Source organism: Hypanus sabinus, chromosome 14, assembly GCF_030144855.1.
Source record: "Hypanus sabinus isolate sHypSab1 chromosome 14, sHypSab1.hap1, whole genome shotgun sequence".
In the NCBI taxonomy this organism is placed as follows: domain Eukaryota; kingdom Metazoa; phylum Chordata; class Chondrichthyes; order Myliobatiformes; family Dasyatidae; genus Hypanus; species Hypanus sabinus.
The window spans coordinates 79,921,295-80,065,473 of NC_082719.1; the positions used below are offsets into that span (position 1 = coordinate 79,921,295).

The window sequence follows — 144,179 nt, forward strand, 5'->3', positions numbered from 1 at the left end:
CTCCAATCTGGATCTATCTATCACCCACCATTTCTTGCTCTACCACTTTCCTCCACTTTTTCATACAGTCTACATCCTCTTTTTTTCCAGTACTGATGAAAGATCTTGACCCAATACATTGATTACCCATTTTATCCATAGATACTGCCTGACCTTCTCAATTCCTCCAACAATTTTTGGTGTTTCACTCCATTTAATTGCAATTAATCAGAATAATTAAGGGTTGGGCTAGAGGAGATGCAATGAACCTATTTCTCTGAGCAGACTTTCAAACATGAAGAAATAGAGAGGAGATGCAGAAATATAATTGCACTAGGGGTAACTTACAGCCACCAGTTAACCTTCTGGTTACTTCTTTGGGATGTGGGAGGAAAATGGAGCTCTAGTAGAGCAAGGTGATCACAGGGAGATCCTGGAGCTCCACATGGGTGCCACCTGAGGGCAGGATTTAACTTGCATCCTTGACGCTGAGGCCGTGGTTCTGGTTTCTGTGCCATTATATCATCCTTGCACATGACGGAGTCCCCATGCAACTGTTAACCTTGACCTTCTAGGCTAACCCTAATGTATGCTTCAGTGGTGCTACAAAGAAGCCTTCGGTATTTGCAGCTTTAGACTCTGCAGCTACATATACTGATAAGCAGAAGAATTAAAGTGCAAAACAGGCATTTACTTTTTCCTTGTTGGAGCTGAGCTGCTTATTGCATATTCCTTATGATTCCTTATAAATGGTGAGTCAGAAGAAGAGACACGCTTCCTAAAGTATCAGGTGAGATTAATTTATCACATATACATCAAAACATACAGTGAAATTCGTCCTCTGTCTTAACAACCTACGGATGATCTAGGGACAGCTTGCAAGTGCTAGCACTAGCACAGCTTGCCTATCATGCAAACAGAACAACACAAACAACAGTAAAAGAAGCCCAGTTCCTATCTCTCACCCACCCACAAGCACACACACAGTCCTCCAGCCCCAGCACAGGCCGGATTTGACCTCCGGTGAACTCAGACTCACAGACATTGGAATTTCAACTTTCCCAGAAGACTTGCAGACCAGGGCTCTGGCCATCAGGCCTCAACTTTCAATTGACATTTTGGCTTCAGTGTTCAGTATCTCTGAATAACAATTTCTTGCATAGTTACAGAATTTACATGGCTGGTTCAGGATTCATTTTTGTCACACAGAATTTTATGGTGGGTGATTTGGCAATGGTATTACATCTAAGGGCTCTAAGATTCCAATGATAGATGCATTGGAGATTATCTTCTAATAACCTCTAGATTCTGCAATAGTTTCAGACATTTGGAAAGCAGCAAATGTATTAGTGTTACATGAGGGGCACTAGAACTAGGTATTGATTCCTTTCAAGATAGTAAAAACATGAATCCAATTACCACTTAACATTCAGTGCTCCTGGGAAAACATGTTGAGTCTATGTATTCTCTCCTCATTACCCTCACTGTTCTTAGCTTTTTGCAATTTAAAAAAAAATTACTTAAATACTCTGGCTTGATCTAAAATGAAAGGCTACCACTTGATTTATCTGCCTGTGAATTTTTACTCATGCAAAGTTTTACAAAATCACTAATGTTGTTATCTGCAAATGCTTAATGCTAAAAGCTGCTTTTCCAGTTAGCCAACTTATAAATAGGGAAGGCCCTAGTCAAGATTTTTGTGGCAAACCAGCAGTCATTTTTTTTCAGTTTGAGTTTATATTAATATCTTTCCTATAAGACTTTAATATATGTAAACAAGTCCAAGTTCAGACAGAACTAATTTCCACCACCTAACCCTGGGACTGCAAATGCTGGGATCTGCTATAAATAGTGAGCTGCTGGAGGAATTCAGTGGCTTGGGAATTATCTGTGGAGAAAAAAATGGAAAATCAATGTTTTGGTTTAAGTATACTCTTTATCTGGACTGATCCAAAACTGCCTATTTTCCTCCATAGATGCTAACTGCCCCACTGTGACCTCCAGTGGCTAGGTTTTGCCTCAACTTCCATTACTTTATCTTTAGAGAGCCATAATTTAGACTAAATTATTACAGAGACATCTTTGGAGTGAATACACAGCAAGTGTATTCCAGTCATTAGATGAACTGGATGATTAAAAAAGAAATAGTGTGTCTAGTCTCTGTGCCTCACTTTCCAGCCACTATACTAACTGCACAGACACTCTGAATGCCTGGAATAAGAAATGCATTTTGATCAAGTGGGAACCAGAATTATTGATGACATCAAACCACACACAAGGCAATGGGGGGCAAGTTTCATAGGAAGTACCAAGAACGTCATGGCAAACCACCTACATTTGTTTTAATTGCCAACTTTGGCATTCCCACACCAGTAGATCTGTCTCCACTGACAATTCGCTGACTGAAGAGTTCAAAATCTAAATGCAAAGTCCAGCAGGTGGTGTAGGAAGAGCAACTCATTCATTTAGATGGTGAAGAATGGCTGCTAGGCACTTGATCAAAGATAGCGTCTTTTATTAACTTATTTTATTTCTTTGTTTGGAATACAAGATTTAAAATTTTTGTGATTTGATTCAGGATCACTCAGGATATCCATATAGGTTTGTTGCTTGACAGTCCTCTGACAACGTTAACCGCTCCCCAAAGCAGGACTTATTCTGGCTCACCAATGCGATGGTATTACATAATCAGTAGCTTGAATCAAGACATCTTTAGGAGACAAATGTGATTACTGTGTATATTAGTGATAAGTTTGGTAACTTGATTCTGACAGCAAGTTCTGGATTGCAGGAAGAGTCAAATTCTTAATTGAGAGTACAGCAATCTACATAACAAAGTGCTTTCGAAATTTTCTCAATATCAGAGCAAACTTAGACCATAAGACAAAGGAGCAGAATAATGTAATTTGCCCCACCATTCCATCATGTCTGCTTTATTATCCCTCTCAACACTAGTCCCCTGCAATTACTCTGTAAGCTTTGATGCCCTGACATATTAAGAACCTATCAACCTCCATTTAAAATATACTCAATGACTTGGCCTCAACCCATCTGTGGCAATGAATTCCGGATTCACCATCCCTACTAAAAAGTCCTCATCTCTTTTCTAAAGGGGCATCCTTCAATTCTGAGGCCAACTATTTTTGCTATCTACTTCTTAATATGCAATTAAACATTCTGGCACATATTCTTCCTCTTGATGCATATACTGAGATGGCTATTTAACAACTCTTCAGTATGATTGGTTAAGGACATAAATGGGTTAATGTGGTCATGTACAGATTTGTTTCTTTAATGACGTCTAGTCAAAATTTAAAGCAAAATCCTTATTAATAACCTACAAGTGTAATTGTAGCCACATACTTGCTTACATTGTTTCAACATACTGATCCTGCTGCAATTTTGATACATCATGCTTATCAAATATTGAAGAAATCAATTGGATTACTGTTCCAACTGAATGTTTCCTCATTCACTTTAAGTGCCTTTCTTTTTTTATATTAAAATAAATTTTATTCCTCAAAAAAAAATTTTAAAAATGACCCTGCAATGCTTTTTCATTCTTAGAACAATGTATTGTTCTATTACATTCCTTAAAGCCATTATGACTGCTGCCATGCACGTGGCTCCTCGGGGTTGTATGCTACCGTAGTGATTGAGGGTCTTTCTCCCTGCCCAGTAGTGACAGAATCTGTGGTCCTTCCCCACTGAACCCTTGTGGCAGCTGCACCAGCCTTCAGTGCATCTCTCAGCGTGTGTACCTGCAGCCTGAAATGTGTCTGTTGGCAGCATTCCTCTATTCACATCTCGATGAGTTGACTGGCCAGTATAATTCGGGAAGACCAAATGATGCCTTTCACTGACTTTGTTATCTTCCAGCAGCACTTGATTTTGGTCTGTGTGTGCATCCCTGGATACAACCTGTAGGTCAGAGTCCTCTGTCACCCAGCTGCTTGGGATGAACTGTAACACAGGCTGTGATACATCTTTCTCCACACCCTCTTTGCAAATCACACCTTTGAAGGATAGTTTGACAATATTCAACTAGTTCTGCCTTCAAGATATGCAACTTAATATGAGCAAATTTCCATGATTTTACACTAACAAGTGATATCTTGCAGAATGACATGCAGGTTAATCTGGTACTTGTTCTGCTGGGTCGCTGAGACTGGAGCTCTGGATGCTTCGATGAGTTGATGTACTGCATTATGCAAGACGTAAACTTCACTGCAACAACATGCATGTGTTGTATGTTTAGGGTGCAGTAGCACTGACGGTACTATTTTAGTAAAGCATTAAAATCCCAAGAGAAAAATCATGAGCAAGATGGGCTGATCAGATAATTATAGTCTGATGATATTTAGCTTTTTGTGTGTTTTTTGTAGATGCACCCATCCAGGAAAGTGAATGGTATTCAATCACTCTCCTTGCATGCCTTGGAGAGTCGCAAGTATAACAAAACAGATTGCAGTGTAACAAGAATCTGACCTATTTTCATAGCATTTTTTTTAGAAAACTAATGTGGTCCAATTGAGGCTTCTGTCAATGGTGATCCTTCCCCAGAGTGTTAATGGGGGAATCTGGGATGAGAACATCTTCGAAAATTGTCAGAACCAGGTGGCTTCAGTGGCTTTTTTCAAAAATATTTATTTCTTGCTATGTGTGCTGGATTGCTAATTGCCTGAATGACCCAAGTCTGTTGGTTGGTCAGGTTTTGCTGGATATAGACCTGCATTAATTCATTATTTCACAAAGCTCAATTGCACCTTGTGTTAAATAAGAGAAGAGCTTCACTTTCCTCCTGACATGGAAACAATCATTGATGAAGCACTTGCAGATAGCTGTACCAAGCATGCGATCCCCATGGTACTCTTTGTTATATTATCAGACAAATATAATTAGATTCCAACATCCAAGAATTGTTTTTACCAACTTAGATGCTGACTAGATAAAAATCTGTATGGCAAAGGCGCTGCTCATATCAAATTTGACCGATATACGACTGGTGAAGTGAATGAATTCATAAAATGTACTGCACTGCAACTCAATATCCATTTTTGCTTGATTAAACTAAGTACAGCAGGGATGGTCAACATATGGCGCTTGCACCAAAATTGGCGCATTGGATGTTTAGAAGTGGTGCATTGCACTCCAGTGATGATAATAATAATAAAAAAAAGTAAGCCTACTCATCCAAAAAGTATTAACCAAAAGCCGCTTTGTAGAAAAAAAATCTGTAACAGGAATTCAAGTAGCTTAGAGATAGAAATGTGTCTTACTGAGAATAAATCTAAAATTTAGCAATTATTTTTAGTGATTCTATTATTTCGTGCACATCTTTTGGCGAATGTTATCATCTTTCACATTAATCGGTTTTCAATTTAAAAAAAAAATGTTTGATGGGTCAAACTAGGAAAGATGGACTTTTGTTCTGCAGTCATTCCATAACTGTTCAATACACGTTTGATCCTGAAGCACCAGGTGTCTGCACCAGCGGTGCCTTGCAGGTATTTGGCAGTCAGTTTACCATTGACACTCGTGCACTATAGAGTTGTGCTTTGTTCGTCCTTTGTGAACATTTTCAGTTTTTTACTTTTTGAAAATTAAGTCTTGTTTTTACATTGTTACCCAGCACAGTGCAAAAGAAAATGAGCAAAAGGAAAGCAGAAAGAGAGAGTAAGTAGGAATTCAATGAACAGTGGGAAAATGAGTTCTTACTTATAGTGGGTCCGTCAGGAAAACCATTGTGCATTGTTTGTGAAAACACTTTCTCACAATAGAAGACATGATCTTAATAGACACTATAAAACACAACATCAGACTGAAATAGAAGGAAAACTGAAGCTAGTGCTTGGGTCTGAGTTATGGAAAGAATATGTGATTAAGAAAAAGGAAGAAATCAAAAGAAGACAAAATATTTGTTAAAAGTCTCATTAAGGTAAGTAATGATATCTTGTTTTTATATTAAATCAATACTTCATATAAAATGCTAAATATGTCTATATTAACTTTTGTACCCCTATTCAGTTCTTGTAAAGAGTTGTATGGTGCATCTGAACTCATGCGTGAAAAAACTGACGCATGGAATGTAAAAGGTTAGCCACCCCTGATGTACAGTACGTATTAAATTAAAAGAAAGCTCTTTACAGAAGTTGATAATTTATTGTGTAAAACAATTTGTGAAAGATACATTTGAGGCAGTAACAATATTGGACACAATTTACAATATATTCATGATGACCATTCAACTGCAGAATGTTACTTTTTGGTATTTTCACTGTAATTGAATGGCAAAAGTCACAAAGCTACATATTTACAGAAATATGTAGCAATTTCTGAGACCTAGCATAAGAAAATAACTTTGCAAAAGTTTTCTCTGGCATGCTGCAGAACAAATGGGCTCAATTTTCTCTCATCTTAGTCACTGGAATCATTAACACTATGAATATATAGTCACTCAAAGTATTTTGTAACTGTGCAAATTTTAGTGCAGAACTTTGCTCATAGATGATTTATTTTACAAAACATATTGAGCTTTAATTTGATCTTTTGCAGTAAAGATCAAATTTTGCAAGAGTTGTGATTCCTCGTCAAAGATCTTGCCCTGTTCAGCCTTTACAGATGGACTTTATCTTCTCCAGTACTTTAAAGAGAAAAATAGCAATGAGCGGTTAGTTATCTAGAAATTCATGACCAGACAGCTCAATATAATTCTTTTCCCTATATCTATGGTACTTAACCAACATAAAGCTGGAAGTGCATTATCTTCTCAAAGTTAGGGTGTCTATTAACAACATCTGCACTTGATTTCTATTTTAGCCAGTGCTCAAACAAATATGTGATCTGGGTTAATTACAATGTAGGGTAACGTTTAAATACCACTGTTAATGCTTTCAATTTGTTAGTACAGTACATTTTTCCCCATTGCCTACCCTGATATTTCATATTGCCTGCCCAGTTAGCGATATTTAAGAAATTTTCAAAAAGTGACGGCAGGAGAATGGGCCTTGTAGTTAAATCGCTTAATGCTTTATCTATTTCAATGTAATCTATATTGTATATAATCTATAAATTTCAGCAAAATAACTAATTGTGGTCTATAGCAAGGACAATCTAAAAAGGCACATGTAATGTTGATAGACTTTTCTATGTTTGGAATAAGTAGTACATGCAAGAGATTTTCAAGTGGGGGTGTTGGAGCGGCTCATGCCTTTCTAATTAAGGTAGTTACAAGTATCCTTCACCCTTTCACATTTCCAGGCTGTTTTCCTATTGGCTTCATATTTTCTCAGTCTAGCCTCATAATGGAAGCCTAGTTACTGTAAACAAACCACCTTCAGTTCTATTTTACATCAGGCAGATGGTACTAACTGCAAAGAGGCCCTTTCAGCAGAATGTAGTAAAAAAAAAAATTGGATTACAAATTTGGATTAAAGTTGTGATTATAACAAAACCATAAAAGCCAATAATGAAATATATCCTTCATTGTCACATACAATTAAAGCAATTCCGATTTCAAAAGCACAATTGATAATTGAGAAAAATGAACAAAAGTGTAACATTGGACATGGAAAAATTTGGAGAAAAAACTGACCTAGGCAGTCCTCTGCATTGTTACACTGGAGTAGTACTTCCACATGATTAACATGATAGTGCTAATAACAAGGTTCACAATATATGAAGAAAACAAAGGTAGGTTTGTTTTGGTACCCACCTGAGCAAATTTGTGTATTTGTTCTACTACTGCAGCAAACAAGGCACCCACACTTTCATCTATCAAGCTCTGCATGTAATGAACAGCCTCTTCATCAGAAAGATCCAGGCGGAATTTGTCCTGCACCTACATGTATAATGACAACATTAAAATACAGAGGCAAACAAATATGCTACTTACATCACCAGCTTTCAAACTGTGTTTTATCCTCGTACTCTCTTAAAACCACAAGAGGAAGCCATTCAGTCTATTAAGCTCTTGGATCCAGTTCCAAACCCCTTATGTTCATATAACCCACTCTCTCTTAAATGCTCAACAATTTCCTTGCTCGATTCTCCTGTCAGCCACGTACATTCTTACATTGCGTTAAGCACAATTTGCAATGACCAACTGCCTGTAAATCTTCGGAATGTGAAAGGAAACTCTCATGATCATAGATAATAAGCAAACTCCAAAATAACAGCATCTGAGATCAGGATAGAACCTAAGTTTGATCTTGACCTCTGCACAAATGTTGTCTGAGGTGTATTTATTGTATTCTGTTGTTTCTTTTCCCTGTTCTTTCTATTTTGTTTACATTTCCAGCATCTGCAACTTTTTACTTTCAGTTGCATTGACGTCAAAGGTTATGGGGAGAAGGCAGGAGAATAGGGTTGACAGGGTTATTAAATCAGCCACGATTGAATTGCTGAATTTTGGTCCCAAGTTGTATGGCATCATTGAAAGTGGCTTCTTGATTTAGAACATAGAATAGTACCCTTGAGGATTATAAAGAAGCCAGAAAAGAACTCAAGAAGGGAATAAGGTAAACCAAAAGGGGCCATGAAAAGTACTTAGATTAAAGAGAATCCCAGGGCATTCTATACATACATCAAGAGCAAGAGAATCTCTACAGAGAGGTAGAATCACTCGAGGATAAAGGAGGGACACAGATGCTTGGATGCGGTGTTTGTTGGTGAAGTCCTTAATGAGTACTACATTAGTATTTACCAAGGAGGATGTGGAAGATATAGATATGATAGGACACTTAGAAGTAAAGGAATAGGTAGTGTTGAAACTCTCAAAGAGCATTAAAGTGGATAAGTTCCCAGGGCCTGATGGAATGTAATCCAGGTTATTGAGAGAGGCAAGAGAAGAGATTGCTGTAGCCTTGACCAATATTTTGTCCTTTCTAGCCACAGGCCTGGAGGACTAGGAGTAGCTAATGTTGTTCCATTATTCACGGAGGGAACCAGGAATAATCCTGGAAACTATACAGTGGTGAGTTTCATGTCAGTGGTATGGAAGTTACTGGAGAGAATCCTTGGGGATAGGATTTATAAGAAGTTGGAAAGGCTTGGCATAATTAGGGAGAGCCAGGATGGCTTTGTGCAGCAGCACAAGTTATGTCTTACTAATTTGATTGAGTTTCTGAGGCGGTGATGAGGGTGACTAATGAAGATAGAGCTGTGGATGTTGTTTGCATGGATATTAATAAGGCATTTGACGAGAACCCTCCTGGGAGGCTCACTCAGAAGATTAAGAGGTATGCGATCCATGCTAAATTGGCCGTTTGGAGTCAGAACTTGTTTGTCCATATAAAACAGAGGGTAGTGGTCAAAGAAACCTATTCCAGCTGGAAGTCTGAGATTAATGGTGTTGCACAGAGATCTGTACTAGACTTCTGCTATTAGTCATGTATATAAATGACCTGGATGAAAATATAGATGGGTGGGTTAGTAATTTTACAGATGATACAAAGATTGATGGTCTTGTGGATAGTGTAGAAGACTGGCAAAGAATACAATGGGGTATAGTTCAATTTGCAGATATGGACAGAGAAATGGCAGATGGATTTTAATCCGACCAAGTCCTTAACAATGTTGAAGAGCATAAGAAACTTGGGGTCCAAGTTCACAGCTTCCTGAAAGTGACTACACAGGTTGATAGGGTGGTTAAGTAGTTATAGGGCATGCTTGTCTTTATTATTAAAGGCATTGAGTTCAGAAGTCAGGATGTTATTGTGCAGCTTTATAAAACTCTAGTTAAGCTGCATCTGGAGTATTGCGTACAGTTCTGGTCACCCATCATAGGAAGGATGTTGAGGCTTTGTAGAGGGTGCAGAAGAGATTTACCAGGGTGCCATTTGGATTAGAGGGCACATGCTATATCAAGGGGTTGGACAAACTTGGAATGTTTTCTCTGAGGCACCAGAAGCTGAGGGGAGATCTGATAGAGGTTTATAAAATTATGAGAAGCATGAGAAAAGAGAATGTGCTGTCTGGGGTGGTGGTAGAGGCAAAAACATTAGAGATCTTCAAGAGACTTTTAGATAGGCATATGAATATGAGGAATATGGAAAGATATAGACTGTGTAGGCAGAAGAGATTCATTTAGTTAGTCATTTGATTATTAATTTAATTGGTTTTGACACAACACTGTGGGCCAAAGGGCTTGTCCTTGTGCTGTACTGTGCTAGTACAACATACTACAGGGCTTCAGCCCACAATGTTGTGTCGAGCTTTTAACCTAATCTAAGATCAATCTAACCCTTCCCTCCTACAGAGCCCTCCATGTTTCCCTCATCCATATGTTTACCTAAGAATCTCTTAAAAGCCCTTATCTGCCTCTACCACTGGCACAATGTTCTATGCACATACCATTTTCTGTGTTTTTTAAAAAAAACTTACCTCTGATATCCCCTCCTGTACTTTCCTCCAATCATCTTAAAATTATTCCCCCTCATATTTGCCATTTTCACACCGGGAAGGTCTTTGGCTGTCCACTCAATCTATGCCTTTTATCATCTTGTACACCTCTATCAAGTAAACTCTAATCCTCCTTTGCTCCAGAAGGTAAAGCTCTAGCTTGCTCAACTTATCTTCATAAGTTCTGGTCATCTCATTATAGGAAGGATATGGAAGCTTTAGAGAGAGTGCAGGGGAGATTTACCAGAATGCTGCCTGCTCTCTAAATCTGAGCACAATACTTCAAGCGTGGCTTTATAGAAATAACATTAAAATTTCTTTAATAAAAAGTGTAATTATGTAAAACCAGTAATAAACTAAAACTTTGGAATACTATAAATGTATGAAGAAATGGAGTTGAAGGTGGTGTCAGTTTTACACTGATATAAAAAAACATTAGTGGTTAATTTCTTGTACATTAGCACAACTTTTAAAAATTCTTAAATAGTAGATTTTGTATAGATGTAAAGCTGGTTGTTTCATGCTTCTGTTAGTTTTCAGCTCTGTTTCAATATCAATTGCTAAGATGAGAAAATTAATTTTATTCAGTTACAATTAAAGTTCTGCATTTGTCTTAATTTCTAATTATCCAAGCAGATTAAAATCTTAATTAAAACCTGGTTGAAATTTGTTGAAAATGTCAATTACAAACACATCTTAGTAATGACTTGGCAACATTGTATACCTAATAGCACTCAAATGCACAAATACATTGGAATCCCAATTATGGTTACATTCAGAGTCACAATAAATCAAAGCATTAGCTCAGTTTCATGTCATGACATTAGTTATGTCATGTCATGACTTCAGCAAAGCCGTTGACAAAGTTCCACATGGAAGGTTAGTTAAGAAGGTTCAGTCTTTAGGTATTAATGCTGAAGTAATAAAATGAATTCAACAGTGGCTAGATGGGAGATGCCAGAGAATAGTGGTGGATAATTGTTCATCGGGATGGAGGCCAGTGACTAGCGGGGTGCCTCAGGGATCTGTTTTGGGCCCAATGTTGTTTGTAATATACATAAATGATCTGGATGATGGGGTGGTAAATTGGATTAGTAAGTATGCCGATGATACTATGGTAGGAGGTGTTGTGGATAATGAGGTGGGTTTTCAAAGCTTGCAGGGAGATTTATGCCAGTTAGAAGAATGGGCTGAACGTTGGCAGATGGAGTTCAATGCTGAGAAGTGTGAGGTTCTACATTTTGGCAGGAATAATCCAAATAGAACAGACAGGGTAAATGGTAGGGCATTGAGGAATGCAGAGGAATAACAGTGCATAGCTCCCTGAAGGTGGAGTCTCATGTAGATAGGGTGGTGAAGAAGGCTTTTGGAACGCTGACCTTTATAAATCAAAGCATTGAGTACAGAAGTTGGAATGTAATGTTAAAATTGTACAAGGCATTGGTAAGGCCAAATTTAGAATATTGTGTGCAGTTCTGGTCACCGAATTATAGGAAAGATATCAATAAATTAGAGAGAGTGCAGAGACGATTTACTAGGATGTTACCTGGGTTTCAGCACTTAAGTTACAGAGAAAGGTTGAACAAATTAGGTCTCTATTCATTGGAGCGTAGAAGGTTGAGGGGGGATTTGATCGAGGTATTTAAATTTTGAGAGGGATAGATAGAGTTGATGTGACTAGGCTGTTTCCATTGAGAGTAGGGGAGATTCAAACAAGAGGACATGATTTGAGAGTTAGGGGGCAGAAGTTTAAGGGAAACACAAGGGGGTATTTCTTTACTCAGAGTGATAGCTGTGTGGAATGAGCTTCCTGTAGAAGTAGTAGAGGCCAGTTCAGTTGTGTCATTTAAGGTAAAATTGGATAGGTATATGGACAGGAAAGGAGTGGAGGGTTATGGGCTGAGTGCGGGTAGGTGGAGCTAGGTGAGATTAAGAGTTCGGCACGGACTAGGAGGGCCGAGATGGCCTGTTTCAGTGCTGTGATTGTTAGATGGTTATTAAGTGTTTGATCAAATGACCAGCCCACCCTGCCTCCACAGCAATTTCTGTATTTCAGACAGCTTCACTCTAAAACTCTGCTAAATAAATTTAGTAGTTAATGCTATATAGAAATCTGAAAAAAGTTAACTCTAATATTAATTAAAAAAACAAATTTCTTTAAAAAGTGTAATTATGTAAAATCAGTAATAAACTAACACTTTGGAATACTATAAATGTATGAAGTAATGACAGTGGATATTTAGGAAAATTATTTATGATTGTATTGTACTTTACTGCGAATGCCTGCAAGTAAATGAATCGCAGGTTAGCATATGACAGATACATATTTTGATAATAAATGTACTTTGACCTTTGATATTCTTGCTCATCCTGAAAGGACAATAGTTCTACCTTGGAACAAGACCCCACACTATTGATTCTTAACATCAAGTTTCATCTATCTATATGCATAATATGGCATAAAAAACATAAATCATGTACCATAACACTAGAAAAAATTTCAATAATAAATTTCACATTGGAAATTTAAAAATATGGGAAAATTCTGTGTTGCTCCCTTTTTCTACTTATCACAATACCAACTCCAATCCATTTAAGACTGTCCGTAGATGAAACATCAGACAGGTTATCAAAGTAAAAGCAATTTTAAAAATAATCCCTTTAATAATTAAATTAATATCCAATATTCAAAATTACTCAGCAATATGTAGAACCAATATCTTACCAATCCTATCTCATCTTTTTATATACAAAAATATGTTGCAACTCCTTTTCACCCACTTTCCTAAAACGACACCAGTCAAAATTTTAATTCTGGTCTTGCACACTGCTGGTGGTTTTCCATTTTTCATTCAGATTGCCTAGATCAATGCTTGAATGTTTAACATGCCAGATGTCTGTAGCAGACTAATGTAAGTAATCTGGTCAGTTATTACCTCTTACATCTGTGCTACCACATAAACATGGTGTAATCAGAATTTGCACACGATGAACATCAAAGTCACCTTCATTTTCACAAACATTGCTATCCACAAAGGTTACATTTTATTTGTACAATTTATTAAGAAATCTTGTGTACAAGATGATAAAGAAAAAGCTAAAATATTACAGGCATGATTGGCCAATAGTGCACAACTTTACTTCATCCCACATGACAATAAGCACAAACTGAATGTGCTGAATGTTAGGGAATAGCAACTATAATCTGAGAGAATAACAATGTAAGATATAGTAAGTCATGAATATAAACAAGAACCAGCCTTCAATATGTTTTCAAATGTATCTGTTTGAAATTATATAGAAAGCTGCATGAATAAAGAAAGTGAAAAGAGTGAGCATCGGCTTACAGTGATAGGTCACTTGAGTGAAGTGATTTGGAAAATGATGCTGACTTGGACATTTATTTTAGATCCAGCAATCTCAATTTAACTCTGGTTCAAAGACCAGATTGTTTAAGCCACAATTTGAGGTGTTGGGGTTGTATTTGTTAAAGTAGCAAACAAAGTAGAATCTGTGCACAACAATGTTAGTATATTATCTGGCCCCAGAAGAAGTGATAGAAGACTGGAGGAGAGTAGACTATGTCAACTGTAATAATTCATGGATTTCATGCCACATCCATAATATATTAAAAAATCAATTCAGTTCAACAAGATCTTCCCTTAGTCATACTGATTTTCCTTAATTATCCTTGATTAATCCCGATGTCTCAGTGTCGAATTATAGTACTCCAATAATTCTTCTAATAATTTCTTTACCACGCATGTTGGACTTACTAAGCTGCAATTACCTACTTGATCCCTACTATCTTTCTCCTATGGCGATATCATATTTACTGTTCTGCAAACATCTAGCATGTCGTGAATTCCAGGAATCTCCTCTCTTGCCTCTCAAAGCAGCTTGCAATATATCCCATTTGCCTGTGGATTTATTCACCGGCAAGGCCACTAATGCCATCCAACAGTACCTCCTTTTAATGGTAATTTATTCTAGAATTCCACAACCCATTTTCTCAAATCTTCCAGTTGCAAAGCCCTTCGCCATAGTGAATCCAGGTAAGTATTCATTTAAAACCTTACCAACATCCTTTGACTCCATGCACAAATTATTTAAACCTTCATGGTCCTACCATTGCATTACAACTGCATCAAAAATAACAAAAATACTACCTCAAAATCACATACTTGCACTTGCATGTATGTTTCTTCTAGACAAAAAGCCCATAATTCTCCCCAGCATGAGGACTGCAGCTGTTCAAGACAGATAACCAGGATACTCTGAAGATAACCAGCACTGCCTCAAACATGCAACATTTCTTCTGCTTTTTAAAAAAAAAAGTCTACTGCTTTTCATAGGAACCGAAATGAAGAGACAGAGGAAGGGACGAATGGCTCACAAATAGAAAGATTGTAGGCATTGTGAGAGGGAGAATAGTCAGGTGATAGAGAAGGGATGCGCTCAGACCGATGGTTTGAGATGTGTCTACTTTCATGCAAGGAGTATCATGAACAAAGCGGATGAGCTTAGGGGCGTTGTTCATTACTTGGAGCTATGATGTTGTGGCCATTACAGAGACTTGGGTGGCTCAGGGGCAGGAATGGTTACTTAGAGTGCCAGGTTTTAGATGCTTCAGAAAGGACAAGGAGGGAGGCAAGAGGTGGGGGCATGGCACTGCTGATCAGAGATAGTGTCATGGCTGCAGAAAAGGAGGAAGCCATAGAGGGATAAGAAGGCATACTGAGTCTGCGTTGGTGGAAGCTAGAAACAGGAACATTGAGGAGCAGATAGGGAGACAGATTCTGTAACAGTGCAATAATAACTTGATTGTCATGATGTGAGATTTTAATTTCCACAAAATTGATCAGTATCTCCCTAGAGCAAGGGGTTTAGATGGGGTGGAGTTTGTTATTGTGTCAGAAATCCTTCCTGAACACACCTATGTAGATAAGCCTTCAAGAGGAGAGGCTATACTAGAACTGGTATTAGGAAATGAACCTGGTCAGGTGTCAGGTCTCTCAGTGGGAGAGTGTTTTGGAGATAGTGATCATAATTTTATCTCCTTTACCACAGCTTTGGACAGGGATAGGAACAGACAATTTAGGGAAGTGTTTAATTGGAGTATGGGAAATATGAAGCTATCAGGCAGGAACTTGGAAGCGTAACTGTGAACAGATGCTCTCAGGGAAATGTACAGCAGAAATGTGGGAAAGGTTCAAAAACTAGGTAATGATAGAGATCTAGAAAATAATAAGACTAGCAGGAAGGTGTTTAAGAATGAAATTAGGAGAGCCAGAAGGGGCAATGAGAAGGCCTTGGCAGGTAGGATTAAGGAAATCCCCAAGACATTCTACATGTGAAGAACAAGAGGATAAGACCAATCAAGTGTGACAGTGCAAAAATGTGTATGGAACCGGAGGAGGTAGCGAAGGTACTTCAAGAATACTTTGCTTCAGTATTCACTATGGAAAGGATCTTGGTGATTGTAGTGATAACTTGCAGCAGACTGAAAAGCTTGAGCATGTAGATATAAGGAAGAGGATGTGGAAGAGGAAGAGGATCAGACAAGATGTTCTCCAGGCTACTGTGGGAGGCAAGGGAGGGATTGCTGAGGCTCCTGCAATGATCTTAGCATCATCAATGGGGACAGGGGAGGTTCCAAAGGATAGGAGGGTTGCGGATGTTGTTCCCTTATTCAGAAAGGACGTAGAGATAGCCCAGGAAATTATAGACCAGTGAGTCTTACTTCAGTGGTTAGTAAGTTGATGGAGAAGATCCTGGGAGGCAGGATTTATGAATATTTGGAGAGGCATAATATGATTAGGAATAATCAGCACGGCTTTGTCAAAGGTACGTTGTGCCTTATGAGCCCGAATGAATTTTTTGAAAATGTGACTAATCACATTGATGAAGGGAGAGCAGTAGATGTAGTGTATGTGGATTTCTGCAAAGCATTTAATAAGGTACTCCATGCAAGGCTTATTGAGAAAGTAAGGAGACATGGGATCCAAGGGGACCTTGCATTATGGATCCAGAAGTGACTTGCCCACAGAAGGCGAAGTGTGGTTGTTGACGGGTCATATTCTGCATGGAAGTTGGTGACCAGTGGTGTACCTCAGGGATCTGTTCTGGGGCTCATTCTTTTCTGGATGAGGAAGTGGAGGGATGGGTTAGTAAATTTACTGATGACACAAAGGTTGGGGGTGTTGTGGATAATGTGGAGGGCTGTCAGAGGTTACAATGGGACATTGATAGGATGCAAAACTGGGCTGAGAAGAGGCAGATGGAGTTCAACCCAGATAGGTGGGGTGGTTCATTTTGGTAGGTCAAATGTGATGGCATAATATAGTATTAATGGTAAGACTCTTGGCAGTATGGAGAATCAGAGGGATCCTAGGGTCCGAATCCATAGGACACTTAAAGCTGCTGCGCAGGTTGACTGTGTGGTTAAGAAGGCATACGGTGTATTGGCTTTTATTAATCGTGGGATTGAGTTCAAGAGCTGAGAGGTAATGTTACAGCAATATAGAACCCTGGTCAGACCTCACTTGGAGTACTGTGTTCCGTTCTGCTCACCTCACTACAGCAAGGATGTGGAAACTACAGAAAGGGTGCAGAAGAGATTTACAAGGATGTTGCCTGGATTGGGGAGCATGCCTTGTGAGAACAGGTTGAATGAAATTGGCTTTTCTCCTTGGAGTGACAGAGGATGAGAGGTGAACTGATAGATGTATAAGACAATGAGAGGTGTGATCGTGTGGATAGTCAGGTTTTTTCCCAGGGATGAAATGGCCAGCACGAGAGGGCGTAGTTTTAAGGTGCTTGGAAGTGGGTACAGAGGAGATGTCAAAGTTAAGACTTTTATGCAGACAGTGGTGAATGCATGAAATGGGCTGCCGGCGATGGGGGTGGAGGCAGATACCATAGGGCACCTCTTGGATAGGTACATAGAGCTTAAAAAAAATAGAGGGCTATGAGTAACCCTAGATAATTTCTAAAGTACGTATATGTTTGGCATGGCCTTGTGGACCAAAGGACCTATATTGTGTTGTAGGTTTTCTATGTTTCAGGCTCCCTTAAGTTAAAAGTAATTGGACATACTGCTAGTCTCAAATACTCACTGAGCACAAAAATGCATGAGGCAGCTACTGCATCTTTATATTTAAAAATAATTTATACATCTAAATTATTTTTATAAAGCAGTGGCCTTAATAAATATCATGGAAAATGGGTATACATGAAAATGTTTAATTTTTTTGTAAGGGGAACAATTCAGTATTGAGAGAAGGAACAAAATTATAATAAAACAGAATAAGAAGAGAGCTAATATCAATTAGGAAACGGCAGCTGGATTTTCTGGGACAGGTACTAAGGAAAGAGGCTCAAACATCTTGCAGTGATGGGAATATTGATGAAAGAAAAAGTCGCAGTTGACAGAGCATGACATTTATGAGTTACATTAAGGGATGGATGGGCAAAAGTTTTGAAGAGCTTATTAGAACTCAGATTAAAGACAAATGGAAGACCATGATTGCCACATCCTATGACACAGCACAGGATGTTAATGATGATTACTATATGGCTTTAATGTCCATTAAAAAAATTATCCAACTAAGTTTTACAGAGCAGCAAAAAAATACCTGTAGCAGAGCTTGAAAAAATCATTTAATTCAAGAGGGATAACATACTCACAAAGTTTAAAATCAATCTTACTAAAAAAACACTTTCAATAATGCATATTCCAATTTTGATTTGGACCAAATTAAAATATGAAATGATTCATTTATTAGTGATTTTTTTCCCTTTAAGAATAATTATTTATAATTTCAATTAGTAACTGAAGTGTTTACCTTTTTCACAGTCTTATCAGGCTCCAGAGCAATATCCGGAATGTTGGCATCCACCATCAGTGAGAAAAGATTTAGAATTAGATTCGAATATCTGGAAGAAGAATTATTTTGGTGACATGGTCAAAGAATCATGTAAGTTGAATTCATGAGAAGGGAATATGTTTTTCATATATCAAATGATAAAACTCTGACTGTTGGAGACACGTCTGAACTATCACAGCGGTCATGCTTATCCATTACTTGCAAATATGACTCTTCCAATAGTATTTTTAATGCTTTCTTCATTCTACTGTTACCTTGCTCTAACTTGTGCCAAGTCTCATCTGTCTATCAAACCTATGCATGCAGACTGTGCTGACTCTACCGGATTCCATTGTTAGACAACTTCCTCTCCCCTCTTCTTACAGAACCTTCAAAGGGACTGTTCGCCTTTTAGCTCCAGTACACCACCAACCACTTCTGTCACATAGTTCCCCAGACAAATGCAGGAGATACAACACCAGTTCTTTTACCTCTTCCCTTCCCACTGTCACATTATGTCACAGGCAGATAGGTCAGAGTGGAGATGGGATAGAGAATTAGCTGGTGTTTAAACTAGAGCTGCAGGGGGATAGGAACCATAATGCCAAAACAGTTAGTGGAGAAGTAGTGGAGGCAGATGTTGGTAAGCTCTGAGATAAAGTCAGAAATCAAAAGGTTGAGCATAGTGCAACTAGTGTCCTGAGCTGCGTATATTTCAATGCAAGAAGCATTGTAGGAAAGGCAGATAACAGTGCTGAAAGTGATGTAGCTGGTTTACAATCTGAGGCAATGTACACTGGGGAGAGACTGTTGATAGGGCAAAACTGCAGTCAACCAGATGAGTTGCAATGTAAAAGGTAGACAACATCGAAAAGGATAAATACAGGACACAAGGTGTTGTATTTGAATATGCAGAGTATATGAGAAAAGGTAGATGGACATGTAGCACAGTTGCAGGTTATCAGGTATAATGTTGTAGGCATCACCAAATCAAGGCTGAAAGATTATAGCTGGGAGCTTAAAATCCAAGGATACACATTGTTTCGAAAGGATAGGCAAGGAAAGAAGAGGGGCGGCGTTGCTCTGTTGGTAAAAAAAAAAGAAACTAAATCATTAGAAAGGGGTGACAGGGTTGGAAGGAGTTGAATCATTGTAGATAGAGCTAAGGAACTGAAGGGTACAAAGGCCCTGATGGGTGTTGTATACAAACGTCCCCAGCAGTAGTAAGGATGAGGCCTACAAATTACAATATGAGATGGAAAATGCATGCCAAAAGGGCAGTATTACAATAGTCATGGGGGGGTCTTCGATATGCAGGCAGATTGGGGAAAATCAGGTTGGTGCTGGATTCCAGGAGGAAGGGGGTACTTCTAGAATGCCTACAAGATGACCTTTTAGAGCAGTTTGTGGTTGAATCCACTATTGGATCAGCTATTCTGGATTGGGTGTTGTGTAATGAACCAGTATTGCCTTTAGCAGTAAGTGATCATAATATGATAGAATTCACCCTCAAATTTGAGGAGAAGCTAAAGTCAGATGTATCAGTATTACCATATAACAAATACAGCACGGAAACAGGCCATCTCGGCTCAGCTAGTCCCAGTGGCCCGCACTCAGGCCATAACCCTCCATTCCTTTCCTGTCCATATACCTATCCAATTTTACTTTAAATGACAATACCAAACCTGCCTCTACCACTTCTACTGGAAGCTCATTCCACACAGTGGAGTAAAGAGAATTACAGAGGCACGAGAAGGTAGTTTGCCCAAATTGATTGGAAAATATGACTGGCATGGATGATGGCTGAGCCACAATGGCTGGAATTCCTGGAAGCAATTTGGAAGACACAGGGTATATACATCCCAAAGAGGAAGTAGTATTCTAAAGGAAAAATGTCACACCCATGGCTGACAAAAGGAGTCAAAACCAACATAAAAGCCATATGAGGGCATATAATAGAGCAAAAATTAGTGAGAAATTAGAGGTCTGGGAAGCTTTTAAAAACCTACTGAAGGCAACTAAAAAGTCATTAAGAAGGTAAAAGTGGAATATGAAAGTAAGCTAGCCAATAATAAAGTAGTTAGCAGAAGTTTCTTCAGATACATAAGTGTAAAACAGAGGTGAAAGTGGATACTGGACTGCTGGAAAACAATGCTGGAGAGGCAGTAATGAGAGACAACGAAATGGAGATGAACTGAATAAGTATTTTGCATCAGATTTCACTGTGGAAAGTCCAGGAATCAGGGATCATGAAGTATGTGAAGTTACCATAGCTAGTGAGAAGGCTCTTGAGAAACTGATTGGTCTGTAGATAGCTAAGTCACATGGACCAAATGGTATACACCCCAGAGTTCCGAAAGGTGGCTGAAGAGTTCATGGAGGCATTAATAAAGAGCTTTCAAGAATCACCAGGTTCTGGAAGACTGAAAAATTGTAAATGTCACTCCACTCTTACAGAGGCAGAAGAAAAGAAACTATAGGCTAGTTAGTCTGACCTTAGTAGTAAGGAAGATGTTGCAGTTAATTATTAACATAAAAACACAAAAAAACCAACAGCAACAGGCCCTTTGGCCTAGTGCTGTGCCGAACATGTACCTACTTTAGAAATTATCCAGGGTTACCCATAGCTCTCTATTTTTAAGGATGAGGTCTCAAAGCACTTGGAGGCACATCACAAAATAGGCCATAGTCATGGTTTCCTCAAAGGAAAATCTCGTCTGTCAAATCTGTTGGAATCCTCTGAAGAAATAACAAGCAGGGTAGACAAAGGAGAATCAGTTGATGTTATGTACTTTGATTTTCAGAAGACCTTTGACAAGGTACCAAAGGCTGCTAAAAAAGTTACGAGTCCATGGTATTACAGGAAGGATTCTAGCATAGATAAAGCAGTAGCTGATTGGTAGGAGGCAAAGAGTGGGAATAAAAGGAGCTCTCCTGGTTGGCTGCTGGTGATTAGTAGTGCCCACAGGGACCTGTGTTGGGACTGATTCTTTTTACATTATATGTCAGTGATTTGGATGATGGAATTAATGGCTTTGTTGCAAAGTCTACAAACAATATAAAGATAATTAGAGGGGCAGGTAGTTTTGAGGAAGTAGAGAGGCTACAGAAGGTCATAGACAGATTAGAAGAATGGACAAAGAAATAGATGGAATAGTGTCAGGAAGTATATGGTCATGCGCTTTGGTAGAAGAAATGGAAGGGGTGATTGTTTTCTAAGTAGAGAAAAAAATACAAAAAAATGAGGTGTAAAAGGACTTGAGTCCTTATGCACAATTCGCTAAAGGTTAATTTACAGTTTGAGCCTGAGGTGAGGAAGGCAAATGCAATGCTTGCATTGGTTTCACGAGGACTAGAATATAAAAGCAACGATGTAATATTAAAACTTTATAAAGCACTGTTGAGGCTTCATTTGGAGTACAGTATTGCAAGCAGGTTAGGGCCCTTATCTTAGAAAGCATGTGTTGAAACTGGAGAGGGTTCAAAGGGAGATTCACAAAAACAGTGCCAGGAATGAATGGCTTGCCATATGAAGAGCGTTTGATAGCTCTGGGGCTACATTCACTAGAATTCAGAAGAATGTGGGGTGACCTCACTAAAATCCACTGCACGGTGAAAGGCCTTGATAGAGTGAATATGGAGAGATTGTTTCCTAGGCAAGTGAGTTTAAGACCAGAGGACACAGGCTCAGAATGGAGTGGTGTCCTTTTAGAATGGAGACAAGGAGGAAGTTCTTTACCACAGATAGCAGTGGAGGCTATGTCTTTATGCACATTTAAGGCAGAGGTTGATAGATTTTTGATTGGTCAGGACATGAAGGGAAATAGAGAGAAGGCAGGAGACTGGGGCTGAAAGGAAAATCAGATCAGCCTTGGCAGATCAGGATTGGCAAGCAGACTCGATGGGCCAAATAGCTTAATTCCTATATCTTATGACCATCCAAGGATCCAAACAGTCCTTCCAAGTGAAGCAATAACTTATGTGCACTTCTTCCAGTCTAGAGCACTATCCACATTCAGCATTCAAAATGAAGAAACCACCTCTTCAATGATGGGAACTCCAAACTCGGACTTAATGATCATTCTATGAAACTCCTGTGTTCAATGAGCTCTCCTACCTCCAGGTTTAATTCTCTATCGCAATGCCACTCTGACCTATCCGTCTGTGGACATAATGAGGATCTATGTTAGCTTGAAAAATTGCACCTCATTTGAATACATGGGAGCCTTTTGGACTCACAATTCAGCTTTAGCTAACTCACTCCCTCTTTTGCTGTAGGTCACCAATATATAACAATGGCTCAGTTTTTCTCTATCAGCACAGCCTGCACATGTCCCACAGTGCTCATTTTGCAACTTGTATACTTGTATGCTCTTTTGTTTTTAAACTGACTCTGTGATTATGTTCATGCTTAGTTCTTTTTCTTTCCTTCCAACTATCTATGATGACTACAACTCATCTGCACTGTATCTCTATCTTCTCCCATCAGAAATATTCCTATGGTCCTTATAAGACCATAAGACACGGGAGCAGAATTAGGCTATATGGCCCATCAAATCTGCTCCAGCATTCAATCATGGCTGATCCTTTTTTTAATCTTCTCCTCAACCCCAGTTCCCAGCAAATTTGGATATCATGTCCAATCAAAAACCCATCAATCTCTGCCTTAAATACACCCAATGACCTGGCCTACAGCTACACATGGCAACAAATTCCACAAATTCACCACCCTTTGGCTAAAGAAATTTCTCAGCATCTCTGTTTTGAAAGGGCGCCCCTCTATCCTGAGGCTGTCCACTCTTGTACTAGACTCCTACCATGGGAAACATTCTTTCCACATCTACTCTGTTTCGGTTTTTCAACATTCAAAAGGTTTCAATGAGATCCCCCCGCATCCATCTGAATTCCAGCGAGTACAGACTCAGAGCCATCAAATGTTCCTCATATGATAACCCTTTCCTTCCTGGAATCATCCTTGTAAACCTCCCTGTGGACTCTCACCAATGCCAGCACATCTTTTCTAAGATGAGGGGCCCAAAACTGTTCGCAATACTCAAGGTGAGGCCTCACCAGTGCCTTATAAAGCCTCAGCATCAGATCCTTGCTCCTGTATTCTAGACCTCGTGAAATGAATGCTAACATGGCATTTGTCTTCCTCACCACCGACTCAATCTGCAAGTTAGCCTTCAGGGTGTTCTGCACAGAGACTCCCAAGTCCTTCTGCATTTCAGATTCCTGGATTTTCTCCCCGTTTGTAAAATAGTCCACACATTTATTTCTACTACTAAAGCGCATGACCATGCATTTTCTGACATTGTATTTCATTTGCCACTTTCTTGCCCATTCTCCCAATCTAAGTCCTTCTGCATCCTACCTGTTTCCTCAACACTACCTGTCCCTCCACCAATCTTTATATCATCTGCAAACTTGGCAACAAAGACATCTATTCCATCATCTAATTAATTTATATACTGCATAAAAAGAAGTGGTCCCAACACCAACCCCTGCAGAAAACCACTAGTCACTGGCAGCCAACCAAGAGAGGATCCTTTAATACACACTCGCTGCTGCTTACCAATCCGCCAATGCTCTAACCATGTTAGTAACTTTCCTGTAATACCATGGGCTCTTAACTTGGTAAGCAGCCTCATGTGTGGCACCTTGTCAAAGGCCTTCTAAAAGTCCAAATATACAACATTTACTACATCCCCTTTATCCATCCTACTTGTAGTCTCCTGAAAGGATTCCAACAGGTTCGTCAGGTAGGATTTTCCCTTGAAGGAAACCATGCTGAATTTGTACTATCTAGTCCAGTGTCACCAAATACTCCATCACCTCATCCTTAACAATTGACTCTAACATCTTCCCAATCACTGAGGTCAGGCTAACTGGACTATAATTTCCTTTCTGCTGCCTTCCTCCTTTCTTAAAGAGTGGAGTAGCATTTGCAATTTTCTAGTCCTCTGGCATCATGTCAGAGTCCAATGATTTTTGAAAGATCATTTCTAATGCCACCACAATCTCTAATGCTATCTCTTTCAGAACCCTAGGGTGCAGTTCCTCTGGTCCAGGTGACTTATGTACTTTATCAACCCCTCCTCCACCCTCTCTGCTACTAAAAGTAACGTTTACTCTGTTGCCCGATTCTGATGGTCTTTCATCTGAAAAAGAAAAACTGATTCTCTCCACAGCTGTTACATGATCTATAATTCCTATTTTTTTTTTTACACCCTTGACTTGCAAATTTAGAAAAACCCCAATTTTAACTTGTCATCATAATTCTAAACTTTCATCTTCTTCATCATCTCACACATCTATCCAGCCTTCTCCCATCTGTTAGGTAACACGGAAATGGCAACACGTAAAAAAGCCAAGCTTTGTGAACAGTATTATAATGAAAAGTGGGAGAGAGATCTTAAATCCATAAGGCAAGTCAGCAGGCTTACTTCATTAGTTTGAAGAGATTGGTATGTCACCAAAGACTAGCAAATTTCTACAGATGCACTATGGAGCAAGCACACTGACTGGTTGCATTGGTGCCTAATTTGGTAGTGCCAATGCACAGGGTCATAAGAGACTTCAGAGATTTGTATACTCAGCCAGCTCCATCACACGCACAAGCCTCCCCCCCCCCCATTGAGGGCATCTTTGAAAGCTGGTGACTCAAGAAGGCAGTATCCATAATTAAGGAACCTCACCATTTGGGCTTCCATCTTCTCATTACTACAATCAGGGCAGTGCTACAGGAGCTTGAAGAGCACACTCAATATTTTAGGAACAGCTTCTTTCCCTCTGCCAGTATATTTCTGAAAACTCCATGAACTTATGAATACTATCACAATGTTTTTCTTTTGCACTATTTAATTTTTATTGCTATGTATAGTAATTTGTTATGTCTGCACTGTAAACAGCAAATTTCACGAGTAAAGTCTATGATGATTCTGAACTAAAAGGACGTCTAGACACTGCCATGGATTGGAGAATGTGGAGGTGCTGAAACATAGAAGTTTTGCAATGAAGTCCAATATCTCACACTGTTGAAAAGCAAGTTAAATGGCTTATTTATAAATTTACTGTGGAATGTTTTTCTCTTGAAGTTTAGTTTTATTTCATATTCTTATTGGGCATGCATTCAGTGGCACTTTATTAGGTACACCTGCTTGTTAATGCTGATGTCTAATCAGCCAATCATGTGGCATCAACTCAATACATAAAAATATGCAAGCATGGTGAAGCAATTCAATTGTTCTTCAGACCAAACATCAGAATGGGGAAGAAATGTGACTGAAGTGATTTTGACCATAGAATGACTGTTGGTGCCAGACAGAGTGGCTTAAGTATCTCAGAAACTCCTGATGTCCTGGGATTTTCATGCATAATAGTCTCTAGAGTTTAGAAGATGATGTGAAAAACAATAGACTTCCAATGTGGTAGTTCTATGGGCAAAAATGCCTTGTTAATGGGAGAGGTCAGAGGAGAATGGCCAGACTGGTTCACGCTGACAGGAAGGCAACAGCAACTTAAATAACCATGCATTACACCAGTGATGTGCAGAAGAGCATCTCTAAACACATGTCAAACCTTAAAGTGAATGCGCTACAGCAGCAGAAAACTACACTGGGTTCCACTCCTTTGGCCACTTGATTAGGTACACTCATGTACCTAATAAAGTGGTCTCTGAATGTGGATACTTAAACAAGTTGTTTAATAGCTGTCTAGGATTAATTCATCCACCAGAACTGTTGTACAACAAAGGGAGTGCTGCATTAATTGACATGTTTCCTTTCAGGAAACATTATAAGCTGATGCAATATTCTCCCTTTCAATTGGGAGGAAAACAACTCCCTTGCCATTGCATCACTGAAAGATTGCAGACCAGTTACCTCACTGTTAATTGCACTTTTACACTGTGTTAAAAGTTGGAAGCCATCTTTTCCTATGTTATAAGAATGATCACTTAAGGTAAGAGGGTCAAGTTCGAAGATGTGCAGGGTAAGTTTTTTTTAAAATAGTGACTGAAAGTAAGATGGTAAGCAGATACAATGGTGATGTATAACAGTACTTGCAGGGCTGGAGCAATATGGATTATGTAGACAGATAGTTCTGGCTTATTTTGACATCCTCACAGGCCAAATGACTTGTTGATGTGCTATACAGTTTTATGCCTATGTTCTATGTTCAAAAGGACTTCTAGCTATGATGCACTTTTATGTTGTTATGAGAATGTGAAAGAGGTCTATTAAATGGAATATTTTTTTCTTTACAATCTGAACTTATCATTGCAACATGACTATAGTTAGTGTACACTGGTATGGTTACGATGTATAATTACAAATGCCATTGTAACCCTACCTTAAAGTATTTGTACTCTTTATATTTCAACAAAGATGTTAGGACTGAGTTACCTTCTCAGGTGCAGGAAAGCAGTGTAACACTGCTTACGGAATTCTTGGTACTGTTCACTCTGCATTCCGCCCATTCCTTCCACCATTTCCTTACTTAACTTCATAGGGGGTGGAAGAGGCTTAGGGTCACGACCCAAAATATATCCAAAGTCAACGTGAAACAGTTTCCCTGCAGTCGCACAAAAATGTAGTTTGCTAATGATAAAGTAGGACGAGCACAATTTCAACATTCAATGGAAAATTATCAGTTGAAGGAAACTGGCCATTGGCACATCACCAAACTTCTGGCACAATGTCTGTATTAACACTGAACAAGTAAGCTTCATATCTGACACATGGTTTAGTTTGTAGTGCTTTTGGAGCACAGTTCCTGGAGTTTTATTTTATGCCCCATATCCCAAAAAATCAAATGTATTGTCGTCTATTATGCATAGCCTCTTATCACAAACTAAAACTATAGATTTTGCAAAGAAGATATCATGTAAATATCTAAAAATAACTTTCAAATTTATTAGCAGTCCATAGCAACTCTGCCATGTTTATTTCTACACTTGTAATCAATTCTACTCCTTATTCAATTCAGCAAACCCTCTGGCAAAATGAGAAAAATAATCTTTCCCAGACAGGTTTCATCTCCCTCTCATTTTTAACAAATCAATTTCACCCCAAACCACAAAAGAGTTGCTGCCATATTGTGAAGATTCATCTTAACCTACAGCATGCAAAATATGAAACACTAGAATGTTGATCTATTTGTGCTTTACAGATCAAATACAGGCTTGACCACCCAACCAGTAACTTTTCCTTTGTACAGTCAAGTATTTTCTCCATTACACAGTTCCTTCTTTTACCATCTTGAGTGATAAGCTCATTCTGAGCACTCAAGCAAAAATCCCTCCAGAAATAAATGCTGCCCGACAGTTCTGCACATTTCCCTTGGGTACTAATTTAACAGCAGCTACACAGAAAAAGGGCTGCAAAAATTCAATGTTAACTGTCAGCATTTCAGTCAACTGAGCTCATGGTGACCCACTGATTTCCTTTATCCAGATGTATTTAAATAAACAATGAAAGTAGAGCAAGCAAGAGAAAAAAACATGGATATGGATATTTTCAACAAAATGAATGACAAAGTTAAAAGATTTATAAGTCATATGTCAATATGTTTTGTGTCAAAACAAGCAATGAAAAAAATACTATTAAAACATTAGTAAAATACTAGAAATCAGGGTGCATTTTTTCCCCAGTGACTGTACTAAGGAATGAGTAAACCTAAATTGTTCAGTTCAAAGCATAGGGAAGGGGGTAATTTAGAAAAGACCAGGTATGCAAGAACTTTAAAATTTGGCTACCATGTTCCATTATCCGGAACTTTATCTGGCCTTTCAAACCTGCTTGAAGGGGGACAGCATGAAAACATGGCTCCTATGGTGTTTAGCCAGAACTGTCAGTTTATTCTCAGGAGATTTCTTAGAAGATCTGTCATACAAAGTGGTTTATTATAAATGCTGACAAACATAATCGCACAAAACTGATAGATTGCACTTGCGAGGATCAATCATTTCAACTCCAGCATATCAATATAGGGGACAACTGAATACATATAGTGCTGCACATTGAGCCAAATATTCATAATGTATATGTTTTATTATTCTGAAGCTGGTCTCTCTTGAAAATTGAGAAAAAGTTGTGAATGTTTTTTCAAAAGTACCAAAATATCTGAAATTATCACAAACAAAATAATCTACTTTTGTTAGGATGCCTGGTTTTCCTCTTTCAAGGTACACACACCCTTATATTTTAGATATGATCATGCTAACTCTTGTTACATAAATATATATCTACACACAAAAAACAACTTAAGGTTAGAAATGACTGCCAATGTAACATTTGCACATCTATAAATCAAGTCCAAAATCAATCCTAAGTATTAATTTTTCCACTCCAACTCAAACACATAGATACGATTTTTCTATTAAATCTTTTCATTGATCTACGGTATTTATTTGTTCAATATTTTCAGGTCTGTGTAAAAATGCAATTCAAATTTATTGAAACACAGAAATCTGTTACACCACTTTTAATGTCACATAATAGGCATGCACTGCCCTCTGCTGAACCTTTGTTTGAAGTGATTCTAATATTAAGACAAACCAAGTCTTCAATTAAAATCATCTACAAACAAGTCACGCACATAGAACAATGTACTTTATAAATAAAAATTCAGGCTATGAAGCAAAAATGATAAAGATTCTGGACTGCAGAGGGTAATGTGGGGTAATCCCAGAAAACTTGCCTGTCTTTGTCAATAGAAGGTTATCCAAATGCCTATCTCCAACTCCTAGTATGTATGTTATCACACAATATCCAGCTGTCAATAAAATAAAAAGAGAAACAGACATCACTGAACACAGAAATACAATAATATTACTGAATTTTAGGAAAACTCCCATTTTCTACCAAATACAATACTGGAAAAGCTCCACTGCTTTGTTGTCAATATAAAGTAAAATATAATCATTATTGAAACATTAATCTTAACCCAGTGAATATCCTTAAAATTAACCTACCCTATGACACCCTGTCCAGTGACATACTAGAATTTAAATAAAAAAAACATCGCAGCATTTAAGTTTCTTAAATTCTTTGAGATTCCTCTCTGATAATGTATTCTAATATACTTACTGTAACCATTTTACACTCATCTATTCTAATCTTGTGTTAATTAATTTTACTTTCTAATTTATGTCTCCCTGTTTTTTTACTCCAAATGAGGAAATGAATTACAAGTCAATAAAAGAGGTCTACCACCCAACACAAATGCAGACAATTCTTAATGGTGGTTCACTAACAAATGAAGGCTTTTTAAAATATAAATACATATTAGCACTGCATGCAACAGGATCATTTCCAGGTGACACAATAGAACACAAAAATTTTGATCAAGAACTAATATCATTTGATACGTAACGAGTAATTTACAAATGCACATTTCTACATATGGGGGCCTGGGTGGATATGGGGTTTTGTGTGCATGACGAACTTGGCTGCAAATCTAAATTTTTGTTGCTCATGACAGATCATGCTGTATAGACATAAATTAGTGAACATGCAAAGTACACTGCAGATGCTGTGGTTCAAAGCAACACATACTACAAGCTGGAGGAACTCAGCAGGTCGAGCATCATCCGTGGAAATGAGCAGTCAACATTTCAGGCCAAGATCCTTCGTCAGGACAGAAGAAGTCAGGACTGTCCCCTCTGTCTTCAGTCCTGATGAAGGGTCTCAGCCCAAAACATGGAATGCTCATTGTACGTGTTGTACGTGTTGCTTTGAACCATATAATTGCTTGGCAAAGGATCAATAAAAGAATCTAATTTCCTATCCATGACAAGCAATAGCAGTACCATCACTAAGTCCCAATTACAAGAGTAGGACATGAGGGACTGGCTTTTGATATCTCTTAAAACCTTTTCTCAAATATAAGGTACAAGTCAGGATTCCAATACATAATGGACACCACCCCTCCCCACTATTGGTAAAATCAATAGGAGGCGCTGTCTCAAGAAGACATCGATCATCCAAGATCTTTGCCACCTAGGCAATGCCATATTTTCACAGCTATCTTTGGGCAGGAGGTACAGAAGCCTTAAGTTCTACACTACTGGGTTCAAGAACTGCTACTTCTCATCAACCAGAGTTCTTGACCCAAACAGCAAAACCCTAATCACTTCAGTTTAGCAATACTATGATAGCCTTGCACTAAAATAGACTTTACTTTTTTGTTCTAATTGTGTTTTCTTGCAAAAATAAATAATGTTTAATTTACTTTTTGCTTTTTGTGAATGCTGCTTATATGATGTTATTTGCCTATGATTCTGTTGCAAGGAAGTTTCATTGCATCTGTGCATACGTGTGCAAATGACAATAAAATCAACTTTGACTTTGATGTAATACTTAAGACCTTAAGACATAGGAGCAGAATTAGGTCACTTGGCCCATCCAGTCTGCTCCACAATACTTGCATGGATGAGCAGAGCTCTAACAATATTCAATGTTCAACTACACTCAGGACAAAGCAGCCCATTGGCGTTCTGTTCATCATCCAAAACACTTACTCTCTCATTGTGCACTGCTGCTACAATGTGCACTATTTGCATACTGCTCTGCAGTTAGTCACCCTACCTATTCTGACAGTATTGCCAAAACCCACAGCTTCCAGTTTATCAAGGACAGCAGACACCCAAGAGCATCACCTTCTGCACAGTTTGTCCCTACTGCTCTAACATGGTATATTCTTATCAGAAGGGCATACCATTTCATGTGACTCACCACTACCTATCCAAGGATAATTAGGAAAGGGCAATAAATGTTCATATGATTAATGACAGTCACATCCCATAATATGAATAAATGTATAGATTAAAAAGGTCAGTCATATAAAGGTCAACTGCATTGAAGGAAATATGGAGCACATTTAAAACTAATATAAATCCAATAATTATTATTTGAGGAATTATTTTACCAGCAGAATAACCACATTTTTATAGCAGTAATGTGGCAACACTGGAAGAAAAGAAATCATTTTATTAATCTTCAGCTATTTAAAACTAACTCCAGTCTCCCATTGTTTTTTAGATGTACTGACACCACTCTTTTACTTTAATCAGATATTTGGCAAAAATCAGATTGGCTTTTGGATATGGATAACACCGCTTAATTTACTAAGTCCTACTTTCCTTAATTCATCACTCCTACTGGGGCATAAGCTGCCAACAGCAGCATGTCAGATTGCTCTGTCCTGGGCCAGTCTTTCAAGTTGTCCCCTGGTATAGTCCATCTTTGAAAATTCTTCTTTTCCTTGGGATGAGGTCTTTGGAGCTGCTGTTGGCATTTCTAGAAGCACTGGGCTTTTATGAGATAAGGTCTCTAGTACCATGCCCAACCCTTCTCTATTCGCTGCTGGGCTTGGGACAGTCCATGGTGGAGTTCAGTTTACTATGTTAACAATACTTAGTTAATTATGAATAAAATTTTGATTTTTTTTGTGAAAAGACACAAGTATGAAAAATCGGTAATGTGCTATTTAATTGGTACATCACTCCCTTTTAACTTCCAAAATTTACCTAATGTACAGTGTGGATGATTCACTTGACAAAAAATGTTAATTTTAAGGACCCTTTCCACAAAAAGAACACAAGTTGTAAAGGAGCAAACACCTTCTCTGTCAAATGCACTTCTAGCTGTTGCTTTGACCATTCCCCCACCTTCCTCATACATCTTTTATTTCTCAAAATATTTATGCTCTTCCAGTTATCATAAAATTTACTTCCACCTCAGTGGTATTCTATTGCCACTTTTATTTATTTCCCTTTTAAGTGCTGTCCTTTATTAATTGACTGACTTATTACCTTAAACAAATCTTTTTATAATTGAGCATTTAAATCATTTAACATTGTTTTCTCATTTTCCCGTTATACCTAAACTTTTACTCAACCATCTTATTGAATCTCTCATGTACTCCTGTCAACGCCTTAATATGCCTCTTAAAAAACAGACATCAATAACTGGTCAAATACTCCCACCACCTATTAAATGTTCCCAATGGTGTGCGCCTCAAACAGCCTCTGACAACCACGTTCACCTCCTGGCTTCACATATGGTTTAGCTAAGCCCAGCATTTCTACTGACAAGAGAAAGGGCAAAGGGCAGGTTACTGGCACCTGAAAGCAAGTTGCTTTGGGCAGATGGGGCTTGTCAGCTGTGGTTGACAGCTCATCTAGGAGAAGGAAAACTCTGATCTCAAACCTCTGCTGCCTCGCGGCTACACCCACTCATGAGGGAGGCTTTGGGAGTATATCCGAAGAGAAAGTTCCAGAGCTGGAGTCCCAAGGCAGTCCTATGTTGAGTTCAACACTGGCAATTCCTGCAACACCGCTGAAGCCTAACTTATCAGTCTCTGATGTTCCTTCGGGTTCATCAGATGCATGGAGAGGGGGAGCTTGGTACAGCGATAACAACTTGCTTTCCATATTGAGTTGCCCTGACTTTCATATCTAGATAGCCAGGACAAAACATCCATGGTCGACCCAAACCAACTGAGGCCTCTGTTGAGATGCCTCCTAACCAAAGGCCTGTACAGGTTTGTGAGTCAGTGTAATTGTATTTTCTGCCCTCAACATCCATGATCTACCCAACCCCTTTTGCTGCTTGTCAGCCAGCTGTCCCAAACCTGATTACAGTGCAAGTTTGTGGTCTAAAGCTGCACGCCAAGTTCATCAGCATCCTCCATCAATAAAAGCACATCCACTAGCTCCGCATCAGACAATTGGAAACATTTTATTAGAACACCAGTACAGGAAAAGTCATGTGGAAAACAGGCTTCTCCTTGGATCTCAAATTGGAGTCAAAGGACAAACATAGCCCTTGCCTGCTAGAGGTGTGACTTGGGGTGGTGGCTCATACGTAGAGGGCAAATCAACTGATTTAAAATAACCATTGTTTTCTTCATCTGTATATGACAGTAAATGGATATGTGCCAGGTGCACATTCAAGAACTGGCAGCCCTTAAGTTGTGGTACATTTCAGAGATTAAAAATAGCTGCCTTAACACAGTGGCAATGCATTTATTTGCACTCTTTCCCATTGGGAAGTTATCAAACCCCATCCTTGTCTTAACTGCTGCGATTTGTCAGGACACGCCTCGTGTTCTGGTCTACTGAGCACCCGTGAACTCTGCAACACAACAATACACATTTATAGATACTGGTTGACCTGCAGAGTTCCTCCAGCATTTTGTGTGTGCTACCCTGGATTTCAGGCATCTCTAATGTGGAAAAGTGCAAATGGCTAACTCTTTGTGATCTTAGCCACTGGTTTTGGGCTTCTGCCCCTTTTCTATAGCTGCAACATGTAGCATTCTAGTTACAGGACCAGTTCTTCTTAAAGGCATTGCTCCCTGATTTACACTTTTAACACTAATAGTGGCTAAGACCACTTGTGCCCCACTAGAAAGTGGCTATACTTGATGAATCTCTCCTCATCCTTGCTACTTTTCATCAATTCCACATAGATAACCGTCATAGCACGCACACCGAGGAGCAAAAGGAGCAAGCCTTACAACAAATTAACAATCTTTGCTTCTTTTTACTACACCATAAAACTTCAAAGGACTACACAAGATTAGAAAAATAAACACATCAATATCCTATAGCATACAGGCCTCTATAAATATAACTGCATCTGATTTGAATCCTCCTAGCACGTTAACTTGTTAGTTAATGCTGATGCATGCTATCTGCATTAAGATTTGGTTATGAGCCCTAATATTACTACCCATCTATTAACACATACTTTCATTATGCAAGAGCATTGCACGAAATGACATCTTTCACAATTTAGAAAACAAATCAGCATCACTTGAGGTATAGATGTATGTAGATATGTATCATTTTCTGTGATTGAAAAAATTGGTATTCACAGACAATATACATTACATAAAATTTGCTGCCTATAGGAGACAAATTTATCCCAGTCGCAAATGCTAAATGAAGAACATGGTGGCAGTTGTGTTGTGCCCTTTCAGATTCTACCATTAATTTCAAAACATTAATCACATTACCAAAGACAAATAGCCAACTTTGTATTTACATTCTCTCATTAATGTAGCATTTTAATCAAATGCTCATTGAAAATTCATAATACAAAAACATTGTTTTGAATGAATTGAATTGACTTTATTACTTACATCCTTCAAATACATGAGTAGTAAACATCTTTACGTTACATCTCCATTCAAATGAGCAATGTGCAATTATAAATATTATGTACAACAGGATAGTCAATATCATATAGAAATACAATTGCATCAGCATGAATTAAGCAATCTGATGGCCTGGTGGAAGAAGTTGTCCCGGAGCCTCTTAGCCATGGCTTTTATGTTGTGGTACCGTTTCCTGGATGGTAGCAGCTGGAACAGTTTGTGGTTGGGGTGACTTGGGATCTTTTCCTTCAGGCCCTTTTTACACACCCATCTTTGAAAACATCCTGAATTGTTGGGATTTCACAACATAGATGTGCTGGGCTGTCCGCACCACTCTCTGCAGAATCCTGCAATTGAGGGAAGTACAGTTCCCATACCAGGCAGTGATGTAGCCAGTCAGGAGGTTCTCAGTCGTGCCCCTATAGAAAGTTCTAGAACTTAGGGAGCCAATCCAAACTTCTTCAACCATCTGAGATGAAAGATGCCTTTTTTTAACCACACAGTCAGTATGTACATTCGACTTAAGATCCTTGGTGATGTTTATGCCAAGGAACTTAAAGCTGTTCACCCTCCCAACACCAGATCCATTGACATCTATAGGGGTTAGCCTGTCTCCATTCCTCCTGTAGTCCACAAACAGCTCCTTTGTTATTGCAATGTTGAGAGAGAGATTGTTTTCTTGACACCACTTAGTCAGGGTGATAACTTCCTCTCTGTAGGCTCTCATTATTATTTGACATTATTCCAATCAGTGTAGAGTCGTCAGCAAATTTAATTAGCAGATTGGAGCTGTGGGTGCTGAAGGGCACCTGTGTTGAGGGTCTGAGGGGTGGAGGTGAGGGAGTCCACTCTTACCACCTGCTGGCGACCTGACAGGAATTCCACAATCCAGCTACACTAGACAGGGTGAAGGCCAAGATATTTAAGCTTCTTGTTGAGCTTGGATGGAACTATGGTGCTGAATGCTGAACTGTAGTTCAAGAACAGCATTCTCACATAAACATCCCTCTTCTCCAGATGTGTAGGGAAAGTGTGTACAGCTATGGCTATTGCATCATCTGTCGACCGGTTGTGTAGGGGTCTAGTGTGGGTGGCAGCATGTTGCAGATGTAGTCCTTGACCCAAAGCATTTGCTTATAATTGAGGTGAATGCATCAAGACACCAGTTATTCAGACATGTTACCTTGGTCTTTTTAGGTACAGGGACAATGGTGGATGCTTTGAAGCAGGAGGGCACTCTACAGTGGGAGAGAGAGAGAGATTAAAAATGTCTGTAAACACACCTGCCAGTTGTGCCGTGCATATAAGGAGTACTCAAACAGGGATGCTGTCTGCTCCCGCAGCCTTGCAACTGTCCACCCATTGGAAACGCCTGCGTACTTTGGCATGAGATGAACAAGCTGCTGGTCACATCATCTGCAGGTCTCATCAGGGGCTCTGAATAGGCGACATTGAATCGAGCATAAAAATATTTAACCCCTCTGGGAGAGAGGCATCGATGTTGGAAACTCCACTGCATTTAGCTTTGAAGTCAGCAATGGAATGCAGACCTTGCCATAAGCCACATCTGTTGTTGGTGGAAAGTTGAGTCTGAATCTTGTCTCTGTATTGTTGTTTCGCTGCCTTGATGACTTTGCACAGATCGTAGCTGAATTTCTTGAGCTCTTGCTGATTACTAGCAATGTAAGCTCTGTCTTGCACTGTCAGTGCTGCTCACACGGAACTGTTGATCCAGGGTTTCTGATTTGGGAAGACCCAAATCGATTTATGGGGATCAACGTCCTCTATGTAATTCCGGATGAAACCCGTGACCCCTTCCATGAACTTGGGAGACATCCTCATCATGACAGACATTCTGGTCAACGTCAAAGTACTCCTGCAGCATGGAGGCCGATTGGTCGGACCAACAGTAGACAGTTTTAACTATGGCCGCCTTTTGTCTGAGAAGATCATTGTGGTCTCTCTTCCCACCATTACAGACATTTACACTACATGCTGCATCCGCAAAGCAAACAGCATTATAAAGGACCCCACGCACCCCCCATACAAACTCTTCTCCCTCATTCTGTCTGGGAAAAGGCACCGAAGCATTCTGGCTCTCACGACCAGACTATGTAACAATTTCTTCCCCCAAGTTATCAGACTTCTTAATACCCAGAGCCTGGACTGACACCTTGCCCTACTGTCCTGTTTATTGTAATGCCTGCACTGTTTTGTGCACTTTATGCAGTCCTGGGTAGGTCTGTGGTCTAGTGTAGTTTTTTTCTGTGTTTAGTTTAACGTAGTTCAGTCTAGGTTTTGTACTGTTTCATGTAATACCATGGTCCTGAAAAACAGTCTCATTTTTACTGTGTACTGTACCAACAGTTATGGTCGAAATGACAATAAAAAGTGACTTGACTTCTGCCTGTGCTTTGGCACCTGAAAATGGAGCAGTGATCTGATTTTCCAAATGGAGGGTGGAGGAACGCTTTGCAAGCATTGCGTAAGGGAGAGTAGCAGTGGTCGAGTATGCTATCTCCCCGTGTGCTCACCTGGATGTGTCAGCCACGCTCCATAAATAGAAATTTGGACTCCAACTCAGAATGCTGAATGAAAGATTTTTTTTCAACAATTCTACCATATTAGATACAATATTACAATAACAATACTCACCACAGCTTTTAACATAAGTGTCCATTACTTCAGCACTGATACCAGAGGGCCCTTTTTCACTCGGGGCATATTTTCTGAAAAAATTCTGAAAAATGTAGTGTTGACAGCATTAGGAATAGGGATTTCATGGAGCTGTAGTTTGGATTAACAACCCATTTTCTTGAGCAACACATGCAATTTCCTCCCCTTACAGATGGGATTTCAATTAGGCATACCTTAATTACTATATTATTGTGATATTTTAGCACAAAATTTGCAAAGATTATGTAAAAGAAAATTAAACTGAAACCGGAAAAATGTTTCAACCCTTTTCTGGTGCAGCTTCCTCTACAGGAAAGAAACCTGGATGCAGCAACTCACTGCTATTGTAAATGTCCTTAAAGAAGATTGATGCATTTGGAGATAACATTGTTATATTTTAAGACAAATATACTCTATCCAGTTAAAAATAATTACTAATCAGATATTACACTTTATATTTATAAATAAAAGTCAATGTCAGCCTTTATTTAAAAAATAGAAAACAGATTCTGTTAAAGAACAACACACACAAAATGCTGGTGGAACACAGCAGGCCAGGCAGCATTTTGTGTGTGTTGTTGTTTGAATTTCCAGCATCTGCAGATTTCCTCGTGTTTTCTGTTAAAGAACATTCATTTTAAGTTTTGTAATTATTCAAGAAATATTCGGAAGATGATGTAGAAATGATTTTGTAAAAACAGTGATACACAGTTGCAGATGTGACAAAAATTTTTGATATATTAACTTGAAAATTTGACACTAAAACTAGCAGTACAAAATAGCTTACGCTACTGCTTGGAAGATGGGTGGTGGTGGGAAGAAAGAGAAATAAAAAATCCTTTTGACAGAAGGGAACCCTTTGCTTAAAATGGTATAAATCTTTAAAACAAAACAAAAAATTAACACACGGCAAAAGATTAAAAACAAAAACAAACATCTGGCTACTTGGGAATTGCACGTAGTCATTATTTTTCCTACTTCCAGTAATACAGATGAAAACATTAAAAATTATCCTTTGAAAATGCACATGCCTTATATTAAATTAATTGTTAAAGAATTGTTTCCTTTTTACTTCAATTAGTATGAGATAAATATAACAGATTTAAGCAGTCAGGGAGCACCATGAGATGACCTAGTTTACAATAATTGGAGAGCAGCCAATAGAGGAGGTTTAGATAAAGAGTCAATGTGGCTTGACAGATGAAGTATCTCTACTGCTGTAGATGGCAGAACCATTTCAGATTCTTTTATTTGTATGTTATCTCCTATACTCTGAAATATTAGAATTTAAAGCTGCTGTTCAGGGATCTAAACCACTGTTAAAAAAGTTCAAATATATCTGAAGTGTTGCTGCTTAAAAAGAGTGAATACATTTTAGGCAAATGAGGAAACCATGAAATGGAACTTAACTATTTTTAAAGACAAATAGAAAATTACAAGTTATATTTCACCTGTATACTTCCTTCTGTAGCCAATACTTCAGCTACAGGTACTGACTGAATAAACTGCATGAAGCCTGAAAAAGAGTTTAAATATTACTGAACAAAAAAATAGTGCAATTTTAATGTAAAACTTCTTTTATATAAGGACATGCCACATTCAATGTAAATATGCTTAAAAGTTGCCAAATATCGCAGCTCTCTTTGTTTTACAAGAAGTATACCCAATTTTTCCTATGCTTGGTGTGAACAAACTCGATTAAACTACCTACTCACCATGTACATGAAGTGGAAGTGAGGCACAGAAACAATTTTAAATACATTAAATTCTGCTCACGGACTTTTTCCCTGACCAAGTGTACTAATAGGGTAAACACTGGTTTATTTGAATTTACAGTGAAATATGCTTCCAAACTGTTTATTCTGCCTAAAAAAAGAATCTAACATTACCTTTTCAGTTTACCATATAGCCTATTATTGCTACATACATGCATCATTCTAATTTCATTGTGTGACTCGTAAATTAATATGATACTTTGCGATTGTACAATTATTTTTAGAACAAAGAAACAAACCTTTTGGCCCATCTGGTCAATGCTGAACTATTATTCTGTCCAGTCCCATCAACCTGCACCCACACCACAACCTTCCATAGCCCTCCCATCCATGTACTTATCCAAATGTCTTTTAAATGTTGAAATTGAACCTGCATTCACCACTTGCGCTGGCAACTCATTCCACGCTCTCCCACCCTCTAAGTGAAGAGGTTCCCCCTCACGTTCCCCTTAAATGTTTCCTTCACCTTTAACCCATGACTTTGAGTTCTAGTCTCACCAACCTCAGATGAAAAAGCCTACTTGCTTTTACTCTATCCATCCCCCTTAATTTTGCATACGTCTATCAATTCTTCCCTAACTCTCCTATGCTCCAGGGAATAAAGTTCTAACCTATTCAACTTGTCCCTATAACTCAGGTCCTCAAATCCCAGCAATATACTTGTAAATTTTCTCTGCAATTTTCCAATCTTATTGATAACTTTCCTGTATGTAGGTGATCAGAACTGATACTCAAATTAGGTCTCAGCAATGTCTTATGCAACTTGAACATAACATCCCAACTGCTGTACTCAGCACTTTGATTTATGAAGGTCAATGTGCCAAAAGCTCTCCTTATGACCCCATCTACTTGTGACTCACTTTCAAGGAATTAAGGATCTGTATTCCTAGATCTCTCTCTGTTCTACCACACTCTTCAGTGCCATACTGTTTACTGTGCAAGTCCTACCCCAGTTTGTCCTACCAAAGTACAAGACACTTTGTCACACTTGTCTGCATTAAATTCCAACTGTTATTTTTAGCCCTTTTTTCCAGTTGGTATAGATTCCATTAGAAACTTAGTTAGCTTTTCCACTGTCCACTACATCCACAATCTTGGTGTCGTCTGCAACTTTGCTGATCCAGTTTACCACATTATCATCCAGGTTGTTGATATAATGATACACAACAACAGACCCAGTACTGATACCTGTGGCACTCAGGCCTCCAGTCAGACATGTGACCATCTGAAAGAACTCTATGGCTTCTCCTGCAAAGTCAATGTTGAATTCAATATATCATCTTATCCTAATGCCAAGTGACTGAACCTTCTTGACCAACCTGCCAAGAGGGATGTTGTCAAAGGCCTTGCTAAAATCCATATAGACAACATCCATTGTATTTCCTTCATCAACTTTCTTGGTAACTTCCTCGAAGATCTCTATAAGGTTGATTAGATATGACTTACCACGCACAAAGTCCTGTTGACTATCTCTAATTAGTCCCTGTCTATCCAAATATCTACACATGCTGTTCCTCAGAATACTTTCCAATATCCTCTAAATAAACAATATTTAAAAAAAAGTTACCCAGTACTGATGTCAAGCCTACCGACTTATAATTTCCCAGCTATTTCTTAGACCCTTTCTTAAACAACAGAGCAACATTAGCTATCCTCCAATCCTCTGGAACCTCACCGGTTGCTAAAGATGTTTTAAATATCTCTTCTAAGGCCCCTGCAAATTCTGCACTAGGGCTGAGGGGACATCTTATCAGGCACCTGGGAATTTATCCAGTTCAATTTGCCACAAGGCAACAAATGCCTCCTTCTTAATGATCTGTATATGGCCAATGACCTAACTGCTATTTTGCCTCAGTTCTATAGACTTTGGTTTGTCTCCTGAGTACCTCCTCAACAATACATACTCCATTTTGAATGGGGTGGGGAGGACCAACATGGGGGAAGCAGCTGTGGCTCTGGCAAGGAGTCTGGCCTTGTGCCTCTGACGGGCAGGAAACTGAAGAGGATGGCAGCAGCAATAGTGGATTCTATAGTCAGGGGGACAAATAGGTAGTTCTGTGGATGTGAAAAAGAAACACAGATGGTAGTTTGCCTCCTGGGTGCCAGGGTCTATGATGCATCTGAACATGTCCACAATATCCTGAAAAAGGAGGGTGAACAGCCAAAGATGTGGTACATATTGGTACCAATGATATAGGTAGAAAAAGGGAGGAGGTCCTGAAAACAGAATACAGGAAGGTGGGAAGGAAGCTGGGAAGCAGTACCTGAAGGGTAGTAATCTCGGGATTGCTGCCTGTGCCACACGACAGTGAGGACAGGAATAGAATGAAATAGCAGATAAATGCATGGCTGAAGAATTGGAGCAGGGGGCAGGTATTTAGATTTCTGGATAATTGGGACCACTTCTAGGGCAGGTGTGATCTGTACAAATGGAACAATACTCACTGCAATTTAGAAAAATGCTTGGGGAGCTTACTGAAACTTACGAATGTTGAAAGGACTATATAAGGTGGATGTGGAGAGAATGTTTCCTCTGGGGGGGTATGCAGAACTCGAGGTGACTTTTTAAGAACAGAAGTAAGGAGATTTTTTTTAGCCAAGGAGTAGTGAGTCTGTGGAATACTCTGCCTTACATTGCAGTGGAGGCCAAGTCCAAGGGTATATTCAAAGTGGAAGTTGATAGATTCCTGATTGGTCAGAGCATCAAGTGATATGGTGAGAAGGCAGGGTTGAATGGGATCCAGAATCAGCCATGATGAAATAGTGGAGCAAACTCAATGGGCTGAATGACCTAATTCTGGTCCTATTTCTTCTGGTCTAATGGAGTAAATACAGATACAAAAAAACCATTGACAATCTCCCCCATCCTTTTCAGCTCCATGCACAGATGACCACACTAATCTCTAAAAGGAACAATTTCATTGCTTTCTATTCTTTTGCCCTAATGTCTGTAGAAGACCTTGTGATTCTCCTTCATCTTGTCTGCTAGAACAAAAACATGCCAACTTTTAGCCTTCAGGATTTCCCTCTTAAACGTTCTCTTCCGTTTCTTATACTCAAGTACCTCATTTGTTCTGTGCTGCTTATACTTTCTATGCACCTTTCTTTTTCTTAACCAAGGTCTCAATATTGTTTGAAAAACAAGGCTCTCCAAGCCCATTAGCCTTGCCTTTTATTCTGACAGGAACATACAAATTGTACTCTCAACATTTCACTTTTCAAGCACACCTTTGCTAGAAAACAGCCTGTCCCAATCCACACTTGTCAGATCCTTTCTGATACCATTAAAATTGGCCTTTCTCCAAGTTAGGAACTCAATGCAAGGACCACACCTATCTTTCTCCATGATTATCTTGAAACTAATAGAATTATGATCACTAGATCCAGAGTGCTCTACACATACTTCCGTCATCTGCCCTGTCTCATTCTCTAATAGGAGACCCAGTATCACACTCTCTATAGTTGCAACCTCTATATATTGATTGAGGAAACTTTCCTGAATGCAAACATTGATGACAATTTGAAAAATGAGGGTATGCTATTCAACTTTATAACACTCCTCATGATCATCTACCTTCATAATTACATAAGATGGTGCCAAACTGCACTGTCCATCAATGTAGTGGCTCAGATTTAATAGTTTTTTTTTTGAAGGTTCATAGTGATGGCTTTTGGAATAGCACAGGGAGTTAGGGGACAGGTCAGGATTGAAGAGAGTTAATTGTCAGAACCAGGAGCTGCAGTCCAGGTTGGAATGCTCTGCAATAGAAGACCAGTGATACTCATGGACAGGTCAGGTCTGTGGACCCTGCAGACGAGGATAGGTGAGCCTCTCGGGTTGGTGAGTCCTGAGATTGGAGTTCCATGTAGGCCAGAATCACATGGGACAGCAACTCTTCCATCCCAGGGTCAGAGGGCTAACCCAGCCCAGAGATCAAGGTCGAAGCTTCAAAGTCTGTGATCACTGAGTCTTGGAGTCAAAGCCAAAAGTTGAAGCTGTAGGTCAAAGACCAAACCCAGGCAATCTGGAAACTGAGGCCTGATGGTTGAATCCCCTGGGTCAATGTGTCCAGAAGACAAGGGCCCAGTGTCTGCGAGTCTGGGCCAGGGACAACCCATATCAAAGGCTGGGTATCGATGCAAGTCATTTACCTTCATTGCTGCCAACTCGCTAGCACATGGCAAGTGTGCAATGGAGTATTTTCCATTGTCCTGCTTGAATGTAGTGCCTCAAAATTCAACACTACAGATAATACAACTGACACCTTTATCTATTGCTCTAATCATCCTGCATATGTAGCTGCCACATGCACTTCAATCAGTCAAACTATTCCAACAGCAGGTCTGAGATTTGCAACTACTATCACATAGGAAAATCAGAACAGCAAGCCCATGACAACTCCTGTATCTATATGCTCCCCACCAACACATGATTCTGACTTGGAAATATAGTTATTCCTTCATGGCAGCTGAATTAATTCTGTATTTTAGTATCCAACAGCACTATAGTGGTACTTTCAACCACAGTGGCACAGAGGTGTTCCAAGTGCTTAATTGCTGCAGTGAACTGGACTCAATCCAGTACTCCAATGCTGACTTTGTGACCCCATGGGTTTCTTCCAGGTCCTCTGGTTTCCTTTCCACATGCCAAGATATGGAGGTTGGTAGGTTCATTGGCCACTAGTGTAGTTGGGAATCCTGAGTAGAATTAATATAGTTGACAGGAACATGGGGAGGACATGCTAAAGGGGAGGACCCCTTTCTATATAGAAATACATAGAAAGAAGGTCTATAGAGTTCAACACAATGTCTGACGAGCATTTTCTCAATTTGCGAAGGAAAGTCAATGTAGCCCTTGCCTGTGACTCCCATATCCTGTAAATTAATGAAAAAGTAGTTTACCAAGTACAGGATGAATTCCTTTTGACATCGGACCAGATTTGGAAATAAAATGTTAAAAGCAGTTCTGTTTAAAGTACTAATTTCATTTTATCAAAATATATGATCTTAAAAAGAAAAAAAAAACAATTTGAATAATCTACTCAAACTCAGTTGATTCTCTATGCTTCCTGAGTTCAAATGCAACTATTTCCTTATATGATAAATGAATGGAATATACACAGGTATACAGATCTCTTAAGAAAAAATTTTTTCACCGTGTTTGGTACTGGTTGCCAACACCTTGTAGGGCGTCAATTTCAAATCAAGATTTTCTTTCCGCAAAAGCTGAAATAGAAGCAAGATAACATTATTAGAAATAAAGACATTTTTTTCCTATTTAAACATAGATCTTTTACAGTCATATAAATTACTGACCTATAAGTATACAGTCATGCAAAATGGACACTGCCCTAGATTTCCTGGTGAGAGGAGTGAAAAGGAAATTAAGTTCAATGAAAATCCCGATAATGCTAAACGTAAATATTTTAGGAACTCTACAATCAGGTTTGGGTACAAAGAACAGATAAAGAGGAAGGAAGAAGAAAACTGGAAATTTGAGGGAACTGAATCCTTTTGGAAGTCCCCTCGTTCATCTGGATGCCTTTTTTAAAAAAGCAAAACTTGACTAAATAAATAGATCAGATCAAGAAATTATCTACACATCTGACTAATTAAGTAGGAAGAATCACAGAGGTTTACAACATGGGCAAACTAATGTAAATGAATCATGTTGCCCTACTTGTATCTTGTGGTTCTGCATTACTTCCTGATTAAGTATATGAACTATAGTTAGTTCACAAGAGAGATTTTGGGCGTGGTTATGTAGCTCTTTTAAAAAAAGCCATCCAAGTAATTTAAAAAGCTCCAAAATATATTTCCCATTTCTCATTTGAAATGGTACTGAATCTAGCACCATCTACTGGCAATCCATTGCACACAACAGCAGGTTTTAAGTGTTTGCTACTTGCTATGGTATTTTGTTAGAAGACTACAGATCAAATTTCTCCATCTCTATAATTAGTTAAGAGTTCTGCATGTAAAAAAATATTTTCAGAATTCATTTGGTTATTCAGAATTAATTTTGATTTAATCTTTCTTAAAAAAATTCAGTTCCAAATGAATAAAGATAATTCAACATTTTCAAGGACTTTTATAGGAAAAGGTTTACATCAGATCAGTGATGACGATTCCATTAGAAAGTCCACAAAAGAATGCACCTTGGGAGATAAAGATCTCACTTAACTGTACAAGCATTGATTCCAGCAGCTGCTACTTTATGAAGTAATGATAATTTTAGTCATCACAATGGGTCTAAGTTGAAAGAAATAGGAGCAGGTAATTGCGGTAATTTGAATTTACAGCAAAGTGGACCACTTATCAGTGTACAAGCATAATGTTAACAATTTAAAAATTGCTAAGTTATTTGGGTAACAGTGATGCAGTTGCTAAAGCTGCTGCATAGATCTAGAGACACGGGCTGAATCCTGAGCTCCGGTGATGTCTGTGTGGACTTCATACGCTTTCCCTGTGAGTGTGTGGGCACTTTAGTATCCAAAGATGTGAAAGTAGTTAGGTTGTTTGCTATAGGAGAATGGTAGAATCTGGGGAGGGTCGGGGTGGAGATCATGAAAATATGTATATGAAGTAGAAGAGGAATGCTGTTACTCTCTGAACCAGCAGTGATTCACAATAGTGCAATTCCTTATTAAGCAGAAATGGCTTCCTATGTCATACAAATATGGTAATAGGGGAAAACAGAGCTGCCGTCCTTTGGAAGTTGCTGCTGTGTTCAGCATACATGTTGATGAAATAATAAGGGAGATGAGTTTCTATTCTATTCATATCTACCATTTGGTGTTTTTAATAGGTTCAAACAATACTGATACATAAGTTTTTCTCTAAACCTCAGTACATGCGACAATAATAAACCAATTATCAATATGCTATTGCAAGTCTCATCTTTTCAAATTAGATTACAGTTAGATTCAGTTTTAAATTAAGTTCTGTAATATTTCTGATCAGGGTGTGAATTTCCTTTGGTTATTTGCATTTCTATGTACCATACATTTGCTCTTAAATTACAACGACAAAAATCACAACTTTGAAGATTTTAATTAACCAATAACGTTACATTTTGATAAATAATAACATTCCCTACCTTGTCCATAAGTGAAATAATCTGCAGAATAAGTTGATCCTGACGGAGATCATCACCATGCTTGAATATGACAGGATATTTGCCTCCATCTTCAGTTTTAAATATCAACTTGGCTGGCATGAGTGCACTCTATGAGGCAATATAACAAAACTGCTTTTTTTCAAGTAGTTAAGATTTTTAGTTAGACTTCTCTTCATAATATTGTTTTGGTATTGCTGCAAATGGAAAGTATTTAGTACTTCCAACGAAATTCCAAGAGTCGATATGGAGCTTAAAAACCCTAAGGAAGCATTGTATTGCTGTGCAGTTACTCAATATTTTCTTCCATAAAACCGGAAGGACATACTTTCACCAGATTACTAGTCCTAAAACACTCTAAATGGGGGGGGGGGGGGGGAAGAGAGAGTATTTCTCTTCTTCATATGATCAGAGGTGAGTATTTTAAGAATAAAGCAATCTATTTGTTATTCACCTTGTTAAATAATCACCAATGCAGTATGCAACAACTACAAAGTGTACTACAAGTTGTAACTAATAGCAAAGAAATGGCATATGTAGTTTAATCTGGATAAGTGTGAGGTGAGGTATTACACTTTGGAAGGTCAAATGCACGAGGAAAGTATAAGTAAATGGCAGGACCCTTAGGAGCACTGAAGTACAGAGGAATCTTGAGGTGTAAATTGGTAGCTGTCTGAAAGTGGCAACACAACATGTAAAAAGTACGTATGGCATACTGCTTTTCAGGGCACTGCGAATAAACATTTTTTTTGTTGAGCTTTTATAGTGGACTGCAATCAGTGGGGACTAATAAAAATGAGATGTAAGCGGAGCAGTCATTGTGTGAGTGGGGAGTGTTAGAGTGTCTGGCTTCAGATCAACAGGCTTGGGCAAGCACAGGCAGAGGTTCTAAGCAAACTTCTAGTAGGTTTATTTTTTTTCATTGTACACAGCTAATGTGCTGAGAATGGGTCTATGTTCTTTGTGAGAGATAAGGGAATTCTGGAAGACATCCAGCCTCCCTGATAACTACATCGGCACGAAGTGTATTGAGCTGTAGTTCCTTATAAACTTTGTTATGGAACCAGAGCTGCACCTCATTGACCTTTAGCTCATGTGGGAAAATGAGGAGGTGATAGATAAGAGCTACATTGAGGTAGTCACTCTGACGTTAAAGGAGGCAGACATTTGGGTGACTGTCAGGCGAGGGCAAGAGAACAGGCAGCCAATGCAAAGTACTCCTTTGGCTGTTCACCTCAATTAATAATTATACCAGCTTGGATACTGTTGGGGGTGGGGAGAGGGTAATCTATCAGGGGGAAACTGCAGTGATCATGTCTCTGGCACTGAATCTGGCTCTGTGGCTTAGAAGGGAAGTGGGGAGAAGAGGAGTGCAGGAGTGAAAGTGGATTCCATAATCAGAAGAGTAAAAAGCAGATTCTGAGGATGTGAAAGGGATATCCAGATATTTTGTTGCCTCCCAGGTACCAGGAGCAGGGATGGTTCAGATCAGATCCATGGCATTCTAAAAGGAGAGGGTGAATGATTGTAGGTACCAACAATATAGGTAGGAAAAGGGAGGAGGAGAACATAGGGAGTTAGGCAGAAATCTGAAAAGCAGGACTCCAGAAATGTATTCTCTCGATTACTGCCTATGCCATGTGCCAGTGAGGGTAAGAATTGGATGATTGGTAGATGGAGTCGTGGGTGAAGAATTGGTGCAGGGGGTAGGGTTTGAGATTTCTGAATCATTGGAGTCTCTTCTGGGGAAGGCATGACCTGCACAAAAAGGACAGGTTACACCTGAACCAGAGGGGGATCAGTATCTTTGTGGGCAGGTTTGCTAGAGCTGTTGGGGAGGGTTTAAACTAATTTAGCAGGAAGATAAGAAACAGAGTGATCAGGCTAAGGATGGAGCGGTTGGTATACAAATAGATGCAATGTGTTGTGAGACTGTGAGGAAGTACAGGCAGATGATAGGGCAAAATTGCAATCAGTGGGATGAGTTAAGTGTAACAGGGGGCCAAAATCAAAAAGGGTTATGAATACAGGTGTTATGAATACAGTAGTACAGGACTAAAGGTGTTAAATTTGAATGCATGCAGTATACGAAATAAGATAGATGACCTTGTAGAGATTGGGAGGTATAATGTGAGTGTCTCTGAGTTGTGGGTGAAGGAAGGTAATAACTGGGAGCTTAACGTCCAAGGATAAAGAATAAACTGATTGGGACCTGAAAACTGTCTAGTTAGTGGTGAGTACCATAGAAGCAAGTTAGAGGACACTAGAAAAGGGTACAATTAAGTTAGCAACTAAGTTACATAGAGCAGCAAACAAGATAAAAACAATAACTATTCCAGGTCATTCATTTTTATGGATCTTGATGGTGAAAGAATTGATCTGTGCATAGTTGTGGGTAAGGAAAGATACTGGCTATGCAAAGAAGCATCAGATCAGTCAGTTACTAAATGGCAACTGCCTGGTGTTTGAAGTAGAATTATAATCTAAAGGGAGTGTGACATTCAATCTCTGTGGGGTAGAGGAAATTTTGCCAAACACCACCAGGCTTGATAAAAACATCGACCTGGTAGCCACTTCCAGCAAATACAACACATTCTATCATTTACTTTCTTTGCCCTCTTAGTTTTCTTTCATCTGCTTCTCTTCACATCTCTTCCAAAGATCATCTGATATTAACATCTTCACCACTCTTCCAGCCACACTATCACCATTTAAGTGACAATCTCACTTTGCCTTTACCCTGTCACAAACATTTAATTTCTTCTTTCCATCCTTCCATTTTGCTCATGCCCCCAACTTCTCTATCTTTTCAAGCACATTTGATTTCTAACTTTTCCTAGTTCTGACAAAAGGCATTCAATCAGGAATAACACATACAAAATGCTGGAACTAAGCAGGCAGGCAGAACTTATTGAAAGGAATAAAAAGTCGATGTTTCAGGCCAAGACCCATCATCAGAGTAGTAATAAAGGGGGAAGCAACCAGAATAAGGAGGTGGGGGGAGAGGGGAGGAAGGAGTATTAGCTAGAAGGTGATAGGTCAAGCCAGGTGAGGGGGAGGGGGAATGAAATGAGGAGCTGGGAGGTGACAGATGGAAGAGGTAAAGGGCTGAAGAAGAAGAAGGACCGTGATGCGAGGTAAGTGAACCATGAGAGAAAGGCAAGGAGGAGGGGCACCACGGAGAGATGATAGGCAGATAAAGTGAAGAGAGAGGTAAGAAGACAGCCAGAGTGGGAAATGCAAGAAAGTTAAACATTCACAGCCTTTCGATATAAATTGTGGCTCATCAGTCTTTTAACTTATGCAAAATTTGAAATTCGTGGTTGCATCCTCAAGGTCTTAACCAGACTGAATGCTATCCATCTTGCTAAGATACAGAGTTGGACAAAAGTCAGTGAATAAATATATTTAAAGTACAACTTGCTTTCTGAAGCAAAAATCATTACTCTATAAAAAAAAGTATAGTCCTCTAATGCACTATATGGCTATTAGATATTCATCAGTTTGATAGATGTCTACCACAGTTCCGACACTTTTATATCGTAGATAAATGATTACCTATTCATATATTTTTAAATCTTCCAAGCACACTGAAATGAATTGCTGTTTTTTTTACCATAATTGCATCCATTATAGAATAACAGACAGTAAGGTATGCATATCTAGCTGTCAGTTCACTGAAAATCTACATGCCAAACCATCTTAGTGAAACTAGAACACATTAGGACAGCTGCCTATAACTGAAAACATGATTGCCTGAGTTTTATAATATTCACATCATTTTTTAAAAAATCTTTATTGCCTTACCATTCAAGTGACTATTATCCTCCAAACCTGCAACCCAAAATATGTGCTCTTCTAATTGTCCTTCAAAATCGCTCAACTTTAATTACTCCAATATTGGCTTTGGTCCTCCTCTGAATTTACAAACTGCTTTGGTCATGTCTAGAAATATGAAACCATACAGCCATCTGAGGCAGGAGCAAAATTAGGCCATTTGGCCCATCGCGTTTGCTCCACCATTTCATCATGACCTCCAATTTTCCTCTCAGACCCAATCGCCTGCCTTTTCCCTAACCAATCAAGAATCTATCAATCTCTGCCTTAAATATACATAAAGATTTGGCCTTCATAGTTGTCTGTGGCAAAGAATTTCACAAATTCACCAGTCTCTAGCTAAAGAAATTCCTCCTCATCTCTATTCTGCCATGCCCTCTGATCTTAGACTGTCCCATTATAGAAAAGATTCTCCCCAGATCCAGGGACTTACACAATTCAATAGATTTCAATGAGGTCATCCCTTACTTTTCTGAATTACAGTGAATACAGGCCCAGAGCCATCAAATGCCCTTCATATGACATCATCCAATCCTGAAATCATTTTCAGGGACCTCCTTTGAACCCTCTCCAGTTTCAGCACATCCTTTCAAAGATAAGGGGCCCAAAACTGCTCACAATACTCCAAGTGAGACTTCACCAGTACTTTATAAAGTCTGAACATTGCATCCTTGCTTTTATATTCTAGTCCTCTTGAAATGAATGCTAACATCACATTTGCCTTCCTCACCACTGACTCAACCTGCAAATTAACCTTTAGGGAATCCTGCACAGGGACTCCCAAGTCCCTTTGCGCCTCAGTTTTTTGTATTTTCTCTCCATTAGAAAATAGTCAATCCTTTCATTTCTTCTACAATACACTTCCCAACACTGTATTCCATCTGCCATTTGTCCATTCTCCTAACATGTCAAAGTCCTTCTGTAGCATCTGTGCTTCCTTAAAACTACCTGCTCCACCACCTATCTTCATATCGCCTGCAAACTGCAACAGAGCCATCAATCCCACCATCCAAATCATTGACATACATAGTAAAAAGAATCTGTTCCAACACAGACCCCTGTGCAATATCACTAGTCTCCAGCACCCTACCAGAAAAGACCCCCTTTATTCCCCACTCTTTGCCTCCAACACAGACCCCTGTGCAATATCACTAGTCTCCAGCACCCTACCAGAAAAGACCCCCTTTATTCCCCACTCTTTGCCTCCAACACAGACCCCTGTGCAATATCACTAGTCTCCAGCACCCTACCAGAAAAGACCCCCTTTATTCCCCACTCTTTGCCTCCTGCCAATCAGCCACTGCTTTATCCTTGCTGGAATCTCTGCTGTAACACCACAGACTTGTTATGTGGCCTCAAGTGTAGCACCTTGTCAAAGACCTTCTAAAAATCCAAGTACAAAACATCAACTGATTCTCCTTTGTCTATCCTGCTTGTTATTTCTTCAAAGAATTCCACCAGATTTGTCAAGCAAGATTTTGCCCTGAAGAAACCATGCTTATTACGGTCTATTTTTTCATGTGCCTCTAAGTACCCTGAGACCTCATCCTTAATAATCAACTCCAACATCTTCCCAACCAGAGGTCCGGCTCACTGGCTTATAGTTCCCTTTCTTCTGCTTCTCTCCCTTCTTGAAGAGTGGAGTGACATTTGCAATTTTCCAGTCTTCCAGAATCTACTGATTCTTGAAAGATCAGTACTAATGTCTCCACAATCTCTTCAGCCACCTCTTTCAAACCTCTGGGTGTACACCATCTGGTCTAGGTGACTTATCTACCTTCAGACCTTTCGGTTTCCCAAGAACCTTCTCCCTAGTAATGTTAACTTCACAAACTCATGCCCCCTGACACTTGGAAATACTACCATACTGCTAATGTCTTCCACAGTGAAGACTGATGCAAAATATATATTCAGTTTATCCACAATTTCTTTGTCCCTCAGTATTACCTCTCCAGCATCGTTTTCCAGCAGTCTGATATCTATTCTCACCTCTCTTTTACAATGTATGTATCTGAAGTAACTTTTGGTATCCTCTTTAATATTAATTATTGGCAAGCTTACTTTCATACTCCATCATTACCATATTAATGACGTTTTAGTTGCTTTAAGTTGATTTTTAAAAGCTTCTCACTCCTCTAACTTCCTACTAATTTTTTCTCTATTACGTGCCCTTCCTTTGGCTTTTTATGTTGGATTTGAATTATCTTGATAACTACAGCTGTGTCATCTTTCCCTTAGAATACTTCTTCCTCTTTGGGATGTACACTTCCTGTGCCTTCCAAATTGCTTACAGAAATTCCAGCTACTCTGCCATCATCCCCGCCAGTGTTGTTTTCCAGTCAATTCTGGCCAACTCCTCTCAAATGACTCTGTAATTCCCTTTACTTCACTGTAGTACTGATTCATCTGACTTTAGCTTCTGCTTCACAAATCTCAGAGTGAATGCAATCATATTATAATCACATGCCCATAAGGGTTCCTTTACCTTAAGCTCTCTAATTAATTCCAGTTTAATTGCACAATACCCAATCCAGAACAGCTGATCCAATGGTTGAGTCAACCACGAACCATCTCGTAGGCACCCTAGAAATTCCCCCTCCTGGAATCCTGCACCAGGATATACTCAGGACATGAATACTATATTTACTGGAAGCTGTTCTTGGAACATGGATGACGATTATGGTTTTGGAAATTTAAAAATTGAATAGATTCCTTGATCCACCCTGTTAATTTTTACTTTCTTTCCAAAGATCTTACCTGTAGAGTGTCTGATGAGGTGCCAATGTTAGGTGCATTGGAAGAGCGATGTTTGGTAAAGAAAAGGTTGAAAATAAAAAAAAACATAGAAGCTGGGATTTTGATATAATAACAAAAGCTGTTCAGGTTTACCATTTTTTTTTGTTTTTACACTATTAGTTGGATCTGCCTTAAGATACTCCTACTCTTCCAGGCTCAAACAATAGTGTGGGTAAGGTTTGACTTCAATGATTCAGAATTTTTCCATCTTTTGTCTGCCACGATTGTAAAGGCCAATGAAACTAGAATGCCAACTAGTAAAAGTAGAAATTTAATTTCATACAAAATAGTGCAATTTTTTAAGAAGAGATTTTATTATTATTGTACACATAATAAAGCTATACCCATATTTACCTTAAACAGAGTTGCCTTTTCTGGGATGATACCTCTGATTTTAACTTGTGGCTCTAAAGGTAAAGGTATTGGTTCAATTTCTGATAAGTTCACTTTTTCATTGTCTGCTAACAAAGTTTGCAGCCTTTCAATCTAGAGAGAAAAAAAAAGAGTATATCATTTAATGTAGGCAATAAGGATATAGCATAATCAGCAAGTAGCATAAAATGATTGGGAAAGAAGATAGACAGAAGAAAGGATTATCTTGTCATTATCCTCAGAAGTCTCTGGGGCCTTGCAATACCCATAACAACTTTCACGCTTCTCTAATTTACACCATAGAAATAGTTAATTGACTGAATCACATCTCAACTACCAAGGTCATTGAAGATGCTGTACAAATTTTATTCTCTAAGAAAGAGACATTTATCTGTTCAATACAATGTGAGAACACTGTCACACCCAACCATCCTGACACAGCCACAGGTTTGCCGTCCTCCAATGATCCTTCATCCTTTTTTTTCCCAAGCTAAGCCAACAAAATTATCTATTTTTTAATACAGTAAAATGATTCAAAGCAGCATAAAACAGCAGTCGACACCAGTTTTCATGTCTATAGCATTGACACACAGTTTCACCATCAGCGCTCTCGTGGCTCCTACAAAAAAAACGCTCAAATGCATTCTAGCTTTATATAAATTTCCTCTAACTGCTGGGAAGATGAAAACTTATTAAATTCAACCCTTACTACAAATTCCATCGCTCTCCATGGCAACGATCTGAAAATGAACTGGAATTTGATAAAAAGGGTATTCATAGTCTACATATTTGTGCATTGTTTTTCATTCATTTTCAGCTCAGGAATGTTGCTCAAACATCACTTCACCTCAGTCCAGCTGCAGTGAAATGCTCATCTAGCTCTGCATCACTTTTAAACCTAAATGTAACTCGCAGCTAATGCCTCCATAAACTTAAGGTTAACCCCATTGTTCCAGGCCTACTATGCATGATCCATTCAGCCACCACTCCTGAACCTGTCAACCTGCTCCCTCCAGGTTGGGCAATACCTTCATTTTTGTTATCTAATCCTTTGATGTCTTTGACCCAATGTTACCTGATCTACCTTGACCAATCTCTCCACCCTTTCATGACCTCTAATTGCCACCAATTCTGAAATTTCATACATCCTCTATTTAGTCTCTTAAGTAGCTTCAAATAATAATATTATTTCTGTTTTTGCACAATTTTTAATCTATTCAATGTATGCGTAGTGTAATTGATTTATTTATTATTATTTTTTTCTTCTTCTAGATTATGTATTGCATTGAACTGCTGCTGCTAAGTTAACAAATTTCACAACACACACACCCTGATTCTGATCATTCCATCCCTAGTTTCTGGGATTTTTCCTTCAAACCCCTTTCTTTGTTCTTTAGGACAACCAATACAACCATCATCTTTTGATTCAACTTTTGCCCATTTGTTTTATTGCATTTTGTGAAGTTAAACCAGGGCAGGTTATACACAGTGAATGGCAGCCTGGGGAACAAAGAACATTACACTACAGTACAGGTCCTTTGGCCCACGATGTTGTGCTGACCCATAAAATACATACTTCTCGAAAAATCCATCTATTCCCTCCTACATTGCCCATAGTCCTCCATTTTTCTTCCATCATGTGCCTATCTAAGAGTCTTAAATGTTCCAGCTACCTTGCAGCGTGTTCCAGGCACCCACCACACCCCTTTGTTTTAAACCTAATTTTGACATCCTCTCTAAACTTTCCTCCACTTACCTTAAATGGGAGTGCTATATAACAGAGAGACTGAAGGGTACAAGAACATTATTCACTGAAAATGACAACACAGCTAGACAAGCTGGTGAAGGAAGTATACGGCATGTTTATTTTCATCAGAAGAGGCAATGAGCATGAGTTAGGGTGTTATGTTACAGTTACACAAAACAATGGCGAGGTTCCACCTGGAATATTGTAGAAAAGAAATAAATAAGGTAGCGATGGTACGGGAATGTTTTGTAAGGAAAGCGCTCAGATTGGAGGACTTGCGTTACAAGGAGAGTCTGGGGATAGGCTGGAACTAATTTCTCTGGAATAAAGGTAGCTGAGGGATGACCTTCTAGAGGTGCAAAATTATGCTGGATGGTCACAGTCTTTCTGCAAGGGTAGGGCAGTTTAAACCTATACAATACAGAGAAAAATATTTAAAGGGATACAAAAGGAGTTCTACAGAGTGAGCTGCCAGAAGAAACAGCAGATGTGGCTACCATTACTAAGGTTTAAATGCTGGTACCAGCAGAGGAAGGCGCCTTGGTCAGCATAGATGAGTTGGGTTGAAGGATCTGTTTCTGTGCTGTATGTTCAATCACGTGCTTTCAAATTTTGTTTGAAATCACTGCTGAGAAATGCTTTATCACTTTTTGTTGTATTAACATTTGTTAAACAAAACTGAACTTCTTACAACTCTTGCCACGTGATACTGTATAACTTAATTCCGAGTGCCAAATTAAAAGAAAATACATTGAATATTATAAATGTTGAATTCCAAGAACTGTAGAAAATAATTGTTAAATAATCCAAACATTTTCATTCAATCTATTCTGGGTTAGGAACTGTATCAATGTAGACTATATTTTAACAAAACAAAACATATCCAAACCCTTTAAATATAAAATTTTTTCATGAAATATTTTTTGCACGAAACTAGTCTTTTTCGGGAATAAGTAACACTGAACTCCTTCACATCTTTACATTGCCAAAATTAAATCTGCATATACAAAAACTTATTTTCTCTGCTGGTTACTTAGTTGTATTTAAAATATGTATTTTAAAATATGAAGATTATCTATCTAGTCACACTTACCTTTTTCTTCCGATTCCCACTTTCCCGTTGCACAGCTTTCATAAGGTGCACCAACCGATCCACAAATGTTTGTTGAGCAGCTAAGAGGGAGCGCATGACTCTCACATTCTTATCACCCTAAAAAAAAAATCACAAAAAAACTTTCTGAACAAGTCCCTGATGACATTCCAAGTGAAAATTAATTCTGTTTAATAATTGACCTACAAACAATTTTATCTTCAAAGACTTTTATATGACAGCAGAGGAATCCAGAAAGCTAATATTTATAATTCCCTGTAGAACCATACTTAATATTTGAATGCTATTTGCATATACTTATAAAACTTACACGTATTGCACAAGGTAAAATGATAGTTTAAATTTCTATTAAACTGGAATAAGAAGATTTGTCTTGTAATGAGTATTGATTTATAAGAGCATAGCTAATCAGCATACAGTGGATTCCAGTTAGTTAGGACACATTTTTGCTCAATTAAGTGCCTGCCCCAATTAGCCAAAGTTTCATGGAAATAGTTAAAGTATAAAAAGGACAAACTACCATTTATCTGAAAAACAAATTATTATTTAAATGAAATACAGAATAAATTAGAACACCACCAATACTTCTACAGTATGACAAAACTGTCAATAAGTTCCTAATAATCATCATCGTAGGAATAATTCATCCAGTGTATGCTGACGTGTTCTTTTGATTAACTATAAACAAACAAAATGAGCACAGTGCTTTTTGAATAGGTGTCCATCACCCCAAATGGATAATATAACACAAGCATAAGCAACTGACTATTTAAAAACTGTTTGCTCTAAGCACAGTGTAGTGTCTAACAAGAGCATGTGACTGACATTAGTTAGAAATTGTTCAGCAACAGTCTTTTGTCCCAATTAAGTGGCATAGAATCCCAAATAAACACTGAATCCCAGCTACTTTCTTGATTAGTTTTTGTCCTTTAAGTGTTGTACCGAATATGCGGCTGTCCCAATTAACTGTGATCCACTGTATTTGTAGTTATCAAGAGAAGGATCAACTGGAACAGCGGTTTCATTATTTCAGGTTTTCTCTATTTGCAACCTATCACAAAAACAGTGGCAAAATAATGTCTGTAAATTTATAGTCCCAATCAGAAAAGGTATGGTCTAAAATTAGATAGGTTTTCTGGTTCCTGAGGACCAAAATTAGGCCATTCAGCCCATCGCATCTGCTGCCATTTCATCATGGCTGAACCCAGATCCCAAATCCCATACAACCCCAAACAACTGCCCTCTCATCATATCCCTTGCTGCCCTGACCAATCAGGAATCTATCAACTTCCGCTTTGAATGTACCCACGGACTTGGCCTCCTCTGCAGTCTGTGACAGAGCATTCCACAGATTCACTACTCTCTGGCTAAAAAAATTCCTCTGTTCTAAAAGGTCACCCCTCAATTTTGAGGCTGTGCCCTCCAGTTCTGGATACCCTCACCAGAGGAAACATCTTCTCCCCATCCACCCTATCTACTCATTTCAGCATTTGGGTAGGTTTCACTGAAATCCCCATGCATTCTTCTAAATTTCAGGGAGTACAGGCCGAAAGCAGCAAAATACTCCACATATTAACCCCTTCATTCCTGGAATAATCCTCGGAAACCTCCTGTGGATTCTCTCCAATGACAATACATCCTTTCTGAGATAAGAGGCCCAAAACCGTCGACAATACTCCAAGTGCAGCCTGACTCGTGTCTTATAAAGCTTCAGCATTATTTCCTTGTTCTTATATTCTATTCCCCTTGAAATAAATGCCAACATTGCATTTGCCTTCTTTACCACAGACTCAACCTCTGAATTAACCTTCTAGGAATCTTGCATGAGGACTCTCAAGTCCCTTTGCACCTCTGATGTCTGAATTTTCTCCCCATTTAGATAACAGTCTGCACTATTGTTCCTTTTACCAAAATGCATTATCATATATTTTCCAACACTGTATTCTATCTGCCATTTTTTTGCCCATTCTTCCAATTTGTCTAAGGCTGCTGCAATCACATTGCTTCCTCAGCACTACTTACGCCTCCACCTTTCTTCATATTATCCACAAACTCTGCCACAAAGCTATCAATTCCACTATCAAAATCATTGACAAACTGTGAAAAGTAGTGGTTCCAATACTGACCCCTGAGGAACACAACTAGTCACAGGCAGCCAACTAGAAAAGGCCCCCTTTACTTCCACTTACTGACTCTTGCTCATCAGCCACTCCTCTATCCATGCTAGTACCTGTCCTGTGACATGTGAGGCAGCTTATCAAATGCTTTCTGAAAATCCAAGTAAATGATATCCAAGCAAAACACACAAAATGCTAGAGGAACTCAACAGTCCAGACAGCATCTATGGAAAAGAGTACAGTCGACGTTTTGGGCCAAAGCCCTTTGGCAAGACCGGACAGAAAAAGATGAGGAGTAGATTTAAAAGGTGGGGGTAAAGGACAGAGAACTACCAGGTGATAGGTGAAACCAGGATGGGGAGGGATGAAATAAAAAGAGAGCCTTGAGTCCTTCCTGGTGGAGGATGGAGATATACATAGGGACTGGACATCCATTCTAAAAATGAGATCATAGGGGTCAGGGAACATGAAATCTTTGAAATGATCAAGAGTGTGTGACATGCAACAGATGTAGGTAGAAAGGGAGTGAACTAGGGGGGGATAAAACAAAGTCAAGGTAAACTGATACAAGTTCAGTAGGGCAGGAACAAACTGAAACCATGTGTCTACCTGGACAAGCAGATTTGTGAATCTTGGGTAGGGGGTAGAAATGGGAGGCGCAGGGTGCAGGAACTGTGAGGTTGGTGGATGACTCTGGGGAGGGGATGGGATGGGAGATTCCCAGAGTCAATAAGGTTGGGGATGGTGTGAGAGACAATGGTCTGGTGTTCCTTAGTGGGATCTTTTTCGAGGAGTAAGTAAGAGGAGGTGACTAGGAGTTAGCGCTGGGGCCACACCAAAGTACAGGTCAGTACACCAGACTACTACAGCACCTACCTTATTTGCGGGTTTGATGGTGAGGTTAGGCTTAGTGCCGAGGGGAGAGCAGAGTGTTTGGAAGGACTGAGATTGGAATAGGAGAGAGGAGTATTAAAATCTAGATGGTTAATGTCCCGTTGGCAGTTGGCAATGAATAAGTCCAGGGCAGTGTGTTCTAGAAGAGGAGGAGGGTTGAAGACAGGAGAAGGGGTCATCAGTGTGGGGTAGGGAGCCCTTGCCAAAGAAATAGGCTTGGAAACGCTGGCAGCAGAAGAGGAGCTCAGCAGCGTGGCAGGCATGAAACTCACAGAGACATGGGCGCACGGGGACAAAGGTGGGGCCGTTACTAAAGAAGGTACGTTCTGCCTCAGAGAGGGGACAGACACGAGGTCATGGTGAAAACCCAACATGGATGAGAGCTGGGATCGGAGGGGAGAAGGGGGTGAAGAAGGTAGTGTCTGAGGGGAAGGAAAGCATGGAGTGAAAAGAAGATGGAGTCTCTCAGGGCCCAACAGCTGGCAGTGGCATGACATCCACTGTCTCTCCTTTGTACACCCTGCTTGTTACTTCCTTGAAGAATTTTAACAGATTTGTTAGACAAGATTTCCCTTGACAGAAACCATGCTGACTGACTTAAGTTAACACTAATCTTCAAGTACCCCGTAAACTCATCCTTAGTAATGGAATCCAACACTTTCCCAATCACTGAGATTAGACAAAATGGCCTATCATTTCCTCTCTTTCATCTTTCTCCCTTTTTAATGAGTGGAGTGACATTTGCCAGTCCTCCGGGACCATGCCAAAATTAAGTGATTCTTGGAAAATCATGACCAATGCATCTGTTATCTCTTCAGCAACCCCTCTGAGAACTTGGGGATGTAGTCCATCTGGTCCAGGAGACTTATCCACCTTAAGATGCCTAAGTTTGCCTACCACTTTTTCCTTTGCAATAGCAATGGCACTCACTCCTGTTCCCTGACACTCATGGACCTCTGGCATACAACTAATAACGAATGAAGCAAAGGACTTGTTAAGTTCATCTGCCATTTCTTTGTCCCCCATTACTACCTCACCAGCACAATTTTTCAGTGGTCTAATATCAACTCTCACCTCCCTTTTATTCTTTATATAATTGAAAAAAGTTTTAGTATTCTGCTTTATATTATTGGCTACTCTGCTCTCGTATTTCATCTTTTCCCTTCTTATAGCTTTTTAGTTGCCTTTTGTTGGATTTTAAAAGCTTCTCAATAATCCAACTTCCTATTTACTTTTGCTACCTTTCCTTGGCTTTCATGCAGTCCTCAACTTCCCTGTCATCCACAGTTGCCTAGACCTGCCATTTGAGAACAACTTCTTCTGTGGGACATATCTATCCTGGCCATGTGCACTGTTTCCAGAAACTTCAACCACCTCTGTTCTGCATCATCCCGTTAGTAACCCCCACCAATCCACCTGGGCAAGCCTCTGTAATTTCCCTTATCTATTGCAATACTGATACAGGTAACTTATGCTTCTCCCTCTCAAACTGCAGTATGAATTCAATCATATTATGACCACTACCTCCAATTAAACTGAGTGATAAAATCTGGGTTATTACACAGATTGCGCACTAACTTTTTGTTATTTCTAACCTCTAACATCTTCTCAGCTATTATATTATAAACCCATTTGTCACCATCTTTCCTGTCATTTTCTTACCACTTCTCTTTTGTTCTTTTTCTGACATGTACCAACCTGCAATTTTCATTGCATCTTAAACTTTTTCCCTAACTTTCCCAGTTCCAATGCAAAGTCATTAGGACACAACTACACTTTTCGCACCAGAAACACTACTTAACTTGGAGTTACTTCCAGCATGTTTTCTGTTTTACTTTCATTCTTCTAGTTCTGCTATATTGTTTTTGCATTTTCTTTAAATATGTCCTTACCGTCCAAAATACAAAACCACTCTTCTCATAGTTAATTATTTAATACAAATTTTGAATTAAGTAATTAAGATATCATACCTTTAGCAAGGCTTGACTAAATCTCCTCATTACATTCAAATACATTTCATGAGTTTTAGGGTCACGCAGTTGAGTGTCCTGATCTTCACATTCTACAATAACATACCTTGGAAAATGAGAAACAATTTTGTTTGAGAAAATCTATTTGAATAGCAAGCCCAAAGCATTACTGCCTCTCATGCAAATGTGTTATTTCTTAGATAATGAGATTAAATTTTACCCAATACTTCAGGTGTGGTCTTGCCAATGCCTGTGTAGTAGCAGTAAGACTTTTATACTATATACTCTAACCCAGGGATGTTGAACCTTTTAAGAGTGTGTGCCCAAATTGGCAATAATTTTCTAAAATATTCCCTTGCATGCCATGGTAATTTTGACCAGAGATTATCAGCAATTAATTTCTAAAGATTAAAAATAAGCCTGATCTGTCACATGTATATCGATGCAATACATAAAAATACCAATAATGATAGAATTTAAGTTAAAAGAAAACCTGTTCATAGATTATTAATATTAATCTTTTAAAAAGAGAATTGAAACATATTTTTAAATGGTATTGTTATTGTAACTATTTCCTATCCAAGTACTGATGTGTACACCAGGTCACAGAGGATTTCAAAACTTATTATCCAACATTTCATGCTCTCCCAATTGTCCAGTTAGTGCCAAGATGGTGTGAGAACTTTCCTATAAAAAAAAACATCCCAATGCTCTCAGGTTTAAAAAAAATCATTCACTGCTTCATTTGGCAGTAAAAATAACCGTTATGTATCTTTTTATTATATAGGTGGGTTTAAAGAAGCCAGAGGCAGCACTGTATGTTGGGTGCCAACATATATTTAGCATTTGCCATCTTGGACATGTATGCCAGAACGAATATATGCTCCTTTGAATGAAGATCCATTCTCAAGACATTAACTTTCTATCTTTCATGCTATACTGATCACTCTGAGCAGCGATACTCCACTGCAAGTTTAAACAATTTTTTTTCTACTCTTCTCAGATTAGCTTAGAGGTAGGATGGACAGGATGGTGGTTGAAGGCATTTTTCTCAAAATGGAAACTGGTGATTAGTGGTATGCCATAGAGGTCAGTGTTGGAATCTTTATTATCTGGGGGGGGGGGGGGGGGTGCCACCGTAGCTTAGCAGTTAGCGTGGAACTTTTGGCATCGGAGTTCGGAGTTCAATTCCAATGTCATCTATAAAGAGTTTCTAGTCCTCCCTGTGGAATGTGTAGGTTTTCTCCAGATGCTCTAGTTTCCTCCCACAGTCCAAAGACATATGGGTTAAAATGTTAAAAGGTCATTGTAATTTTGCTGGGTTGCTGGGCAGCTTGGCTCAAGGGGCAGGAATGGTCTACCCTATGCTGTATCTCAATAAAAAAATGAACTGGACGCAAATGCACAAAGCTTGATCAATAAGTTTGTGAATTTTATAACATAAGGAGCTGCGGTTGACAGTGAAGGTTACTGTAGATTACAAGGGGACATTGATCAGTTAGGAAAGTAGGCTGAGGAAGTGTGAGGTGATGTATTTTGGAATGCCAAACCAGAGTAGGACTTGTACTCTGAATGGTATGAGAGAGTATAATGGAACAAAGGGAGTACAAGTGCATAGCTTGTTGAAAGTTGTGTCACACGTGGACAGGATGATGAAAAAGGCATTTAGCATGCTCATCATCATCATTATGTGCCATGTCATATGATGTGGGCGATCATGATCTTGATGATTGTTCTTAGCAAATTTTTCCACAGAAGTGGTTTGCCATTCCCTTCTTCTAGGCAGTGTCTTTACAAGATGGGTGACCTCAACCATTATCAATAGTCTTCAGAGATCGTCCACCAGGTGTCAGTGGTTGCATAACCAGAACTTGTCTTTAGCACACTTGCCTTCACGATCAGGGCACTGATTATAGGAGCTGGAATATTATGTTGCAGTTGTATACATTATTGTTGAGGCCACACTTGGAGTACTGAATACAGTTTTGTCACCCTCTTATAGAAAGACGCGTAAACATGATAAAAATGCAGTAAAGATTTACAAAGAGGTTGCCACATCTAGTGGGCCTGAATTATATGGAGAGGTTAGGTACTTATTCCTTGAAAGGTAGGAGAAGGAGCGATGACCATATAGAAATGTTTAAAATGATGAGAGCCGTAGATAAGGTGAACTGTAGCAGTTTTCTTCCCAAGGTAGGGGTGTCCAAATCTAAAGGCCAGCTATTTAGCATTAGAGGAGAAAGTTATTAAAAGGTCTGAGGGGCAAATTTTTCATTCAGAGGGTGGTTAATGTATGGAACAAGTTGCCAAAAGAAATGGTTGAGGAAGGTACAACAGTATCATTAAAAAAGCACTTGGATAGGTACAATGGAGGGGAGGGTTTTGAGGGATATAGGTCAAAAGCAGGAAACTGGATGGACAACGTGGTCAACATGGTCTCATTGGGCCAAAGTACCTGTATTTGTGCTGTTTGAACTATGACTATTTGCTCAGCTATTGTTCTTCTTATGCTTGTCATCTTCTAAATATTTTTGTAAGACACTATAAAATATGATGCGTGCTAATTTCTTAATTTCTGAGCATATATTTCATTTGCATCAAAAGCAGAACATCATACTTCCCTGAACTAATGGCAATTGAAAGCTTGCTTCAAAACAAAGGAAAAGCAAACCAAATAAGGGAACATCATATCAATTACAGGAAAAATTCAAAGAAACATAGAAAACCTACAGCACGATACAAGCCCTTCGGCCCACAATGCTCTGCCGAACATGTAATTACCTTAGAAATTACCTAGGGTTATCCATAGTCCTCAATTTTTCTAAGCTCCCTGTACCTATCCAAGAGTCTCTTACCATCACCGGCAGCCCATTCCATGCTCTCACCACTCTCTGCGTAAAAAACTTCCCCCTGACATCTCCTCCGTACCTACTTCCAAGCAGTTTAAAACTGTGCCCTCTCATATGTTAGCCATTTCAGCCCTGGGAATATCCACATGATCACTGCCTCTCATCATCTTATACACCTCTATCAGATCACCTCTCATCCTCCGTCAGTCCAAGGAGAAAAGGTCGAGTTCACTCAACCTATTCTTATAAGGCGTACTCCTGCACCTTACCATCCTTTCCGTCTCACTGGAACGTACTTATGCTGAAATCTACATAAATAACCCCTAAACATTTGCCACATTTCTGCCGCACATTTCTCCGAGAATATCTGCTCCCAATTTATACTTCCAAGTTCCTGCCTGACAGCTTCATATTTCACTTTACTCCAATTAAACGTTTTCCTAACTTGTCTGTTCCTATCCCTCTCCAATGCTATAGTAAAAGAGATAGAATTGTGATCACCATCTCCAAAATGCTCCCCCAGTGAGAGATCAGGTTCATTTCCCAATACCAGATCAAGTACAGCCTCTCCTCTTGTAGGCTTATCTACATAATATTATAAGAAACCTTCTTGAACACACCTAACAAACTCCACCAAATCGAAATCCTTCACGCTAAGGACATGCCAATCTATATTTGGGAAATTAAAATCTCCCACCACATCAATCCTGTTATTATTACATCTTTCCAGAATCTGTCTCCCTATCTGCTCCTCAATGCCCGTTACTATTGGGTGTTCTATAAAAAACATACAGCAGAGTTATTGACCCCTTCCTGTTTCTAACTTCCACCCAGAGACTCAGTAAACAACCTCTCCATGACTTCCTCCTTTTCTGCAGCCGTGACACTGTCTGTGATCAGCAGTGCCGTGCCCCCGCCTCTTTTGACTCCCTCCCTGTCCTTTCTGAAGCTTCTAAAGCCTGGCACTCTGAGTAGCCATTCCTGCCTCTGAGCCATCCAAATCTCTGTAATAGCCACAACACCATTGTTCCAAGTACTGATCCACAGTCTAATCTCATCCGTTTTGTTCATGATACTCTTTGCATTAAGATAGACACACCTCAAAGCATCAATTTGATACAAGATACTCTTACTTAGGTCTCAATCTCCAAGTGAACTAATGTATGCAAAAATATATTATAACAAAGATAAAATCATATGAGTGTCAAAAAAGTTGTTCACTTACCAATATAAATAGTTTGCCAGAGTAGAATTCCTACAAGCTCTTGATATCAGAAATGCACAGAGGTCTTGCTAAAGGAGGAAAGAAGAAATAACACAACTCAACTATTAATTCAATGAATTCAATGCATTGTATGACATAGCATTAGCAATTCAACTTTTATAGCATAGGTTTGATTGTTCCAATTAGCATTTAACCATTTAAAGTTCCTTTTCCCACAGTCATCATATTTTATTTGACTTTTCATATTCTACCATGTTACTTTCCCAGAATCAGATATATTATCACCAACATATGTCGTGAAATTTGTTTTGTTGCAGCGGCACAGTGCAAGATATTAAAAAATAACATAAGTTGCAATAATAATTTTAAAAGATAATGTAAAAGAGGAATAGTAATGTAATATATATGGACCATTAAGAAAACTGCTGGTAGGGGGGTAGAAGCTGTTCCTAAAATGTTGAGTGTACATCATCAAGCTCCTGGACCTCATTCCTGATTACAGTAATAGAAGGGTGCATATCCCACATGCAGAGGACCCTTAATGATGGATGCTGCCTTCCTGAAGCTTCAAATTGTTAAATTGCTGTTGATGTGCCTGTGATGAAGCTGCCTGTGTGTACAATTCTCTGCATCTCCGTTGAAGCCTCCATACCAAGTGGTGATTCAACCAGTCTGAATTTTTCCACGGTGCAACTGTAGAAGTTTGTGGGTCGTTGGTGACATACTAAATCACCTCAACTTCCTATGGCCAAACCTTCTTTTTCTTTCTTTCTTTTAAAATTTTTTTTATTAATTTTTAAGCAAACATGAATGAAACATGAAGACAAAGTGTTTGAGAGTACATAGTTAATAGTTTAAGTAGACATTCAAATATATAATAATCAATATATATAGCCTCCCAAACTCATAGTATTTAGAAACAAAATAAAAAGAAAAACCCAAAAAAAGAGAAAAAACACTAACCAACATGGGCCATTGCACAATGTTAGCTATATACAGTAGTGCCAATAACTCCGAACCTCCATCCAAATAATTAAGGATAATAAAAGTGAGGTTTAGGAAAAGACAATTTAACTCATATGAAAATGTTGAATAAATGGTCTCCAAGTTTCTTCAAATTTAACTGAAGGATCAAAAACAACACTTCTAATTTTTTCTAAGCTCAAACAAGAGATAGTTTGAGAAAACCACTGAAATATAGTTGGACGATTAATTTCTTTCCAATTCAATAAAATAGATCTTCTAGCCATTAATGTAACAAATGCAATCATTCGTCGAGATGAAAAGGATAAACGACTATTATCCACCATTGGTAAACCAAAAATTGCAGTAATAGGATGCGGTTGGAAATTGATATTCAGAACTCTTGAAATAATACTGAAAATATCTTTCCAGTAATTTTGCAAACAAGGGCAAGACCAAAACATATGGGTCAATGAAGCAACATCAGAATGACATCTGTCACAGGTTGGATTAACATGAGCATAAAATCGAGCAAGTTTATCTTTAGACATATGAGCTCTATGTACAACCTTAAATTGTATTACGGCATGCTTACCACAAATAGAGGATGAATTGACTAATAGTAAAATTTTCTCCCACTGCTCAGTGGATATAAGACAATGAAGTTCTTCTTCCCATTCCTTCTTAATTTTTTCTGATACTTCTGGCTGTATTTTCATGATCATATTATAAATGACAGCTACTATACCCTTTTGACAAGGATTCAGAGCTAAAATTCTTTCCGTAATGTCCAATGGACATAGTTTCGGAAAAGACTGTAACTCATTATACAAAATATTTCTAACTTGCAAATATCTAAAATAATGGGTTTTAGGTTCATTATATTTATTAGATAGCTGTTCAAAGGACATAAAGCTATCACCCAAAAACAAATCACGAAAACATGTTATACCTTTTGTTTTCCATAAAAGAAAAGCTTGATCCATAAAAGAGGGCCGAAAAAAAGAGTTAGATATTAGAGGGCATGATAAAATAAACTTATTCAAACCAAAAAAATTTACGAAATTGAAACCAAATTCGCAATGTATATTTGACTATAAGATTAGTTATTTGTTTATTCAATTTAGCTAAAGAAAAAGGAAGTGAAAATCCTAAAATTGAAAACAATGAAAAGTCTTGTACAGATTTACATTCCAAATTTACCCATTGTGGGCAAGCAGCTATAGTCGATTCTTGTGTCCAAAATATTAAATATCATATATTAACTGCCCAATAGTAAAATCTCAAGTTTGGCAAAGCCAAACCGCCCTCCTTCTTAGGCTTCTGTAAATATTTTTCTTGCCTAGTCTAGGATTTTTATTCTGCCACAGATAAGAAGATATTTTGGAATCAATAATATCAAAAAAAGATTTAGGAATAAAAATTGGTAATGCTTGAAATAAATATAAGAATTTGGGTAATACCATCATCTTAATAGCATTATCTCGACCAACCAATGACAAAGATAGTAGAGACCACCTGGTAGCAAGTTGCTTAATTTGGTTAATTAAAGGTAAAAAATTAGCTTTAATTAAATCCTTATGTTTTTAGTAATTTTAATACCTAAATAAGTAAAATAATCTGTAACAACTTTAAATGGTAAATGGTTATAAATTGGAACTTGCATATTTAATGGAAATAATTTGCTCTTATTAAAATTCAATTTATAACCAGAAAAGTTACTAAACTGAGCAAGCAAGGACGAAATAGCAGGAATAGATCTCACAGGGTCAGATATGTATAGTAACAAATCATTAGCATATAATGATAACTTATATGTCCCCTCCCCATGAGTAATACCCAAAATATTAGGTGATTCACGAATGGCTATAGCCAAAGGTTCCAAAGCAATGTCAAATAGTAAAGGACTTAAAGGACAACCTTGCCTTGTACCACGGAGTAACTGAAGAAATGGAGATCTTTGATCATTGGTAAAAACCGAAGCCAAGGGTTTATAGTATATTAATTTAATCCATGATATAAATTTTGAACTAAAATTAAAATGCTGCAACGTATTAAATAAATATGGCCATTCAACTCTATCAAATGCCTTTTCAGCATCTAAAGAAATGACACATTCTGGTATTTTGGGTGAAGGAGTATAAATAATATTAATTAATTTTCTAATGTTAAAAGATGAATAGCGATTTTTAATAAATCCAGTCTGATCTTCAGAAATGATTCGAGGTAATGTATTTTCTAATCTAGTAGCCAAAATTTTACTAAAAATCTTAAAATCTGTATTCAGCAAGGATATAGGCCAACAGGATGCACATTCAATAGGGTCTTTATGTTTTTTAAGAATTAAAGAAATAGGGGCTTCATAAAAAGATTGTGGCAATTTGACTATAATTAACGCATCTTTAAAAATTTTACAAAGCCAAGGAGAAAGTATAGAGGAAAAGGATTTAAAAAATTCTGCAGTATAGCCATCTGGACCAGAAGCTTTAGCAGAATTCATTGAAAAAATAGCCTTTTTTATTTCAGCTTCCGTAATAGGTGTATCTAAGAATAGACTATCCTCTACTGTTAATTTTGGAATATTCAATTTCCTTAAAAATTCATCTATTATAGAAGAATCCTCAGCAAATTCTGATTGATATAAGGAATTATAAAAATCTTTAAAGGCTTTATTTATTTCTTTATGGTCGATTGTCAGAGTGTCATCTTGTTTACGAATCCTAGTAATCTGTCGTTTAACCGAAGCAGTTTTCAATTGATTAGCCAATAATTTGCCAGACTTATCTCCATGTACATAAAACTGGGTTCTAGATTTAATTAACTGATTTTCAATCGAAGAGGATAATAACAAACTATGCTCCATTTGAAGTTCCACTCTTTCTTTATAAAGTTCTTTGCTGGGGGTCACTGAATAAATCTTATCAATTGCTTTGATTTTATCAACCAATGTTAATATTTTAGAATTAGTTCATTTTCTAACTTCAGCAGAGTATGAAATAATCTGTCCACGAATAAATGCTTTAAAAGTGTCCCATAAAATTCCACTAGAAACCTCTGCTGTAGAATTTGTTGAGAAAAACAAATCAATTTGTTGTTTAATAAAATTAACAAAGTCTAAGTCCTGCAATAAAATAGTTGAACCTCCTAGATCTAGCATTAATAGATGAATCCATTATCTTAATAGATAGCTTCAAAGGTGCATGATCAGAAATGGTAATAGAGTCATATTTACAATCGATAACATAACGGTGATCAATGAAAAAGTAATCAATTATTGAATAATTATGATAAACATGAGAAACGTATGAAAACTCTTTGTCATTGGGGTGTAAAAAATGCCAAATTTTGAAAATTGCTGAATCAGTCATAAAGGAATTAATAAAAGAGGCCAATTTATTCGGAAGAGCTTGGGTGGGCTTAGATCTATCCATCGAAGGGTTTAAACAACAGTTAAAATTCCCACCCATTATCAACCTGTACTGATTCAAATTAGGAAAGGATGTAAATAGACACTTAAAAAATTCAGGACAATCAGTGTTTGGATCATAAACATTAACTAAAACAACTTTTTGATTAAAAAGTAAACCAGTAATAAGCAAAAATCCACCTTGTGGGTCTGAAATTGTTTCATGGTGTATAAAGGAGGTTGAAGAATCTATAAAAATGGAAACGCCTCTTACTTTGGCTTGAGAATTCGAGTGATATTGTTGGCCCTTCCAAACCCTAAAAAAGTGTTGACTATCCACCTTCCTTACATGAGTCTCTTGTACAAAGACAACATTAGCATTCATTCTATGGAATACTTTGAATATTTTTTTCCATTTGATCGGATGATTTAAACCATTAGTATTCCAAGAAACAAAATTAATAACCTTATCCATATTGACAATATTTATTACAATTAACACATAAGGTTAAAAAAAAGATGAACTCATGAATCCGGAAGAGGGAAGTAAGTAAGGAACAGGAAGTCATGGCACTGCAACTATTTTTGTAGTTTCATATGAGCCCATGAAGTAAAACTAAGCATAAAGCAAGCAAAAAGAGAAGAAAGAAGAAAAATCCCCCTCACTCCACCCTCAAAACCCCAGGAAAAAAGCCAATAAGAGGCAAGCAAGCAATCTAACACTAAAATTACCCCCATGTCTCAAGATGGCAACTCAAACAAAAAAAAAGTTGAATAAAAGATACAAACCACCCATATTATAAGAAAGGGTTGGTGTAACAAAAATTAAAATATAAAATTAGTATTATATATAAAACAAAAGGATTTAAAAAAAATTAAAACGATAAAACCCATAAATGAATAATATTGTATTAGTATTTTAAAAGAAAGTTTGAAACTTATTCAAACACATCAAAACAGATGTGATGTTCCAAACACTAAGGTCTTTCGGGAAGAAGAAACGACATTTTATTTAAAAAAAAATCTTAATATTTAAACGTTAAAAATATAAAAAATGTATACGAACTTAAAAAAAAACCTACTGAATTACTTTCAAAACTAACAGATTAATAATATGAAAGAATAACAAACTCAGAATAAACCAAAAACGGACTTTTACCAAGTATAAAAAATACATGTAAGCCATACATAAAAAACATCATTTTATAAAAGATCCAAATCTAATTTTTACAATAATTATTACAATAGTCAACCCGATAAAATGTTAGTCTTCAAGAAATCTTTGAGCATCCGCTGGAGATTTGAACAGCCGATAAGTTCCGTCTTTGAGAGTAACTGTCAAATGTGCTGGAAATAACAGCACTTGCTTGTAGCCTTCCTGATGAATTTCCGACATAACCGATTTAAAAGCCATTCTTGCCCTTAAAACTTCGGGACTGTAGTCTTCCAGAATACAGAATTTAAAATCTTGAAAGCTGATCATACCCTTTTTCCGTGCAACCCGAATCAAACGCTCTTTGGAATGAGGATAATGGAGCCGGAGAATTACTTGTCATGGTTTCAAACTTGAATCTGAATGAAAACGAGAAATTCGATGTGCACGGTCGATTATTAGAGGGGAATCCAATACTTCTGAGCCAAAGGCATCCATTAAAAATTTGGAGAAAAAAACAGTGAGATCGCCATTCTGAAATTTTTCCGGAATCCCAATTAACTGAAGATTTTGTCTTCGAGAGCGGTTTTCAAGATCAGTGATTTTAGATTTATAATGATCCATCTGTTGAGAAGTCGAAGCTTGCTGTTGTTGCAAAGTTTCAATTATACAATCTCTCTGGCAAGCTGCTTCTTCAAGAGCTAAAATACTTGCTTGTTGTTTTTGTGACTCCAGCGTAAGTGCTTGAAGTTTTGCGTCAAATGTCTTTAAAATTTCATCGAGCGTAGAAAGCTTTGTGGTTAATGTACTCTCCAGTTTTCCAAGTCTGTCGTCCATAAGATTCGCAATTGCTTCTAAAGTTAACGGTTCTTTCATCTGTTTCGATTCCTTTGGTCTAGACATTTCAGCGAGTTGAAAATGATTCAAAGAGTTGAAAAAAATGTCATATGTTTAAACCCCTTTAGAATAGGTATAAAAAGATCAATTAGTGGGTGTTTGTAGGTTAAAAAAAAGTAAAAGGATTGGAGCAAAGCCTAAAACTGCTTCACTCCATAAGCGCCATCTTGAGATATCCCAAACCTTCTTTTTGATTGCACCGATACATTGGGCCCAAGATGGATTGTTTGAGATGCTGATGCCCAGGAACATGAAACTACTCACCCTGTTGACCCCCCAATGAGGCCTGTTGTGTATTCTCCTGACTTCTGCTTTCTGAAGGCCACAATCAGTGCCGTGGTCTTGCTGATATTGAAGGCAAGGCTGTTCTTAACACACGACTTAACTAGCTGATCAATTCTACTCTGTCCTCATCACCATCTGAGATTCAATCAACAGTGGTGTCACCAGCAAATTTACAGATGGCATTTAAGCTGTGCTTACCCACTCAGTTACAAGTGTAGAGAGAGTAGAGCAATGGGCTAACTGTGCATCACCTGTGTTAATCGTCAGTAAGGAGGAGAGGTTATTACCAACCCACACTCTCTGTGGTCTCCCAATGAGGAAGTCAAGAATCCATTTGCAGAGGGAGGAACAAAGACTCTGGTTGTGAAGCTTGTTGATTAGTACTGAGGGGATGATGGTGGTGACCACCAAGCTGTAACAAGACCATAAGATATAGGAGCAGGAAAACTCCCCTCTCAGCCCCAATCTCCTGCCTGCCCCTCCCCTCCAGTGCTCTGACTAACCAGGAATCCATCAACCTCTTTCTTAATAAACAGCAGCCTGACCTAGGTAACGCTGTTGTCCAAGTCTGAGTGCAGAGCAAGAATATCCCCTTTGAGTCAACTGAGAGTTTTTTTTCTGTTAACTTAACTAGTATTTTAAAAATATGGTGTGGAATAATCACCTCAAGTTTCCAATTTTCTTGAATTACTTTAATATGACACAGAAACTTGTTGAACTTCAGTAAAGAGAAGATAAACTAAAATAGTCACAATCCTAGAAGCTGATATGCATAATTGCTTTACCTCTAAGTTTTCTCCATCTGTTGCATCTTTTGCCTTAGAAGCCGGAGGAGGAGATGATACAGGTGGATATTGACTAGTGATTATTTGAGAGCTATAAGAAAAAGTTCGGTCCTTAAATCAGTTTCATTAAAGTAATTCAACACCACAGTATAAGACATAATAATTGAGAATAAGCATTGAAAAATGACCACTATAAAATTGGTTCTTTCAATATTAAAAATAATCATGCTAATTAAGATATTCAAAATAAATAATATTCCAGATTCTTATTATTGACACTCTAGATAAATGTGGACAGTATTTTATTCCATTAAATTGAAATGAGATCTTGTGTTATGACAGTAGAAAACATCTAGACACACATTCCAGTATATCTCAGCTCAAGCTGGTGGAGAACAGAAGAGCAGCGATGTTATGCTGAAAATGTAGAGCTCTTTTGTCCTATGCTATCAAAAACAAAAAAGTATACTTTTAAGGGAGATGTAGGAGTTTTAAAGAGGATCTCAGAGTTACGTTATGGAACGCATTGCTAAAGGACAGAGTGGAATCGGATACTATTACTAGTTTAAGGCGGATTTAAATAGACATTTAAATCTAGTGATACAGTCCTAATGCAGTAACATGTGATTGTGCACAAGGGCATAAAGATCAACAAAGATGCAGTCTGTGCAATGCATTACAGCGCCAGCAAATAGTGATCGGGGTTTAATTCTCACAACTTTCTCGAAGGAGTTTGTAATGTTCTTCCCCTGGTCATGTGGGTTTCCTCTGGGTATTCCGGTTTCCTCCCACATTTCAAAAGACTACGGATGAGGTTAGTAAGTTGTCAGCATGCCATGTTGGCATCAGAAGCATAGCCACACATGAAGGCTGCCCCAGCACACTCATGTTGCAAAAATACATCTCACTGTATGTTTCAATGTACATGTGTCAAATAGAACAAACCTTTAACATCTCTTTAGATGAGTAAGCTGAAGAGCCTGTTTCTGTGCTCTACAGCTCCATGACTTTATGATCATACGATTAGTTAGATTAGAATTTGAATGTGTTTCTGGTCACCGTATTAAAGGTAAATATGATTGCAATTGAGAAGGTACAGAGATGATCCAGAAGGTTGTACTAGCATTGAAAAGATTTAGCTATGGATGAAGCAAGATAGAAATTGAGGGAAGGTGCAATTAAGGAAGGTAACATTATTACTCTAAGTACATAAAAAAGACAATTTCCTTTAAAAAATGAATCAAAATTCAGCAAGTGGTACAGGTGTGAGAGTTACTGTATGGGTGGCCGAAGCAGAAAGCATGTAACATTAATAAAAAATTGGATCTATATTTCAAGTTCTATAACAATGGATAACATTGATCAAATGTTAAAAGATAGATGTAGGTAAGGTAGTGCTTTCTCACCACCTCATTTGCAGCAAAGTGACCTCCTGCCATGTTATCAATCTTATATAGTTCTACTATCTAAATTCTATAACAATTAAGTTTTTAGCAAAACTTCCTGATGTAATCTAAATCAATGAAATTAATACATTTGTGCAGTTCCACGATTAAGTTCTGATCAGAAAAAAAAATAATGAACTGCTGCAGAAATGTTAAAACCTGAGGAGCCATACTGTATTACCCATTCAAATTAGTTTCTTGGGTTGTTATATTATGGAGATTTTGAAATTCATTTTTTTTTAAAGCGCTTTTCCTAGGGAACTTCCCTGCAGGAAAATCCAAATAGAAGTTCTGAAACATTAAAGTTGTTTTACTTTTGTAAGCGATGCTGCCTGACCTACTGAATGTTTCTAAAAATAAAGAGATAACAGCCTTAGCTTGAAATTAAAGCAACACTTCAAATATATCAGAAACACAAGAGAAAGTGTTCCTACCTCTCCATTTCTGAAGTCCCTGCTAATGAACCTGACATACTTTCAGACATTGCTGTTTGACAGCTATCTCTTCGGTTTGGTTCTAGTCCATTTCTTATATCATTGAAGTTTTCATACTTGAGAGCCTGAACAAGCTGAAGCAGGTACATGAGCAAATCCTGTGTAAGATGATGAGATTTTAGACATGAATTTAAGGAAAAGAAATGTTGATGGGTGAAATAAAAGAAAATCTCTATGCAACTGAAATATCAAATAGTTCAAATGAAATATGCCATGTTTCTAATTTAATCCTGGCTAATAGTTTTCAAACAAGGCTAATGTCTTACAGCAAGCGCAACAAAATTAAATAACTAAAAACTACTCAGGGTTTTAATTATCATGGCAGGTGATCCTATTGAATCACACAGAATTCTTGAACTTAGTGGGATACATGTGGTAAAGATATAAGCTCCCCAACACAGAATCTAAATCAGAGTTGGTGAATGGTTGTCTAAAATTGATATTTGAGGAAACTTCTGCATTCAAATGCCTTACATTCTTCATCCCAGAACGCAGTAGATATTCAGATGTTTTGTCTACATTCAAGGCAGGTGTTGATCTTTAGAAATTAAAGTGAATCAAAGAATATTGGAATCGGAATAGTTTGGGAAAACAGATCTGAAGCAGGCAATTAGCCATGAATTATTAAAGGTTTTGTGCTGCTTCTTTTTTTTATTTTTTAATAAAATTTCTTAGGTCTATATACTATATTTCTGGTTTTAATTCCTCATCAATATTTTGGAACTATTCAAGCATATTTTGAAATTTCTCAGTATGGTTGAGTAAGACAAATTATTAATTTAAAAACTACACTCCCTTTAGTGCCAATGAAATTAGGCCAATAATTCAAATGCTGCAACAATCAAGTAATACTTGTGCGGGAGTAGATCCATTTTCTTTCAACATCATCAGCTCTTTCCACCTCTAAGTTATACAGTGTAACAGGTAAAATGTGCAGCAATTTAAACTGACTTCACTGTATACATTTACTTTTGGTTTTACTTAATCTATTGATAATTATTCCCTCCATACCTTTTTTTGCTTACTCACAGAACTCATTAAATGGAAAACAGGAAAACAGATAGTCAAAATCAAGATATCCAGCGACCAACTCCAAAACTTCAAGCCTATTTTGAAACATATGGCACAAGTAAAAAGACCCTGATGGGAGATCTATTCAGGCCTCTGAATGGTAGCCAGGTTGTTACAATGAGAGTTAGAAAAGCCATGTAGAACAGGCAGCGTTACAATGATCATGGTGAATTTCAATCTGCAGGTTGATTAGGAAAACCAGGTTGGTGCTGGATCCCAAGAGCAGGAATTTGTTGAATACCAATAAGACGGCTTTTAAGAGCCGCTTGTGGTTGGGTCCACGAAGGAAAAGGCAATTATGGATTGGGCGTTGTATAATGAACCAGATTTGTTTAGGGAGCTTAAGATAATGGAACTCTTCAGAGGCAGTGATCATAATGTGATAGAATTCACTCTGCAGTTTGAGAGGGAGAGCTAAAATCATATATATTGTTATTTTAGTGGAGTAAGGGGAATTACAGAGGCATGAAAGATGAGCTGACCAAAGTTGGGAGGAAGGGAACATTAGCAGGGACGACAGCAATGCAACAATGACTGGAGTTTCCGGCAATAATTCAGAAGACACAGGATAGATTCATCCAAAAGAAGAAGCATTCTAAAGGGCAGATAATACAACCATAGCAAAAAGGAAGTTAAATACAGCATAAAAGCAAAAGAGATGGTATACAAAATAACAAAAAATAATTGGATGGTAGAGGATTAGGGAATTTTTAAAGCCAAAAGAAGACAACAAAAAAACAATAAGGAGAAAAAAAAATACAAAAGGTAAGCTAGTGAACAATATAAAAGAGGACACCAAAAGTTTTCTCAGATATATAAAGAGAAAAAGAGAGACAAGAGTGGAGATCAGATTGTTGGAAAATGACAATGGAGAGGTTGTAATGACAAAGAAATAGCAGACAAGCTCAGTCCTGATTTTCTGGCATACTGCTGGTGTCTTCCTACAGTCTACTCTACAGAAGACACCAGCAGTATGCCAGAAATTCAAGTGTCAGAGGCAGGAGTGTGTGTATTCACTATTCATGAGATATATTCCAGGTTGAGTTCTCCACTAAAGACGACTCATGGAAGACACACACTTACGTTCAGCAGTACCCAATTGTCAGAACAGAGTGTTATTTCAAATTCATTCTGCCCAAAGACCTGCATGACCTATCATTTGACAAAACTGTCCAATAGCTAACAAGAAATTTTGAAGAGCAGTCATTTTTCTTCAATATTCACTACCAATGCCAAAAACTCGTTAAACACGATCCCAATGACTTCATCACATACAGCAGTGTTATCAACAGTGAATGTGAAAAGATTAAGCTGGGTAACATGACTGAATTACAGTGAAAGTGTCCGATTTTTACTTGCAGACTTCAGGCACTTAGCAAAGCAGAGATTTACAAACTGCTCCTAGCCAGACTGAAGGAAAACCCTGATATGAATTTACAAGCTATCATTCAAGTATGTCAATATTTGATCAAACTGAAACACAATTCCAAACCGGTCAAACAAAACCATGTCAATGCTGTTTCCAATAGCCCGGACATCACCACTCAGCAGGTCTTCAAGCGGCCAAACACAGCTTCTTGGAACTATGGTGCACAGCAGTACGCAAGGAACTGCAAATATAAAAAATACATTTGCGGCAAAAGCCAACACCGTGGTGACAAAAAAGGCTTTGCTGCCCTTTACTCATTTCTAAGCCAATGAAACACAAGCACAAGAGGTTTCAAAAGCCATCAAAATCTATAAGGAATTAAACGGCCACGTTCAAATTTGATTTTACCGCAGGAGAAGGTATGTCAGCGTATTCATCAACAATCAGTTGGTCAAACTACAATACGAGAGTGTGTCAGACATCACCACTATCACCAAATGCAAATGTTGGGCACTTGAGTCCCCAACAACTAGTGAAATCAGTTCATCACTCTGCCTGCAGTGCATCAGGTGGAACACTCCAGCTGATAGGCAAACTGCACTGCATGGTGAAGTTGAATGGTAACCAACTCGATGGTGTGTGTACCTAACAGATCAGCCAGAACTGTATGTCCTTGGCAATGACTATGCAGTCAAGCTTGATCTCTAGAGCATCACTCTGGATGAGGTCTGTACGAAGAAATCATGTCGGTCGATGCCATACCACCATTACATATGTGAGATCATATAACACAACTGCAACAGCTCTAAACAGCAGTGTTTCAAGGATGTTTAGGTTGCTACACCAAACTGCAAGCAGAACTCCAGCCCCATCCAGATGCAAGGTCAGTCTTCTTTCCCAAAAGACCAGTACCATACTCAGATGAAGAATATGTTGTCATCCAATTTTTTCTTGACACATTTCAATACAGAGTTGTTAATCGTTGTCGCTGCAGATGCAAAAAACTATGGGGTGGGAGCTGTCCCATATCTTCTCTGATGGTTCCAAAGAAACTGTCATGCATGCAGCCAGATCACTGCCTGCATCAGAAAGGAACTATAGACAAATCGAAAAGGAAGCCTTGGGAATAACCTTAACTCTGAAGAAATTCCACAAAATGCTTTATGGCAAATAAAAATCAGGTACATATCAACATAGGAACATGGTCAGACAGATGACCTCTCCAGATTTAAGAATCGGCAGGTTACTGAAAACAAAAATTCAGTCGCGGTTGTAAATTCAGTAGATGACCAAGACCACCAAGTTGTGTTGGAGGCTGCTGAAGGTCTTCCCAGTCACAATGGACAAGATCAGAGCAGAAACTGCTACAGACTCTTTTCTTTAGCCTATCTTCATATATCTCAGACAGATGACTAATTAAGCTTGAGAAAGATGTTGTATCCTTTTACCGAAGTCACACATCGCTCTCAACTGTGGACTTCTACCTAATATTTGGAGACAGAATAGTGATTCCATGAACACTTTGACCAAAAGTATGGAAGCAGTTCCACTGTGGTCACCCAGGCATCAAGTAAATGAAACTCTTGGCAAGAGGCTTTGTGAACTAGCTGGGCATAGATGATGATATCACATCCATTATGCAAGCAGTGTACTCAGTACTCTATGGCGGCAAAGAATCTAAGCAGAGCTGATCCACAACCATGGCCTCAAGCTACCAGACCTTGGAGTACATACTGACTTCGCTGGCCCAATCAATGGGTGTACCTACCTTATTCAGGTTGACACCTATTCCAAACGGCCAGAACTATTTACAAAGTCAACAACGACAGAGGCTACCATTTGTTAGCTGCTGCAGATCCTTAGCCACTTGGAGATGTCAAAAGCACTCATTTCTGACAATGGCAATCAATTCAGTTCAGTGCAGTTTGCAGCATTCTGCCAGAAGAGCAGAATTATCCACACTTATTCATCCACGGTCCAATAGCCAAGCAGAGGTTTGTAGATACCTTCAAATGGTCGCTTCTGAAATCAAAAGGGAAAGGAACATCAGCCAAGACTCACAACACGTTTCTGCTGGCATATCGAATTACACCACATCCAGGCCTCGAGGAGAAGTTACCAGCTAAAACTCTTTTGAGAAGAAAACTGTACACAATGCAGAATGCAATGCTGCCAAAGCACACAACATCCAAAATAGCAGATGGTCAGGTGCACAAAGGCAGCCACTCAGACTTTGGTCAACAGGTGAAGTCACTCAAGTCCAGAGCTCCAGTGTGGGCCAGACAGTACCACAACCAGCAAAACCCCTGGGTACCAGGTCAGATTAGTAAACAAAAGGCGAAAGACGAAGTTATTGTAGACCATGTGCTCCAGAAGGCACAAGTTCCTTGGGCAGATCATCAAACACAGAGCTGGATCTTCATCTCCTCCCGGACGGGTTCAATTTACCCCGACTGAAGCAACCACCAGTACATCTGCAAGTAACATCGCAAGTCAAATTTTATAGATAATCACCTTCAAGAGGGAGGTGTTGCAGCAAGTCTGCTGTTATCTTTTATCCTACTTCAACAAAAACCCAACACTACCCTCCTACATAGCCCTACATTTTTCTTCAGTCCATGTGCTTATCAAAGAGTCTCTTAAATGCCCCCAATGTACATTCCACACATCTCTGATTTTGTAAGAAATCCTACTTTAGACTTAGTCTCTGTATACTTTCTTCCAATCATCTTAAAATTATGTCCTGTCGTATTAGCCATTTTTGCTCTGGGGGAAAAAGTCACTGGCTATCTAACATCTATGCCTCTTAACACCTTGTATCTATCAAGTCACCTCTCATGCTCCTTCACTCCAAACGGCTAAGGCCTAGATCGCTCATCTAATCCTCATAAGGCATATTCTCTTATCCAGACAGGATCATGCTAAATCTACTCTGCACCTTCTCTAAAGCTTCCACATCCTTCCTATAATGAGGCTACATTGTAAAGTGTTAACTTCTGTGCTTGTTGAATGCCTCACCACAGTGGCCTTTAGCGTAATAGAACTGGCTGCAGAAAGTTTGATTAAATTGTGAGAGTACAGCGACTGAAGCGCAAGTTAAGTGAACACAGGAACGAGTCTCATGAAGAGTGATGATAAGTGATGGCTGGTTCTGCTTCGATAGTTTGACCTGGTGTTAACTTATTGGTCCTACATTTCATTTCGAGTGGAATGGGTATAAAAGTAGAGTGGTTTCAGGCTTGGGGAGGTCGTTCTTCGAGGCGTCACAGATGGGCTGGTTGTGAAAGGCATCGCAGAACAGAACAGAACAGAACAGGAGGTGTGCTGCAGTAAGACGTGCCCGTGCATATCTAGTTAAGTATTTTAATACTTGCTCTGTTCTGTCCTAATATACAGTTTTGCAGTTCCAAGTAGATAATTGGAGTTTTCTGTCTTTCTGCCTATCCAAGCCTATAAATTTATGTTTTAGATTTACAATTTATCCTACGTTCAATCGTTCTATATAATTAAGCAACAACATACTTACCTCATCATCAGCTTGTTGCAATCTAGCGACTGCATACCGCCTAACAGTTGGATTTGTGAACTGTGAGGAAAGCAACTCAAGACCATCTTCCACATCCATTGGCTTCCACTTTCCTAGCAATTCCAAAGCTTGCTTAGCTTCTTGAGCCAAGTCCCAGTTTACACACTTCAGAAATTTAGTCAGAGCCTGCAGAACAGAAATAATTTTAAAGGTACCTTCTGACAAGTCAGTTTTGATGATCTTTATTAATCACAAGGGCAGTAACTCACATTTGCTTTGGAAACTCCTGCAAGTTGCTCAAATAATGCTAAGTGTGTTCATTACCTCAAGTCTTTGTAATGCATTACAGTATCATATAAATGACCTCAGAAATGCCTGCCTTTTAGTTGGCTATTTAGAACAGTCTATGTTCCAAATCATCCCCAGTGATCCTCCATCTATCTCCATTTCTAAAGACAAACTTCCTCCCCTCTCCTCTCTTCTATTCTCTATTCTTACCTGCCTATCACCTCTCTCTGGGTCCCCTTCTCCTCCCCTTTCTCCTATGGTCCACTCTCCTATCAGATTCTTTCCTCTCCAGACCTTTAGCTTTCCTAGTCACATGGCTTCACCTATCATCTTCTAGCTAGTCCTCTTTCCCTTCCACTTTTTCTAGTGACTTCCCCTTCCTTTACAGTCCTGATGAAGGATCTCAGCCCAAAACTATAGAGGGCTATTGGTAAGCCTAGTAATTTCTAAGGTAGGGATATGTTTGGCACAACTTTGTGGGCCGAAGGGCCTGTATTGTGCTGTAGGCTTTTTATGTTTCTAAAACATCAACTGTTTATTCATTTCATAGATGCTGCCTGACCTGCTGCATTTTGTGTATATTACTAGAATACAGAAATTTTTTCATGTTATTCATTTAAATGGACTGAATACACTTTACCATGAAAATTCATGGGTATACTGTGTGGAAAAAGATTTGAGGTAAGATAATATAATGAGCAAACTTTGTGTGTCCTAGCAGAAAGCCATTAGAGAAACAATTTGCTAAATACTGTATATTTTAAATGTGCTACTTTCAGTTAATTTCTCCAAAGGACAAATTGATCACACTTGAAAACAGGTGAATGAAATATTGAACAGTCAGAGACTTCCTTCTTGGCTAAAAGAACCCAAAACATTCTATTACACTGTGGGGCATTCTGGAGTTCAGAGTTCAATTGCAGCGGCATCTGTAAGTTGTCTCAGTGCATCCACCATGTGGAACGTATAGGTTTTCTCCAGATGATCTGGTTTCCCCCACACACACCAAAGATGAACTGATCATTTATAAATTGTCACGTGCTTAGGTTGGGATTAACTGTGGGGCGGCTTGACTCAAGACACTGGAAGAGACTACTCCATATTGTGCTGATAAATAAGTAGCATCCAAAAAGTCCAAAAACTTGCTTCTTATACACACACAGTTCCACACTCATCTTGAGGACATGCTTTTGATGTCAAGTTGAAACCTTCATCTTGCTGGGGCAATTCAACTTTCTATGTAGCTGGTCGTGGCAACTTCTGTGGTAAGCTATGAGACATCTAAGTGAGAGCCTGAAGTGAAATCTTCCACGTACTTTTAACCTTAAAACTCAAAACTCAACTAAGTAGGCTTGTAAAAATTATACCTAATTTGCAACGCATTTTTAATGCTATGTTTTGCAACCAAAATCAGTTGGCTGTATTCAATTTCAAGTCACAATACTTGGAGCTCAGTTTTCCAATTAGGTTACTTTGAATTAGAGTAAAATTACAAGAGATGAAAAATTCTGAATCTAATTCAACTATGAAAACCAAATTATAAATACTAACCTTCTCTTGATTGGTGAGATAGTACCTAAATTTCCAAACTAGATCTTGTTCTTCAGATGACAACAATTTAGTAGGAGGATAATTTAAAATAATCTGGAAGAAAAAAGTGTCACTTAGATACTATGAAATAAAGGTATTATGATGATCCAGTCAACTTGTTACCCAAATTGTCCTTATAAATCCTAAATGCATGAAGCAAATTTTTGTAATATACCATAACATGGAAAAAAAAGTCATTTTACTATAATGACTATTCATACAAGGGATAGCTGACTCTTCTACTTTATATATTACACTGAAATCACTGTTTTAACATTACCATCTTAATGAATTATCTTTCCTTCTTCCAGATTCCATTTCCCATGTTAACAATATTCCTGTTAAGGCAACCTAACTGATGCCTATCAGTGCAAAAATGAACAGAAGTGCACTATAGTTTCAAAGGTATTCTATCCTACAGTGGGCTAATAAAACTATGAACAATACCTTTATTATCAACAATATTGTGTGTGTATGGGGGGGACAATTCTAAAATTAAGAATTTATTCTGGTAACCCACAAAATAGCATGCAATTTTGAAGGGCCAATTTAAGTAACAGGAACAAGAAAAACTAAAAAAAAAGGCAAAAGAACTATAGAAGATCCATGTGCTCCAAAATAAATACATCACACTACAATATTTCAAAAAACACTGTTACAGTCTGAACTCTAATTCCTGCAATAAGTTAGCAATTTACCACTATCATCTTGATTACTAGAAATTAGTATGAGATTGCTCAAATTTAGCACGTATGTATTAACACTAGCATTTGCATTACAGTTCCTGTTTAAGCCCTTAATTCTGTGAAACTTGTGCTATATCAACATACAAACATTTTTGTCTACCAAAAAGATTGTAACAAAGAGTTAACAATTTCAATTTTAGTATTTGCAAATCAGGGGTATGTGTAAAGAATCTCATTAAATAAAACGTAATTCAATATCAGTTACAGCATTGACCGCACATTGCACACTAATGCTAAGTATTATCATTAACGGCATAACCTTCATTAGCTCTGGCTAATATTTTCATTGAGTTATTTCAAGGATTCACTCTACCCCATTTATAATTTTTATCAACCAAGGATATTTTCATGTTCATTAAACTTCTGCAAATCACAACTACATTTTGAACTAGTGCTACATTCTCATTATCCTTCTTCGACTACTTAAAACTCTAATAATGGATTCCTTTCAGTTCAAGCTACATTTAAAAGCTAATTGTGCAGAGTTTAATGGTGATTTCCCCATTTTCATTCTTTGTTCTCAACCAACTGTTACCACAAGGTGACCCTGCTTCATTTTAATGTCTTAATGTCCGGATTAATCTGACACGAGGACCATGTAACTCGACCCATTGTGGAAAAGTTTGCTGCTGTGACTTTACTTGCTTACTTCAAGTAAACTCCAGATGCTTTTGTTTGTGATACTTGAGTAATGAAAGAGGTGTAGCCAACCAACAAGCAAACTTTTATCTCATGGTAAACTGACATCAATAAAAATTAACCACTATTTCAGAACAGCCAATAAAATAAAAACCCATACACTAGCTTGCAAGAATGCTGAAAGAATTAGAATTATCTCAAAGCCTTGACTATCAAATGATTCTATATTGAAGATTTGTAGCAGGCAAACTGAATGGAGATAATCCAATCAAAGGTATGGTTGTGTCAATTAAATTGTCATGGGAATGATTTTTGTAACACAGAAAGCATGATTCAACTTTGCTGCAGATTGAACTAATCTCTCCATAGTGAATTGTGTTCAAAATCAAATAAAACAAGAAGAATAAATTCTATCAAAAGACAGTTAATAGGAAAGCTGTTGACAGGGAGAAATCATCTGTAGAGAAGGCAACTCTTGAATGATAACTTCCAAAATCAAGAGATGGAATAGGAGATACAGTGAATGGTTATAGTTGTTATGATTGTCATTATTACACTTCATAGTTTTTAAAACATTAATTAGTTTCTTAAAACACTACCCGCAGTGCTTGTATGTATTACTAGTTTCATAACCCTGACCTGCCATTGTCCCACACCCCTCCCTCAGCACTCCACTCGCATCATGCCCAACATCCTTTGCTTCCGCCAGATTTACAAACTCGTTCCCTACTCCACATTGACAAATACAGTACTGTGCAAAAATGTTAGACTCCCTGGTTACATATCTCTATTTGCCTAAGACTTTTGCACAGTACTGTAAATACAAATAATAAACGATTACAAAGAAAGTTCAACATTGTATCTTTTCAGAGAAAGCTTTTAACTTGTACTCACATTAAGTTGATCACGTGTAGCAGCATTTGGCTTTAGATCATGATCAGAGGGTCCACTTCTCAAGCTTCGAGCAAGTTTATGATGCTTACTTTCTACTAAATTCTCCTATTATGTGAACGTACAGCATAGTCACAAATTTTGAAAATCAAGAAGAAACAAACAATACGTTTCTTTTAACTTTGGACTCTTGTGATCAACAATTTGCTGTTTTAATAAAAGGAAATGAACAGCAACTTAAATATTATTAGAATAAAGCAGACCCAAGTCAACAAAAGCAATCACAAGTCAGGGAGGCCACAGGAAATTTAACTCAAAAATCCTTCAAAACATAAAAATCAACAGAAATGAATCCCTCATGGGAAATCTTAACTTCCCAAAGTCAACCCAACAGCTGACTAGATAAGTGCAACATATTTGTTTGGTTTGATTTATTATCACAGCACCAAAATATAATGAACACTGGTTTATGTGCCATCCAGTTAGATCATACCATTGTAAGTATATTGAGGTAGCGAAAAGAAAATAGTGTAGCAACTACAACACTACAGTGCAGGGAAACCAGTGATGAGGCAGATTGGCAGATCAAGAATTCATCACCAGTATATGAAATATCCCTCAAGAGTCTGATAAAAGCAAGAAGCTGTCCTGGAGCCAGGAAATATGTGCTTTCAAACCTTTGTTTATTCTGCCTGACAAGAGAAAGGTAAAAGGAGAATAACCAGAAGGGGTGAGGGGTGGTTAAGCAAGCAGAAAGTGAAGACAGAATTAATGGGTGGTTGCTTTTCATGGTGTACAAACTTAACTGCATTCAGTTTTTTCCAATGATAATCTGTCATCTAGCAAATTACTGTTTTATCACTGGGCATGGTCAACAGCAATATGAATTTAAATGTTGTAATAATAATACTAAAGCATTTCATGGATCACAATAATAAAATTTGACTGAGCCACAAGGTATTAGAATGGCGACAAAATACAAAATCAAACAGATAAGCTTTAATGTGCATTACAGATTTTCAGGAGGACTTACAGAACTTTGAATTAAGATAGCTAAAGAAGTTAAAGGTACAGTCAATGTTGGAACAAAAAACGCTGGAAGGACTTGATGGGGATCTTAACCCAGAATTCAACATCTGTCTCTGAAGTTGGAACAATCAGAGATGTTCATGATGCTAGTGAAGCTCAGCCCAAGATATGCCATAGGATTGGATGCGAGGGGGAGAGTAAGTAGTAGTGGGGGTGTGGGGAGTAATGCAATGCAGAGATTAGAAGCAGAAAAGTAGCTAGATGCTACCAAATGGAAGAAAGCATTAAGTCTTAAGTGAAGGACATTGAATTTTGAGCTCATGAATCAGCTCAAGAATTTTGAGGGAAAAACAGTAATATAAAATTATACATACCATTGACATCTGAGGATCTGGCACTTTGACAATCTCAGAGCTTGTTAAATTTGTAGATGATTCATCACCATCCTGGTTAAAATTGCAAGAAAGAAAACATATGAAGCGGTCTAATTACTATATCCATAGATTACAATCTAAATTTAAATACTACTTGAGATTATCAATGGAATATATATGAAACACCATATTTCAAACAGAAAAACCCAGTATACATGTTTCTCCAGGGAAGAAAAGACCTTAAACATGACAAGATACAAGAGTACTTACCTACAACTTACCTTGAAATGGTACTTAACAATATTTGAAAAAGTGGTGCATTCTATTTGCAATGCAAATATTAGCTAGATCCAGAGGGCTCATGTTACGTTTGTATGGGTAATGGAAATTGGTCATTACAGAATTCATGAATTGCTACCTAAATATTTGAGATGCCAATCTAAATTAACTCTTAAGGAATTTACGAAAAATGTTAAATAAATGTTACTTTGTTTTCAACTCACATTCTTTGACATGATAAGGTTAGTGAACATCACCATATGGACCATTTCCTAAGATTGCAACATCACCCCCCGCCATACAGATTGCTCTTGAACCATTTCTGACTGTACAATTAGCAAGTCAAAAATGCCACAAAGTTCCCGGGCAGCAAAAGATGCTTACAGAGCCAGCAAATGCGTTCCACCATTTTCCCAAATGTTTTTTTGTATGTATGGGTTGTATGTATCAGGCATTTGTAAGCGGAAAGAACATTATTAAGAAAGAATTTCACATGTAGAATCCATGCAAGGCATTAATTGTTACATATCTAAAGAAAACCAAGAATATAATGAATAAAATAAGAAAATACCTAAATATCTTTTTGAGTTAAACTTGGGTAAAATCAGTATCACATCACAACTATCACATACAAGTTTACTAAAAATGAAATCTAATCAAGAAGAAACAATTACATTCTAGTCTTAATTGAAATTTAAATTGCTTAGCCAATTTTAGTCAATTTTATTTCTGCTTAGTACAAGATAACCTGTAGTAAAAGTGTATTGGAATGTGATGACAAACCTTTTCATAATAAATAATACCGTATTCTTTATCTTCAGATTTTACACGAGGAAACTCAACCATTAGGTACATAAAATTGGAGCTTCTCTTTTCACTCTGCAACAAAATGGGATATGATGTAGCTCAGATTACTTACTTATTAAAACAAAAATACTCCGAGAAGTCACGCCTCTATTAAGATTCAATTTAAATTTGACATAAAATAACAAACAGCTTTGGGGGAAAAAAACATATGCTAACTACTGGAAAAAGAAAGCCAGAAATTAAATCAATAGTGGGACTTCAGATCCAGCTTACCTCATTGATCATCTCTATCTCTCTAAAAGTAAGTCGGTCCAACCAATCAACCTTCACCATGTGACCTTGACGATGTGCTTTTGTAAGCTTTAAGATAAGCAAACAAATAATCAGCCAGCCTACAAACGAAATATTCTACTACATTGAAGTGAAACTTGAACTATGCAAATTGAGGAGTTTATTTCCACTAATGATTTTAAACAACTTTATATAACTTAATCTAAAAAAGAGTAAAGTGTCTAAAAATGTTTGCTCATTTATAGGCAGCAGTTAATAACTGCTCCCCAGAATCTTTGTTGGATAGAGATTATCATTTAATTGACCCCTACTGGAGGTGCCACATTTATAATTAACTGCCTCACCAATTTATGTACTCCTGTCAACTGGGAGTCACAATACCATTGTACCACTGATCTTGCTTTGAGATTTAAATACTACATTGCACAGCTTCTTGTGATTATTGTGCTATGTCATTACCTGTATCTTTGCATGAGCAATTAATGACCACATGCTTATATTGTACATAATCTCCCTTGTTAACTACATCACATGCTGTACTTTCTTAATATTAATACCATCCTTACTTAGTTTTGTCAAAAAATCTTGTTTCGCTTACAACTTTCGACCCTCACTTGTGAGAGCATGTAGTTTCCATTGGAGTTTCCTTTATAAACACTAACACAAGTTGGATGGGAATCTCAACATAGTCTTTCTTAGTTTAGACTTTAGAATGATAGCTACAATTCATACAAGCAATGAAGGGGGCTTCTGAACTTAAAATAAAAGCAGCAATATTATACTTTGGCATTTTTATAAATGTTTCAGATCTTGAACGAGAGGCACTCCTGAAGATGAAATGAGAGCCAGCCAGTAAATTGTCAGCATCTTGATATTCCTGATAAACAAGTCCATCAATGAGTTAAATACTGCATTTAGTTACCAGGTGGCAATGTGGCAATCTTCAAGGCATGAATCAAGATTACTTTACTTCTTAAAAACAAAAATATCAAAATATAAGTAAATTCACATAAAATAAGCAAAATGTCTAAAAATTCCATTTTTTTTGGATAATTAAAATGAATGGAATTTCATTACAAGTTAGTATGGGTGCAATTCAAGTTGAATTACTATGACTCACATGTTTCAAGATATTTTGTCACATTAAAGGCAAGATAGTAATAAGTATTCTATGAAAAGATACACCAAAATCAATGTAATAGGTTCCTCTAGTTCACTCAACTCAGTAGTGTATACATAACACTACAGCATAGTACAGCCTTTAGGCCCATGATGTTGTGTTGACCTTTAATCTACTCTAAAATCAATCTAACCCTTCCCACAACATAGTCCTCCATTCTCCTAACATCCATGTGCCTGTCTAAGTCTCTTAAATGTCCATAATGTATCTGCCTCTAGAAAAGGAAAACTGATCTCAGTTATCTGCTACCTAGCAGCCACACCCACTCATGGGAAAAGCTTTGGGTATGAACTCAGGAAAAATCTAGATATGATGTCCCTAGTTGAGTTCAACTCTGACTGGCAACTCCTGTGATGCCGGCTGCCAAACTGGATCAGTCTCTGCCATTCTAGATGCAGGGGGAGCCTGCTACATTGGAAACAGCCTGTTCTTCAGCTTGTACAGCCCTGGCTTGCATATCAGGTAGTTAGCCAGGACACAACATCCACGGTCAACTCTGACCAATGGAAGGATTCATCTTCCTCTACTACCACCCCTGGCAGTGCCTTCCATGCACCTACCATTCTGTGTAATAACAATATCTCTGATATGTGATTCCTGCAATTACCTTAAAATTATGGAACTTTATATTAGCCATTTCCTCCCTGGGAAAAGGTCTCTAGCCATCCACTCGATCTACGCCGCTTTATCACATTGTGCTCCTCTATCAAATCATCTCTCATCCTTCTTCAATCAAAGGGAAAGGCCCTGGCTCACTCAGTCTATCCTCATAAGAAATGCTCTCTAATCTAGGAAACATCGTGGTAAATCTCCTCTGCACCTTCTCTAAAGCTTCCACAACCTTTCTATGATGCAACAAAAACTGAACATAATATTCCAAGTGAGGTCTAACCTGGCTTTTATTGACCTGCAACATTACCCCTAAGCCTCTTGTAAACAGCCCATCCATTCCAGACAACATGATAATACAAGAGGAAGCAGATACTGGAATTTGGATCAACACACAAAACTCTGGGAGGAAAAGCAGCAGTTATGGAGGGAAATGGGCAGATGATGTTTCAGGTTGAGATAATTTAACCTGGACTATGTTTAGAACACTCAGTCCACATGAGTCATATGGAGAAGCAAGAGACTGTAGATGCTGGAATTTGGAGCAATTTTGCTTGACACGTTGAGTTTCACTACAGATCGTTTGTTTTCCCAATGTTTATATTGTATGGCATTGACTATGAAGGCAATCATGCCGTACTTCTGCTTATACCAGCAAATTCAGCACATATCATGAATATTTGTTTGCACCCTACCATCAACTGCATACGTCCTACCCCAATTAGACTTATTGCTCGTAGGAATTAAATTCTATCTGCCAACTGTCTCCCCAACTTCTGACCTGATCTATATCCTGCTGTAGCATTAGACCATTTTCCTTGTTATCCACACACCAATTTTGATGTCACTTACAAACTTACTAATCAAAGTTAATAAAGCTAAGATTGTGAAGCAGCACTTGTGCAGGTGAATGGTTCAGGTTGATTATCCATCAGGTAAATTTGAGATTTATACTTAGCCCTGTGGGGAATAGGGATATAAAGGGATACAAGTACAATAATCTGAATGGACTTACTTCCCCCTTCTGTCCCATTAATTTGAAATAATAGCTCCCCTTTGAACTTTCAAGAATCTTGACTGTACCATCTACAATCTTTGCTTTTACAAGGTCAAACTTCAATAAGAAAAACTTTCAGAAGTATCCAAGCATTTGCCTTTGGAGATTAATTAGGTGTATGCTGAAGCATAAGGGACTTCAAGTATAAAAATATATTATCATTAACTTTTATTAAACTGCCATTACCATTGAACTAGAGTGATTCGGTTTTGAATTTATTCACCCATGAGGACACCACTTTCCAAACTTTCAACTCAAAAGTTAAATTGATTGTACTAGCAAATAGCACCCACATACAAGTATAACTAACTTTTCTACCCCTTTTAAAGGCACATATTTGCATTTAATTATTTTGATGTCAATTTTAAATAAATTTTCAAGATTAGAGTGCTGCTATTATTGCACAATTTTCTGGTCAAATTACAGGGAAAAAGCAACTGTACCTCAAAATGTTCCTCAGAATGGTGCTTGAAAAGATTTGTTATGTCACCAAGACTCATACAAATGCATGGTTTAGAGCATTCTGCTTGGTTACATCATAGCCTAGTATGGAGCCTCCTTTTGTATTGCAAAAGGTTGTGGCAGATTGTAAACTCAACCAGTGCCATTTTGGGCATAAAGTATATCTTTAACAGACAACCTCAAGAAGGCAACGTTCATTATTTAAGACCCTCACCATCAAGTACAGGTCCTTTTTATGTTACTATCATTGGAAAGGTGGTAGAGAAGCATGAAGGCTCACAATCAACATTTTAAGAACAACTTCTTCCCCTCCACTATCAGATTTCTGAACTGTCCATGAACTCATGAAAATTACTTCGTTATTTGGCCATTGAGTATTTGTGTAACATATTATTTTTTTATATCTGGCATTATACTGCTGTCATAAAGCAACAAATTTCATGGCACAAGTCCCTGATAATTAAACTAATTCTGAAAACTTAGATAGAAGCAAATGGATCAACGACTTACTTTCTTTGAAGAACTAGCAGCAGAGAAAGAATTAACTGAGGTGTATATGATTCCAAGAAGTTAAGCTAAAGTGAACAGGATGGGGTCATTTTCCTTAGCAAAATATTCAAAAATCAGGGATATAACCAAAAGAACTGCTAAAACGATGAGAGGAAAAGTGATTAAATGTTTCATCCAAAGAGTAATATGGACCCTAGAAATCAATACTCAATAAAGTGATAGATGCAGAATTCTTCATCATATCTTTTATGCTTCAAACAAAATGACAGTAGGGCTATGAGCCTAGTGTTGGAAGATGCAAATTAGGATAGGCTTGAAAAGAATGGGCAGAACTGTTCCTTAAATCTTTTATGATTTTGTATTACTAATGCTGGAAGTTAGTATTCATTATTAAAATATTCCATGTTGCTCTAGAATCTTTAAGCTGAAGAAGGTGGTAAAGAATCAACCATGTTGTTGTAGTGTTAGGATTACTCACACTTGCTCAGCCAAGGAATAGCATTGTTTTTCTTCACTAATTTTCCTTCCACATTTCTTTCTTTCTTCCATAATAAATTCTTGATTGATATACTTATTACTTGTTTAATATGAACTACTGATCAAGTAATATTAAGAGACAGGTGAATTAGTTGATGCAAACATATAAAGCAATAAAGTAAGAAAAAAAAACACAAAAACATTTTGTGGAGCAACTAACTGTGTTCAACCTGTAGGGGTGACTCAGAAATCTGCAAATGACCAATGTTTCCGATGTAATCAAGAAATCAGTACTTTTTTTACACTCTACTTGGTCTTGTTTTAAAATTCAAACTTTTTGGATAAACCTAAGACTTTTACTGGAACAAATTATTGGAATACAACTTCCACATAGCCCAATACTATTTTTATTAGGCGATATTGAAGGGATAATACTGAAACCTAAATTCAATAAATATCAGAACAAATTTATAAAAATTGATTTGGCAGTAGTAATTTATTGCAGTTACTTGGAAATCAGATTCATACTTAACTATGGACCATTGGAATAATGAAATATATAGCTGCATTCCACTTGAAAAAATTACTTATAATTTAAGAAATGGATAGGATATATTTTTGAAAATTTGGCACCCTTATCTACAAAAGATAGGATTAAATATATAGGTCCTTTGAAGATAAAATTATTAGTTATTTGGGGGGGGGGGGAAAGATATATACTAAAGTTATTTTCAACTCCATGGAGCATGAACCTCTGATATCCAGGCAATCTTTCTTTCTTTCTTGCTTTTTTCTTTTTCTTTAGACAGGGTTGTTAAGGGGGGAAGGGTTAAGGGGAGGGGGAAGGCTAATATTAATTTTCATTACTCTATTATTCTATCCATTTAATGTAATTCTCTTAAAATTTTAATTTAAAAAATATATAAAAAAATGAAATCTGCAAATGGTAGCGGATTAATTTGAGACCCTACCACTACTTAAAAGAAAAACTTATCTATCCCACTAAATATATTCAAATTATTCTAAATTTATTGCTTTCAACCATGTAGAGATTCTCTGGAATTCCTCTGAACACCAGAGTTGCTTGAATAGAAGTGCTGAATTTAAGACAATGCAGGAAGTTCAGAAATTCTCTACTTTTGTGAAAATGTAAGAAGTTCATTAGATTAGATTAGCTTTATTTGTCACATGAAATATACAGTGAAATGCATTGTTTCCTTAACGACCAACACAGATTGAATATGTGCTTGGGGCAACTTCTGACGCCAACAGAACTTACTAACCCCTACCATCAGCACAGGTCAGCAGCTAGAAGTCCACTAAGAATTCATACTTATATAGAATTCAATAGGAGAAACAAAAAAGGGAGGCATTATTTAACCATTAACTTAAGCTCAGTTGCCAGTAAAATCTGAAATGATTGACTATTTCTCCCAATGGTCATCTTTGTTTACAAAAAAAATGCAGCTGTAGTATCACACAAATGATCAGTTCAATCTTCATAACTGAGTTTGTAATACTATATTGCATAATCAATCAATTTTCAACTATTGTCCAAAGTACTTTTACAGGACAGAGGAAAGCAAAATGAAGACGTGAACAATGCCTTTCTGTTAAAGGGCAGCTCTGCTGTAATTAAAGTTAACTCAAACTTATTTTTATTGCCAAGAAATTGAATCCATAAAAATCCCAAGTCAATAATGAGGTGAATACATAGTTGAAAGTAGATTCAAATATAATGTAATCCCTAGGATGTCAAATATCAAAGGATGCACAGAAAATCTCCCCATTCCATGAGCTATCACCATCCCATGTTCATCAAATTAACCAATTTATTCAAAGTTGCATGTATTTAAATTACATGTTAGATAGAGATCTCTTTTTTTTTAAACAGTTAACTACATATAGAACAAACTGGATTTACATCCTATTGGGAGACAGCTTGCCTCCAAGGAGAGCAATAAAAGAGAGATTCAATTTAATAATGTCAAGGATTACTTTGATTAAAAATCTCACTGTGTAACCCTTAACCACCAGCAGGGTTCCTAGCTCCCACCAATGTAGCAGCAAACAGAATTCCAGGCTGATGCATAAGTTATATGCATATTAAGATATTGTAGCTCTATCAATTCATACAGGTATTTCTCTGGATAATGCCTGAACACCTTTTACTTCTAAACGTAACGTGGCATGTACAAAATGCTTCCACGTGCATATTGATTTTTGACTAAAGGTCCAAGCAATGAATTAAAAATCAGCAAGAATGTGCAATCACCATTGTTAACTTGTTTAACAGGACTGGGTGAAGGGTCTCGGCCCAAAAAGTCGACTATTTACTCTTTTCCAATAGACGCTGCCTAACCTGCTGAGTTCCTCCACATTTTGTGTGTGTTGCTTTCGATTTCCATATCTGCAGATTTTCTCATGTTTGCAAAAAATTAGGTAATTTAAAGTAGTATGGACTATTCTCTCAGGTCTTTGTTGCATTACTTTATGTTCCAAATACTTCTAACTCCCAAGAAACTTAATGCTAATTAATTTCTTTATACTAATTTCCATTCATTTTCCAGGTACCATTCTTGCATCTCAACTAATTCCACTTCTGAAAATGAACAAATTTCATTCATACTATTATTCTCCTGGAGCATCTCAATCTTATCTTTTTTTTCTGATATTTACTAAAGAAAATAAAATCATTAATATCAGATGCTACCTCATCAGACTGCTATAAAAAATAATGCACATCTTAGGTGAAGCTTTTACTTTAAATATTCCAGAAAAAAAGTATTCTCAAATAATCAATGTAATGGGATTGCATTATTCTATAACATTGCTTTCATCCTTAGAATGATTTACCAATAAGTTCTCAACTGTACATAAATAAAAACACTTAAATATATATATATATATATCAAGTTAGAATTGATTTACTACTTATCAATGTTTAATGATATAACATTAATGCAAATCCTACCTTTGCTAAACGACTCATTTGATCTTCAGATGCATTGCTTGTTGTTCTGCCTGCTGTCTTAGTAGGCTCCAACCCATCTGCTTCTACATTTGGCCAAACTTTCAAGTCATGCATACCCTGTCGAAACATACTGCAAATTGAAAGCATAAGAAGAAACATGTCATTCACAAATTTATTTATACCACCTAAATTAATTACGTAAAGGAACAGAAATGTTGCTCATCAATATCTCTCTTTGTGCTGCACAAGTCACGAGAAAAAACCAAAGTTCAGAACGCTCCAATAGGACAGTCAGTATTTAACTACAAATAAACAGAACAACCAGTCAACATAGCTAACTCATAAAAGCCTAGATTTGCTCAGGATATGTGATGAATTCTTTATTAAAATTTATTCAAAATGCTAAGAAAATGAATGCTTGAGAAGCACAATCTCCCATCCTGCAAATATCTTTGGATTGTATTCTACATGGAATCAATCAAAAGCCTCAATTTATTTTCTACAACAGAATGAGCACAGGAAACACCATAATAATGGTTATGAATTTATTATGGGATGGTGTGGCATATGGAAGTTAGTGGACTAGCAATTGAGAGAACTTTACTAAATACCCAGAGCCTACAGTTCAAACCCCAACATGGCAGCTGAAGAATTTAATTAGTTAATAGTCTGGAATTTAGACACCATAACAACAAGTCTAAGTACTGATGAGGCAAAATCCACTAAAGTGTCAAAACCCTTTCATAGAAACATAGAAGCATAGAAAACCTACAGCACAATACAGGCATTTCTGCCCACAAAGTTGTGCCGAACATGTCCCAACCTTAGAAATTATTAGGCTTACCTATAGCCCTCTACTTTTCTAAGCTCCATGTACATATCCAACAGTCTCTTAAAAGACCCTATCGTATCCGCCTCCACCACCGTTGCCGGCAGCCCATTCCACGCACTCGCCACTCTCTGAGAAAAAAACTTGCCCCTGACATCTATCTCCTCTGTACCTAAACCCCAGCACCTTAAACCTGTGTCCTCTTGTGGAAACTATTTCAGCCCTGGGAAAAAGTCTGTATGACTATCCGCATGATCAATGCCTCTCAACATCTTTTACACCTCTAGCAGGTCACCCCTTATCCTTCTTCGCTCCAAGGAGAAAAGGCTGAGTTCACTCAACCTATTCTGATAAGGCATGCTCCCCAATCCAGGCAAAATCCTTGTAAATCTCCTCTGCACCCTTTCTATGGCTTCCACATCCTTCCTGTAGTGAAGTGACCAGAACTGAGCACAGTAATCCAAGTGGGGTCTGACCAGGGTCCTATATAGCTGCAACATTACCTCTCGGCTCCTAAATTCAATTCAACCATTGATAAAGGCCAATACACCGTACGCCTTCTTAACCACAGAGACAACCTGCACAGCTGCTTTGAGCGTCCTATGGACTTGGACCCCTAGATCCCTCTAATCCTCCATACTGCCAGGATTCTTACCATTAATACTGTATTCTGCCATCATATTTGACCTACCAAAATGAACCACTTCACACTTATTTGGGCTGAACTCCATCTGCCACTTCTCAATCCAGTTTTGTATCTTATCAATGTCCCAATATAACCTCTGACAGCCCTTCATACTATCCACAACACCCTCAACCTTAGTGTCATCAGCAAATTTACTAACTCATCCCTCCACTTCCTCGAACAGGTCATTTATAAAAATCACAAAGAGTAAGGGTCCCAGAACAGATCATTAAGGCATGCCACTGGTGACCGACTTTCATGCAGAATATGACCTGTCTACAACCACACTTCGCCTTCTGTGGGCAAGCCAGTTCTGAATCCACAAAGCAATGTTCCCTTGGATCCCATGCCTCCTTACTTTCTCATTAAGCCTTGCATGGGGTACCTTATCAAATGCCTTGCTGAAATCCATATACACTACATCTACAGTTCTTCCTTCAATGTGTTTAGTCACATCCTCAAAAAATTCAATCAGGCGCATAAGGCATGACCTGCCCTCGACAAAGCCATGCTGACTATTCCTAATCATATTATACCTCTCCAAATATTCATAAATCCTGCCTCAGGATCTTCTCCATCAACTTACCAACCACTGAGGTAAGACTCACTGGTTTATAATTTTCTGGGCTATCTCTACTCTCCTTCTTGAATATAGGAACAACATCCGCAACCCTCCAATCCTCCGGAACCTCTCCTCTCCCCATTGATGATGCAAAGATCATTGCCAGAGGCTCAGCAATCTCCTCCCTCTCCTCCCAAAGTAACCTGGGGTGCATCTCGTCCGGACCCAGCAACTTATCCAACTTGATGCTTTCCAAAAGCTCCAGCACATCCTCTTTCTTCATATCTACATGCTCAAACTTTTCAGACTGCTGCAAGCCATCACTACAATCACCAAGATCCTTTTCCTTAGTGAATACTGAAGTAAAGTATTCATTAAGTACCTCTGCCATTTCCTCCGGTTCCATACACACTTTCCCACTGTCACACTTGATAGATCCTATACTTTCATGTCTTATGGTCTTGCTCTTCACGTGCTTGTAGAATGCCTTGGGGGTTTTCCTTAATCCTGCCCGTCAGGGCCTTCTCATGGCCCCTTCTGGCTCTCCTAATTTCCTTCTTAAGCTTCTTCCTATTAGCCTTATTATCTTCTTGATCTCTAACATTACCTAGCCCTCTGAACTTACTGCAAGCTTTTCTTTACTTCTTTGCTAGATTTATTACAGCCTTTGTATACCACAGTTCCTGTACCCTCCCATACCTTCCCTCTCTCATTGGAACATACCTATGCAGAACTCCACACAAATATTCCCTGAACATTTGCCACATTTCTTCCATATTTTTCCCTGAAAACATCAGTTTCCAATTTAAGCTTCCAATTTCCCGCATGATATAATTCCCCTTACTCCAATTAAACGCTTTTCTAACTTGTCTGTTCCTATCTCTTTCCAATGCTATTGTAAAGGAGATAGCATTAATAACTACTCCAAAATGCTCTCCCACTGAGAGATCTGACAGCTGACCAGGTTCATTTCCCCATACCAAATCAAGTGCAGTCTCTCCTCTTGTAGGCTTATCTACATACGTGTCAAGAAACCTTCCTGCACATACCTAACAAACTCCAGCCTATCTAAACCCTTTGCTCTAGGGAGATGCCAATCAATATTTGGGAAATTAAAATTTCCCATCACGACAACTGTTATTATTACAGAATCTGTTTCCCTATCTGCTCCTCAATATACCTGTTACTATTGGACGGCCTATAAAAAAACATCCAGTAAAGTTATTGACCCCTTCCTGTTCCTAAACTCCACCCACAGAGACTCCGTAGGCAATCCCTTCATGGCATTCACCTTTTCTGCAGCCGTGACACTGTCTCTGATCAACAGTGCCACACCCCCACCTCTTTTGCCTCCCTCCCTGTCCTTTCTGAAACATCTAAAAGCCAGCATTTGAAGTAACCATACTTGAAGTAACTGATATTGTTCAAGGGAACAAAATCTGTTATCCTCATACATTTTGCCTAATATCTATCTGTCGCCTTCCTACAGTCTGAACACCTTACAGTATTGACAAATGAGCTACCTTCTTGAGTACCTAACAATCAACTCTGGAAGGTATCTCATCACTAATTTCACAAAGGCAATTAGGAGTTGGCAATTAATAGAAACCTGAGATGGCATCAAGATCCTGAAAAGTGAATTAAAAGAAACTGTTAACACTTACATGTTGTATAAAACTCATAACTTGAGCCAAGTGCTTTCCAAAATACCCTCTAAAAATATCTTTATAAATTGCAATTATTATTAAACTCACATTATTCCAGGCGTTCATTAATTTCATCCCATATTATTTTACAGAATTTTACCAGCAACCCAGAAAAGATTTTAATACTTGTTCAGTCCTTCAAATATACCATTCCAGGAAGGATGAAGATTTGTAGAGGTTTGACAGAATGTTGCCTGAATTGGACTGTAGTAGCTAAAAGGAAAGGTTGGACAAATGACAATTACTTCCTGTGGAACCCAAGAGACTAAGAGATGACAAGAAAGTAGTATTTAAGATTTTATAAAAGGCATCAATAGGGCTATATAGGGTATGGGTTTAAAGTAGAGAGGGGGAGTTTAAAGATGTGTGAGGCAAGTTTTGTTTGTTCAGCGTAATAACAAGATAGATGGTAGAAGCACATACTATGATGGCATGAAAAGGCAGGGAATAGAAGGATATGGACAACATGCAGCCAAATGGGATTAGTTTAGATTAGCATCAAGTTAGATGCAGACATGAAGGGCCTGCTTCTGTTCTGTACTCTTCTAATGTTCTATTACTTGCCATTCGCTAAAGTTATTGTTATCTACATATGCATATAATCCATTGGTAGATTGTGTTAAATACCTAACCTTACCACAAGTTAAATAAATATATTTCCTCTTATATATATCATATGAAACATCATAACTACTTCATTATGATATTTAAAGAAAGGAGGGAAGAAAAGATCAATTAAAGAAATTAAAATAGGGAACGCTTAATATTATGCATATCAAAACATGAGAACAGTAAATTACACATTAACTGCATTCAGGTCAATTCAGAAATATTAAAATGCAGAGTAGGAACTGCACACAGCAGCAAAGAAACTATCCTGCAGATTAAAGACAGTTGAATTCAAGCTGAACAGTGAAAGTCACTCACATGATGACTCATATGATCTTAGTTTTAACCATATAACAACTACAGCATGGAAACAGGCCATCTTGGCCCTTCTAGTCCATGCTGAACGCTTACTCTCACTTAGTCCCACTGGCCCGCAATCAGCCCTTAAACCCTCCATTCCCTTCCTGTCCATATACCTATCCAATTTTACTTTAAATGACAATATCAAAACCTGCCTCTACCACTTCTACTGGAAGTTCGTTCCACACAGCTACCACTCTCTGAGTAAAGAAATTCCCCCTCCTGTTACCCCTAAACTTTTGCCCCCTGACTCTCAACTCATGTCCTCTTGTTTGAATCTCCCCTACTCCTCAATGGAAAAAGCCTATCCACATCAACTCTATCTATCCCCTCATAATTTTAAATACCTCTATCAAGTCCCCCCTCAACCTTCTACACTCCAAAGAATAAAGACCTAAACTCTAATAATCATTCACAAAGCTGCTCACATGTAACAATTTGTCTTATTCTGAATCATGAATAATCTCTTGCAAAAAGTTTAATTTTGTCCAATGAAATATGTATTTTAAAATAAATTAATGTGTCCAGTTAAACTCATCACTACCAACAACAAAATGTATGCGCCTAAAACTCTAAGAGCTATCTGTAATGGTTTCTTTTAAACCACAGAAGTCAAGCCGAATGGCCCATTTCATTCTATGACTCTTGGAGCTGACTTATTAAGAACTCTTAGATGACCATGCCAAAATCAAATGGGGAAAAAATAAACATGAACAGAAGAGCTTCTTCCCCACCAGCATCAGAGAATATGTTACATTTCACACCAGTCTAAAATCTGAAGTTTACTACTTTGATTTTATATCCTTAAATACTTACTGGTATTAGTTTATTTTGATCACATGTACCAAGATACAGAAAAAAAAACTTATTTTGCATACTCTTTCTACAGATCAAATCATTACACAGTGTACTGAGCTAGAATAAGATAAAACCATAGCAATGCAGAATAAAGTGTAAAAGCCACTGAAAGAGTGCAGTGCAGGTTAACACCCTATTGTGCAAGATGTCTATTCAAGCACCTGGTAAAAGTGGGATAGAAACTGTTCTTGAGCCATGCTTTCAAGCTTTTGTAACTCCTGCACGATGGTAGAGGGGAGAAGGAAGTCGAGGGAAGAAGTCAGTACAGGGTTAGAGGTGGCTGCTTTACTGAGGCAACGAGAAGTATAGATACAGCCCACAGAGCAGAGGCTGGTGCCTGTAATGTGCTGCGCTGTGTCCACAACTCTGCAGTTCCTTGTGATCACTTGCAGAACGGTTGCCATACCAAGCCAGTATGCATCCACGTGGAATACTTTTTAATTTAAAAAATAAATTATCTACACTGAAAATAAGTGCTTCATGCGGATTTCTGTGCTTTAAAGATCTACTTGAGAAACAACATGATGTTTTTGCTAAGAACAGGATAGAAATGCATACCTAAAATAATAAATTGCCCTGAGGCAAAATATTGTTCATGTGGTTTTTTTGTAAATAACCTGTAAAAAAGACTACTCTGATTTTCTCCACGAGCTGACAAGAAAATTCAGTTCTTTCTGGAATCATGTGGCAAAGACACGCAATGAAGAACCCAACTTACCCATATTTTCCAAAAAGTGTAACAGTAGTTCCTCCAATGGGGACAGCTTTTCCTGGTCCATAAACATCCCAAATTGTGAGAGCCACTTGAGCATTTCGAGGTAAATCTGGATATTTTACAGGCAATTTTAACCATTCATTCCAGCTTTAAAATAAAACAGACATCGTTATTATTCTCAAAGATTTTAAATTGTTGTCAATCTTCTACAATAGGCTTCCAAACCATTATAATTCTACCCTCCTATTTCAAGACTACAGTTTCATTAGTATTTGGTTGTTAAAAAAATAGCATCAGTCTATTAACTGATAAAATGAAGGCAGAGAAGAAGGAAGAAAGACATCAATAGAATAACAGCTATACAGCTATCCACACAAAATGCTGGTGGAACACAGCAGGCCAGGCAGCATCTATAGGAGAAGCACTGTTGACATTTCAGGGTGAGACCCTTCGTCAGGACTGACTGAAAGAAAAGATAGTAAGAGATAGTAGAAATAATTCCCCCCCTTTTTCTCTTCTCTCTCTGCCCATCACTCTCTGCCTGTTCTCCATCTCCCTCTGGTGCTCCCTTCCCCCTTTCTTTCTCCCTAGGCCTCCCGTCCCATGATCCTTTCCCTTCTCCAGCTCTGTATCCCTTTAGCCAATCATCTTTCCAGCTCTTAGCTTCACCCCACCCCCTCCTGTCTTCTCCTATCATTTTGAATTTCCCCCTTCCCCTCCTACTTTCAAATCTCTTACTATTTTTTCTTTCAATTAGTCCTGACGAAGGGTCTCGGCCCGAAATGTCGACAATGCTTCTTCCTATAGATGCTGCCCGGCCTGCTGTGTTCCACCAGCATTTTGCGTTTGTTGCTTGAATTTCCAGCATCTGCAGATTTCCTCGTATATACAACTATCCAACTTAGTTTATTTTTTTCTTCTGGGATTTTTGATTTTTTTTTGGTACCCCTCTTAAACACACAGTGTTGATATAATGACACGAAGTCGGTAAGTCATTTAGAGACTAATTTGTTCAAACTTTGTGGTGCTGGCATTTAAATCCCTAGCGCCCGCCCTCTCCGGGTGGAAATGACGTCAGAGGTACATTACTCTCCGCGCACTGGCTATTTGTGAACCGGTTCGCCTGCGCAGAAAGTGGGTCGCCACATAACCCCCGAACCGGCGATACACCCCCAATGTCCACAGTCTGGATCAGCCAGTTTGGGAGGTCTGCCTCTGCGCCGCGGTGCCTGAACCTCAACCGGCTGTGCCAAGTCCACATGGGCTGGTTTGAGTTGGTCCACCATGAAAGCCTCCTCTCTCCCCCCAATGTCCAGAACATACGTGGACCCGTTGTTTTTTAGCCAGAGGGTGGTGAATCTGTGGAATTTGTGGCCATGGGCAGCAGCAGAGGCCAAGTCATTGGGTGTACTTAAGGCAGAAATTAATAGGTATCTGAGTAGCCAGAGCATCACAGGTTATGGTGAAAAGGCAGGGGAGTGGGACTAAATGGGAGAATGGATCAGCTCATAATAAAATGGCAGAGCAGACTCGATGGGCCGTATGGCCAACTTCTGCTCCTTCATCTTATGGTCTTACAGTAATCAAATAACAAAAACAAAAGACTTGGTAGTCTTTGGTAGTCAAAGGACTTGGAAGACTTGGTAGTCAATCTTTATTTGCTCAAATGCAGAGACTACAGAATAAAATTAGCAAATAATGCAGCAATAATTCTCCTTTCACAGGACTGAAGAGAAATGTATATTTAGCATACATTATTAGTACCCCTTCGCCTCTAATAATGCTATCCAAACAGCAGCAGTTTCATTAAGAGTGATTAGCACTTTTAAGGGTCACATTGTTAAACATATTACTTAATGAAAAGATCAGATTTATCAATCTAGATTCCAGGATATAAAAACAAACCCTTCTAACACTGATCCAGATTAGTCCATTTTATTTAAAATGCAAGCAAATTGCCCTTTTAAGTCTGAAACATAAGGAGCATCATTTAAAAAAAGATGAGTCAAATTCCAATAGGATCTCTTCCACCAGGCTTAATGTCACTGACAAATGTAATGAAATTTGTTGTTTTGCAGCAGCAATACAGTATAATAAGTAATAAAAAATTATAAATACAGCAGCAAGATATACTTACTTCCATCGGGTGCTGAAAGCTTTGTAAGAAGTACGAACTGGAAGAGCCAATGGTTTTCCTTCTGCAAAGACTTGACCTGTTACATAGAGATCTGAACAGGTTTCTTGGTACAAGCCTGAGAATTTAAGCAATGGATCCTCCAGAAGAGCTTTATAGCTTTTTTGTTCCCGTTTTCCTTCCAAACTTCCACTACATACACACAGAAAAACAAGGTACATCAATCTACATCCACACTCATAATTTTAGTAAAAAAATAAGATATTTTCCTTTACTTAATCCAAAAAACTGGTTATTTTAACTAAACTATTCCTCACTTACAAAAATAAAATTTTAGAGCACACAACAATTTTCTGAGGAATAAACAAAGTGTGTGTTTGACTTGAAACACCATCCACTATGATGCCAATTGAATCAATAACTGGTCAATCTAAAATATGTGCACCTATAAGTTCTCCAGAGATTCTTCTACTTGAATTGGAAATCAATCAGCACCACTTCTTTTTGGATCAACATCAACTACTTTGCCATAATTTTCAATGATTGCTAATTAATGACCAATAGAAAACAATATTCCAGAATGTCACAAGATAGACATTTTTTTCCACAAACCATTGTTAAATTGACTATATTTGATACAACGTAATATTTGCATCAAAACAATTTCAATAAATTTACAGAAGACCAACTGAATGCAGTATTATAAATGACATAGCTTACATGGTATCTTTAGTACAGACATTTGGAAATAAAATAAAAATGTTTTGATACATAACACGCCAGAGATAGTAATGTCAGGTTAAATGTTTAAATGAATCCATTTTAATCAAGCATTTTAAAAGAAGCAGACACAGGTGCAGAAGGGAAATCCACAGATTAGGCCAGAAAGCACAGCTGACAATAGTGCAGTGATAAAATAGTGGATGCATACATGGTTAGACTTGAAGGAACAGAGAATTCTCAGAGGGTGATAAAGTTGGAAAAGATTACAAGATAGGGAAGTGCAAAATTCTGGTCAGATAAGAAGACAAGGAAGATGTTCTTTAGAACAGATACACTGTCCAGTGGAAGTTACAGCTACAATGGACAGGGCTGATGGGAAAACAAGCACTAGAACAAATTTAATATACAGGCTGCAAAGCTTTTCATCAATAGGATGAACAATAGAAGACTAGTGGTGTCGGCACTGACCTCCAATGCAAAAAGAGATGGCTAATAACTCTTTAATATCAGGGTACTTGTGAGCAATATAGTACATGTACAGTATATAATACAATATCGACAATGAATTTATGGTTACAAAGGATTACAAAATCATAGAATGGTTTTTGCAACAATCTAGTATCCTCATAATAACAATTGCTAGAAATAGATTTTATTTTCAGATTCCTTAAATTTAAACTGACCAACTATTGAATGACACCTTACTTATGATTCAATGCAATAGCAAAATAATAGGCAAGTGTAATTCAAAGTTCAAATTAATTATCAAAGTACACATATGCCAACATTTACAAACCTAAGATTCATTTTCTTGCGGGTATTCATGGTAAATACAAAGAAACTCAATAGAATCAAGAAAAAAATGCATACAAGACGAACAACCAACCACTGTGCAAAAGACAACAAACTGTGCAGAGGAAAAAAAGCAAAATAATAATAACAACCACCAAATAATAAATATTGAGAACATGTGCTGAAGAGTCCTTGAAAGTGAGTCTGCAGGTTGTTGGAACAGTTCAGTGTTGGGGTAAGTGAAGTTATTCTCTCTGGTTCAAAAGCCTGATGATTGAGGGTAATAACTGTTTCTGAACCTGGTGGTGTGAATCTTGAGGCTGCTGACGTTTCTTCCTGATGGCAACAGTGAAAAGAGAGCATGGCCTGAATGGTGGGGAGTTCTTTGATGATGGATGCTGCTTTCCTGCAACAGTGTTCTTGTAGATGTTCTCAAAGGTAGAAATGACTTTACCTGAAATGAACTAGGTCGTAGCCAATACTTTTTGTAGGTTTTTCTATTCAAGGCCATTGGTGTTTTCATACCAAGCCATGATACAACTAGTCAATACACTTCACACTGCACATCTATAAAACTTCGTCAAAGTTTTAGATGACATGCTAAATCTTCACAAACCTTAAAGAAAGTAGAGGTCACAAGCTGAGCCCAGGGCAGATCCGCTGAAATGATAACACCGAGAAATTTTACGTTTTATTTATTGTGGTAAGTGCAGAGTGTTGTGGCCAAACCAAACCAACACCAAAACAATTGCCACTGCTGGTGACCCTACAGATTTGTTATACTTGTATGTCATGCACTCACTCCTGTAATGATTACTCCACAAGTTAAATCATTTGATCCTTTATTAGCAATTAGCAAACAATCTTAAAGCAATGAAACTTAAGCATACCCAAGTATAAATTGAGCATAATTGAGCATTGTCGAGTGGTCAGCAAAAGATATGACATCCATTGTTCCCCAGTTACAAACTGCCATGAACAAATACATAACTTATTCCCTTTGCTTTTACCACACCCCCACACGTGACTAGTTACCATAATAAATATCCAACACAGAGAACAGATGCATGTCTACTACATTCCAGTCCCAATTATTATACAAGAAAATAATTACAACTATATTCTCCATGACACAGAAGGCATGAAACCTCAAGATTTACGCAAATGTCCTTTTTTGGTAAGCTGCCTATCCTGGATTGTGATCTTCTCTTGAAAAACTAGGTTGTTCCTCTTGACTGCATTCTTGAATTGTTGTTGCCAAAGCTCATTCAAGCGTAAAACAAAGTCTCATTAACCTTCAGCTCTGGCTGAGCCTAGTCTCTTCCAGCATCATGGTCTCTTTTCAATGGTCCATTAATAGTCCAACCCAGCATTGATCTGATTGCACAGGGTCCATCATTAACACTGCAAATCATTTTCAACAGCTCCAATGCCTTAGGCATATTCACCCCGATCAGCAGCTCAATTTCTGGCTCAATTTCCGGCAAATGAGTATGCTTCAGGTGAGACCATTCCTGAAGATCTCTCTGACAAGGAACATTCCCTTTGCACAAAGGCATATGTTCCTGCATATAGGTGTTAGGAGTTCACAATAGTTTCCACTATTCACCAGCCACTTCCAATACTGAAATGGTGTAGCCACTCACAACTTTCTCTTGAGCCATCATGCATAAGAGAATGCATTTTACTTTTCCTGTCAGATTGGACTTGTTTCTGAGGCTCACTGTGCAGAATACTGCTGTACATCCTTGATCTAGGAAAGCATTAAGTAACCACTGTCTTGTTAATCTTCTTAGACTCCATCTGAACTGGAATTATAGGAAGTTTACAATCTTGACCATTAGCCCCCGAAAGGCCATTGGATACTCACTGCTGTGTTTGCTTCATTCATGGCTTGTTTCAAATCTGCATCCTTTTTATCAGTTCCAGACTTAGTTTTAGCTTCGCTTTCCACAGTAGTCATAGTCATGGCAAAGCTGCTTCTTTTAGCTTTAGAATGAATTTGGGATCTGGTTTTGTTAACACTTTTTCTTACTGCACCACTATACAGTTGTCAGTTCCCAATTGGGCAGACAGTGCTGACCATTCAAAACTGTTTTAAATGCTAACACACAGCATGAACCAACAATAGATCGTTGTTTGCCTTAAGCTGTTCCAGGCTGTTATGCTTCTAATTTCATGGACATGTCCAAATGCTGATGTTCGTTTGGTATGACTATCAAAAACTCTTGCTGACAGAGTGTAGTGGCCAAAGCAGAACCAAAACAATTGCAACTGCCAGTGACCTTACAAATTTGTTATACTTACAAGAAAGACATGGCTTCACTCCTGTAATGATTGTTCCAAAAATCAAGGATATGCATCTGTCCTTTATTAGCAATTAACAAACATAAAATCTTGAAGTGATGAAACTTAAGCATACCCAAGTGTAGGCTAAGTGTAACTGAGCAGTCAACACAAGATACAACATCCGTCATACCCCAGCTACAACATGCCACGGACAAAGAATACGTAACTTAATCCTTTCGTTACCATAATAAACACATAACACAGAATACAATGCAATGTACTATAGATGCATTGCTCCTACACAGAGGAATATGCTTCACATTATTAGTCTGAGGTGCATTTCTGCAAAACACAGTACAACTAATATTTTAAAATAATGCTTGCACACTAAGACAATCGCATTATGTCTGAGTGTCAAATAGAACATTCTGCTTTAAATATTGGAGAATTTTAAACAATTTTCAATAGTAACATTCAATAGTAACAAATAGAGCAGGAATGACTTGAAAAATATCCAATGCCCCTTCAAAGTTCGAAGTAAATTTATTATCAAACTACATATGTCACCATATACCATGAGATTAATTTTTCTTGCAGATAATCATAATAGAATAAAGTACAATTAATGAAAAACTACAAAGACTGACAAACAACCAATATGCAAAAGACAATCTATGCTAATAGTACACTACTAATAATAATAAATAAGTAATATTGAGAACATGAATTGCAGAATCCTTGAAAGTGAATCTATTGGTTGTGGAATCAGTTCAGAGTGAAGGTGAGTGAAGTTATCCATGCTGGTTCAAAAGCTTGATGGTTGAAGAACAATAACTGCTCCTAAAGCTGATGGTATGGGACCTAAGGCTTGTATACCTCCAGCCCAATGGTAGTAGCAAGAACAGAGCATGACTTGGATGGTGGGGTCCTTGCTTTCTTGTGGCAGTGCTCCTAGCAGATGTGCTAAATGGTGGGGAGGGTTTTCCTTATGATGGGATGAACAGTACCCATCACTTTCTGTAGGCTTTTCAGTTCCTGGGCATTAGTGTCTCTGTACAAGTCCATTATGTAACCACTCAGGATACTCTCCGCAGTGCATCTATGGAGGTTTATCAGTGTTTTAGATGACATACCAAATATGCACAAACTTCTAAAAGTAGAGGCATTGTTGCGCCTTCTTTGTAATGGCACTTATGTATGTATTAGTCTTTGGCCAGATCATCTGAAACAATAATGCCAAGGAATTTAAAGTTACCGATCCTCTCTGCATCTTATACCCTGATGAGGACTGGCTCTCAGACCTCCAGTTTCTTCCACCTGAAGTCAGTAATCAGCTGTTTGGTTTTGCTGACATTGAGTTGAGTGAGAGGTTCTTGTGGCACATTTAATCAGAATTCCAATCTCCCCCCTATATGATGATCCTCACCACCATTGATTCAGCCAACAGTGATGGCATCAAATTCAATTTGGCATTGACACTGTAGTTAACCTAACAGTCATTAACATAAAGCAAGTGAAGCAGAGGGCTAAGCACAAAGTCACGTGGTGCCCGTGCTGACTGTGATTGTGAGGAGATGTGGTTGCCAATCTACACTGAAAGGGGTCTGTAAATGAAGCCTAGTTCTTGGAGCTTATTGAATAGTTTTGAGGGGACAATAGTGTTGAGCATCCTCATGTATGCATCCTTACTGTTCAGAAGTTCCAGAACTGAGTAAAGAGCCAATGAAAGGCATCTGTTGTTGACCTACTGTGACGGTAGGCAAATTGGAACAGATCCAGGTCTATCCACAGGCAGGAGTTGATGAGCTTCATGACCAACCTCTCAAAGCACTTCATCACAGTGGATGTAATTGCCAGTGAACGGAAGTCATTGAGGCATATTACCGTATACTTCTTGGTCACTAGTATGATTGAAGTCTGCTTGAAGCAACTGACTGGGGACCTCATACTGCGGAAGCAAGAGGTTAAAGATGTCAGTAAACACTCCAGCCAGTTGATAAGCACTGGTCTTCAGTACTAGGCCAGGTGGACTGTCTGGTCCAGATGCTTTTTGTGTGTTCACCTCCCTAAGATGCTTTGGCCTCAGGAGACCGAAATCACAGGTTTGCCTAGGGTCACAGGATAGTATGCAACTATGATAAAAAAGTTCTCAAGTTTCATTATAAGCATAGGTCACATTTTAAAACACAAAGACATAATAAGATTGTCCATAACAGAAAACAAATAATCTTACCACCCCTCTCTTTCCCTATAGTCCTGTATTTTTCTTTTCTAATCACCTGCTACAAAACAACCACTCCAGGCAAAACTAAAGAGCTGATTATTGGCTAAGGAGGAAGAAGCCAAAGGTCCATGAGCCAATCTTCATCAGGGGATCAAGGATGAAGAGGTTCAGTAAATTCCTCATCATTAACATTTCAGAGGATCTGTCTTTGGACCACCACATAGGTGCCTTTTCACAGAAACCAAGGCAGTGCCTCTATTTTCATAGACGTTTACAGAGTTTCAGCATGTTATCTAAAACTTTGGCAAAACTTCTTTAGATGCATTGTGAAGAGCATCCTAACTACTTGTGTCATGGCTGGTATGGAAATACCAATACCCAGGAATGAAAAAGTCTTGAGAAAGTGGTAAATACATCACAGGCAAACCCCCACATTATTTACTTTTTTAACATTTACAAAGAGTACTGCCACAAAAAAGCAAGGACCCCCACCACCCAGGCCACACCTCTCCTTGCTATGACCACTGGTCAGGAGGGACAGGACCCTTGGGCCTCGCACCACCACGTTCAAAGTTTAAGGTAAATTTATTATCAAAGTACAAATATATTTATTTTCTTACAAGCAGATTACAAGAAACACAATGGAAGCAATGAAAAACTGCACACAAGACAGACAAATAATGTGCAAGAGATAACAAACTGAAAATACAAAAAGAAAAAATAAGTCAGCGATAAGTATCGAGAACATGAGTTGGAGAGTCCTTGAAAGTGGGTCCAAAGGTTATGGGAAAAGTCCACTGTTGGAATGAGTGAAGTTATTCCCTCTGATCCTAGAGCCTGATGATTGAGGGTAATAGCTGTTTCTATCTCGTGGCGTGAGCTCTGAGGCTCCTGTCCCTCCTTCCTGATGGTAACAGAAAGAAGAGAGCCTGGCCTGGATGGATGCTGTTTTCCTGCAACAGTTGTATTCATTACTTTTCTGGTCAAAGGTATTGTTTCTACACCAGGCCGTGATGCAACCAGTCAGTATACTTTCCACTGTGCATCTATTGAAGCTGGTCAATTTTTCGATGACATGCTGAATCTTTGCAAACTTCTTGCCATGCTTGCTTTGCAAAGGCACGTTCATGCTGGGCCAGAGCATATATTCTAAATGATAATACTGAGGAATTTAAAGTTGCTGACCTTCTCCACCTCCAGTCCCCTGATGAGGACTGGCTCATGGACTTCCAGTTACCTCCTCCTGTAGTCAATAATCAAATCTTTGGTTTTGATGAAATTGAGTGAGGTGTTGTTCTGGCACCAGTCAGTCAGATTTTCAATATCCATTTTATATGCTGATTTGTTACCAACTTTGATTCGGCTAACATCAGTGGCGTCTTCAGCAAGCTTAAATATGGCACTAGAGCTCTGAATGGTGGCCTCAAAGACTGAATCCACAGAGTCATTGGGGGCCGTGAAAGCTTGTGAAGATGCCTCCAGTTTTGTCAGTATTAGTGAGTATAAAAGACACTGAGCTCGTCTAGAGCAAAACCTTGCTGTCACAAATGTTACTTGGTTTTTCTTCATAGGTGGAGATAGCAGTCAAGCCCTACCTCAGCTGTCAAGCATCCTTGTGATTCCAGTTTGCTTCGCACATGAAATGGCTTTCCGGAACACCTACCCAGACCTCTTGTATTTTACTTGGTTGAGACTTGAACACCACTGATCCCTTGGTTCAACCAGCACTTCTGATTGGGGCAAACTCTAAATGATTTTGTGGAGACGCATTCTTCCATCACTAACGTCATAAAGGCTGTGACAAATGTGGTATTCTTTCAGATCCTCCGAAGAGACCACGAACATGGCCAGTCAATTGACTAGAAGCAGTGCCTCAGCTGCTCCTCTGCCTCCTGCAACCACCTCTTCATGTCCTTAGTTCTAGAGTTTTGTTCTTTACCCTCTGCCTGTATGCACTTAAAAGGAAGACAGCCAGGTGATCACATTTCCCAAAATGTGGTCTAGGGATGGAATGGTAGGCATTTCTTATGGTATTGTAGCAGTAATCGAGCAATGGTTCAGAAACTGCCTACAACCATCAGGCTCCTGAACTAGCCAAGATACCTTTAATCAGCTCAACTCTGAACAGATCCCACAAACCATAGATTCACTATCAAGAACTCTAAAATTTCTGTTCTCAGTACTATTTATTTTTTATTTGCACAATTTGCATTCCTTTGCACACTGGTTATTAATCAGCCTTTATGAACTTTCAGTACAAATCTGAGTCTTGTCACTTGCAAAAGTTCTCTGATGACTCTACAACGGTTGGGTGTATCAGAGATGGGCAGGAGTCGGGAGTACAGAAGACTGATGGACAAATCTGTGGAGTGGTACGGGAGGAATCACTTGCTCCTGAATGTGGCCAAAACTTGGGAGATGGTGATTCAATTTAGGAGGAAAGGGACTGAGATGAGCCCTGTATACATTCTGGGAGAAGTTTTTGCGGTGGTGGAGGAATACGAATACTTGGGTGTTCACCTCAACAGCAGGATTGACTGGAAAACCAATACCAAGGCTGTTTACAAGAAGGAGATGAGCAGACTATTTTCTAAGGAAGCTGAGATCCTTCAAAATGTGCAGCAGGATGTTAGAGATCTTTTACCAGTCTGTTGCAGAGAGTGGAGTCCTCCTTGCGGCTTTACGTTGGGGGAGCAGCATCAGAGCTGGTGATACAAAAAAAACTCACCAAAAATACTGGATCCGTCCTCGGCTACAACCCGGACTCTTGAGTTAGTGGTGGAGAGGAGGTCATTAAACAAACTGTTATCCATTATGGACAATTTGGCACATGACCTACTGAATAAGCAGCAGGCACCCTTTTGAACAGATCCATTCAGCTCTCTGTCATGAGGACTGTTACAGAAAATTTTTCCTACTAAATGCAATAAGCATATACAACAGTTCATCTCTGTGCAACAGGATAACACACATCATAGTACAATAGTCTCTGTTCTATTATTTCGTACATTATTATTGCTCATTGGTAAATTGTATATCTTATTATTCTGTACTTTTATTATTAGTTAAGTCTACATACTGCTAAGTGTGATTTTAAACGTTGCTGCTGTAACGAAAAAAGTTTCCACTCAGGATCAATAAAATATTTATTATTACGTATAGTTTTTCAAGATTTAAACTGTATTTTTTCCTATAAATGCCCGCAAGAAAATTAATCTTAAGGTAGCATATAGCGATAGATACATAATTTAATAAATTGATTTTAACTTTGATCTGCCAGGCAATATAGTGGAGATCCCCAACCGTAAGTGCTTCCTTTATACTGTCATTGAGCGATGATAATCTCTCCTTGCTTTATAGTTATCAGCCAAAATAAAATTTACATATTCAAACATACATTATATTTGAATACCACCAAAGGTCTAACATTACTGAAACTCGTTCTACTAGTATTTATGTTAAACCAAAACAACGTGAGAAAGGTTCTTGTAAAGGTTTCACTTAACTTAACAAAATTCAGATATTCCAGTGACCTAAAAATATTGCATTGCATTCCTACAACAACGTGATATACAAACACATGTGGATTGTGACAGAAAGAATAATGCAACTCTTCAATTACATCTAGAAATGAGTGCTGTGCTATGAAAATGAAATTGAAAAACAAGAAACATAGAAACATAGAAAATAGGTGCAGGAATAGGCCATTCAGCCCTTTGAACCTGCACCACCATTCAGTATGATCATGGCTGATCATCCAACTCAGAACCCTGTACTTGCTTTCTCTCCATACCCCCGATCCCTTTAGCCAGAAGGGCCATATCTAACTTCCTCTTAAATATAGCCAATGAACCAGCCTCAACTGTTTCCTGTGGCAGAGAATTCCACAGATTCACCACTCTCTGTGTGAAGAAGTTTTTCCTCATCTCGGTCCTAAAAGGCTTCCCCTTTATCCTTAAACTGTGATCCCTCGCTCTGGACTTCCCCAACATCAGAAACAATCATCTTGCACCTAGCCTGTCCAATCCCCTTAGAATTTTATAAGTTTCAATAAGATCCCCCCTCAATCTTCTAAATTCCAGTGAGCATAAGCCTCGTTGATCCAGTCTCATAAAGATCTTGCAATTCAGGTGAACTTCTCAAAATGGGCAAAAATCAGTTAACAGCTACATTTAATGCATTTGTCATATTGTATAAAGAATCTGCAAAGAGTTCAGACTGAAAAAAACTTAATTACTTTGTTTTAGACATTTAACAAAACAAATGATAATGCAATTTAAAAAAATTATATTTAAAGAAATGACAGAGAGCACAACTCAATGAAGTTATTAAGCAAGAAAAAGCATTCAGGAAACTGAAAAGTTATTAAAAGTACTGGGAAATAAGCTTATTTTCATGAACCCATAAACTATATAGTCTATGACTGATAAGCCTATGATGAAAATGCTAATTTTTTTCCTTCTTGAGATGGTCTCTCAACCATCTGAACTGTGTTGACCTGACCTTCCACACTCTCTCTGCCTTGCTGTTAATCCCATGGTTAGTCTTGCCTATATAGGCAACTCCTGCATCAAGGAGGGGTGACAAACCTAAAAAACTGCACATCTGAAGATTTTCTATAAGATAAACCCCTTTTCGCCATTGAATCCCACTGTCATAAGATGTTCATTCCTATGCAATGTTTTTTCTCTGCCGTTATGCCGTTTTTTTCAGCAATGACAAAGAGACCTACCACAGCCGAGGACAAGATTAGACTGTGGTGGCGGTGGAGGGGGGGGGGAGGGGGAGGGAGTGCGAGAAGCAACAAGCCTTACCTTTTTTTTATATAAATGTTCAGTCATTCAATACAGTGGGTAACAAGATTTGAATACAATGCCATCATATGAACTGGACCACAACTAAACCTTTTTTTTTGCTGCACCTTTCCCTGCCTGGAAACATGTGAACATATGTCTTAGAATGCAGCGCCACCATGCCCTTCATCTGCAAGGCATTCACTGACTAACATGGCTTGTAGATTAGGAAAGGATTTGTAACTGGGGACATCAGGTAAGTGAATAGAATTTGAGAACTGTGATTTGAGATCTGCAACACACAAGTCTGGCGACCCAGACCTGTACCAGAAAACCAGGTATGATTTGCAAAGAGCAAACACGAGGAAATCTGCAGATGCTGGAAATTCAAACAACACACACAAAATGCTGGTGGAACACAGCGGGCCAGGCAGCATCTTGTGTGTGATGATTTGCGAAGGGCTATTTCAAGGGTGAAGAGATAATTTCGAATAAGGTTGGAAGTGACTTCGGATTCACGACAACTCTGGCAGGATTTGTAAGACATTACATCCTATAAAGTGAAACCCAATAGCACCCAATAGTGATGCTTCACAACCAGATGAACTCAACGCATTATTTGCCCGCTTTGAAAGGGAGAAGATAACTACAGCTGTGAAGATCCCTGCTGCACCTGATGACCCTGTGATCTCTGTCTCAGAGGCCGATCTTAGGCTGTCTTTAAAGAGAGTGAATCCTCGCAAGGCAGAAGGTCCCGATGGAGTACCCCGTGAGGCTCCGAATACCTGTGCCAAACAACTGGCAGGAGTATTCAAGGACATTTTCAACCTCTCACTGCTAAGGGCGGAAGTTCCCACTTGCTTCAAAAAGGCAACAATTATACCAGTGCCTAAGAAAAATAATGTGGACTGCCTTAATGACTATCACCCGATAGCACTCACATCTACAGTGATGAAATGTTTTAAGAGATTGGTCATGACTCGAATGAACTCCTGCCTCAGCAAGGACCTGGACCCATTGCAATTTGCCTATTGTCACAGTAGGACAACAGTAGATGCAACCTCAATTGTTCTTCACACAGCTTTAGACTGCCCAGACAGCACAAGCACCTATGTCAGGTACAGTACAGTTGCTGGTACAGTGGTGTCACAGCAACAACCTGGCACTCAACTTCAGCATGACAAAATACCTAATTGTGGACTTCTGGAAGGGTAAGGCAAAGGAACACACACCAAATCCTCATAGAGGGATCAGAGGTGGAGAGAGTGAGCAGCTTCAAGTTCCTGGATGTCAAGATCTCCAAGGATCTAACCTGGTGCCATATTGATGCAGTTATAAAGAAGGCAGGACAGCAGCTATACTTCGTTAGGAGTTTGAAGAGATTTGGTATATCAACAAATACACTCAAAAACTTCTACAGATTTACCGTGGAGAGCATTCTGCCAGGTTGCATCACTGTCTGATATTGGGGGGGGGGGGGGGGGGGGGGCTACTACACAGGACCAAAAGAAGCTGCAGAGGATTGTAAGTTTAGTCGGCTCCATCTTGGGTACTAGCCTACAAAGTATCCAGGACATCTTCAAGGGGTGGTGTCTCAGAAAGGCAGCGTCCATTATTAAGGACCTCCAGCACCCAGGTCATAGCCTTTTCTCACTGTTGCCATCGGGTAGGAGGTACAGAAGCCTGAAGGCACACACTCAGTGATTCAGAAACAGCTTCTTCCCCTCTGCCATTCAATTCCTAAATGGACATTGAACCTTTGGACACTACCTCATTTTTTTAAATATACATTTCAGTTTTTTGCCCAACTTTTTAACCCATTCAATATATGCATACTTTAATTGATTTATGTATTTATCTTCCATATTATGTATTGTATTGTACTGCTGGTAAATTAATAAATTTCACATGCTGGTGATAATAAACCAGATTCTGATTCATGAGAGAAAGTTGGTGTAAGAGTACAGTAGAGTAATAGTTCAGACTATGCAGACTTTATTAAAAGTGGAGTAAAAGCTAAGAAGTTACTTCAGTGACCTGGCCTTGGCAAATAAGGCTCTCATAAATGTCACATGTCAGAGAAAATACATTGCAGATGGACAGCATGGCATTGCACTCTATGACATCTGCGTGCTCCTCAGATTGCTGAGGGTTTGACAAAGGAAGAGCTCAGCTGTAGCCATAAACCCAATCAATCCAGTGATGTTATAACAAAGTCTTAAAGCTCCACAGTATTAAGTGGCTAGAATAAAATGATAAAATTTGTCATTTTGTTTGTACTTTATGGCCCCTTCCCCATGTGAAATTTTTATTCCAGGTTTTTGGGTAGTGAGTTACAAATTTCTTAAGGGCAAATTTTCCTTGCCCAAACTGTCATGGTGTGTGGTGAGGGGGCATTCAACAGGAAGGATCATACTCAAGTTCTTACTCCACAGTCATATCAATCAGACATATAAAATTTCAGAAGAATATCAACTTGCTTTAAACAACCAGTTCTGTCCTTACAATTTAATGTACTTGCCTGATTTAAAACTATTTATTTTGATCTAATTTCTTGAAGACAACGTTCTAATTAAATACATGTACATGGTTATCTGAAAGTGCAATCAAAGGCAGACAGGGTAAAGAAGGCTTTTAACACACTGGCCACCATACGTCAGGGCTTAAGTTATAAAAGTTGGAAGGTCATGGTGCACTTGCACAGGATGCTGGTGGAGGCTGCACTTAGGATATTGTGTACAATTTTGGTTGTCCTGCTATTGGAAAAATGTTATAATACCTTTCTCACTCTCCAATCTTTAATTTCAGGGTGCTCACATCCCTCCTCCACACCCGCAACTTCCCCAGTCCCTTGTACTCACGCCCCCTCCCCCGTCAAGCTCCCGGTCCCCGGTGTTCACCCCTCACGTACCCACTTTCAGTCTCCCGTGCTCACCATCCTCCCAGTCTTCGGTTCTCCCCCGCCACTCACCCGGACCCGGCGCTCACCACTTCCCCGCCATTCTCCCAGCAGTGACAGTCACCCAACTGTATTCATCAGCCCTAGCTCACCAGTTCTATCCACGGCCCTCACCCCGACCTGTATGCTGGTCCTTCCTTCCTCACTCCAAGGCAAAGAGGCATCAAGCCTGACACCTCACCAGTATACCGGTCCTCCACTTCCTCCCAATCACCCGCTCCCTTACTCACATCTTCAGTTGGACATTGATGTCTAGGTCGCAACTGTAAACGTAGTAGAACTTCTCCGTGTCCCCCATCACTGGGGCTGATAAGGTAACAGCGAGCGCTTTTCCGGCAGACCCTGACAAATCGAGTTTACAGTGGTCGGAATCTACAGCATAGCAGCCGCCATCTTCACCGCCGTCAGACTGTTTACATCCGGGTCGTGGGACTGAGGTCACCGCAACGGGAAGGGAGGGGTGGGGGAGAGTAGGTAGAGGGGAAGATGGGGTAGGGGAGCAAGATGGAGGAGAGCAGAGGAAAGGGGAGGTGTGGGGACCGGGGCGAGGAAGGGGAAAAGGATACCAGTGAGTGGGAGGAAATAGGGCAGTAGACAATAGGAGAGGACAGGACCTGGCAGTGAGACCCTAATTATCACTCTCCCTTTCCGCCCAATTGATCAGGATGCCTCAATCACCAGCTCTCTTCATCCTCTAATATTTGGAGGCAGAATTGCCTTTGCTCCCCCAGGGCTGAGGAGCGCAATCCCCTCCTTGTGGGCAGACTCCCAGCCAGCAGATGCTCCCATCTGGTCCAAGAGCATACTTTTCACTACTCAGTACCCACCCCATCCCCCAAACTGAGAAACTCTCATCATCTACCCAAACTGAGATATCATGTCCTTATCCAGATTGGGATAGCGCCCCCCCCCCCACTCCACTCCATCTGAAATACTGCTCTACCCTCCACGATTGGAAAAACCAACCTTCTGCAAACTTCAGCTCCACCACAGGGAACATCACTATCATCAGCCCATTTCTCCCCCTTCCTACTTACTGTGACTGAGTACCCACAGAGAAAGAGCACAATGGAATGATTTATATTGAAATATAATGTTTTGCAAACACAACTGTAAAATTTTCAGGTTTGTCCTTGTGATATTTATGTTTCACCCATGCTTTACTCATGATAGACTGCTGAAGTGGTGGATACTGCCCAAGTCTGTCATGGTTAAAGCCCCCCCCACCATTGAGCACATCTACACAGAGTGAATCGGGAAAGCAGCATCCATCATCAGGGACCACCCTGCACTCTCCTCACTGTTGTCACCAGGAAGAAGATGCAAAAGCCTCAGGACTCACACCATCAGGTTCAGGAACAGTTATCAACAAACAGCCTCCTGAACCAGCGGGGGTAATCACCCAACTTCACTTACCCCATCACTGAACACCCCCCCCCCCCACAGCCTACGGACTCACTTCCAATGACTTATCATCTCATGTTATCTATATTTATTGCTTGCTCTCTCCCCTCTCCCCCCTTCCTTTATTTTTGTATATGCACAGTTTTTCCCTTTTGCACTCTGCTTTCTGCCCTGTTGGTCTTCCATTGATTCTTTTATAGTTACTGGATTTACTGAGTATGCCTGTAAGAAAATAAATCTCATATGGTGACCTCTATCTACTTTGATAATAAACTTACTTTGAACTTTGTCGTTTTCTATTATCATGATGATTTTTATCTTTTAAGCTGATAGCATAATTTTCTTCCATCTTTGGTGTTTACACTGGAATCTGGAAAATAACATCAACAGTTTAGTTTTATAAAGTTTCCTTAAGACAGCAAACTGTTCCAAAGTTGATTTTTCTCTAGAGGTGGGTGAGGCTGAACATTAATTGTGATTCTGCACAATGGCCCAAGTCAGACTCTGGTAAATAAATCTGTGTAGTAGATAACTTCGAAGGCGCATATGACATTAAAAAGATCACTAGTATTTGATGATCCTTCCTCTAAATGTGCATCAAGAATAAAGTGGCTAAGAACAAAATATTTGACTTGCAGACAACTGGATTATATTCCTGAGTATCTGTTCAGATTTTCGTAGTATTGATAATCAATTTTTTTTCTTAAGTCACATTTCTGATGTTACTTCTATTCAACAGTTTTATTTCTTTCGGTCTACTGATTTCCCTGGTAGGGGAGTCTAGGACAAGAGGGCATGACTTCAGGACTGAAGAACCTCCATTTAGAGCAGAGATGTGGAAAAGTTATTTTAGTTAGAGTGGTAAATCTGTGAAATTTGTTGCCATGAGTAGCTGTGGAGGCCAAGTCATTGGGTGTATTTAAGGCAGAGACAGAGAGGTTCTTGATTAGCTAGGGCATCAAAGGGCATGGGGAGAAGGCATGGCAGTGGGAATGACTGAAAGAATTGGATCAGCCCATGATTGAATGACCAAATGGCCTACTCCTGCTCCTGTTTCTTAATTGTTTCTGATCTTCAGCCAATTCTCCAAAATTCTTCAATGAGGATAACCTGTTTCACCTGCATTGGTCTGCATATGAATGAAGTTTCAAACTTTTGGCTGCAGAAGTTGATACCTTTTTGCAGGATTTCTAACCCCTGCAGAACCTCATGTGTTTGTGAGGATGATATCTATTCTCCTAATTATAGGATTCCCCATTGCCACTGTATTTCTATTTTTTTTCCTTAGCTAGACTCCTGGATCATGGTGCCATGTTCTGCATTGTGACTATTCTCTGTGTCCTTACAATTGGTACATGTTGCATCCCCATTTCAGTACAGAACAGCATTGAAGTCCATAGCCATCATATTCTCTTTTTCCTGAACCTATGACTTTATTTGGTGTCTGCCTGGATTCTGAATAGAACCATTCAATAACTTGTTTCACTTCAAATACTCTTATCATAGTTAAAACTATGCACAGTTTCATCAGCAGATGGTGCTATTTAGCTAAATAGTGGTTGTACTTGTGTTCAAGAATAGACACAGATTACAGATTCAAAATTCAAAGTAAATTTATTAACAAAGAACATATATGTCACCATATACAACCTTGAGATTCATTTTATTGCAGGCACACTCAATAAATACAATAACCATTATAGACTCAATGAAGGACTTCAGCAACAGGGCGGACAGCAAGTGTGCAAAAGACAACAAACTGTGCAAATACAAAAAGAAAGAAAAATAAATAAATAAACAATAAATATTGAGAGCCTGAGATGATCAGTCGTCAAAAGTGAGTCCATAGATTATGGGAACAGTTCAGTGATGGGGCAAGTGAAGTTGTGGAAAGTTCTGCCTCTGGTTGAGGAATAACAACTGTTCCTGAACCTGGTGGTGTGAGTCCCGAGGCTGCTCCACCTTCTTCCTAGTGACAGCACAGGGAAGAAAGCATGGCCTAGGTCGTGGGTGCCCTTGGTGATGGATGCTGATTTCCTGCGACAGTTCTCCATGTAGATGTTCTCAATGGTGCGGAGGACTTTACCTAAGATGGACTGGGACCAATCCACTACTTTTCGTAGGATTTTCCATTCAAAGGCATGGGTATTTCCATATCAGGCTGTGATGCAGCCAATCAACTACACTTAAAAAGAAGTTTGTTAAAGTTTTAGATACCATGCCGAAAATAAATATCTCCAAAGCAGTTTCAGCATTTTCTAAAAGAATGAGGATTATTTCATGTTATATAACACCATAATAGGGACGAAACAGAGGGATAAAAGCAGCCATATAGTCTATAAAATAGTTATAACTTTTTAAATTGATCAATGTCATATCCAATCTCTTAATAAAGTTGGTGTAAATTAATATATTTTTAGTATGGACTCTAAAAGAATTATCTTTTGTTTTTTTTTATTGAATGCACAGGCCTAGACTCCTGAAACAAACTCTTTATTCAGTGTTGTTATGGTAAGAAATTACCAGACAGACAGGAAAGGATTCAATGACGTGCTCAGAGCTCCTGAAGAAAGGCAATATACACACTGACTTCCAGGACACTGGCCCCTGACAACTCAAAGTGGAGAAGGAACATTTTGGAATGGTATTGAGTTGTCAATAGACAATAGGTGCAGGAGTAGGCCATTCGGCCCTTCAAGCCAGCACTGCCATTCATTGTGATCATGGCTAATCATCCACAATCAGTACCCCGTTCCTTCCTTCTCCCCATATCCCTTAACTCTGCTATCTTTAAGAGCTCTATCTAACTCTTTCTTGAAAGCATCCAGAGAATTGGCCTCCACTGCCTTCTGAGGCATGCCCTACTCGAGTGGTAGAAGGAATGCACAACTTCACTAACTCATCCAGTCAGGCAACCGTGAAAGAGACTATAGGTCCCACCTTAGACTTATCAACTACCTTAGAACCACAAATCCAGTTTGGACAAAGGTTTATCCTTGATCCTGACTGTCAAAGTTCTATTATCATTATCAAATTTATTATCAGAGAGCACACATGCCACCATATACAACACTAAGTTTCTTTCTCCTGTGGGCATAGTCATCAAATCAATAGAATAGTGATGGTAAACAGGATCAATGAAAAAGAAAAAGCATAGAAGACAACAAACTGTGCAAATTCAAATATAAATAAATAACAATAAATAATGAGAGCATGAAACAACAAAATAGAATCCTTAAAGTGAGATCATTGGTTGTGGGAGTATCTCAATAGATGGGTGAAATTATTCTCTTTTGTTCAGGAGCCTGATGCTTGAGGGGTAATAGCAATTCTTGACCTGGTGGTGCAAGTCCTGAGGCACCAGTACCTTCTGCCTGCTGCAAGTGGCAAAAGTACTATACCTGCACATTCACCCCCTCCTTTCTCTCTATTTAGGGCCCAAACAGTCCTTATATATGAGGCAACACTTCACCTGCAAATCTGTCAGAGCTGTCTATTGTATTGGGTGTTCCCGATGTGGTCTTCTCTACATTGGTGAGACCTGATATAGCTTGGGGGAATGTTTTGACAAGCACCTTTGCTCCATCTGCAGAAAGCTGGATTTCCTGGTGGCCAATCATTTTAATTCCAGTCCCCATTCCCATTCCAACATGTTGGTCCAAGGCAACTCTCAGGCTAGAGGAGAAATAGCTCATATTCTGTTTATGTAACCTCCAAGCTGATGGCATGAACATTGATTTATCCAACTTTGGGTACTTCATCCCTCTCCAGACTCTCCAATTCTTCAATCTCCCACTCTGGCTACCCTTACCTCTTCTCTTCTCCTTACCTGCCTATCACCTCCCCCGGTGCTCTTCCTCCTTCCCTTTCTCCCATGGTCTACTCTCCTCTATCAGATTCCTTTATCTTCAGCCCCTTACCCTTTCCACCTATCACCTCCTAGTTTCTTTCTTCATCCTCCTTCTCCCACTCACCTGGCTTCACCTGCAACCCTCAATCCTCATCCCTCTCCCCCCAGCTTCTTATTCTGGTTTCTTTGCCTTTCCTTCTCAGTCCTGACGAAGGGATTCTGACTGAAGCATCAACAATTTATTCCCCTCCATAGATGCTGCTTGACTTGCTAAGTTCCTCCAGCATTTTGGATGTGGAAACTATAGAAAAGGTGCAGAGGAGATTTACAAGGATGTTGCCTGGATCGGGGAGCATGCCTTATGAGAATAGTTTGATGTGAACTCAGCCTTTTTTCCTTGGAGCAGTGGAGGATGAGAGGTGACCTGATAGAGGTGTATAAGATGATGAGAGGCATTGATGGTGTGGGTTATCAGGGGCTTTTTCCCAGGGCTAAGATGGCTAACACGATCCGGCACAGTTTTAAGGTGCTGGGGAGTAGGTACAGAGGAGATGTCAGGGGTAAGTTTCGTATGCAGAGAGTGGTGAGAGCATGGAATGGGCTGCTGGCAATACTGGTGGAGACAGATATGATAGGGTCTTTTAAGAGACTCCTGGACAGGTACATGGAGCTCAGAAAAATAGAGCGCTATGGTGAACCTTAGGTAATTTCTCAGTAAGTCCACGTTCGGCACAGCATTGTGGGCCGAAAGGCCTGTATTGTGCTGTAGATTTTCTATGTTTCTATCTGTTGCTCTGGCCTATGGCTTCCATTTTTGGTCCTGCTTTCGCTCAGGTGCAGTGATCCATTTTTTGAAGTCTGTGTGGTGCAAGCCTCACTAAATTGATAATGAGTATGCTTGCCTCCTCTTCTTCAAATTACTCAAAACCTTTAACATTTTCTGCACTTAAAATGAAAGGGAGCCACAGAGATTAGTTTTTAAGTGTCAAGACCAAGCAAGTAAAGATGTGCCTCTTAAATTCTAAAGTTCAAAGTAAATTTTTTATAAAGTTCATATATGTCACCACATATGTACAAACCTGAGAATAATTTTCTTGCGGACATTCATAGTAAATACATGAAACACAATAGAATTAATGAAAGACCATACCCAACAGGTTAGACAAACAACCAATAAACTGTGCAAATACAAAAAGAAAGAAAGAATAATAGATAATAGTAATGAATACTGTAAATAGGCAATAGGTTGTGGGAGTGAAGATATCCCTTATGATTCAGGAGCTTGATGGCTGAGGGGTAATAACTGTTAATGGACCTGGCGATGTGGGTCCTGAGGCTCCTAGACCTTCTTCCTGATGGTTGCAGCAAGAGGAGAGCTTGGCCTGCATGGTGCGGATCATTATTGATGGATGCTACCTTCCTACAATGGCACTCTCTGTGGATGTGCTCAATGGTGGGAGGGCTCTACCTGTGATGGACTGTGATTTTTGTCGGCATTTCCATTCAAGGACATTGCTGGTTCCATACCGGTTCATGACGACACAAGTCAATATACTTCGGACTGCACATCTATAGAAGTTTGTCAAAGTTTTAGATATCATACTGAACCTTCACAAATGCCTAAGAAATTAGAGGGGCTGCCGTGCTTTCTTTGTAATAATTTGCGGAGAGCTATTTCAAGGACGAAGAGACAATTTTGAATGAGGTTGGAGGCGACATTGGATGTATGACAATGCTGGCGGAGTTTGTAAGACATTACTTCCTACAAAGCGAAACCCAATAGAATGAATGGCAGTGATGCCTCACTACCAGATGAACTCAGCACCTTCTGTGACTGTTTTGATAGGGAGAATATAACTACAACTGTGAAGATCCCTGCTGCACCCGGTTATCCTGTGATCTCTGTCTCAGAGGCTGTTGTTAGGCTGTCTTGCAAGGTGGAAGGTCCCGATGGAGTACCTGGTAAGGCTCTGAAAACTTGCGCCAATAATGTGCCAACCAACTGGCGGGAGTACTCATGGACATTTTCAACCTCTCACTGCTATGGGCAGATGTTCCCACTTGCTTCAAGAAGGCAACAATTATGCCAGTGCCTAAGAAGAATAATGTGAGCTGTCTTAATAACCATCACCTAGTAGCACTCACATCTAGAGTGATGAAATGTTTTGAGAAGTTGGTCATGATTAGACAGAACTCCTGCCTTAGCAAGGACCTGGACCCACTGTAATTTGCCTATCACCACAATAGGTCAACAGTAGATGCAATCTCAATGGCTCTTCACATGGCTTCAGTCCACCTGGACAACACAAACACCTACGTCAGGATGCTGTTCATCAAATATAGCTCAGCACTTAATACCATCATTCCCACAATCCTGATTGAGAAGTTACAGAACCTGGGCCTCTGTACCTCCCTCTGCAATTGGATCTTCAACTTTCTAAATGGAAGACCACAGTCTGTGTGGATTGCTGATAATATCTCCTCCTTGCTAACGATCAACACTGGTGCACCTCAGGGGTGTGTGCTTAGCCCATTGCTTTACTCTCTCTATACCCATGACTCTGTGGCTAGGCATAGCTCAAGTACCATCTATAAATTTGTTCATGATTCAACCATTGTTGGTAGAATCTCAGATGGTGACGAGAGGGTGTACAGGAGTGAGGTAGGCCAACTAGTGGAGTGGTGTCACAGCAACAACCTAGCACTCGACATCAGTAAGACTAAAGAGCTGATTGTGGACCTCAAGAAGAATAAAATGAAGGAACACATACCAATCCTCATAGGGGGATTGGAAGTGGAGAGAGTGAGCAGCTTTAAGTTCCTGGGTGACAAGATCTCTGAAGACAGTGACTATACATCACTAGGAGTTTGAAAAGATTTAGTATGTCAACAAAAACACTGAAAAACTTCTATAGGTGGACCATGGAGAGCATTTTGACAGGCTGCATCATTGTCTGGTATGTGGGGGGGGGGGGGTGCAACTACACAGGACCAAAAGTAGCTGCAGATGATTGTAAATTTAGTCGGCTCCATCTTGGGTACTAGCCTACAAAGTACCCATGGCATCATCGAGGAGCAGTGTCTCAGAAAAGCAGTGTCTATTATTAAGGACCTCCAGCACCCAGGACATGCCCTTTTCTCACTGTTACCATCAGGTAGGAGGTACAGAAGCCTGAAGGCACACACTCAGCGATTCGGGAACAGCTTCTTCCCTTCTGCCATCCAATTCTAAATGGGCATTGATCACATGAGCATTACCTCACTTTTAAAATATATATTATTTCAGTTTTTACACGATTTAAAATCTATTTATTATATGTATACTGTAAATGATTTATTTATTTATTTAATATATTTTTCTCTTCTATATTTTTCATTGCATTGGACTGCTGCTGCTAAGTTAACAAATTTCATGACACATGACGGTGATAAATCTGATTCTGATTCTGACTTTAACGATACTTACATACAGGACCCAGACAGATCCTCTGAATTGATAGCCCCGAGGAAATTAAAGTTGCTGACCCACTCCACCTCTGATCCCCCGATGAGGACTGGTTGATGGACCTCTGGTTTCTTCCTCCTGAGGTCAACAGTGAACTGTTTAGTCTTGCTAGCATTGAGTGAGAAGTTGTTGTGATACCACTCAGCCAGATTTTCAATCTCCCTCCTTTCTGCTGATCTATCACCACCATTGATTTGGCCAATCGACAGATTTAAATATGGTAGTGGAGCTGTACTTAGCCTAACAGTAATAAGTATACAGTGAGTAGAGCTAAGCATACAGCCTTGTGGTGTTAGACAATAGACAATAGACTGTAGTTGCAGGAGTAGGCCATTCGGCCCTTCTAACCAGCACCGCCATTCACTGTGATCATGGCTGATCATACACAATCAGTACCCAGTTCCTGCCATCTCCCCATATCCCTTGACCCCGCTATCTATAAGAGCTCTATCTAACTCTCTCTTGAAAGCATCCAGAGACTTGGTCTACACTGCCTTCTTGGACAGAGCATTCCATATATCCACCACTCTCTGGGTGAAAAAGTTTTTCTGCATCTCTGTTCTAAATGGCCTACCCCTTATTCTTAATCTATGGCCTCTAGTTCTGGACTCACCCATCAGCGGGAACATGCTTCCTGCCTCCAGTGTGTCCAATTCCTTAATAATCTTATATGTTTCAATCAGATCCCCTCTCATCCTTCTAAATTCCAGTGCATACAAGCCCAGTCACTCCAATCTTTCAACATATGACAGTCCCGCCATTCTGGGAATTAACCTTGTGAACCTACGCTGCACTCCCTCAATAGCAAGAATGTCCTTCTTCAAATTTGGAGACCAAAACTGCACACAATACTCCAGGTAGGGTCTCACCAGGGCCCTGTACAGCTGCAGAAGGACCTCTTTACTCCTATACTCAATTCCTCTTGTTATAAAGGCCAGCATGCTATTAGCTTTCTTCACTGCCTGCTGTACCTGCATGCTCACTTTCATTGACTGATGTACAAGAACACCTAGATTTCGTTGTACTTCCCCTTTTCCTAACTTGACTCCATTTAGATAGTAATCTGCCTTCCTGTTCTTGCCACCAAAGTGGATAACCTCACATTTATCCACATTAAACTGCATCTGCCGTACATTTGCCCACTCACCCAACCTGTCCAAGTCACCCTGCATTCCCATAACATCCTCCTGACATTTCACACTGCCACCCAGCTTTGTGTCATCAGCAAATTTGCTAATGTTACTTTTAATCTAAATCGTTAATGTATATTGTAAACATTTGCGATCCCAGCACCGAACCTTGTGGTACCCCACTGGTCACAGCCTGCCATTCCGAAAGGGACCCATTAATCACTACTCTTTGTTTCCTGTCAGCCAGCCAATTTTCAATCCATGTCAGTACTCTGCCCCCAATACCATGTGCCCTAATTTTGCCCACTAATCTCCTATGTGGGACTTTATCAAAGGCTTTCTGAAAGTCCAAGTGTTGATGATGATTGTGGAGAAGACACCCTCTGATTAGTGAGTCTTCTAATCTTGATTGTTTCATCCTAGTTTTTTGCTGCTCTCCTAAACTTGCACTCACTGTTTAATTTATTTCCAATTCATTTCACCTTTTTATACACTGAGGAATACTATGTTATTAAATGCATCACTGTGAATGTGAAGAGTTAAAAATTTCATGAGTTTTGGAAATAATCATGTGCAAATTCTTATATTTAATGGAATATATAAATCTTGAAATGAATTAGAATAGGCCTATATCCTTAAAATGAACAAAAACAAGATTTAATTGAAAAGTAGTGATTAATAAAGGTCAATTTCCCAAATTAAAATTAGTATTTTGACAGTATATTATGTTCTATTTTGTACTATATTCTCACATTGCGTTCTTTTCTTCTGCTAATTTATGCAATATTTCTACTTCTGATCTCTATAATGCTGCATTGTGGGCTACATTTTAAAGCTTGTGGAAACATCATAACAATTTTGTTTTCCCACCCAAAGTGTTTACTGTATTCCTCACTAGAAGATGCTGTCTCTCCCCAATCAATTATGGTGAGCTACAGAAAAATACAGGAATACCAATGTTTTAATTAGATGTGCATTGCCTGTGTGCACATAATTTCCTGTGCCATGTATTTGTCATTACAAAACCTTGTTGAGTTGTTCTGCAACATTGCCTTGACTTCAATATAGACAGGAAGAACAAGGAGACTTTCTGCTGCAGTTATAGAAATGAGGGAGTCTACACTTCACCAAACTAATGCATCCTCAGACTTCTCACTAACATTTAAAATTAGAATGTTCCATGAAACATTATTCACAGCCTTGGAAACAGAATATAACAAGCTTGGTGCTGCTGACTAGAGCTGAAATTCCAAGCATTAATCTTTGTATTTCCAGAATGATCTGGGGCAATTAAAACATTTCTAACTTTTTCCACCAGAGGGCAAAATGAAACAGGGATTAAATCAGACAAGCGACACACACAAAATGCTGGAGGAATACAGCAGGCCAGGCAGCATCTATGGAAAAGAGTACAGTCGATGTTTCCGGCCAAGATTTTGTGAAGGGTCTTGGCCCGAAACGTCAACTGTACTTTTTTCCACAGATACTGCCTGGCCTGCTGAATTACTCCAGCATTGTGTGCGTGTGGATTAGTTACTTGGATTTCCAGCATATACAAATTTTCTCTTGTTTGTGATTAAATCCAACAAGATTATTTTAAAACAGTAACATCCAGATGAAAATTGTGTGTATGCTAATCTCCTCATAAAATTAAAATAATGAAGGTTTGTTTCTGGTTGTGAATTTAAGTGAGTGTATTTATGAGAGTGTAAACTTTTTTTTTCATATATTATCCAACTTGGGATCTTTACAAAGCTTTGGCATTAACTCTTTATGTTGGAACATGTCTAGGGCTTTCACATATGCATCATCAAAAGAAGAAGCCCTGAATTCACTGACAGGTTGAAAACTTTTTATCTGTGTTTCATTCCACCACTGGATTCCAGACTATATCCAGCAGATGAACTCCATTTTTCTGAGATTACCCTACATTCATGTAGAGGAATTTAGATGCTGCCTGGCCTGCTGTGTTCCACTAGTATTTTGTGTGTGTTGTTTGAATTTCCAGCATCTGCAGATTTCCTTGTGTTTGCTCTGAGGAATCACCTTGTAGACTTGGTCTAGGTTAGTCCTGATGCAAGATCCAGGACCCCACAGACCTCATTGGGGATAGTAGGGCCCTGATAAGAAAGCAAAAGATAAGTTAGTTTCATTTTTAACATTATTTTGTTAATTTCTGATTTCTTAAGCATTCTTGGCCAACTTGTTTGGCTAACTTTTTCACTTTTATTAAAGAAGCAAATACTTCCAAAAATACTTTATTAAGCGCAGAGAGATTTTTAAAAAATTGTCATAGCACTGACATCCTTCAAAGCTGGGAATAAAGATACTCAAAACTATCAGGACAATATGAAGAGGGATCTTCTTTAGTTTGGTTTTGGGACCCTATCACAGAAGTTTGTGTTGTCTCAGACCAGCAAGAGATGTACTCTGGATCTGGACTAGATAAATGTGGGTGTAAGGTGAATGAGAGTGACGATTGCAGGAAATCAGCTTAATATCTGACCCATTGGAAAAGTCACGTGCCAGTGTATTTGGATTTATATTTAAATGTGCCATATATTATGGCTTTGTTCTATAAAAAATAATGTCTTTGGGATTGTTTTGCTAGCTTTTGATCAGTGGATTTCTGCACATGGTCTCCTAATCACACAGTTTAAATTCCACAAAATTTAATGTAAAACCACAGCCACTCATAACACTGCTGCAACTGTATCCTTTGTGGTCATCTTTTGTATTTGCCAAAAGTTTAACTCATAATACATTGCACTGCGTATTGTGTTTTCTACAACACTAATGATAATGTACAACCTGATGACAAATTCTGTTAAAATTCCTTTTGCTGAATTACTGAGGTGAAATGCCAAAACCAACAGTCATTAAAATACCTCTTACTAATCAACGGCAGAATTCTTATAGTGTGCTGTATGCCAGCATAAACCAGCACGTAATAATAGAGGTAGGATTTTTCTTGATATATTGGTAACCTAACAACGGAATGAAAGTATGGATGACTGTAAAAACAAGAGATTTCTCATAGATGTTGGTCTAGATAATAGGAATGAGATATACTTTAAAAAATAATGTTGCTGCATCAAGTAACATGTTTTATGTCTAAAGTTACAATCCAGGAAAGAGGATTACATTTGTTATAAATAAGGGAACTGAATATCAGAACTGGAAATATTTTGTTGGTAAAATAGACTTACTAGCAGAATTTGACTTCGAACAGATCAGAGGAAAGGCATTGAGAGCTGCAAGAAAGTTACAGTGACATTCATTGAAATTGTACCAGGAATTCAAAGTTGTCATTAAAAATAGTCTGAAAAGCTCAGAAAAAAAGAGGACATAAAAGAGATCTTCAAATCTATAAAAGCTTAAGGATTGATAGTGCTAGATTACTTTCAATTGTTGGAAATGTGGCTCTGTGAATTGAGGATTATAATTGGAAGAATTTAAAAGAAAAACCTTTTCACAATGGCCTTAATGTGCTATAGAATCTACAATGTTTCAGTTCATTTGGTCTCACAGGTCTAAACTGGTGTTCATGGGTATTGCTTTCTCCTGATTCACATATCCACATGTTTTAAAATGTATTTTAAGAGAAAAATATATTTTAAAAAAGACCCCAATAATGATTTAAATCAGAGATTTTGAAATTCCTTTAAAAGGTGTAAAGATTTAACCACAAGTTATTGATTCAAATTCTGCATTGTTCATTTGAAAAGAAAAAATAGGGAAATCATATCAGAGAACATATAATAGATTTTCTGGAACTCAATACTCACTAGTGCTTCATAAAATAAGTGTTGCACATGTTCTTTGCTGTGTGACTCGAGAACAGCCCTTCCAGCAAATTGACTGGATGACCTTTCTGGGAGTGCCTATTTGTGCCTGGTGAGTGTTCCTCCATAAATTGCCTGCTAATTAGTGTCAGATCATCCAACAATTGGTGAATGTTTGTTCAGAGGTGATACAGCAACTTGTGAAATGTGGAAAAATAAATGGCTTGTCATTTGAAAGCGAAAGCTCTCCTCAATATAATAATATGGAGCAATTTAGCTCAGAAGGGCCATTTCAGTGTTGTCTGTTGTAAGGGACAAGCTGATGTGGTGTGGATGGGACATGACATGTGATTAAAAACGTTTTGCTTTTCAAGTATATTAATTGCTGGAAGTTGCTAATCTTACAAAGCTGATGATTGAGGTAGTGCAGTACTCTGTTTGTGACATAATTTACCACCCGTTGTGGTGAACTATGTGCCTGTCTGGACACGCCCCCTGCTGACTGCTCCTGTGGCTCCTCCCACAGGCCCCTGTATAAAGGCGATCTGAGGCCTGACGCTCGGCCTCAGTCTCCAGGACATAGTATGATGGACACTCTCTCCTGGTTCCTTCTTCCAGTCAATAAAAGCCGATATCTCGCCTTACGTCTCAGAGTGAGTTATTGATGGTGCATCACCCGTCCCGCCCACTCACTTGGTAGGGGTATCTTCATCAGAAGGACTGTAGCTGTCCAAGAGCACAGCTCACCTCGATCTTCTCTCAAAGAACTAAGGATAACGATAAGTGTTAGCATTGCCAGCAACACTCAGGTGATAAAAACAAAATTAATACAACCTTTTTATTTGCGTTATCTCCTCCTGTTCTCCTTATTGACACCACATCCACTGAAGTAATTTTACTTCTAAAATTGAATTGATAATTATCTCTATCATCTTCCATATTTATTTTTCTCTGATACTATTGATTTCTCTTTTATCTTCAGCTTTAAAATAGATGGGTACTATTATAAAATACCCTGATGATAGAGTCCAAAGGTTCAAAAAATTCAAAGGTTCATTTATTACCAAAGTATACAACTCTGAAATTTATCTTCTCCAGATAGCCAAGAAAGAAAAGAATGGCAGCACAGTCATCAACCCCCAAATCCCTCCTCCCTGCACAAAAAAAACAAAAATAGAACAGGCACATTGACCCCCAAATCCCCCTCCCTCACACAGAAAAAATCAAGAAAGGGGAAAAAAAATAATAAAAAACTGTAAGTCTGGAAAAAAAAAGTCTATAGTCCAAGTCCACATCAAAAATGCAGAAAACCTGGGCAACATTCTCCAGGCACAGTGGCAGGCCTTCCCCTCTCATTAGCACAATGATCCCACCAGCCAGTGCTCACCTTCCACATTCTCCTCAATGTTTCAATCGCCCTTATCGCTTCAATCGGGGAACAGTGGAAGCTTTAATTGCAAAATGAGCATTGGCTCACAGCCTTCTTGCCACGAGGTTCGCACATGCTGCCTCACCCCCCCGGAATCCTCTCAGAGACTGCAGAGTGCTGGAACACCAAAATAATCTCCAAACTGAAAATCACAGGCTCCAACAGTGTTGTTCATTCAATTGCAATATGTATCTTTTCTATGATATTCTCTTTATTAAATAAAATTAACAAGTAACTGTTTATTCTTCTCCATTGATGCTGTCTGACCTTCTGCGTTCCTGCAGCATTTTGTGTGCTTCTCTGGAGTTCTACCATCTGCACAATCTCTTCTGTTTATGAAATTTATGGCGAAGTTTCCTGATATGTGCTCTAGCTCTGCTCATGTGGGCCTTCCATAAATCTGCCTCATTGTTAAACTTATTTGGGAGATTTTCATTTTCAGTCCACAACTTCAATACACTTAAAGCCCAGTGCTTCTGAAATAGGTCATTGAGCTGCTCTGGCAAGTTATCAGCCTTGAGATGAAGACAGAGCCTTTAATGCCAATTATTTGTCAAGAACTACAGGTACTTTTCAGACCTGAATAAACTTCAGTCAAGTTATTTCAAAATCTGTTCCTTTCAGTCAAGACCAAATCTTGTTTTTCTGTATCAGAAAGCTCATTGAGTAAGACTAGGCCATTATTTTCTGACAGTATCTATGATCTGTATCTAGCTTGCTCATATTTAAAGTCTAAACTCATTGGAGAAGTCAACTGTTGTCATTTGATTAGCATTCTTGATGCAGGTAATGACTGCAAATTGATGAACCTACAGAACATTAAATCACCTTTTGTGAAATCATGACACTGTCTCCTTAGCAACTGCAATGGGGACTGAAAATCAAAATAATAATTCAGCACATGTTTAATATGGAATCAGATGAGCATAGCAGGAATGAGAGAAATAAACATTGCTGAAAGGACATTAGCCTAATATAAGTTATGAATGTTGAAAAATTAAATGTTTTGGCTGATAGGTATTTTTCTTTCTAAAAGAAAAATGATGTAAAGACATTAAAAAATCATTTAAAGATTTCCACTATTTTATCTCTCTCTCTCTCCCTCTCTCTCTCTCTCTCTCTCTCACTTTCTCCCCCTCCCTCTCCCTCCCCCTCTCTTTCTCTCTCTCTCTCTTCTTTCTCTCTCTATCTCACTTTCCTCTCGCTCCCTCACTCTTGCTCTCCCTCATCCTCCACCCTCCGTCCCCTAACACTTCACTTCTGAGGAACAGGTTGAATGATATAGAGAAGAAGATATAGTGACTTGATGGATGAGCTGAGGTTGACTGGGGCAGTAAAAGAAGTTATCTATCAAAACCAATGACAATCAAAGAGCTATTATAGCTTCTTTGTTGCCAGGAATTTATTTTTCAGTTACACAACATATTTGCCAGGAATGTTCCAGGCCTTGGATGTTGATGGAGTAGGGGAGGTGATTTAACAGAAACGTAAGCTGATATGATCTTAGGTACACTTCTGAGTTAAGAATGATATCAGAAGATTGCACGGTATTCTTGAGGTCAGCCTACTTGAACATTTATGATGAGAATCCACCTGATTTAAGACTGAGACAAAGCACTTACTTAATACAGCTGTGGGATTTCCTGCACAGTGGATAGTGCATTTTAAAAGGGAAGTGTATTGTTACTGAGCAGGAAGAATTCTTTGGGTGGAAAATGTAGCATTTTGCTGAGTGCTATGAGTGCTGACCACCAGAGCCATTCACAAGTACAGCATTTGAAGTGCTGCAATGACAAAATGGATATAAGAGAATTAGCTAAAGGGTTATTAAGCCTCCTGCACTAAATATAAGGAACCAACAATGAGAGTAAGTACAGTCTTCAGTGATGTTTCACTTCCCAATGAGTTTAGCACCTTCCATGCATGCTTCGAAAGGAAGAATAACACAACACCTCAGCAAATCCACACAGCATTCGGTGGTCCAGCGGTCTGTCTCAAGGTGGATGTCTCAGCATCTGTCAGGAGGGTGATCCTCCTGTGGTAAACTATGTATACCTGTCTGGACACGCCCCTCTGCTGACTGCTCCTGTGGCTCCTCCCACAGACCCCTGTATAAAGGCGATTGGAGGCACTGCTCCTCCCTCAGTCTCCAGGATGTTGTGTGGTGGTCTCTTGCAGCTAATAAAAGCCTATCGTTCACCTCCCGTCTCCGAGAGTTATTGATGGTGCATCACCTCCACAAGGCAATAGGCCCCTGGCTGGGTACTGAAAACCTCTGCTACCCAACTGGTTGGAGAGTTCAATGACATCCTCAACCTTTCACTGCCACCTCTGGAGGTTCCCACCTGCTTCAAAAGGGTAGCAATTATGCTGCAGAGAAGGGTAAGCTGCCTCTATGACTACTACAAACAAGAGAAAACCTACAGATGCTGGAACTCCAAAATGAGCAACACCTTATATTCTGTCTGCATACCCTCCAACCTTATGGCATGAATATCAATTCCCCCTTCCACTGAACAAATTCCCCCCCCCCCCACCCCATTCTCTATTCACCACTCTGACCTTTCACTTCTCTCCTGCCTATTACTTTCCCCTGGGTCTCCAATACTTCAGTAAAGCGGCAGTGCAAATAAAGGGCCTGAACACTCCTCCTTCTAATCCTGAGATGAGAGTGCTGTCATGGAACCAATGATAAGATTTTTAAATAAGTGGAATCTAGTAAAATATAACATAAGTGCATAAGAAATAGAAGCAGGAATAGGACAGTAAGTCAGCAGAGCAGACCTAAGGTAGCTGAAACCTGCTATACCATTCAGTAAAATCATGGCTAACCTTTTACCTCAACACTGCTTTCCTGCCGAATCACACATCTCATCGTTCTCTTAATATTCACCACTATCGAATACACTAAGTGACTGAAGCTCCGCAGCTCACAGGCCTCAATCTGGGAGAAGCCTTATGGGTCAATGACTCATGAAGACAATGACTTCTTTTCCTGGTTCTGGACATACCATCTATGTATCCATCTTGTCAAGCACTTTAAAATGTTGTATGTTTCGAAGAGTTTGCTCTTCATTCATTTGAAATCAGAGAATACAGGCCTAATCTACCTAACCCTTCTCATAGGACAACTCCCACCCTCTTTCAAGTACATTCTTTCTTAATTGGGGAGACCTAATCTGCACATAATAATCAAACTTGGTCTCACAAAGTACCCTGTTTATTTCAGGCAGGAATTCTTTAACCTTATAGTCAAATCCTTGTGCAAGAAAAAAAGACAATTATGTTGGTCTTCCTAATTGCTTGCTGTACCTGATATTAATTTTTATAGACGCATGTGAAGCCTTTACTGGTGAGACACTGGTTTTCTGCTGATCATATGGCTGGAACATCAGGGGATAAATAACTGAATCTGGTGCAGTTAGAGGTATAAGTTCTTTCTTTCTTTCTAAATCTTTTTATTAATATTAATAATATGGACAGAATACAGATGATATATTGATAAAGAAATTACCAACATACACATTCCATTACATATAAAAAAAACATACATAATAGTTACAATATAAATGAGTTTACCAAGACATAAGCCATAAGATATATGTATGGACATAGTAAATCTAAATATTTCATAATGTATAATATAAAAAAACAGAAAAAAGAAAGAAAAAAAAACAAAAAAAAATTTATATAATGCAGAACTAACTAATCTAATCTAATAACTATAGCTAATAAGTAATATAAAAGAAAAAAAAAACAAACAAAAGAGAAGGAAAAAAAAAGTGGGCTGTTTATAATATCTCACAAAAATAAGTATTCATCAATGCCGTCACTTCCGGTCCTCTCAAAATACATAAGCTAAAAGCTGGGAAATCAAATGTACTTGGCAAAGGGTCATATTACATCATGTGAAAATGTTGAATAAATGGTCTCCATAACTTTTCAAATTTAATAGAAGTCTCAAAAGTACCACTGCTAATTTTTTCTAAATTTAAACATAACATAGTTTGAGAGAACCAATTAAATACAGTGGGAGGATCAATTTCTTTCCAATTCAACAATATAGATCTTCTAGCCATCAAAGTTAGAAATGCAATCATTTGACGGGCTGAAGAAGATAAATGCTGTGAATCTAACATTGGTAAACCAAAAATTGCGGTAATAGGATGAGGTTGTAAATCAATATTCAAAACCGCAGATATAATATCAAAAATATCTTTCCAATATTTCTCCAAAAATGAACACGACCAAAACATGTGAGTTAAAGATGCAATTTCAGAATGACATCTATCACAAATAGGACTTATATGAGAGTAAAAATGAGCTAATTTATCCTTGGACATATGGGCCCTATGTACATCCTTAAATTGTATTAGTGAATGTTTGGCACATAACGATGATGTATTAACTAATTGAAGAATTCTATCCCAATTCTCACTAGAAATACTAAAACTAAGCTCTCTTTCCCAATCCTGTTTAGTCTTATAAAGGGGCTCTGAACGTATCTTCATAATTATATTATAAAGTTTTGAAATAAGCCCTTTTTGAAAAGGGTCTAATTCAAATAAACTCTCCAAAGTATCTGAAGGCACAAAATTTGGAAACGTAGAGAGTACAGAACTTAAAAAATGTCTAATCTGTAAATATCTAAAAAAATGAAATCTCGGCAAGTTATATCTGTTGGATAATTGTTCAAAAGACATGAAACAATTATCTAAAAATAAATCAGAAAATCTTAGTAATCCCTTAGTTTTCCAAGCTGAATAAGCTTGATCTATAATGGAAGGGTGAAAAAAACAATTAGATACAATAGGACTATTTAAAACGAATTGAGTCAACCCAAAAAATCTCCGAAATTGAAACCATATACGCAATATATGTTTAACTATCGGGTTGTCAATTCGTTTCGGCAATTTAGAAAGAGAGGTTTAAGTTAACCTTGCAATTAACTGAAAGTCTAAAGATGCTCTTCCCTTTTGTCTTATTTACTATCTGGTTATAACAAGTGAACACTTACTTGAATTGCCTGAATTTGAAAGCAACAGACCTTGTGGATCTAAAGGAATTTGGATGGGAGGCAACAGAGTCACTGCCAACTGTGAGAGTTAATAGATTGTTTTTATTGAGGGGCCCAATGAGAATTTTGAACTTGATATATCCTGATTCTTCATTCTGAACAGCAATAAGATAGTTCTGTGTGTCCTGCTCCAGTGGTTATTGCAGCCTTCTTCAAATAATACTGGGCAGAGAGAGAAAATAGCCAAGCTTGTGGTTCATGTTTGAATTTGTTACACGCATACCCGCTGATGGCTGTAAGGAGCTTGTACGTTCTTCCTGTGGCCATGCGTGTTTCCTCCGGGTTCTCCAGTTTCCTCTCACAGTCCAGAGATGTACAGGTTGGTAGGTCAATTTGTCATTGTAAATTGACCCGTGATTAGGCTACAGTTAAGCTGGGCGGCCTGGCTCAAAGGGCCGGAAGGGCCTATTCCGCGCCGTCTCAATAAATAAATAAATAAATATTTTGGGTTGATGGATCTCATCAGCCTGGGAAGGCCGTCCATCTAAGAGAAGGAAAACTCTGATTTCAAACCTCTGCTGCCTTGTGGCCATGCCCACTCATGGGAAAGGCTTCGGGAGTAAACCCTGAGGACAAATCCGGAGCTGGAGTCCCTAAGGCAGTCCGACGTTGCCTTCAACCTCATTCTGGCAACTCCTGCGACATCACTGGTGCCAAGCTGTATCGGCCCTTGTCCTTCCCTTGGACAACATCGGTGTCATGGAGAGGGGAGACTTGCTGCTTGGGCAACTGCTGGTCTTCCATACAAACTTGCCCAGGCCTGCCCCTTGGAAAGTATTCAGTGCAACACATTTTCAGGGAGAATTATAGTTATTTAATACAGATGCATTTAAAGAGAAGATAGATAACTATATATGAGGGTTAGACCGAAGCAGAATAGCAGAAAACTTGAGTTGAGCTCAAAAGCTTGCAAAAACTAATTGGGTCAAATAGCCTCTTTTTAAGGTAATGGTAGGTAATCAAATAGAAAGTAAGGGAATTTCATAAACCCCAGAAATCCTGCAGATACTGGAAATCCAGAACAACACACACAAAATGCTGGAAGCACTCAGCAGGCCAGGTATGGTCATGATAGCCATGTGAATCAGAGGGTTTATAATAGACATACTTAGACAGTTTGTCTACTGATGGAGACAGAAAAATTGAGAAAGGGGAGAGAGATGTCAGAAATGGACCAAGTAAATTTAAGGGTTAGGTGAAAGCTGAAGGCATAGTTGATGAAATTGACAAGCTCAGTGTGGCTGCATGAAGCAGCACCAAAGCAGTCATTAATATGGCAAGAAAGAGTTGGGGATCATTCCCAGGGAAGACGTGGAACATTGACTGTCCTATGTCGCTGTCGAAACATTAGGCATAGCTGGTGCCCATGGCTACACCATGAATTTGGAGAAAGTGGGAGGAGCTGAAAGAGAAATTATTGAGGGCGAGGACCAGTTCAGCCAGACAGAGGAGGGTGGTGGTGAATGCGAATTTGTTGGGACAGTTGTCAAAAAAAAAGAGCAGTGCAGAGAGTAACGGAATCTCAACAGGTGTAATTACAACAACTGGAAGATAAATGACAAAAAAATCTCTCCAAGTTAATGATCAAAGTAATACTTTTCATATTAACTAACACCAGCAGTGACATTTTAAAATAAGTTACTTCTAAGATAGTTGGAGATATGGTTTAGGAGGAAAGTTAATGCCCTCAGACACTGGGACAAGAATTGGGATAGATAACCCAACATGAGTCAGAAACATCAGAAAATCTGCAGATGCTGGATGTCCAAAGCAACACACGCAAAATGCTGAAGGAACTCAGCAGGCCTGGCAGCATCTATAGAAAAGAGTAAACAGACGACATAAAGTGACGATTGTTTACACTTTTCCATAGATTCTCCCTGGCCTGCTGAGTTCCTGCAACATTTTGTGTGTGTTGTCCTAACATAAGTAGTATCTTCAATTATACTAAGTCAGTAAGTTGTGTTCCATGGAGTATGTTAACAGTAATGTGAGCAGTAAATACTCATGTAATAGTTCCAAGACTTTTGGATCAGTATGCTTATAGTTGAACAAGGAAACAAGCTTTGGTGGATCTCGTCCAAGGATATAAAGTGGGATATGGGAGTAATGTAAGTTTCAGAATTGCACCAAATGAAAGACATTCGAACAGGGTTCTTTACCGTACTCTCCATGCATAAAGGTCCAGTAGCGTAATCTGAACTTGCTTTTGTGATTGCAAATGTTTATACTTAAATAAAAACTTTAAAAATCATAACTAATGTAGAACTAGTTAAGTTGGGTGGAAAGGGAACTAGAGGCAATAGGTTCAGGGTTAAAGGTGAAATATTCAAGGGGAAGCAGAGGATGGTGTGACTTTGGAATATTTGCCAGTAGAAGTGGTAGGTGTGGGTTAAATTGTAACATATAAGAGAATTTTGGATAAATACATGAAGGAAAGGTATTTGAAGGTATTGTCAAAGTGCAGAGAGCTGACACTAAATGAAAGAACATATTGGTATGAACTGTATGGCCCAAAAAGCCTTTCATTCTGTGCTACGTATGATCTATGACTCTAATAATGTACCTAAAACCAAGCAAACATTTATATATAGTATATACAATACTTAATATAATAAATATATTTAATGTATCAAAAACTCCAGAACCTGGGCCTTTGTTTCTCTCTCTGCAAATGGATCCTCAATTTGCTAACAAGAAGAACACAATCTGTGTGGATTGGAAATAACATCTCCACCTCACTGACAATCAACACTGCCACATCTCAGGGATGGGTGCTTAGCACACTGCTCTATTCTCTCTACTCTCTCTATATCCATGAGTGTGGCCAGGCACTGCTCAACTGCCATCTATAAATTTGCTAACAGCACAAACATTGTTTGCAGAATTTCAGATAGTGATGAGAGGGCATACAGGAGTGAGATGTATCAGCTAGTTGAGTGGTGTAGCAGCAATAATGTTGCACTCAATGTCAGTAAGAGCAAAGAACTGATTCTGGACTTCAGAAAGAGTAAGAGGAGGAGACACACACCAGTCCTCATAGAGGAATCAGAAGTGGAGAGAGTGAACAATTTCAAATTCCTTGGTGTCAATATCTCTGCGGATCTAATGTGGACCCAAAATATTGCTACAGCTATAAAGAAGGCACAACTGCGGTTATATTGCATTAGGAGTTTGAGCATATTTGCTATGTCACAAAATACACTTGCAAATTTCTAGAGACATACTATGGAGAGCATTCTAACTGATGTGGTGGGGGATTGGTTACTGCACAAGATTGAAGTCAGCTGCAGAGAGTTGTAAACTTCGTCAGGTTCATCATGAGCACAAGGCTCCGTAGTATCCAGGATATCTTCAAAGATAGATGCCTCAAAAAAGGTATCCATCCATCATTAAGGACCTATATCACCCGAGTCAAGCCTTGTTCTCATTGCTACCATTAGGGAGGAGGTACAGAAGCATGAAAGCACACACTCAATGATTCAGGAACAACCTCTTCCTCTCTGCCACAGTTCTTTTTTCTCTATTATTATGTATGGACAGTACTGATTAGAAATACAAATATACTTTTTTTCTGTTTAAAGAGGAGTTAGGAAGAAATATTAAATAAGCCTTAATAATAAGAGAGGGAGAAATTTCTGCATAGGAATGTGTATATCAAACCTGATGTGATCCAAATCAATGAAATTCAACATGAAGATAAAAAATAAACTAATCCTTCACTCCAAATCCAGATGAGGGAATTAGATTTAAATAAAATCGGCTGTCTGGTCTAACAAAATTCCCGGGCAAACTTGTCAGCTATGATGGACTACACCAGTTAATATTCTTAATGTTGTAAATTCTTACTTTAGGAAAGCTTAAATTTATGTAAATTGCAACTATCAAAATTTTATAAAGAATCACATTTTGACCATTCATAAAAATGAAAAGTGGAACACAGATTTGTTGTACATTTTAATAACATATAAACTGGTATGAATTTACATTTGATTAAATTTTATGCAAATTGTTCATTTCTTGTTGCAACACTTTCTTTCCCATTATCACAATTATTGTGTAAAGCCTTTATGTCAAGCAAGATCTGCAAAGTAGGGTGAATTAAAAGAAAAATTTCTGAAGTCATTATCACAATTTGTCACAATCTAGCAGAATCTAGCTGTCATTTGATGCAATGGAATATGTTCCTGTACTCTCCAAACAGATCAAACATTTTGACTTCTAATTTGTGACGGGAAATATATCTTCTTCCATAGATACTGCATGACCCATTGAGTTATTCCAGCATTTTGTGTGGTGCTTCACATTTCCAGCATCTGTGGCTTCAAACATGTTTACCATTTTTGCTTTTTTCTATTAATCCCATTCACCATTCTTTTCCATGCTTTGTTTACCTAGTGCTCCAATTCAATGTTTTTGTGTCCTGCACACAGTTAGGATCATAGAGTCATATATAGCTCAGAGTAAGTGGCTTTTCCAGCTATCCAGTCCATACTGATCTTCTGCCTGGTCTCATCTATGGAGAGGAAGGCAGGATATTGGGGCTGAGAGGACAATGGATCAGCCATGATGAAGTATGGAGAAGACTTGATGGGTCAAATGGTCTAATTCGGCTCCTATGTCTTATGATCTTATGATTATATAGGATATTCAGAATCCACTTATCCATCTGTAGGTAATCCCATGTTACTGATGACCTAAACAATACCCTAGCTGACTAACTGATCCCAGGCCTATTTCTTTCAGCCTTGTATTTCCACCCTAAACTCCCCCCAGCCCCTTACCATCAGCCATGCCAGTAGCTATACTTTATTAGGAGTTTGAGGCAATCTAATATGTCACCAAAGACCCTAGCAAATTTCTACAGCTACACAATGGATCAAAGAAGGCTGTAGAGCAGAGGCTTACAACCTGGGATCCACAGATCGCTTGTTTAATGGGAGGAGTCCATGACATAAAAAAAGGCTTGGAACCCCTGCTATCGAGGGTTGTACTCAGCCAGCTCCATCATGGATACAACGCTCTCCACCATCAAGGACTCATTGAAAAGGTGGAACCTCAAGATAGCGACACCCATCACTAAGCTCCCTCACCATCTGGGACATGCTCTCTTCTCTTTATTACCCTCGGGGAGGAGGTTCAGAAGCCTGATGACTCTCATTCAATATTTTAGGCTGCAGCTTCTTCCTTTCCGCTCTCCGATTTCTGAAGTGTCCACGAACCCATAAGTACTCCCTCACTATTTGTAATTATTTTGTATCACAGTAGTTTTTATGTCTTGCACTGCACTGTACTGCTGCCACAGAACAACAAATTTCATGATGTTTGTCAGTGACAATAAGTTTGATTTTGTAAAGTCTGGTCATCATATCCACTTACACTACAATGATCTCCATCAACCCCTGCCCATTTCTTCTCCTAACCTATTGCTCTCTTTAATGAAGTGGACTTTATCACAGTAGATTCCTTTGTGATGGATTTGAAAATATGCACATTTAATTTTAATTTTAATATACTGTAATAAATGCATCAGGACCTAAGCTAGTTAAAATCCCCCTCACCTATCACCTGCTAATTCTTGCTCTACCCCTTCCATTCACCTTTTTTATATTGGCTATTTCCCCTTTCTAGTTCTGATGAAGGGTCTTGACCCCAAATGCCGACTATCTATTTCCTTCCATTGAAGCTGCCTGACCTTTTGAACATCCGTTGCGTTGTCCTATATTACATAGTCTCCCATTTCTTGTGTCTCTCATGAGTTAAAATTCTCCTTAGTTTGACAAAAGAATGACTTTATCCTGCTTTTAAATAATATTGGTTGACTGGTGACAGACAAAACATTCATATTGAGAATGTGCTCCTTTTTTCTGTTACTGTCCTTATTACAACATTTTGTTTCTGAATCATCTTTGGTGTTTGAAAACATATTTTATAAAAACCACATTTTAAGTTCCAACAATGTTCGAAAAGTAGATAGTTCAGTTTATGGGGTAATCTTGTTTGGCATAATGCTGGTATTCTTTCAAAACCTCTGACTCACTGGAAAGAGTGGAACTGGAGAATGAATGCTTTGACTCTAAGAAGTGGCTCAGAAAATATTACCAAGAATCTTTTGCAACAAATGTTTATTTTCTCGGGAGTGTCATGGGTTTATTGAAAATTAACTAACAATCCTTTTGAGAGGAAAAGGAAGCAGACTGCAGGGGTCTGGTTTGCACTCTCACAAGAAAAACATGAAATGCTGATTGAGGGAGTCCAAAAGATTCAATGAAATTGGGTAAAACGTTTTAAAGACAGTGTTAAAAAATTCAATGTTTATGTGGGTCAATCAGTAGAATTTTATTGAAAAAACGGTCAGCTGGACATATATAAGAGCTTGCTGTTATTAGCTTAAAACTTACAAACTTTGCATTCAGTTCAATCTTTTGACTGAATTAGCAATGCAGGAAGGACCTGGAAGTGTACAGTGACATTGGAAAATGCGAAGGGGATGGAAATGCTAAAATATCCTATTCATTTAATAACTTTAATTGAATCAGAACTTTTAAATAGGAACACACATGAAATGTGCATGCGCAGTAGAGCTTTTACTCTTACTTATTGATGAGGGATGATGGAAGGACAGTCAAGGGAACACTGGAAGAGTCATTCTAAAGCTAACATAACTATAGATAAGGGCTTTAGAACTACATCAGACTAACTGAAGCAATGGCAGAATTAGCTGATGTTAAGGGAGCATGTCAAAATGTTTGGATGCTCATTCAGGGTTAAATTCTTCAATGGGGTTAGTCAGCCATAGACAGGGAGCGGTATGAAATCAATGTCCAAGAAACAGACATCATGCTTGAAAAATAATAACTGGTTTACTCATGCTTATTTGGAGGGCTTTCATGTTCATTCAAAGTTGCATATCAGAAAGAAAAGTGTGACAAATCTGAAAGAGAAGAGCAGCTGAAAGAGCTGATGGTAAAGTTGAAGAAAATCCACTCTTTACTTAGAAGAATAAGGCCTCACTTATGAATATTTATGCTAAATGCTTCATTGTCTCAGTGAGTTTTACTGACATGAATTAATCAAGCATTCATTTTAAAAAACATTTCCAGTGGTAAAGATGTGGCAGCAAAATCTATTGACATGAAAATGACACCCTTCTGAAATTGTTGTGGAAAAATTGTGAGTAAAATGTAACTTCAAAGAATACCTGTGAAATCAAAAAAGCAATTTATTAAAATCAGGTGATTTTCTTTTGTACGGTAGTAACTT

The 144,179-nt window shown here is 38.6% G+C and overlaps 1 protein-coding gene across 1 annotated transcript; it reads right to left on the reverse strand.

Annotated features, from left to right (window-relative positions):
* Window positions 1-6,131: 6,131 nt before the first annotated feature.
* pik3c3 (phosphatidylinositol 3-kinase, catalytic subunit type 3) lies at window positions 6,132-117,134 on the reverse strand. The gene is made up of 25 exons (XM_059989514.1): window positions 116,967-117,134; window positions 102,960-103,148; window positions 100,826-100,969; window positions 94,499-94,628; window positions 87,212-87,298; window positions 86,915-87,010; window positions 85,853-85,924; window positions 84,453-84,557; window positions 82,135-82,227; window positions 80,296-80,481; window positions 74,270-74,427; window positions 72,391-72,481; window positions 64,902-64,969; window positions 60,828-60,933; window positions 55,829-55,945; window positions 52,971-53,102; window positions 45,966-46,094; window positions 44,023-44,092; window positions 38,543-38,607; window positions 37,071-37,155; window positions 28,950-29,024; window positions 26,654-26,822; window positions 18,228-18,318; window positions 7,694-7,819; window positions 6,132-6,622 (listed from the first exon to the last, which is right to left on the reverse strand). The coding sequence occupies exons 1-25, from the start codon at window positions 117,032-117,034 to the stop codon at window positions 6,608-6,610; spliced, it is 2,667 nt and encodes an 888-aa protein (XP_059845497.1). The 5' UTR covers window positions 117,035-117,134; the 3' UTR covers window positions 6,132-6,607.
* Window positions 117,135-144,179: the final 27,045 nt, after the last annotated feature.

Bases quoted from the DNA above. Each gene is read 5' to 3' on its own strand.
- pik3c3 (XM_059989514.1), bottom strand. From the start codon at position 117,034: ATGGGGGACACGGAGAAGTTCTACTACGTTTACAGTTGCGACCTAGAC. The intron at 72,482-74,269 runs GTAGGAACACTT...TTTTTCTTATAG, and splicing joins GGGACTTCAGAAATGGAGAG to CTCTCAAATAATCACTAGTC. The intron at 60,934-64,901 runs GTAAGTGAACAA...TCATTTTCCAAG, and splicing joins CTGGCAAACTATTTATATTG to GTATGTTATTGTAGAATGTG.